The sequence below is a fragment of the Telopea speciosissima genome, chromosome 3 (assembly GCF_018873765.1).
Source record: "Telopea speciosissima isolate NSW1024214 ecotype Mountain lineage chromosome 3, Tspe_v1, whole genome shotgun sequence".
Taxonomy (NCBI): Eukaryota; Viridiplantae; Streptophyta; class Magnoliopsida; order Proteales; family Proteaceae; genus Telopea; species Telopea speciosissima.
Genome location: NC_057918.1, coordinates 19,028,629 through 19,134,696, shown reverse-complemented (window position 1 = coordinate 19,134,696; position 106,068 = coordinate 19,028,629). Strand labels below are relative to the sequence as shown.

The 106,068-nt window shown below is 38.1% G+C and overlaps 6 protein-coding genes and 1 long non-coding RNA gene across 9 annotated transcripts; 3 read left to right on the top strand and 4 right to left on the bottom strand.

The window, feature by feature from the left end:
* The first annotated feature begins 5,187 nt into the window (after nucleotides 1-5,187).
* LOC122654623 (regulator of nonsense transcripts UPF3-like) lies at nucleotides 5,188-45,325 on the top strand. 3 transcript variants are annotated; one of them, XM_043848794.1, is made up of 12 exons: nucleotides 5,188-5,513; nucleotides 5,983-6,089; nucleotides 6,361-6,456; nucleotides 6,587-6,685; nucleotides 6,935-7,014; nucleotides 17,088-17,201; nucleotides 21,248-21,395; nucleotides 30,578-30,678; nucleotides 30,929-31,619; nucleotides 31,724-31,845; nucleotides 31,957-32,011; nucleotides 44,514-45,325. In XM_043848794.1, exons 1-11 carry the CDS (start codon nucleotides 5,374-5,376, stop codon nucleotides 31,993-31,995), a joined length of 1,737 nt encoding a protein of 578 aa, XP_043704729.1. In that variant the 5' UTR covers nucleotides 5,188-5,373; the 3' UTR covers nucleotides 31,996-32,011; nucleotides 44,514-45,325. The 3 variants fall into 3 exon arrangements, with proteins under 3 accessions (XP_043704729.1, XP_043704728.1, XP_043704730.1); XM_043848793.1 differs by having other exon boundaries at nucleotides 44,452-45,325; XM_043848795.1 differs by lacking the exon at nucleotides 44,514-45,325 and adding an exon at nucleotides 33,093-33,282.
* Nucleotides 45,326-48,463: 3,138 nt separating this feature from the next.
* Nucleotides 48,464-51,449, bottom strand: LOC122654622 (pentatricopeptide repeat-containing protein At3g20730). The gene is made up of 2 exons (XM_043848791.1): nucleotides 50,686-51,449; nucleotides 48,464-49,857 (listed from the first exon to the last, which is right to left on the bottom strand). The coding sequence occupies exons 1-2, from the start codon at nucleotides 51,422-51,424 to the stop codon at nucleotides 48,764-48,766; spliced, it is 1,833 nt and encodes a 610-aa protein (XP_043704726.1). The 5' UTR covers nucleotides 51,425-51,449; the 3' UTR covers nucleotides 48,464-48,763.
* Nucleotides 51,450-53,807: 2,358 nt separating this feature from the next.
* On the bottom strand, nucleotides 53,808-55,699 carry LOC122653457. Its single transcript, XM_043847279.1, has 4 exons — nucleotides 55,594-55,699; nucleotides 54,533-54,912; nucleotides 54,327-54,443; nucleotides 53,808-54,119 (listed from the first exon to the last, which is right to left on the bottom strand). The coding sequence occupies exons 2-4, from the start codon at nucleotides 54,884-54,886 to the stop codon at nucleotides 54,042-54,044; spliced, it is 549 nt and encodes a 182-aa protein (XP_043703214.1). The 5' UTR covers nucleotides 54,887-54,912; nucleotides 55,594-55,699; the 3' UTR covers nucleotides 53,808-54,041.
* A 2,810-nt stretch (nucleotides 55,700-58,509) lies between these two features.
* LOC122656302 (immune-associated nucleotide-binding protein 9-like) lies at nucleotides 58,510-69,184 on the top strand. The gene is made up of 6 exons (XM_043850785.1): nucleotides 58,510-58,631; nucleotides 59,911-60,162; nucleotides 61,083-61,357; nucleotides 67,687-67,851; nucleotides 67,931-68,062; nucleotides 68,854-69,184. The coding sequence occupies exons 2-6, from the start codon at nucleotides 59,931-59,933 to the stop codon at nucleotides 69,064-69,066; spliced, it is 1,017 nt and encodes a 338-aa protein (XP_043706720.1). The 5' UTR covers nucleotides 58,510-58,631; nucleotides 59,911-59,930; the 3' UTR covers nucleotides 69,067-69,184.
* Nucleotides 69,185-73,676: 4,492 nt separating this feature from the next.
* On the top strand, nucleotides 73,677-89,670 carry LOC122656248 (KH domain-containing protein At1g09660/At1g09670-like). The gene is made up of 7 exons (XM_043850731.1): nucleotides 73,677-73,890; nucleotides 74,938-75,032; nucleotides 78,030-78,181; nucleotides 86,764-86,898; nucleotides 86,991-87,107; nucleotides 88,816-88,959; nucleotides 89,044-89,670. The coding sequence occupies exons 1-7, from the start codon at nucleotides 73,790-73,792 to the stop codon at nucleotides 89,188-89,190; spliced, it is 891 nt and encodes a 296-aa protein (XP_043706666.1). The 5' UTR covers nucleotides 73,677-73,789; the 3' UTR covers nucleotides 89,191-89,670.
* LOC122656249 lies at nucleotides 85,224-85,634 on the bottom strand. The gene is made up of 2 exons (XR_006332066.1): nucleotides 85,475-85,634; nucleotides 85,224-85,328 (listed from the first exon to the last, which is right to left on the bottom strand). It is a non-coding gene; the product is annotated as an uncharacterized LOC122656249 (long non-coding RNA).
* Nucleotides 89,671-90,681: 1,011 nt separating the features above from the next.
* LOC122656229 (agamous-like MADS-box protein AGL11) lies at nucleotides 90,682-100,112 on the bottom strand. The gene is made up of 8 exons (XM_043850707.1): nucleotides 99,917-100,112; nucleotides 93,577-93,658; nucleotides 93,021-93,082; nucleotides 92,780-92,879; nucleotides 92,047-92,088; nucleotides 91,876-91,917; nucleotides 91,451-91,611; nucleotides 90,682-90,948 (listed from the first exon to the last, which is right to left on the bottom strand). Exons 1-8 carry the CDS (start codon nucleotides 100,096-100,098, stop codon nucleotides 90,945-90,947), a joined length of 675 nt encoding a protein of 224 aa, XP_043706642.1. The 5' UTR covers nucleotides 100,099-100,112; the 3' UTR covers nucleotides 90,682-90,944.
* Between the last annotated feature and the right edge of the window lie 5,956 nt (nucleotides 100,113-106,068).

Below are 106,068 nucleotides of genomic sequence, written 5' to 3'. Positions count from 1 at the left end.
TTTGAAGAGGTCTGAAATGTTCGATGTAGGATTTGAAGTTGGAACAAATAGGCAATTGGAGCGAGGAGGATGAATGATTTATCTCTGCAAATTTTACGATTGGCCATAGTTGGTGGGACTAAATAAGGGATGGCCTCCCCATGCCAAGCAGAAGAACCACTGCATCTCCAGCGTTAGACTGCTACAACTGTACTATCACCACAAAAGCTTACCCCAACAGAGCACCTACTATGCTTTCTCTCTTCATCTCCACCTGAAGTGCTCGGTGGAGGAGAGGGGGGTTTCGCAAAAAACTACTCACTGCACTCAAAGAACCTCGTGACCTTTCAGACAAGGCATCATCATGGGCAATAGCAATATTAAAACTCACATTTCCCGAGATAAAAACCTCGTATTTCATTAAATAAAATCCCACACAAAAATAGAAGTCAATCTCAGAAGCTCCCTCTCTGGCTCTCTCTGGAAATCAAAAAATTGAGGGATACTCCTGCAGTAGAAGTGGCATAATCTACAGCACGATTCAAGAGATAAGCCTTGGGAGAAGCGCGAGATGCAGGGGAAAGTGAAGGAGTTATAGAACATGGGGAGAGCTTCACTTAATGTCATCGAAGAACATGGAAAGGGGCACAACAGAGGAAGATGAACTCATGAACATACCTTAATGCCGGCCCTTGATCGTCAAGTGAATCGCCGCCGGGAAGGAGGAACCGAGGAAGAGGAAGGCAGCAGGCTAGCGTCGAGGGCGGCTGATGAAGAGTAAAGATTGAAAATCGAAAAAGGAATATGGGATTAGGGTTTACTAGGTTATCTCTTATGGGCATTTTTGTATTTTCACTTATATATTATACATTATTATAAATATATATGTTTATAACTAATACAGGGTCGGGTCCGGGCCGGGTCGGGCTAAGCCCGGGGTCTTATCCCGAACCCAACCCGACCCTGCCAGGGTCAGCCAAAAACTCAACCCTAACCCGCCCTTCGGGCTGGCAGATCAGGGTCCGGGCCGGGCCGGGCTCAGGGCGGGTTCGGGCCAACCAGGTATTATTGACACCCTTATTCAGGAGTGTAGTGTATGCTAGCGCCTCCTTGTGTCTATTTCTCTCCTCCCCTTATGAAATGATATATATAGCCCCTATTGTGGGAGGAGTGAGAGACACAAGGAATGTTAACATTTACTACATTCCCGTACATAGAACATGATCCCTTTTATATAGTATTAAGGGCTAAATTACCTAGGACAGCCTATCCTAATAAGTTAGTCTGGATGGCACAAGTTTCTACCTTACGGTAGATTGGATGTGGTATTAGGATGACCAAGTTTCTATCTTATGGTAGATTGGATGAGACCCAAATTTTCTTGACAAGTTGATCTCAAGGTCCCCAATCCATGTATCAAGTTTCTTCAGAGTATAACTAGGTGGTAAAATAAATCTAAAAAAAAATATTAGGGACTACAAGAGGATGCATGGGTATACATAACCGGTTAAAAAAAATGCAATGATGTATGCCAATACGGGAACATATTTGATTGTATAGGTTTTGAAATCTGACATGTGACTAGTACAGTCCTACACTTATCATCCAACGATAAAAAATGCCATATCATCCTGCCACGGAAAAAATTTGTTAGTCATCAATTAGCTTATCCAAATAGCACATCCTATTGAACTCTTTCCTATTATTATTGTGGGGAAATTTCCTTTACATGGGCTGATTTTTAATAGCTATCTAACGTTCCATCATTTTGAGCCACATGAACAGATGATGTGACAATTCTCATTGTTGGATAGAGAAGAAAGTCCCGAATAAGCCACATATCAAATTTCAAAGCCTAATTCAATCAAATACTCTCTATATTACCATGGATTCCCATGCATGCCTTTGGTGCTTCAGCCACTATTGTGCACTCTATTTTGTTACTTGGCAAACTCTAATTGGGTTGCAACTTTATATCATCCATTTGATCAAGATCAATATGAATATCACTCATTTGGTCTAGTTTGACTTTGTCAATCTACATGATGTACAACCTATCTTAAGTATTCAAATTTAAGTCCATTAGGTGATTAGCTAAGCCTTACACCTTACGATTATCTAGATAATTACAACAAAATTTAGGATTACATTTAAGCAAACAAAATAAATGTTCCAATCTTGGCTTGAGTTGCTTGAATCCTCATGGATGGCTAGACTTTAGCTTCAAGTTTGTGCTCCACCACTCCATGACGAAGACTCTTAAACAACTTTAGAATGGACCTATGACATTTTGTTTCAAGATCATTTTATCTTGATAGGTTTGAGCTATATAATGACATGCCAATGTTTTGCAGCAGAATCTTAGGGTATCCTTTAGGGGCTTAAATAGGCTGCTCAAATGAGATGAGAAATTATAGAAATCTTAACAGATTTGAAAGATCTGGTAGGGCTTCTTCTTGAACCTATTGAGGGGGCATGGTCATGGCATCTTCTCTCTTTCTTGTCTTTCTCGTAACATAGTTTTTTGTGTTATGTAGGATGGTGATGTAATTAAGGTCCTTACGTTGTTAGCCTATGGAGCCATGACTCAAAAAATTCATTGGTGCACCGGGGCAATGTTGTAGATATTTTTTTTATTCTCTAATGAACTTTTATTTTCGTTAAAAAAAATAACATATATTTGATCGTCCAACACGAAAGATTTTCTTATCTTCCGGTTTTTAACTAACTATGATCCCAATTTTTGGGATTTTTCGAATATCTATCAGGACAAGAAGTTAATTTCTCAAAGAAAGATATTTTCTTTTGTAGAAATACTCCGGAAAATACAAAAACATCAAACAAGTCCCTAATAGGTATCTCAAATATTAAGAATGACTCCAAATATTTTGGTATGTATCTTTTCCCCACTCGATCTAAGTCCCGTATTTTAAAACTGGAGGTCCTAAGATTGCGTAACCAATTATCTGATTGGAAGAGCAATCCTCATATCTACCTTTCTCTTCCCTAAATATATCTGCCAACAATTGGATTCTATTAATGCAAGGTTTTGGAAATGAATAAATCTGATAAGAAAGGATTAAATCTCATCTCATGGAAATCCATTTGTTCCCCTAAGCCAGTTGGGGGTTTAGGTATGCATCTAACCCACATCCACAACAAAGGCCAAAGCACTCCTATATAATTTAGGATGGAGACTAATTTCCCAATAGAATCCACTTTGGGTCGAATACTCAAATCAAAGTATTTCAGGTCTCATTCTCTTCTCAACCATGATGTGGTGCTTCCCAAAGGATCCTGGGTTTGGAATGGAATGAGAAAAATCATACCAGAATTGCAACATATATTATGTTGGAGGGTTGGGAATGGCCAATCTATAAATACCAAAAATTGAGATAATGAAAATTCCTAATTCAATGACCCCACATCTAATGTATAAATGGGTTAGTGATCTTCTTATTAATAGGGAATGGAATGTCAATCTAATCTCCTCCATTTTCCCCATTCATATAGCTATTGCAATCACTTCCACTCCCATTAGTATCAGCACACATGAAGACAAATTATTCACTCCCATTTCCAAAATTAGTATCCTCACCACTAAAACTACTACATCCTACCTTGCTTCAAGAGAACTTAACTCCCCCAATCAAAATAGGTTGTTGTGGAAAACTATTTGGAAACTCAAAATCCATCTCAAATTAAAACATGTTTTATGGAAAATTTTTCAGGGAGGATTACTAACCTATTCCAAACTCAAGTTTTTATCCTTTTAACACCGAATGTCAAATTTGTAAATTAGAAGAGGAGACGGATTGGCACATCCTCTTGTCATGTAATTTCTCCAATAGGATTTGGGTCTCTCAAATAATCTTGGGCTCAGAATTAAACACCTTCTATTACCAAAAAAAAAAAAAAAAAAAAAACTACACACCTTCGGAGTACCAGTCTTTTAGACATAATATCATCAATCATCACTAACCTTGGGTTTTCCAAAAGGAGAAAAAAATCTATACCCTTTCGATGGGGCCATTATTTCATAATTTACATGGACCAACAAAAATAATTATGTTTTTCAATAATTCTAACCAAACCCTACTACCAATAGAAATAATTATTTGGGCATCTGGCCCCATCGGATTGAGAACTGAGCATCTTTTCGGCCCCTCATTTACTTATCTGTGTGCTTCCATCATTTGTTCTAATGTTTTTGACAAACAACATTTGATTTTTTTTTTCTTCCAGTTTTTATTATTATGTGTTATTTTATATGGAATGTAAGAAACAAAGTTATTTTAGGGGTTTCCAAGGTTGGTCCTATATTGGTGCTAAGAGACGTTTTGAAATAGATTTATGATATGAACCTTCATCCTCCTTCCAAATCATTATCTGATTTGGCATCCTCACAATGCACACACCCTCTAAATCTTCTTTCACTAGATGCTAATCCTGAAATACAACTTCTTGGTTTAATTTGCGCAAACATATATGAATCAGAACTTAGAATAACAAGTTGGACTTTTTACATTTTGCAAGTTGGCCAGAATGTTTTAACAGATGCAGGTAGATTATCAACAACTAATGCAAAGGAAGCTGAGCTATTTGGAATCTTACAAGGCTGGAAATGTACTACAAAGGCAAACACCAGGATCAAACAAATTTGGTGCTTCAACAAAGATCTTTGTGACGTCCTTCATCCTACAGATTTTATATGCCTACCTTGGAAATCTAATTAATAACTATTTTGAACTTGCGGATGCAACTGATAACTTTACTATTGTAGGCTTTAAATGGTGTAACCATGTGTCCCCCTCCTCATCCCATATATCTTATAGGATGGAAAACCCTAATACCTTTTGTTCTAGTAATATAATCTTCTTATTATCCGGAAAAAAAAAAACCCTACTACCATACTCAATAACATTAGGAAGTGGAAACATGATCTTGTAGAATTGTTTTTTCTAAATGTATTATAATAATTTCTCATTGAAAAAAAAGAAGAAAAAATCCCAATGTTTTTTTTATAATAATAAAAAAAGATCCTCAGTCCGCGGGTCCAAAGTCCGATGTAAGCGAAGCCCGTCACCGTGACTCATCAATTCTTACACAAAATCCTCAACCTTCGAATTTGTATTTTCTTCTTCTCAGTTCTCTCCCTTATTTCCTTTTCCATTTTTCGTTAATTTCTCCTTTTACTTCCATTCTCCATGCATCAGATTTTCCAAATTTAGGGCAAAACTTTTGCAGAGTCGGTTCCGAAAACTCTTACAAAGATGTAATTTCAGGGGGGAGACCAGAGTTTCATTAGGAATTGGAGCATCTAATTTTTAGAAATTTTCAGTTTATAGTTGCAACTTGCAATCGTGGTTCGAGTGTTGAGGGGAAATTTCACATATGAAGGATCCGTTCGATCGAACGAAAGTAGTGCTTCGGCACTTGCCCCCGGCGCTGTCCCAGTCGGCGCTTATGGAGCAAATCGATGCCCACTTTGCTGGTCGTTACAAGTGGTTTTATTTTCGTCCCGGGAAGAATAGGTTAGGGTTTCACTTCCTTTTCTGCTCTGTGCTTTTTGGAGTTTGATCATAGGTTATCATTTCGGTCTGTTTTTTGTTTGGGTTTGGTTTGTGATTGGTTCACTCCTATTATTTCAAAGAAGCGTTTATGAACTATAGAAGTGAGGGGTTATTTAGCAGAACTGACCAGAAACTCTACGTTCAACGATTTAGCTACCCAATTTGATTGAAAATGCTTCAACTAATTTTTTGTTGTAGGATATTGAAATGTTGTTTTGAAAATTATTGGACTAAAGTTATCATTAATCATAGTTTATATATAGGACCAAAGAAAAACTACAGGCAATCACATTCCTCTTTGACTGTGTGGAGGAGTGTTTGTGTGTGAGTGACATTGCATTTTGTAGTGAAAGAACATGGGAGTTGGAAAATTGTTTCTGAGATTCTGTTTGGCAGACTTACTGAGATGTCGCATAAACTGATTTTGCAGCCAGAAGCATCCTCAATATTCACGAGCTTATATTGATTTCAAGCAGCAAGATGATGTAGTTGAGTTCGCTGAGTTCTTGAATGGACATGTTTTTGTTAATGAGAAGGGTAAATTCTTGAACAACTAGGTGTTTTGTGCTTCATGTTTTTTTGAGTTTGAAAATTTTCCAGGCCCTTTATTCTAATTGTGAATGTCTGTAAAGTTATACCTCGGTTTTGTTATCTTGGTGAAAAATAGAAGTTGGATATGTTTAGGTTGAGTTCAAGTAAACATGAGTTTCCAAGGTCCTTGTTGCCTCAGGGGTGATAAGCTCTTATTTATGTTAATTTTGTTACTATGCCTCAACTTAAAAATCATATTTATTTTTTTATTTTTTAGGTACTCAGTTTAAAATCATAGTAGAATATGCCCCTTCACAACGTGTTCCAAAGGCTTGGTCTAAAAAAGATGGTCGTGAAGGAACTATGTTCAAAGGTGCTTTTTTTTTACGTCCATTCATTCATGTAAATGGAAATCCAAATTTATATGGGCTTGGTGTGCTTGTTCTTAATATATTTATCCGTTTCCTAATTTAATCACAGATACTTCTTTCATGAATTTCTAGATCCTGAGTACCTGGAGTTCCTTGAGCTTATTTCAAAGCCTGTTGAGAATCTCCCCAGTGCAGAGATACAACTGGAAAGAAGAGAAGCGGAGCGAGCTGGTTAGTTGCAATATTTACATAATATGTATATTCCTAGATTTCCAACAGTAAACCCACAAAATTGCTCTCTCTATCTGTGCATTGGCACTTCTTTTTTGCTTTCTGAAAGTAAAATAGTTATTCAATATTAAAGGTAAACCAAAAATATTATCAGGGGTAGTAGTGAACCAGTATAGAATAGTGCAAATAGATATAGACACATAGTGTTCATTTTAAATATTAGACTCTCTCTCTTTTTGGGATCTCCAGGTGCTCCAAAAGAGTCTTTTATTGTTACTCCTCTGATGGATTATGTTCGTCAGAAAAGAGCTGCTATGAGTGGGTCTCAGGTATATATTTTTCTTTTTTAAAATTTTCCGTTGCCTTTATCTTAAATGTAGGCTACCAAAAACTTGGGCAAAATGCGGAATCTAAAGATTTATGTTTATTTTGTTTTAGTAACCTGTGATGTGAGAAGTTTACTTTATATTGCTTTGTATCTTTAGTCACAAGTTTGTAAACCACTGCAGAACATGATGGACTGACAAATGCAAAACTTGAATACAAGAGGAGTGGAAGCAAGTAAAAATAAATGAAGCATGAAAGAAATGCATAACAGTCAATCTGGAAGATGGGTCCCTTTATATCTTCTTATACTTTTTGAAATGCATATATCTTGAGATATATATACATGGACAAATACGTGTCAAGTATTTGCTTCACTTGTAGGTGAGGTATAGCATGGTCTAGTCAGGATTATATAAAAAAATTTACAAATGCTATTTTCTTGTGTTAAACAATTAAAACCTTACATGGTGCTCCACAGGTTTAGCTTCAACTATTAAAATTTTATGTTTTAACGAAATAGCTAAATTTTTGAGATGCAATAAGGTGAAGGGCTATGGCTACAAATGAGCACTAAAAAAGAATAAATAACAATACTATACATACAACACTGGGTGCTCCGCACATGAGTCACATTCCTTGTGATACTGGACCTGACCTACTGCTACAGGAGATAGTTGCTGCACCCACCAGAACCAGATGGTTCAAAGAACATGCTAGGTCTCTCATACTCCTTGATGATGTGGGTTAGTCTCTGCAGCCCTTTGCTTGAAGAAAACTTGTTGATGAGCTGCATATAGTGACCCTCATCCATTAATTTAGGTAACCAAACAGAGTGAACAATTTATCTTAAAAAAAGAAAGGGGGGCGAACCAGCAAATCATAATCATAGTAGGTTAGTAGAGAGTTTGATATCAGTACTGAGCAATTCCCCACTCTAATTGGCACAGACTAATATTTGAAAAAAGTTGAGAAGGGAAAAACCAGCAACCCATTGAACAATCTCTTTGAATGCTTTTCTTATTAGAAAAGCTTAACGTGAGACTGTTTCCCACATGAGGAACTAAGGTTGTACAACCAAGAGTGTCATTGTTGAGAAAAGATTAATGACTGCTATGATTGTATCTAATCTATGACTGCTAAGAAGTTTGTTTCAACCAAGGTTGTACATTTCTTTCGTTTGACCATTTCGATGGTCAAATTGCCATATTTTGGCCCAAAACTTAATAGAGATCCTAATTAAGCATCCCTAAGCACAATGGAACCTTTAGATTGTTAAAAGACACACTCAAAATGTTAGTTTGGTTTCGTACCCTGGGTTGGCAATGTATAGTGTACCTTGCTATATTTCTTAAAGATAGCTTATGCTATTCATAACTTAGTACTATACAACAACAACTCAGCCTTATTCCAACTATATGGGGTCAACTAGACGGATCCTTGCAAAGAACAAGGAAAATAATATGAATAAAAGAAAGGGAACACAACAACCACAACTACAAAGTAGTCTAAAACAAACTAATTGGGGTCGGCCGAACGGATCCTTGCCCTCCAATCAGCTCTATTCGACACCATACTAGCAGCAAGACCTAAAACTATGCATGCCTTTCCTCACCACTTCACCTAGGGTCACTTTAGGCCTGCCCCTAGCTCTTTTAGAACCTTCAATCTGAATCATGTCACTCCTCCGAACTGGAGCATTCGACAACCTCCATCGAACATGGCCATACCACCTCAAGCGACTTTCTCAAAACTTATCTTGAATCGGGGCTACCCCCAAACCGGCTCTAATATGGTCATTCCTTAACTTACCCTTCTTGGTTTTACCACTCATCAATCTCAACATCCTCATCTCCACTACACTTAGCTTATCTATATGATGCTTCTTAATTGCCCAATACTTTGCGTCATACATCATAGGCGATCTTATGACTGTCCTGTAAAATTTGCCGTTAAGCTTTAAAGGAATCCGTCGATCACATAACACTCCGGATGCACCTCTCCAAATCACCCATCCTAATTTAATCCTTTATGAGACATCATCTTCTATATCAACTTCCATACTGATGATTGATCCTAGATACTAAAAAAGGCCACTTTGCGGAATCTCCATCTCATCAACTTTCACCCGTTCATTATCCGTCCTAGAGTTGCTAAAGTTACATACCATATACTCCGTCTTTGTTCTACTTATCTTAGAACCTTTTGATTCCAAGGTTGATTGTCCTGTCTCATCCACCAATTCAACGTCATCAGCAAAAAGCATGCACCAAGGAACCTCATCTTGCATGCCTATGGTTAACTCGTCCATGATAAGCACAAATACATAAGGGCTTAAAGCCGATTCTTGATGTAACCAACTATAATTGGGAATTCACTAACTTGATACCTTACAGTTCTTACACTAGTCATTACACCATCATACATGTCTTTAATTAAATCCACATATTTACTTGAAACATTTCTCCTCCCTAGTACCCGCCAGATTAAATATCTAGGAACTGTCATAAGCCTTTTCTAGGTCAATAAAGACCATATGGAGATCTTGTTAAATAGCCTAGTTAACCAAGATAAGCCACAAAATCCTAAGCTCTTCCACACTTCTATTGGGACCCCATTTGGGCCTAGAGCCTTGGCTGTTTTCATCTTTCTTAGTGATTCCTTTACATAAAAAACCCTAATTTTATGTATATACCATCGACATGTGACTTGACGTGTAGTGCCGACTTCCAATCCACTATAACTCAGATTGCTTTCATTAAGTAGGTTGTAGAAATAACCATTCCATCTGTCTTCGATGTCCTCATCCCGTACTAGAACTCTCATGGTCGAAGTCTATACTCATCCTTTTCCTCATTCTAGCTTTCTTATAGATAGCTTTTTCCCCTTCCTTGGTGATCAGGTTGTTATAGAGATCTTTGTATTTCTTCGCCCTTGCATTCCCCACAATCTTCTTAGCTTCATTTCTAGCAGAGTGTACCTTTTTAAATCTTCTACATTCTTAGTCCTTTGCCTTGCCTTGAAACTAGCTTTCTTTGTCTTGATGGCCGTTTGGACCTCATCATCCCTCCACCTAGTCTTCCTAGGAGAATGATATTTTCCTTTTGATTCCCCCTAGGACCTTTAGCCACCTCCTTTATACACGTAGACATCTCGTTCCACATCAAATTAGTATCTCCCTCCAAGTCCCTGTTTCCTTGTTTGACCACTTTGTTAGTAAATGATTTCAAGGAGTCTTCTTTGAAGTTCCACCACCTTACCTTAGGGCAGGTAGGCTCTCCTATCTTACGATCCTACTTGAGGTGACACGTATCCATGATTACCAATCTATGTTGGGTGGTTTAGCTCTCCCCTGGGATAAGGATAACTTTACAATCCATTCAAAACAAACTGTCAGACCTTCTAGTTAGGAAGAAATTTGTTTGGCTATTATGATGTCCATTTCTGTAAGTGACTAAATGATGTAGATTGACGCATGAAGAAGACCAAAGAAGAAGGAAAAGTTACTGTTCATGTGAACAGTCCCTCACAGCACTGTTCACGTGGCAGTGATTTGGGGGCTGATATGGACTGCTGGCTTAGAGGAATTGGTTTTTGGTGTTATTTTTATTATTAGACACTTGTGTAGTTTCCTATTTGAGTTGTAATCCTAATTGGGAATCCTAGTTAGAGTCTAGTTTCTATTTTATAGGTTTTATTAACTAGTTTCTTACTTAGATTAGGATTGGGTTGTTTTATTATAAATACATGTATGTAGCGGAACAGAAAAGAGAGAGATTGAAGAAAAAAGAGCTATTGAGAAGCTGTGAGATGCGGCAACGATGAGATACCATGGGTGAGGATGATGGGCTGAGATTGCCTGGCTGAGACAGCTGATCCTATTCCCCCCTTCTATATCCCTTTCTTCTTCTTTCCTATCCTTTGATGTTCTTCTTCATATGTAAACAGAAAATAGCAATAAAAGAATCAGTTTTTTAATTTTGTTCCTTTTATTGTATTGATCCTATTGCAGCCGATCTCCCGCTGGTTTCCGTGGTTCGAGGATGATTTTGCATCACTAAATGTTCCTCTCTTTTCAAAGTAGATGTTTACAATGGACAGATCATAAGCAGCCACAAAATCCAAAATTGAGATACCCTCCTCATTCTTCTCTCCAAATCCATAACCTCCATGCACATTTTCATAGCCTCTACGATCTCTCCCTACGTGACCATTCAAATCACCCCCTATAATAATCTTTTCTCCTTGACTAATATCTTGCACTAATCCATCCAAATGATCCCAGAATTGTAACTTCTTTCGTCCAATTCTACTTGGGGGAGCGTAAGCATTGATAATATCGACTACCTCTTTCTCTAACATAAGTTTGATGGATAATCCTATCTCCAAGTCTTTTAACATCCTGTACATCATTCTTTAGAGCTTTATCCATTACTATGCCCACTCCATTTCTATTACTAGCTCTCCAATATACCGCAGTTTAAAGTCGTCCAACACCTTAGCTTTCTTACCCTTCCATCTAGTCTCTTGAATACATGCAATACTAATCCTTCATCTCCTCATCACATCAAGCAGTTCTAGACTCTTATCTGTTAAGGAATCAATGTTTCAAGATGCTAGTCAAATCCTGCGTTTTTGGGATAATTTCTTTTCCCCCAAAAGACCACGGTACGAGAGCCCCTGACTACTTGTCACCGCATATGGGCTCCAATGCGGCGCTTCACTTACAGGGGACACCCTAACATAAGTTCGCACAATTGTAGGCATAAAAAGATAATAAGACGCTCAAGAAAGGATCCATGTACAAGAGGATTGGCTGAATATAATACAGTGCCGGCTGCCTTCCTGACACCCCAAAAATATAGTTAAAAATAAGAATAAATATTATATAGAGAAACATGAGCTAATTACACAAGGTCACTATAAGGGACCTGATAAACTATGACCAAATTTTAAAATAAAGGGGTACATGGAAGTAATAAAAATCCACTATGTAGGGGCTCCTAGTAGGTAAGCATGGATATGATAGTATGCAATCTGATGGAATAAGATATAGACAAATTCAGAATAACCAGAAGTAAAATTACGCAGTATTATAACTCAGGCAAAAATAAAAGAGGTCAATGCCACAGTGATAGAAAAAGAGAAACAGAGGCTGAACTATATATAATTGCCGTTCATAAAAAAAATAAAAAAAGCGCAATACAGATAGATGAACCAACTAAGGAATGAACAAAAGCTGTAGCAAAAATAATAATAATATGTGATCTAATGAATTAAGATCGAACCAGAACAGAGAATCAGCTAACTCTGGCAAACCAAAAGACTCTTTATAAATGGGCTTGATGTAGATCGGCTGTCTATAATCAGCCAAAGGTGTAGAGATTCTTCCCTACACCAGCACTAAATCGTGGGATTAGATTTAGAGTTTATTTAATTTAGTCTTTTATTTGAGTTCTATTTGGAGTTGTAATCCTAATTGGGATCTAGCTTTGAATCCTAGTTCTACTTGGAGTCCTAGTTAGAGTTTGATTTTAGTTCAGCCGTTGTGGCTATAAATATGGTTGTAATTGCTCAGTTGAGCCCATGATTGAATGAATACAAAGTTTGCTTATAGCATTATGAAATCCTGAGATCTCTCTTCTATTCCTATCCCCTTTCTATCGAACTCCTCAACAAGCCCCAGTTCTGCCTTAACCGATCTCTTGGAGAATCATTCTAGTTGCTGGAAATTCTCTGCAAGGTTCAAGAATACTTTCAACAGATCTGATACTTAGTTTCAGTCATTCAAGAAGACCATTCGATCATTGTTTGAAGGAGGATCAGTTCACAACATTGTTTGAGTTCTGGGTTTTCTCCATCGAAGCTCGATGTGCCTGTTGCTGCAACTTCTGGAGTCTGTTTCAAGTTATTAAATCTGGGTTTGGAACACAGCCAGCAAGCATTATCTTCTCTTCTCAATCCAGATCTGATTCTGAATTGGTGACAGGTTTGTCTGAAACCCTAAGATTCTATTTTCATTCATTTACTTTCTTTTTCTGTGATTTCGCCATAACTTTACATCAGACCATCAAAATCCACCCAAACTTGGACCGAATCTCCCTCACACCTAGTGGGAAACTCGATCTTGGTTATAGCCCCAATAGACAACCCTAAACCCTAGATTCCATCATTATTCTCTTTCCAGAAACCTAGAGACCTAATCCTAAATTGCTGCAAATCAATTCCAGCACACTTTCCCCCCATTAAAACTTAACGTAAGCTTCACTGATAGACTCCCCTACATCAACTTAGGCTAACCCTACCATCAAACCCTAGGTTCCACTAAACCCTAACCCTAATTTAACCAAAATCTAAATTTTGGCCTACCCGATAGACCAGGTCATAGCAGATCCTGGTTACTGGCTCCTACTTGGATTATCTACCAATATAGGACTACATTAGGGCTTGCAGGGAATTTGTTGCAAAAGGATTACACAGCTTCAGACTCAAATTAGCTTCAACACCATATACTGCAGTGATTCAGATTTCAGAACCTTGACCAGCCAAAACGAAGATACACGAAGAGCTGGGGGAGATAAGTAAAGTATAGTATAGTAAAGTAAAGGCAGACGGGGATGGGGTGGGAATAGGAGGTGCGTATTAAGGGGGTTGTGGCTTGGGCAAGGTTAACAGAGTTGGGGGAGAGAAACCGAGGATGGAGAGTTGGGGGCTGGGGTGAGAGGCGACAGTACAATTGATCGACCTCGTTTGAGTCCCTTGGGTTACCGCTGGCATAAATATGTTGCAGAGCAGCACTTCCAGCACCCTGTATGTGTGCGGAGCTGAGGATGCTACAGATGCCCCCAACAGAGAACAAGAACAAAGGTGAGGGAAAGGCGTCTGGCCAAGGTAGGGTTGCAGTTAGAGAAAGATAGTGAGGGCAACTCAACTACGCCTTCACCTTTGATTAGTTGTCGGAAAAACATTGACGAGATGTCAGCAACGGTAGCAGCGGTTGCACTCGAGAAGGCGAGATAGAGCCATTTACAACAGTCAAATATGCAACCTAATAAGTCCTAGAATTAGAAGTGAATCATATCGCACCCTTACAAATGACACATTTGCACATAGGTCTCATCATCAACATACTCTAGGTACCCCAACCTCGGATATAGATCATCAGGTCTGGAGAAGATGATATCTACTAAAGATGCCGCACCCTTTGACTGATCATCACGAGTAGTGTGGAATGAACATGATGAAGAGCCATAGTGATCAACCCAACATACTTGACAGAGGATGTGTCTATGGCAAGGTTCGAGGTTTCGGTTTTGAGCTTGGTTTTGACTGAAACCAAAACTTTGGTTGACACATGTACTTTTTTCCACCAAGTTTCGATGGTTGGTTTCGGGGGCCAAGTTAGGTCTGAAACATCTAGGACATCCTATTTTAGGCCCACCATGTATCAAATCTTTTGCTGGCCATACCAATCGTAAGCAGGATTGACCTGTTCATTGGTCCATGTGGTTTAATACTTTGAACTGAAACTTTTGATTGGTTATTTCAGCGATATAGCCACAAAGTTCGGAATCCAAATAAAGTGCCGGGTGACGGATTTTATCTGTGGTTAAGCTTCTAGACGTGCTGTTTAGGATACTTTTGCTCTCTCTGATTGTGTATTTATTTTGTTTGGACATGATGGTAGTTTTTCCAACGTTTGGGTGTACTTTAAGTTTTTGCATTCTACACTTTTTTAGTGAGGTCATCTTTTCATGTGAAAACATTGTTCAGTTCAGCTTCTCCAATATTTCTATCGTACTTCTTTTTGTAGTTAAGATGCATGTGGTCACGATTAGGGGTGTCAAAACATGGACCGAATCGACCAACCCGACCTGGCCCGGCCCCCTGTTAAAGCTCGAACCAAGCCGAGCTGATCCCTTAATGGGTAGATGTCGGATTCAGGAATCATAGACCCTTTGGTTTAGGGGTGGTTCGGTCTACACCGACGGTTTCTCGATAGGCCCGACCGGCAGGACCGAACTGACAACCGAACCGAACCGTAGATGAAACCCGACCCGGTAGAAACCGAATGAAACCACAGATCTATAATGCTCTTTTCTGATTTCTCTTCCCACCCTCTCAAATTCCCAACGACCAATGCATCTGCGATTTTCAGCAGCCCTCAGGGCCTCAGCCGTGACTGTGAGAGTGGTGAGACGCCGAGAGGCCTTCTCGGAGAGGGTAATACTGCAACTCTGCAAGTCTGCGACTCCGTGAGCCCCTGAGTCTGGGACGCCCGATGCCTGCTGCGGTGCTGCCTAATCCGTCATCCGTGAGCCCCTGACTCTTCTTCCATCTTCCTTCTTCTTCTCTATTATATTCTTCTACTGGAAGTTCCACGATTCTACTTCAGCCTTCAGATAGTATTTATTCATTCATCATTTGTTTAATATTTTATCAATGTTAGATGACAGCTACCTTCCACTTCCTTCCTCATCTTGTTTCCCTTCTTCTATTTTTCTAAGATTTTAATATTTTATCAATGTTAGATCACAGCAAGTCAGCAACAGATTAATCTATCATTATTTTGGGGATTTGTTTCATTAACCTTCTTTTCTCTCTGTCTAAAACCGGGCTGGTAATGGTTTCGGATCGGGTTAAAAACCGATCCAAACCGTCTCAGACCTGTTAGTACAAACAGTACCCGAACCGAGCCCGAAACCGAAAAAAGCTTATAGGTCCAGTTTCGGATTCAGCTGTTCCCACACTGAAACCGAAACCGAAACCGGCCCGACCCGACCGTTTGACACCCCTAGTCACGATGATAGTGTCAAGGTGTCCAGGCGACCTTTGCTGGAAGGGCACCTTGGTCGCCTAGATGCCTTGTTGGTGTCGCCTTGATTTTCCCCTTCCAATGCCTAGGATTGCTAGACACAGTGACAACTATAGTCACAATATTACTTGATGTATAAATTTATGATCTAAATGAAGGGAATTGCAATTCTAGTGCTTGTTTCTTTTGTTTTAAAATATCTTGGTAGTTGTGGTTGTGGCATGTATGCAATCAATCACAGCTGCTGAGCAAGTATGTAGCGTCTATGAGCTGCTTCCTGGTTGGTGTTTAGGAGGTTTCAGAAGTCAGGTTGAGAGGTCTATCAACAATGCTTGATCTGTTGAGGAGCTTTGTTTTGCTGCAGGGGTTTGGATATTTTTGGGCTATCTTTTCAAGCATGCAGAATTCAAGATAGTTTTGAGGTAAAAGTGATTTTGATTTGGAGGACTAGAGGAAGGGAGGGCAGAAAATTAAATAGTATGTGTGGAGGGGAAACATTAATCTTGTTTCATCAACATGCTATACCTCCTGTATGTGTTTCATTGGCTTAGGTAGTTGTGGTTTTGGCTTGTGGGCAGGAGTATAGTGTAGTGTGTCAGTTTTGGGGGAGGTGGCTGTCATTTATTGTGTTCTTTTTTTCCCTCGCTGGTGGTAGTAGGTGTGTTTATTCTTTTTTCCCCCCTTTTTCTATGCGTTCTTTCTATTTCTTCCTCTAATAAAATTCTGTTGGTCTTGCTTATTGGGGGTCCTGGGCGGGGGATGTATATTTGAAATTGTTAATTAACATTTGTTTTGTTTAATGAATCTGTTGGTTGGGTTCATTTAATGGAATTAGTTCCTAATGCAGGACCTACAACTCATTTACGGAAAGAGATCCTGGTTCTACTCTCATTGTTCATGCCTTTTGTTTGAATTTTAACAATTTCTTTTCCTACCCTCATGCCCTCTGATCATTGTCTAAGCTAATTTTGTAGTCTTCAGGAACTTCCATCTCATTCAATCAGCTTTTTTTGTTCTCTTCATCCTCCCAGAAATGTCTTCTTAATTTTGATTGACATTTGCCATGATTCTACGTGGCATCTTAAGGATGTGAACTATAATCATCCTGAGATCCAACTTTGTGTCTGGATTCCAAATAATCTCATGGCATGCTGACTCTGCAAATGACATTGTATCATTTTTCCTTCTAAAATTATTTATTGCAGTGCTACATTTATTCTCAATTTTAGCATTCACTGAATTCTATTTTATGATTTATGGCAGAGGTCATCATCTAATGGAAAGCTTAGCAGAAGATCAGGAGGAGCCTCACCTTGCAGTTCTAGTTCCTCTTCAACCAGAAGAGGTTCTGAGAAGAGAAGAATCTCGGCTTCAATGGTATTGCATATTCTTGTTTTTTCAAATCCATTGGGCTATTTATGTTTCTCCATATGTAACTGGATTATATATGGCTGAAATACCAGTTGTCATTGATTTTCATCCTTCGGAAGGATATTTTTGCGTGAATTGTGTCAATTCTTGTCTCAAATTTATCCGCAGCCAAATTCCTATTTTAATGTTCTGTGGTTTTCCTGGATTCAATTTCAGTTTTATCAACTCAGTCTTGAAACAAGACTACTTGTTCAGGAGGATTAATTTGTCTTTTGGTTCCATAATTGGTGTGGAGGGGGTTTTGTTTGTTTAGTGACTTCATTTTGTAACTGAGCTTCGCATTAATGCTGGATTGCATTTTGCTTTCTAACCAGGGTGCAATTTGGGCTGGACTGGGTTGGCAATTGATGAATTTCAGCTATGGCTGAGCTAGAGGCCTAATCTGATGTAATTCAGATTTGAGCCCGAAATATTCATGGGTTGAACGGAATTGCCCATAATTTTTGCTCAGTAGAACTAATTTATTGCTACGATCATGATTTTTCTTAACTAAAGTAAGCATGATAAAAAAGGATGAGAGGAATAATAGGATTTTTTTATTGAATAACAGAAACCTTAATACATCATTAGAGAAAAGAATGTACATGGCTGAAGTGGTGGTGGTCCCTTGAAGAAGTAAAATACTGGTAGAAAAGACAGAAGATGGAGAAGAAACAAGAAGAAGAAAACAAAGGATGTGGAAGAAGGGGGTTCAACAATTAATAATTGAAGGAAAAGAAAAAAGGTCAGGAATTTCCAAAAAAATATCAGTAAGTATTCTTATTAATACAAAATATCGTGTCAGAGCAACTGTACAATGAATGTGGTGTTTGGCACCAAATCTATGAAATTTTGGTGGAAAAATTAAAATTGTCTGATACTTGGCTAATGGTTTCTAATATATCAATCTGGCAAGCAAGGGGAAAGGAGGGAAAAAAGAAAGAAAAAGGAGCCAAAGAAATGAGCTTTATCAAACTAAGTTTTGGGGTTTTTAAAAAAAGGCAAAAAAAGAAGCAAAGTTTTGGATATGTTCGATAAACCGTTTCATTTCGCCGTTTCAGTCATACCAAGATGGCTGGAATTTTGGCGAAATTTTGCTGAAATTATGTAAATTTTCTCAGGATGTTTCGATTGGTCATTTTGGTGGGCAAACGGCCATAGTAGGCTCCAATATTTCATGGAAGCCTTGTTTTAGGCTAAATGACGGCGGGCCTTGGTGCAATGGTAAAGGTTGCTCCATTGTGACCAAGTGGTCACGGTTTTGAGTCTGGAAACAGCCTCTCTGTGAAAGCATGGGTAAGGCTGCGTACATTATTGACCCTCCCTAGATCCCGCAGTGGCATTAACCTTTTGCACTGGGTATGGTCTTTTTTTTCTTGTTTTAGGCTAAATAAACATATACAAACCTTCATATTGCAATAAAAGTCACACAAAGTGGTGTTTTGGATTTGCGCCCCTGGTTGGCAATAAACGTCGAACATTATTGTTTATCTTTGTAATATTGCCTATTCTACACATTGTTTTAGACTTTTAGTACTAGAAGACAAATTAGACAACTAAAACAAGTATGTCGCTTCCCCTGTCAGCCATGTTAGCTGAGAAACATCAAAGTGAGACCATTGAGACAATTATGTAGCTACTTATTGTTGCATAACGAAAAGAAGCCATTGCTAACTGAGAAACATCAATCTGAGACCACTGAAACAACTATGTAGCTACTTATTATTTTTCTCTTAATTAAAATAATTTTCAGATTTTTTTTCAATAAAATATTGGCCTAATTCAAGAAAACTTAATGGTACAACATGATAAGCCTCATGCATTTCAAAACATGTTGAAATTGCTTAAAAATTTTCCCTTTATTTTTCAAACTAAAACCAAATTTTTTTTCCTTTTTTTTCCTTTTTAAATGTTTTTTCATAATTTGAAAAATAAAAAATAATACTTTACCAGCAGAATATAATTTCTGACGCTGTCGGGCCGTAGATCGGCCAACGGTGAATAACACACACACACACACACACATATTTATATATATTAACCCTAATATTTTCAAATTTTTTGTTGTAGGAAAATCATTTTTTTAAACCAGAAAAATAAAAAGTATATATATAAACAGAAAAAAAATTGACACCGTGAAGTTGTAGATCGGCCTCTGATGTATTTGTCATATTTTTTTTGTAAAAAACAATTTTTGGGTAAAAGTTGTATATTTTAATCTGTTGAATGTGGCCAAATCTTCCCCAGTTAGCAGTAACTGATCTCTTTGGAGTGATGTGGCTACCCCCAGCACTGTATTCCAGTAGTTTGAGGCGGTGATGTGGCAAAAATCCAAGCAAATGCAGCGTTTCTCCTTCTCCAGTTCGAAACAGGTGAAACCAGTGCATTCAGGTTGTAAATTTTGACTTGAAATTGTGAAATGGGGTCTATTTATAACCTATTTTGTTCCATTTCGCTGAAACCGTACAAAACATGGTGAAAGTCCGCTGAAACCAGCGAAATGCTAACCAAAATTGTCTGGTTCTTGTTTCGACCTTCATTTTGATTCAGTAGTGTCAAAACTATCAAAGATTTCGGTGAAATCTCACTGAGTTTTTGGACTATGGTTGTAGGTCTGCTATTGAAATGAGTATTTAGAAGTTGGAAAACATTGCAGATCCTAGTAAGGATTCTAGAAGTTCTTATGAAATTGAACCACACGACAGAGGAAGATCAGATTAATGAAACTTGAATGATTTGACAGAAAAATTAGAAATTAATGCAATTCCCAGGAAAACCCAGTTTTCTGACAAATTACTGCACAGTACCCAGATACTGTAGTTAGTGGTAAATAGTTTTGGAAGTTTAAAAACAAGAAAAATAGATGACGCCTGACACTGAACCAGAGGGGGTGAAATAAGAGCTGTAACTCACAAAATATTATCAGAACTGAACAGGGGTTTGACCAACAGTATCACCCAGGTCTATAAGTTTAGGCTGAACCAAAAAACAATAATTTATTGAAAATGTAGGTAACACAATGGGTCTGCAATAGAGAATCCATAAAACAGAGTATGAAATTCAGATATGCAATTTAGAGTATGCAAAGTGGAAAATTCTCTCAGAATTTAAGAAAGATCAGAAACAGAACCTTTGATATCAATTTTGAGAAGAAACAGATCCCCCAAAAAAAAAAGATATAATCAATTCAAGCAAGCTGAACTTGAACCAGAAAGCAGGGGCTGGTGCTAAAATAAGAAGACAGAAAAAGAAGGGTGGGTCACACCTGGAAAGGGAACACAGATCTGACGAGTGGAGAGAGGGAGAGAGGAGACAGAAAGCAGTCGACCAGCTTTGGGATATTTTCTCTTAAGGATTGTAGAGATGACTAGTTCTGATAGGAAGACGATCATAGGATACGTAGACACGAGAAATGATTTTTGCGAGTTGGTCAGTCATCTGGCCATCTGGGTATCTAGATATTTGTGGAATAGTCATTTTGCGAATTTCTTACAATCCTGCTGTTTCTTATGCAATAATTGCATGCTGTTTCAAGTTGGTAAACTTAATAAATCTAACTATGCCTATGATAATTTGTTGTTTGTTTTCTTACATTCGGTTATGGCAATAAGCTGACCATCACTCACTGGTCTTTCCTTTGTTATCTCTGTTAACTCACTCCTTTTCTGCCATGGTTTTATATGCTTCTGATTACATAAACAGTCTTAGAAAAGCAATTTTTGTTATCTGCTTCCTATTTCGAATAAGAATGTGTTAGTAAAACATTTGAGGCAAATTACTGATAAATTTTATGTCGCATGCTTTTTGCATCACTCACATTTGTCAGTGTGCCTTACTATCCTTGATGTTGGTAGATGCTTTCAGTTCTTTCTTGTGCCCTCCCCCACCCATGCTCTGGTTTTATTGATTTTGTTAACTTCCATTTGTGTTTTACTGAATTACACTTGCATGATTTAGTTACAAGATGATGTGGTAAGGTTGTTTCTTGCTCATCTATCCAGTCTTCTTTGAAGTATGTTTTAAGGGAGAGTGCAAAGAGCAGTAGTGGGAAGGACAAGTCCAAGTATATATTAGTGCCAAGGAGAGAAGATCAACAGCTTGCAGAGAAATCTGCTTCTGCAGCTACTGCAACTGGAACTGAAGTCTTGGAAGATGAAAGTGGTATGAGCTGGGAAACTGAATCTTGAGTTATTCAGTGAAAATCATATCATTTCTTTGTTATCACATTATGGGGAGTTGGGGAAGATTCGTTTTTGAATTCCATTATATGATTGTGGGGTGGTCTGCATGTAATGCTTTTTCCGTCTCTTGGTTATTGGTTTTCATTTGTTTGTAGTTGAAGGTTTCTAATAGATTCATATCACTTTTGATGCTGTTTCATTGGACTTTTCCACTCAATTATCCCATTTATTTTCCATCTTGTGCTTCGTTTTTGTTTTTATATTTTCACTACTTGAATAAATAAGAATTAGAGAAGAAAAGAGAAGATTTAAGAGAGTGTAATGGCTTGTCAGAGTGATAGAGGCCTTCATTTATTTATATTGAAAAACAGAGGATTACATATAAGCTATGCTAGCTAGGGCTGACTCATGGGCTTTATATAGCATACAGATACAATGAACCTTGACTGGTTACATAGAGAACCTTATCTTCAACTCTCCCCCTCAAGTTGGTGCATAGATGTCTCACATGCCCTACTTGGAAACAATAGGATGGAAGGACTTAACAGATAAGCCTTTAGTGAAAACATCATCCACTTGGTTCTCAGTGGTAACAAATGGGGTGCATATTAGACCCTCCTCAATTTTCTCCTTGATGAAGTGCCGATCAATCTCAACATGTTTGGTTCTGTCATGTTGAATTGGATTATGAGCTATACTAATCGCAGCTTTATTGTCACAGTAGAGCCTCATAGGTCCCTCAAGTGCTATCCTTAGATCACTAAGAAGCATCTGTAGCCAAATGAGTTCACATACTCCTTGTGCCATTGCCATGTATTCAACTTCGACACTGGATCTGGAAACTACAAATCGGTTCTTGCTTCGCCATGTACCCAGAATTCCTCCAAGAAAGGTACAGTAACTTGAAGTGGAGTGACGGTCATCAATGGAGCTAGCCCAGTCAACATCGGTAAATGATTCCAACTTTAGACTTCCATTGTTTGAAAACAAGATACCTTTTCTTGGAGCTGGCTTTAAATATTGTAGAGTCGTATATACTACCTCAAGGTGAACGGTCTTCGGATCATGCAAGAAACGGCTAACAACACCTACAACATATCCAACATGGTGTGAGAGATAGATGAGCCTCCCTACAAGACGCTGATATCTCTCTTTATCTGCAACTTGTGCTGCTAAGTTGATGGTTGACTTCAATGGGAGGTTCAATAGGCTTGCAACCAAGCATCTCTGTTTCTTCAAGAAGATCTAGGACGTACTTCCTTTGGGAAATGAAGATCCATTTTCTGGATCGGGCTACTTCAATCCCTAGGAAGTATTTGAGTTGTCCTAAGTCCTTGGTCTCAAATTCAGCTGCCAATTGAGTCCTTAAAAGTGAGATTTCTACCTCATCATCATCGATGATTACTATATCATCCACATAAACAATAAGAGCTCTGACCTTGCCATCCTTGTGTTTGACAAACAAGGTATGGTTAACATGGCTCTGTTTGAAACTAAACTTCTGCATAGCCTTTCTGAAACCTCCTAAACCAGGCACGAGGTGACTTTTCAGGCCATAGAGTGATTTCCTGATAAGTGATAACAGAGCTTGAATGGAATATATTTTTGCCATTGAGGCAAAAGTATCCTGGTAATCAATGCCATAGGTCTGAGTGAATCCCTTAGCAACTAATCTTGCCTTATATTGTGCAATGGTCCCTTCTGCATTTTGTTTTACAATGAACACCCACTTGCACCCAACTGATTTCCTTCCTCCAGAACAAGTAACAAGCTCCCCAAATATCATTTTTCTTCAAGGCCCGCATTTCCTCTATTATGTTAGTCTTCCATTTTGGGTCTTAGATAGCTTGTTTCCAGCCACATGGGATAGACACATAGGATAACGAGGAAACAAAAGCCCTATAGGTGGGAGACAAGGATTCATAGGAAACAAAATTAGAGATGGGGTGTTGGGTGCTGGATCTAACTCCCTTTCTAATAGCAATAGGAAGATCATTAGATGGAAAAGAAGAACTGTTACCTGTTGTGTGCTCAGGAGCTAGTTTAGGAGGCACAAAAGGACATGGTAAGGTTGGGACAACTTTCTCTTGGCGTCGAGAATAAGTAATGAGTTCTTTTCTACCAATTAGAGTGTTTTCCTGAATATTCTCCCCTTGAAGAGGAACAATATCAATGGCAAAAGGATTTGGGGCACTTTCACTGGATGCATCTCTTCCTCAAGATTGTTCTCCCCCGAAGAGATGTCTGATAGAAAGGTTCATCCTCATGAAAGGTAACATCCATCGTGACAAAGAGCTTAAGAGAAGGAGGGTGATAGCACCGATGCCCCTTTTGGGACATGGAGTACCTAAAAAAATATACTGGAAGGCCCAAGGGTCCAACTTAGAACGAGTTGGAGAGGCGTTGTGGACAAAGCAGACACAATCAAAAACCCGAGGATGAAGGTGAGAGGCAAGGGCAGGGTCAAGAAGCTGACATACTGGTCTTTTGAAGTCAAGAACAGTGGAAGGATCCCGGTTGATGAGGTAGGCAGCGGTAAGAACTACGTCACCCCAATAAAACTTTGGAACATGGGTGGTGAACGTGATAGACCGGGCAACTTCGAAGATGTACCGATTTTTCCGTTCAGGAATACCATTTTGCTCAGGAGTCCGAACACAAGAAATTTGTGAAAGAATGCCATGGTCGTCAAGATACTTGAGGACATGACCATCAATATACTCGGTCCCATTATCACTTCGCAAGGCTTGAACTTAGGCATTAAACTGTGTTCGCACCATAATATGGAAGGATTGGAAATAATAAAAGGCTTCGGATTTTGTTTGAAGGACATAAACTCAAGTTAAACGAGTGTAATTATTAATAAAAGTAATTTAAAGTCCGAAGGAGATAAACTCAAGTTAAACAAGTGCAATTATTAATAAAAGTAATAAACCATTGGTATCCACCCGGTGCTACAGTACGAGAAGGGCCCCACAAGTTGGAATGAATACTAGCAAAAAGAATACTATTATTATCACTAGGTGAATAAGAAGAACATTTATGTTAGCGAGTTCACACACATGACACATCATAAGTAAATGTTGTTGAGGACAATGCTTTATTAAAGAAGGAAGCATATGATTCAAAATAGGAAAAGAAGGATGCCCCAGATGGCAGTGCCATTGATGTAACTGGTGAAGGTGACTATCAGTTTGAAGAGAGTGCAGAGACTGGAGGAAATGCAGCAGGAATTTATGGATCCAGGTAATAGAGTCTATCTCTCACCCTATCATATCCAATCATCATAGTTGTTAAGGCGCCTAGGCGAACCAAGGCGATGGAAAGGACTAAAAAGGCAAGGCGACACCAACAAGGCGACAAGGCATCGCCTAGGCGACACCAAAAGTCAAGGCGAGAGAAAGGCGTCGCCTAGACGACACCTAGGCCATGCCTTGACAACTATGCCAATCATTGTCCCGTCACCAGATCCTAAAAAGCACAATGAGTGGAATAAAAGTGAAAACAGTTAAGATCAACTGTAAGGCGATAAATTGAGAGTAAATTTGCACATAGGTTAGGGACATGGAGGAAAAACGATAAAGCGATGGTGGGAGAACATGGGATACTGCCTTTACCAGAAATAGCAAAAAGAGAACCATCAGTAACTTGGACCTTGTCCTTACCTGAACATGGGATATAGGTATCAAACATGTCCGAGGAACTAGTCATGTAGTCAGAGGCTCCGGAATCCAAGAACCAAGAAGGGCTAGATTGGGGTGAGGTAAGAATATAACTGACTAGGTTAGATGAGAAGCTGAGGTGGAAGATGCCGTGGGAGGAGCAGCAGTACCCATCTGTGCCATCATACGCTGGAGAGCCAATAACTGATCCGAAGAGAACGACGAAGGAGTAGGAGACACTGTAGAGGAACCATTAGTAGTATCAGCCAAATGAACTTGAGAGCATGTGGCACCTTGTTTTCCACTAAGTCCTCCTCCTTTAGGATGGCCATGAAGCTTCCAACAAGTTTTCTTAGTGTGACGTGGGCGGCCATAGTAGTCATACTTAGCCGGCTCTTTACCAGGAGCAGCTGGTTTAGGCATATCTGGCTAAGGAGTAGAAGCAAGGGTTGGTCTAGCAGAAGCAATGGTAGGCATCATAATTGAATGGCGACGTTCCTCATGTTGAACCAGATTGTAAGCTTTAGTAGTGTGGGGAACTTGTCACGGCTGAGAACTCTGGGTTCAACCCTGTGAGAAAGTCATGCACTCATTCCATTTCTTGCTCCATCTGAAAGGTACTAGCATCAGTAGTACAAGACATGGAAACAGGGTGGTAGAAGTCCTACTGTTGCCATAGATTGTTAAGAGCGGAGTAGTAGGCGGGGAGTGATAACTCCTTTTGAGTGGTCTCTCGAACTAGTCGATGCAGTTCATAAATCTGAGCATATGTTATTGGACTGTACAGGTGTGTTTGATGGCATCCTACAATTCTCTTGCCGAGTTCAACAGAACAAAAGTTGGGCTAATAGTTTGTTCCATAGAATTTAATGAAAATGACATGACAAGAGCGTCATTTGCCAGCCAAGCATTAGTAGCTACAGTCTCAGACGGTTTGGGATTATCACCATTCAAGTATTGCAAAAGATTATTGCCACGAATAGTGAGCATGCTGGCTTGGGACCAAGTGAGACAGTTGGTCCCATTCAACTTAGATAAGGTTATCGCCATGTGTTCCAAGATGACCCACCATACTACCCTCAACTCCCCCTGTAGAGGTAGCAGAACTTTCAGCCACGAATAGTGAGCATGCAGGCCCGGGACCAAGTGAGATAGTTGGTCCCATTCAACTTAGTAGGTCTTATCTGGAGAATAGGGTTATGGCCATGGGTTCCAAGACGACCCACCATACTACCCTCAATTCCCCCTGTAGAGGTAGCAGAACTTTCAGCCATGTGTAGAGATGAAATAAAAAAATAAAGAAGACCAACAAATCACTCACTGAATGTATAGGGATGATCAAATAGGGCTGTAAACGGATCGGATGGTGCTATATCCGCATCCGCATCCGATTAGCTATCGGACAGATTCGGATAGTGCTAAACGGATACGGACACGGATACGGATCGGATATTTTATCCATTTACATGTAAATATAGCTTTTCGGATAGCTATAGCCTATCCATATCCACATCCGTTTAGCTTTCGGACGGATTCGGATAGTGCTAAACGGATACGGACACGGATACGGAAACGGATTTTGGCTATTCATTTACACCCCTATGATCAATCCAACTATCAATGAGTGTGACAGCAGCATATATATCCAAGAGCAACTGGGCAGCAAGGTATGGAAGCATCAACAGGATAGTAGAGGCCATTGGTGGGTCTGGCAGCAACTGAAAGAAGCCTGATTTGCCTTGGTGATCGATGGAGACAAAGGGCAGAAGACCTAAGGCATCAATGGCGATGGGCAGGGGGCCAAATAGGTCGGCAACACTGGGCTGGAGGCCCTAAGAGATAGAGGGCTGAAGCCCTAGGAAACAATGGCGGATGGGCAGAAAGCCCTTGATGGCAATGAGGAGGAGGGTGGGAGGCCCTTGTGAGTGGCGACAATGGGGGCGGAAGCCCTTGTTAGCGATGGTAAGCGGGGCGGAAGCCCTTGAGATGACGTGAAAAAGGGGGTGGGAGCCCCTGGTGATCAAGGACGTGAGACCCTGGTGGCGGCGGTATTGACAGGCCTGATGGCTATGCCGGTGGTGTTAGTGGTCAGCGGTTATGGTGAAGGTGGCACGACTTAAGTGACCATGCTCAGTCTTGGGAGGACGAAATCCTCTGTTATGGAGAGCTGACCTTCACAAAAGAAACGAAAAATTCCCATAAAAGCATTGGGCTCTGATACCAAGATGAATTAGAGAAGAAGAGAGAGAGAAGAATTGAGAGAGTGTAATGGCTTGTCGGAGTGACAAAGGCCTTCATTTATTTATAGTGAAAATTGAGGATTACAAATATGGTATGCTAGCTAGGGCCGACTCATAGGCCTTATCTAGCATACAGATTCAATGAACCTGGATGGGTTACATAGAGAACCTCATCTTCAACAAATAACTTTTCACTTTGCTGATAATTCCTTCTTAAGATGATCACTTATGCAAGATTCTATCTTCTTGCGGGGAATTGGGAACCTCTTCTTTGATGATATGTTGGGTCGGAAGAATTGGAAGGATAGAATAAAAAAAGAATGTATACATGGGAGATTAGGGGTAACACCATTAGGCAAAAAGATGAGTTTAACTCAACCATGATTCTCATGTGATTGAAGTTGAACACATTGATGGGTCAAGGGGAAGGTGAAATTGGTGCAGGCCGAAGTGATGAGAAAAGAAATGAGTATTTGTTGTAGGATGTAACTCAACTCAGTCTTATCCCAACTAAATGGGGTCGGCTACTTGGATCCCCCTTTTTTCCTATTAGCTCTATTCAAGGCCATACTTGGCTTTTTTAGATCCTTCAACCTGAATCAATTTACCCCTCTAGATTGGAGCATTCAAAGGCTTCCATTGCACATGTCCATGTCATCTCAAACGACTTTCTCGCAACTTATCATGTAATTGAGCTTCTCTTAAATTAGCTCTAATTTGTTCATTCCTTATTTTATCTTTTTTTAGTTTCACCACTCATCTATCTCAACATCTTAATTTCAGCTACACTAAGTAATGTGGAAGTCAGTTCAAGTAAGAACCACTCTATAGTAGGATTGATGATAGGATTAGAAGAAGATGGTTAGAAAGACAGGGTTGGACTTTCTCAGTCCTCGGTCTCTCACCCACAGGTGTCTCAGTTGCTGAACAGGGGATTTTCTCCCATAACCGATTACAAGCAATGGCCTCAAAGTTTAATTCAATATTTCATTGTCAATCTCTTACAAAGGCTGCCTATTTATTGACTCAGGCTAGCTTACGAAATAGAAAGTAAAAAATAGTAACTAATGAAAATAGTAACTATTTGGAATTAGAAACTAATTGGAAATTGAAACTGCTAAAGGCTATATAATCCATCCTTCTAAACGTGTATGGACAACCAAATTAGAAACTAATAAAATTAGAAACTACTAAGCTGCAGTTGAGGTTGACTGGTCAAAGGTCAGTTGCTGGGAATTTCGGGCAGCTCTTTTTGGCTCTTCTATAAACTCTGCTGGTCTGGCTCAACCTGATCCAATCCTGGCCCAATAAACTTGGTTCGATGGGGGCTGACACTGTTCACGTGAACAGTGTTTTGGTCTTTTCTTCTTCATGTTTTGATCTACATCACTAAGTTTGTTTATATGTTGTTTCTTCACTGCTCAACATTCAGCTCCATATATCATTGCTGGTCATATAACTGTCCTATAAAATTTTCTTTTGTGTTTTAAAGGAATACATCGATCACATGACACTCTAGAAGCACCCCTTCACTTCATCCACCCTATTCTAGTTCTTTGTGCTACGTCATCTTCTATTCTCCTTCTTTATTTATGATTGAACCTAGGTACCAAAAATTTTCATTTTGCGGTATCTCCCTAGCATTAATTTTCACCATCTCACTTTCAATCATATTGTTACTAAAGTTACACACGATATACTCTTTTTTGTTCTACTTATTTTTAAAGCCTTTTGATTCCAAGGTTGATTTCCATAATTCCAACTTTGCATTTATCCCTGTTTTTATTTCATCCACTAACACAATCATCAATAAAAAGCATACATCAAGGGATCTGATCTTGAATGTCTCTAGTCAGCTCGTCTATGATTAGTGCAAAACAAATATGGACTTAAAAGTAAAAAAAATAATATAGGCTTGAAGTTGATGCTTGATGTGATCCAATTGTAATTGGGAAATCACTACCCTGCCCCTCCACAGTTCTTACACTATTCACTACACCATTATACATATCTCTAACTATGTCCACGTATTGACTTGAAATACTTACTCTTCTCTAATACTTTCCATATTAACTCTATAGCGTTTGTTGTAAGATGAAAAACCTTTAATCTTAACAAGCGAGATTTAAGAAAACTGGAAAGTAATTAGTAGTTGCCATATCTTCTTTTATGCAGAAATGGCTTGGATATAAGGAACGCACGATTCATGCTGCAAAATTTTTTGATAGGTGGAATTACCTCTTTGAATTTTTTTTTATAGGTAAAAGATTTAAAAAATTCTTTAACCAATACTTCGAAATATGTTCGTTTTCCTTCATCCTTCTATAATAGATCAAGGTGTGCTGGAAATCATTGGGGCACGAATCAGCTCTTTATCCTTGTTACAGAAAGAATCTAAGAAATTGACTAGCTGATTTGCTTTCCTCCTGAGAAATGGAAGAAAGAAAGAAAGAATGCTTAATTAAGCTCACATCTGATCAGACATACAGTAGGAACCTGGCCTTATTATTAATCATATCCACCACAATTAATAGTCTTCATGATTCCAATTGCTAAATGTACTAAAAAAAAAGTTTTTTATGTTCTTGTCTCACTGAAACTGTCTTAATTAAAGATGTCAGTGGTCTTAACTTGATGAAGGTTTTGAGTATGTTTGATTTGTTCGAATGGTATTATTATGTGATAAAACCACATTTTCCTTCTGTTCATGTGGTATCACCTTTGGATTTAGTTCATCGCCCAACTGCAATATTTTTTATGGTTTTGACTGAAAAGCTGTAATTAATACGTAGGTTCAGTTGATTTTGAATTAAGTACTGGTGGAAGTTGAACCCTTTCAACTGAAATGTCCTAAATTCTGACTGAAAAAATTGAAATGTCCATCAGCTTGGGGGGTATTTCTAAAGAGACAGTTGATAGAGGAAAAGATATGGTATTTGAAAAATGATTTAAATTTTCTTTCTTTATTTTTTTTTTTTAGTAAATTCTTCGACTTAATTTTCTTTTGAATGTAGTATGCATGTTTGCTATGCCTATGTGCACTTGAAATGTGTATTACTGGTTAGTAGACTGTTGTGGTTCTTAAAGGACTGTTTTATGTTACGTTTCATGCACATTTGCTTGCATTGATTGGAGTTGGAGTAAAGTATTTTCTGACTCTGGAGAAGTGGTTAATTAGTGTAGGTTGGTACATTCTTTTTTCACTCCTGCAGTGGGTGATTATTTCTGTGTATGTACACATTTATATACTGGAACTGCAGGTCCTGTGAATGAGGGACCTGGACCAGGAGTGGGTGCTGTTGCTGATACTAGGAAGAAAAAGGTCATCCTCCTGAAAGGGAAAGAGCGGGAAATTTCTCAGGTAAGTTCTCTTCTTTATCTTTTTTCCTTTTACCCTCTGTAGATTCATTCCTTTTCAGATTTGGGCTGAATTTTTTGTTCTATTTCATGAGTAACTGTTCTGTTCAGCACTATCTGGGAGCACATCTCTTGGTAATTGCTCATGTTTTGATGCCTTGTATAGGCATCAGTGACGGGGGTGAGGGTTATCACATCCCCACAATGTAACATCTCAAATAAGAAACTCACCAAGGTCAATTATTTTCAAACAGAGTCTAAGGCGTGAGGCTAGTGGAAGGATGATCAAAAGCATTCTTTCAAACAAAGAACCACGTCAGATTCAATTATCAGCAACAGGCCAGTCTGACCAGCAAATCCCGACCTTGAATTTAGAAAAGGACAAACGACCACCTCGGCCCCTGAACATTCGTTCGGTTTTGAAGGATCACATTTCTAGTATTTCACAGACCTCATGTAGTTCTGATTGCTATACAAAGAAGGCACTTGATGGGAATGATGTGCATGGGTTTGGTTCTGTCAATGAGAAGCAAGAAAAGCGTACCAGAAATAAGGATAGACCTGATCGTGGAATTTGGGCGCCTCTTCGTCGTTCAGATGGATCACATGCAAGTGATGAATACCTGTCATCACCCTCTTCTCTGTGTACACAGTTACTGTCAGATTCTTTTGATGACATGACCATTACTCAAAATGCGGGGGTTCGTAAAATTGGGGATGATGTTGAGGACTCGGAATCTAGTCATAAATCAGCATTCTCTGCTGGGAAACATCGTAATCACGATGTATCTCTTCACAGTTCCCGAGTAGAACATGGTGGTAATTCATCTGCCTATGATATCGCAGTAAGTCACGGAGAAGTGAAAATTGATATTACTTATGCGGGCAGATCTGAAGTTAAAACCCTTGGGAGTGGACGAAACAACTTTTCTTCTGTAGAGAATGGTTAGCTTTTGCTGTCCAGACCTAAGCTGATTATATTTCTTAAATGCAGAGTCTTTTTTTGTGTCTGTTTTTCAATTTGCAACTCATCTCTGCACTTTCTTCAGGATCCCACAGGCATGCTGGTCGCCGTGGACCTGGACATGGGGGAAAGGATGTTGATTCCTCTATGCATCTAACTGAGGGAAAGCCCTCCAAAAAAGGTGTTTCTGGCTATGGTTCCCATGAGGTACGCATACGCAGTGATGATTTTGTATTTATGAAAAATCTGTACTCATGCATCATTCTGGTAATTCAACTTTTTTGTTAACTAATTCAAGTCTGTCTTAATTTATTTCAGAAGCAAGTATGGGTTCAGAAGTCAGGTTCAGGTTCGTAGTTTTATTCTTAATTGGGTAAGTCCCTATTGCATGTTTATTTTTATTTTCCTTAATGAAGTAGAGGGTTTAAATTATTACAAATGGTTCAGCACAACTCTTTCATGTAGTTTTTTCTTAATTTGGCAAGTCCCTATTGCATGTTTATTTTATTTTCCTTAATGAAGTAGAGGGTTTAAATTATTACAAATGGTTCAGCACGACTCTTTCATGTTTGACCTGATGCATAGAAGTTATTATATTTAATTATTCATTTTATTTGTGTGCAGTACATTTGATGTCCTGTTGATAAACTGCTCCAAAATACTTCATTTCTGAATACCTGAAATGGTTTTTTAATAATGTCCTAATCAGGATCATGTTTTTCCAGTGGGTTGAAATGAATACATGAGTTCAGTGTTCAGAATTCTGATCATCCTAGGAATAGCTGATCAGGCATACCTGCATTTATCTATGCACTATTGCTGGTGAGATATGAGCTTATTCAGTTCTCCTTTTTGGGTGCCCTTCGAGGTTAGCCACCATAAATCCGCGTTAGTGATAGTGATGGTAATTCCTTAAAATAGTAGTTTGCAATTTTATAAAAAGAAAGTGCTACTATCACAGATTTCATTTGTTTTGTTTCCTACACATTTGATCTTGTTCTTGGGTGCATCTCACCTTGTCAATTTTGTGTTCCTTGCTGCTTCTGATAATTGTGGACCTCCAAAAGTTTTCAGCGGATATTGTTGGTTCTGAGCTGATGCAATCTCGGGTTCCGAAACCCTTAAATTTGGTTTGCTATTTGCCCACAGGTGTCAAATAACTAATTGGATGAATAGTGGCAGTTTTGTAAATATTCAGAACAGTTCAGTACATATTTTGGACAAGAAACAGAATCAAGGACATAAAAGTAATCAAATGTAAGAAGGATAAAATGATTTGAAAACAATAGGTGTATATAGGAAACAACTTCAGGATAGAAAGGGTTCTGATATAAATCAGTATGTGGTGAAACATAAAAGAAATCAGAATAAGAGGAGTTTTAAACAAATGCTTAGAGGTTTGACCTTAGCTGTAATTGAGAAGAATTGATCTTCTTCTTCCTTACGTTAAATAGGTCTTACAGTAAACCAACATCCATACCGATTGAGAGAACTCTCTCATGCAAGTTCCAATTGATCTGAAAATTTAGGAGGGAATCTCTAACTCACAAACCTCATGATTCCACCCTTCAATGGATCCAATAATCAACTAAATAAATCAAGCAAACTCACTGAAATCTGTAGGGTGGTTAGAACAGAACCAGGCAAGGAAGATCAATCCCTAATTAGTTGGCTGCAGGCTGCAGCTATCACCAGATGAGTATGGTAGAAGAACGGAAACAGGAAAGGGAATAAGGAAGAGGTAATAAAGAGTACCTGAAAGGGGAGCTTTCATATCACAGGGAAGGAGAAAGATGAGAACAAGTGCAGCTCCAGAGCCGTGAAAGGTAAACCAAACTCAAATTTCAGTCAATCATCAATCTCCCCATATTTTGATGTGTTCAGTACTTCAGTTACTGTTAAGAGAGAGGAATATCCCTCTCGGGATTAGCATCAGCATTTTGGCGCTAATACCAAGAGATATTCTCTCTCCTATTTACTTTATGCTTTTTGTTTTCCCCTTTTTACCCTTGTAAATCTCTAACCCTATTAGTAAAGATATTGCAGCCCTCTCTCATTCATTGAGTGAGCTGCTCTTGGCTCTCAAACTCTCATCTCTTCTCCTCCTTTTCTCTTCTTCTTCCTTCTCTATTTTCTGCTACTTGATTTACATGGTATCAGAGATGTTCGATTACTGGATACAAGCTTAAGCTTCTTCACCTGGTTTTCCATAGCTTCCTTCATCCCCACGAAATAAGAAGGTGCAGTTGTAATCAACTTCTTTTGGGCTCTCGACTCAGTTTCTGAAGCAGGGGGTGCTTTCACCCCATTTTTAGTGTGGTTAAGGACTGTTTTTATGATGGATTGATGACATCTTGTTCAGGTTTGATGTTCTCTTTCCCTTTTTGGCTGATTTCTGAAGCATAGTACTCGATTCTATGCTCTGTTTCTGTTGGTGCTTGTGGGACTCGATTTTTGCTGCTCTTTTACACTCTGAGAGTGGTTTGCATTCAATATTAAAGGAAGAATATTCTTAGATTCATTCCTATGGCTGCCTGGTTCTCGGTTGGGCTGATTAAGCTTTATGTTTATGGATATCTGTCTATTTGATTGAGATTATTATTCTGCTATTTGGATCTGTCTTGTGGTGTTATTGGTTGAAGCATCTTGGACTATTTTTTGGAGATTATTTTTCTGCTGTTTGGATCTGTTTTGGTGGTTTATTGGCTGCAGCATATTGGCCTTTATTAGAGTGCTTTGACCTACTTTGCTACTGTTTTTGGCCTTTGTTAAGTGATATTTCTGGTTTCTTTTTATATTGATCGGAATGGGAGAAACCCCAAAAGATGCCACTCCTAAATTAATGACTGAGGTTGTATCCTCCTCATCCACATATCTTACATCTAAGAGGTTGGAAGGGAGTCACAACTTCCAACAGTGGCAGAAGATTGTGTCCTTAGTTTTGACTGGAAGGGGGGACAAAAATCACTTGACCGGGGTGAAGCCTGCAGGTACTGATGACTCTTCATGGGAAATTACTGATGCTCAAATTTTGGGACAAATGCTGAATTCCATGGACAGCCATGTTGTTGATTTAGTCACCCATATCAACACCGTCAAGGAACTGTGGGACTACTTGGCTGTGTTGTATTCTGGACACAACAACCTTTTGAGGATTTATGAGTTATCTCAGGAATTTTATCGGGTTGATAGGAAGGGTAATCCACTTACCCAATACTTTGCTGATTTCAAGCGTATGTATGAGGAGTTGAATGCACTGCTGCCCATTACTTGTGATGTGACACATATGCAGAACCAGCGGGAACAGTTAGCTGTTATGAGCTTTTTGGGTAGCTTGGGACCCGAATTTGATTCAGTTCGCTATCAATTCCTTGGTGGTGACAAGGTTCCATCTCTTACAGACACATTTTCTAGGGTTCTTCGTGTGTCACGAGACACTACCTGAGACTCGAGTACTATTGATAGTACTGCCCTTGTGAGCAGTAGCCGTGCAGGGGGACGTGGTCCTCCTAAGCCCACCTCTGTTGTTTCTTCTTCTGCTCATTCTTCAGGCTTGCCCGATAAATCTGAGAAGAGTGGCTCTACAAGAATGGTGTGTCACCACTGTGGTAGACCTGGGCATATCCAGCGGTTTTGTTGGAAGTTACATGGTAAACCATCTCAACCCAAGACAGCCAACACTGCTAGTGTTGACCCCGCTGCCTCGTTTGTACCTACGGAGGAGCTCCGGGTCTCTTTGACCATGACAGAGGAGTATGCTCGGTACAGTCAGGGAAAGGCCTCTCAGGAGGCTTCCTCCACTGCTACTTTTGTCCAGACAGGTAATGCCACTACGTGCTTCTCCACCTCTAGGCCCTGGATTATTGATTCTGGGGCATCTGATCATATGTCTGGGATGTCAGGTATCTTTTCCTCTTTACATAACTCCTCTTCGACTGTTACCTTTGCTGCTACAGTTAAGGGTACCGGTACTGTTCAACCCACTCCTACCATTTCTTTATTTTCAGTTCTATATTTTCCTCTGTTCCCATTTAACCTTTTGTTTGTTAGCCAACTAACTAAGGCTTATAATTGTTCTGTAACCTTTTTCCCTGATGGTTGTATCTTTCAGGATCTCCAGACGAAGAAGACGATTGGTAGAGGTAGGGTATCAGAGGGGCTATATCTTCTTGAGGACATGGCTTCTGTTGCTTGTTTGAGTACTTCATCCCCTCACCAGATACAATGTCGGCTGAGACATCCTTCTTTACAGAGTTTGCAGAAACTTTATTCTAGTTTTCGTTCTCTTTCAGTTTTAGATTGTGAATCTTGTCAGTTTGGAAAGCTCCACCGTGTGAGCTATCCTCCTAGAGTCAATCAATGGGCCACTGCCCCTTTTTCTTTGGTTCATTCTGATGTATGGGGTCCTTGTCCTGTAACATCCACTCTTGGATTTAAGTATTTTGTTACTTTTGTTGATGACTATTCTCGTGTTACCTGGTTATATTTAATGAGAAGTCGATCTGAATTGTTTTCTATCTTTTCCACTTTTGTTGCTGAAATAAGAAATCAGTTTGGTTATTATATTAAGATTTTGCGTAGTGACAATGCCCGCGAATATTTTTCTGCTCCCTTTAATGTTTTCATGACCACTCATGGCATTATTCATCAGTCTTCTTGTACTGACACACCTCAACAAAATGGTGTGGCAGAATGGAAGAATCGCCATTTAATGGAGGTTACTCGGTCCCTTCTCTTTGAAATGAAGGTGACCAAACCCTTTTGGGCGGATACTGTTTTGACTGCATGTTTTCTCATCAATCGAATGCCCTCTTCTTTGTTGAAAGGGGGCATTCCTCATTCCTTGCTCTTTCCTTCTGACTCTTTGTTTCCTTTGCCTCCACGGGTCTTTGGGTGTGTTTGTTTTATTCGGGATCACACCCCTGGGTTGTCCAAGCTGGACCCTAAATCTCTTAAGTGCATTTTTGTTGGCTACTCCCGTCTTCAGAAGGGGTATCAGTGTTATTCTCCAACTCTTCGGAAATATTTTATTACCGTTGATGTCTCTTTCTTTGAGTCTCAGCCGTATTCCACCACATCAGTTACTTCATCTGATTTGGATGAGGATATTCCCATTTATATTATTCATACTCCTGTGCCGGTACCTCCTCCACTTGCTACTGTCCCTACACAAGTTCGGCCTGAAATTCACAAGGTTTATGGCTGTCGTTAAAGAGAAGAAGCCGCTGCCCCTCTTGTTCCTCTCCCTGCTGCCACGTCTTTACCGTCTTGAGGTCTTATACTGGTTCCTCCACTTTCCGATTTGGACCTTCCCATTGCTCAGCGCAAAGGTAAGCGTCGCTGTGTTCGCCATCCTCTTTCTGCTCATGTTTCCTATTCTGGTTTGTCTACTTCTTTTAGCACTTGTTTATCTACTGTTGCATCTCATCCTGTTCCTAGGACCACTGCAGAGGCATTGTCTAGTTCTGGCTGGAGGAAAGCTATGGAGGAGGAATTGCAGGCTTTGGAACATAACCACACCTGGGATCTTGTTCCATTGCCTCCTGGGAAGTCTGCTATCGGTTGTCGATGGATGTATGTTGTTAAGGTTAATGTAGATGGCTCTCTTGCTTGCCTTAAAGCCCGCCTGGTGGCTAAAGGCTATGCTCAGATTTATGGGGTGGATTATTCTGACACCTTTTCTCTTGTTGCTAAGCACACTTCTGTTCGGGTTTTGATCTCTCTTGCGGCCACTCATAGGTGGCTTTTACACCAGCTTGATGTTAAGAATGTGTTCCTTCATGGAGATCTCTAAGAGGAGGTTTATATGGAGCAACCTCCCGGGTTTGTTGCTCAGGGGGAGTGTGGCATGGTTTGTAAGTTGAAGAAGTCCTTGTACGGCCTGAAACAGTCTCCCAGGGCATGGTTTGGTCGGTTCACTGAAGTGGTTCTTGAGTTTGGTCTATCTCGATGTAACAATGACCATTCCCTTTTTTATCGTCGGACCACCACAGGCTGAATTTTCCTTGTTGTGTATGTGGATGATATTGTCATTACTGGAGATGACTTTGAAGGCATTAAGAGTTTGAAGTCTCACTTACAACAGAGGTTTCAAACTAAGGATTTGGGAAAATTAAATTATTTTTTGGGTGTTGAAGTGGCTCAGTCAAGGAAAGGTATATCTCTCTCGCAGCGGAAGTACACTCTTGATCTACTTACAGAGACTGGGATGTTAGGGTGTAGACCTCTTGATAACCCGATGGATCTTAATGTCAAACTTGTTGCTGATGAGGGAGATGTCCTTGTAGACCCAGAGAAGTATAGAAGACTTGTTGGAAAGCTCAACTATTTGACTTTCACCAGACCCGACATTGCCTTTCCGGTGAGTGTTGTAAGTCAGTTCTTGTCATCTCCTCGCACTTCTCATTGGGATGTTGTTATCGAATTTTGAGATATCTTAAGAAGGCTCCGGGACGAGGATTAGTCTATGCTGATCATGGACATGGGAGAGTAGAAGGTTTTTCAGATGCAGATTGGGCTGGGTCACCTATTGATAGGAGATCAACTACAGGTTACTGTGTGTTTGTGGGAGGTAATCTTATCTCCTGGAAGAATAAGAAACAAAGTGTAGTGGCTCGATCAAGTGCGGAGTCCGAATATCGAGCCATGGCACATGCAACCTCTGAACTTGTTTGGTTGAAAATGTTATTGATGGAGCTTGGGTTTTGAGGATTCTTCACCAATGCAACTATGGTGTGATAACCAAGCAGCAATACACATTGCTTCCAACCCATTGTTCCATGAAAGAACCAAACATATTGAGGTAGATTGTCACTTTGTTCGAGAAAAACTGCAGCAAGGAGTAATCTCTACGAAGCATATCAAGACAGGAGAGCAACTTGCAGATCTTTTTACTAAGTCTTTAGGAAGTGGGAGGGTTGATTATATATGTAACAAGCTGGGCATGATTGATGTATATGTTCCAGCTTGAGGGGGAGTGTTAAGAGAGAGGAATATCCCTCTCGGGATTAGCATCAGCATTCTGGCGCTAATACCGAGAGATATTCTCTCTCCTATTTACTTTATGCTTTTTGTTTTCCCCGTTTTACCCTTGTAAATCTCTAACCCTATTAGTATACCCTTGTAAATCTCTAACCCTATTAGTAAAGATATTGCAGCCGTCTCTCATTCATTGAGTGAGCTGCTCTTGGCTCTCAAACTCTCATCTCTTCTCCTCCTTTTCTCCTCTTCTTCCTTCTCTATTTTCTGCTACTTGATTTACAGTTACATATATAAGGGGTGTACCCAGTGCACGAATCTCCCGCCACTGCAGGGTCTGGGAAGGGGTCATAATGTACGCAACCTTACCCCCACTTCGCAGAGAGGCTGTTTCCTAGCTCGAACCCCAACCATTAGGTTGCAATGGAACAACCTTACCGTTGCACCGAGGTCCACCCACACTTTAGTTACTCATATAACGAGGAAAAAAAACAAAAAAAATTTCCTAACCAAATTCTTAAAGGATGGTAGAAGTTTGAAGCATAAATCCAATTCATGCCTATAGACTACTAACTAGAATAAACAAATACTAATTGACAAATTAACACCTAATCAATCCTATTGGACCAAGCAACTGCATAATGGGCCCATGGAACAAGAACTCGGCGAGATCTTGGTAATATCTCAGTACTTTGAAATACTGAGACGAGATGATAGGCGAGATAGGAAAACTGTATTGTCTCGACCGAGACTACCGAGATCTTGGTGGTGTCAGTCATCTCGGTTGGAAACTTTGGTATACAGATACCTATTTGGAAACTTTGGTAAACAGACACACACTTATACCAGAAACCAGGACAGTACACTTATTTATGCTAGAAACCAGGACAAACACTTATTTATGCCTAATATCATTTAAGTAAATGAATTCATTTACTTAAAATAAAATTCATAAATAAGCAAATACCCCCCTATTTGAATCCCATAAAAATAGGTAAAAATCAAATTCCAAAAGGATTAAAGTCAACCCCCCAGTTCAAGAACAAAACTCGATTTTCGGCGGTAGGTGCAATTTTCAATTTTTAAATGCTGGGGTTTTTCTCAAATCTAAAAATTCCATAAATCTTAACATGGTAAACAATGCTAAAAACCAAAAGTGCGGTAAAATATTCATTTGTTTTGGTATGTAAAAAAATATTTTCATTTTAGAGCGATTTTGACTTCGGGCACACCAAATAAGGTTTGACCAAAACATAACTGACATAGCTTTCCAACAAATCCAAGATTGCTTAAATCTGATCTATATTGGATAGGAGTGCTATGTGATCGACGTATTCTTTTAAAGCTTAGAGGGAAATTTTATAGAACTACCATACAACCGGCTATAATGTATGGAGCGGAATGTTGGGCAGTTAAGAAGCAGTATACAGAGAAACTAAGTGTAGCAGATGTGATGATGTTGAGATGGATGTGTGGCAAAACTTGGAAGGATAAAGTAAGGAATGACCATATTAGAGCTCACACCGATACATGATAAGCTATGAGAGAGAGTCGCTTGAGATGGTATAGCCATATTTAACAGAGGCCTTGGGATGCTCTAGTTCGGATGAGTGATTTGATTCTGATCGAAGGAACTAAAAGAGTTAGGGGCAGGCCTAAATTAACCTTAAGTGAGGTGGTGTGGAAAGTCATGCATAGTTTAGGTTTCGTACCCTGTATGATTTCAAATATAACTGATTGGAGAGCAAGGATCCATGTTGCCGACCCCATTTAGTTGGGATAAGGCTATGTTGTTGTTGTTGTTGGCTGAGCTAGATGAGCCCTAAACTTAGAAATAGCAACTTGTTCAGAATTAGTTGCTATATAATTCTGATGGATCAAAATCTTCTGGTTTAGAGTACTTCTTGTTTATGGGAGTTACTCCTAAAAGTTTCAGCCTATTCTGATGGCTGAATGCTAAGATAGGAAGGTGACTCAGAATTAGAAAGTAAAAACCCAAAATAGCAACTTACAATCTCTGCAATACTCAGCCATTGGATTAGCTTCAAAGAACTATCGAAGGAGGGGCGTAGGATTATTGATCTCCTAAAGTCTGGACTGAGATTGATGGCCTGATCTGAAGTTGAAGGAGACTGAAAGAAACTACAGAAAGCACCAACACAGGAAGTCCACAGGGTGGTAATGAGTCTTCACATTCATCTTCTGTTGGAGAATTGATTACACCAGTCCCTTGATAAATCACCAACACAGGAAGTCCAAAGGGTAGTAATGAGTCTTCACATTCATCTTCTGTCGGAGAATCGATTAGAACAGTCCCTTGAATAATCAAACAGCAACAATAGGGATGCAGAACAGTATTTTGGTACCCTCAGTTGATGGTTATTGCAGGTTATTAAAATAGCAAGTAGGAAAAATGATGGATTGAGGAAGACGGAAGAAGAATAGGTCGGGATAGATGGTTGAGCCTCCCACTCTACCTAGGCCTCACCTTAAAGGTCTCTCCCCTCACATTTCATTCATTCAAATCGTTAGGAGCTGTTACAGCCCCTCGCCTTTATTAATTAAAACTGACTGTTACACAAATAGAAACTGAAATAGTAACTCCTCATAACAATTAAGTTGCTTGCAATAGAAACTGGAACTAAATAAAATCTATCTACTACCTACTTAAACAAGAATAGAAACTAATCTATATTATTTCCTAAATCTAGATACAACAAAATAAAACTGAATAAATCCTACAATAGAAACTAAAACCAATTAAAATCTTCTTGAAGGATTCACGCATGCGATATGGCTTCTTGACAGCATCTCTCTTCTAAGGCAAGCTGTCATGGGGCCCATAGAATATCTTTCAAATCTCTTCTGCAAATTCTTCTCCATGCAAGGCATATAAGGGCCCCACAAAATCTTTATAAACATCTCCTTCCCAGTTGCTGGTTGATTGCTACCTAGTGGCAGATTGTGGACCTCAATTATAACAGAATATGACCCAAATATATAACAGTATATAGTCCACAAACACTAGCTACTCTCCCATCGATCTACATCGGTGACATGCGCAAGATAGAGAGAATATGATCTGACCGGAGAACTGAGAAGAATAAGATGAGAAAAAAAAAAGGAGATATGTAACTAAGGATTAAGCACCTGAATCACTACCCTGGAATCATCACAGCTGCAAGGAACTGAATTACCACAGAACCCAAAAGGCAAATACCAGTGTTTCTGCATGTTTTCTAAACAGGGACTGCTGGCTTTAGATAATTAATTATTATCTTTTCCACGGTTGGACTCAGTTTTATTTTGAATTTTGGATCTCTTGAAGTGTTAGTCTTATAGGTCGGTTTGGTGTCGTTACAGAGCCCTACATTGTGTTACTGAGTCAAATATGTTTAGGAGATAGTCCCATGTGAGAGTCCTCCCATCTAACTTCTATTTTTTTTGGTTCAGTTGGGTTAAACTTGTCGAAGGGTTGGTGGATAAAGAAAATAATTCTTTGGAATATTTGTGAAATTGAGTTTTGGGGGACCTGTGGTGTTCCTTCTTTGGGTACAGTCAACCTGATTGCTGCTGTTTTGCTCCCATTGTTGCTACTACCATGTGCTGCTTCTGTTATTTTGATCTGCCAGGTTTCTTATTTCCTTTTTAACTTTTGGTGATTTCGGCTTGGATCTATTAAGCTTTAATTTGCTCTATTTTCTTGCATATCTGTTGCTAAGGCGACCCAAGGCGTTGGAGAGGGTCCAAAACCAAGGTGACACCAACTACGCAATCAAGGCGTTGGAGAGGATCCCGCCTAGTCGACCTAGGCGAAGCCTTGATAACTATGGTTGCTAATATATGATGATTCAGTTCGCGGGGGGGGGGGGGGGTTGTGAGGTTTGATATGATTTTCAATTGCTGCTGTGGGTTATCGATTCAGTTTCAAATTTAAAAATGAGATTTCAGTCCCTGTGGCACCGCATCATATTAAACTTTATTTGATTTATCAGCAATTTTGGGAGTTGAGTCTGTCACTATGGTAATTCTAGAAGTACCAGGCTGGTTTTGATTGAATTTGTTGGGTTTTAAACCTGAATTTTGCTTTCTATTTTGGAGATTTTTTTTAGGGAAAAGGTTGGGCATGCCACCAGGGGTGCCCAGCATGTGTCATCCTTTGTCCTCCCCCTTTGGAAAAAACCCCTTTGCCCTCCTTTGTCCAGCCCTGTGATTGGTGTATGCCGTTATCTTACCGAAAGCTGGTGGCATACCCAACCCTCTCCCTTTTTTTTATTAGTTAATTAAGGGCTGGTTTTTCATACCAGCTGGTGTAGGGGGTATCTATACACCAGCACTTCAAGTTATGCCACGTGACACATCAGGAAGGGTTAGAATTTTGTAGACAGGGAAGACTCAAAGGTAATGCAGGACTGCCTTGGTTTGGCCAAATTTGAACTTTTCTAGTTCAAAATATAGTTCAAACTGTTTAATTGATTGGGTGACCAGGTTCAATGGACCAACCTTTCCCAATCTAATCATGGGTTGATTTAAGACTTTATTCTCTTTCTTTATTTAATATTCAGTTGTATAACCGATTAGAGTAATCCTGTCAAAGTTGGATATTTTGCTAGTTTTATTTCAGTTATTGGGTCCGTTTAGGATACCCAACCATAGTTTGCGCAAGGTTGGAAGTTTCCTTTATTGTTTGGTTTTCTTTTATCATTTCCTCAAGTGTTCTAGTCTGTAGGAATACCTCCAACACAGGTTATTGATTGGGAGGTCTCCTTTTAGTTTATGTTATTCCTTTATTTATTTTACTTGGTTTGGTCAGAATAGTCCTTTATTAGCTGGTTGATGGGGAAGTGTTTCAGACTGTTTAGACTTCGTTCTTTTCTCAGTTTTAAAGATATATTTTTTCCATCAAAAAAAATATTGTAAAGGCCTAACAGCCTAAGAACGAATTTGATGAATGGATTCAGAATTAGTTTATTTGATAGTGAGGCTGTTGCCTCTTATAGTCTCTCTCGTCTCTCCCCTCTTTTCCCCATGTTTTCCCTTTCTTGCCTCTTCTCTCTTCCCCTATGGTTCTCATTCTTCTCTCTCTTACTAGATCCTAACCTGTTCTGGCAAAACTTGCCTGTATCAATCATCAAATCAGAATCCTTTCTCTTCTATCTTTGAAGCCAGCCCGTCACTAGCAGGTCATCTCTCTGATCCGCATCAGGTCTCCTGCTCACATGTTAAGTGTCAATCCAAACGGACTTCTCCAAGTGGCAAAATAGAGCATTGAAAATTCAAAACTACCTTTCCCATCAATTTTATTTATTATTAAAAAAAAATTCAAGACTACCAACTGAATAGGTCCTAGTGTCTTGAAAATTCCAAGTATGGAGAGAGGATGCTTGGACATGCATGGAAGTATACATGATTGAATCTGAATCTGAAATTTGATGTGGCAAATTCACACAAATACCTATATATCCCTATTGCTGACATTGCCACATCACATTCCAAGGGGCAAAAATTTGGGTTCTGGTATAGAGGTACCCTCTATGCCCGCTGGTGTAGAGAAACGTCACAAAGTTTTATTGTAGTCTTGGAACCTGCGACTTGTGGATCTTGATATGGCTGTAGGTTAGCTACTAATCCCTGAAGTTCCATTGATATTGACTTGCTGTTAAAATTTCTGGAACTTTGAGCAGTGCTGGTTTTTATTGAAGTGTTATTGCACTTCTGTTTTTCGTAAATTAAGTTTTGTCTATTTTGGTTGACTTGTATTGCACTGAAACTATAAAGTTGTAAAAGCAGGGTTCTTCTATGGCTCTCTCATCAACGTGACTTCCTCTTGTGCAGCTGTGGTCAAGGTTGCCACTTGATTTGGGTGTCGGAGCTTTGTCTCTTGACTCATTTTGCAGTAAAGTGCTCTTTTACATTGTTCGAGAATGCTTTTGGCACAAAATTTCCAGGCTTCAAGGTCCGGCATGGTTTGAGTCAAGGGAAAAGAGACATTCTCTTGTTACTAGATGGATGATCACTGTAAAGGCAGTATGCAAGTTATGGCGGGGAAATCTTTCCGTCTGAAATAACCTGGAGGAAGTTCAGCTGACTGTGGCTCGGTGGGTTGAAGAAGTTCCAATCTGAAGACAGTGATGAAGATCAAGGAATGAATAGTTATCATAGTACAAAGCATTACATATTTCAGTGAGATCTGACATGGTGGGACTGGTTCAGTAGAGGAACTAATTTTCTCATTGGGCAATACAAGGCGAGAGCTGGCTTAACTCAAAACTCGAATCTGGGGGTGTTCTGGTTTTATAGTTGGATTTGTTCTTTATATTGAACTGTAAATATAACTTTTGACAGTGAGTGCCACTTGGCCCACTGTCTATAGATCTGTTGAGAATCCATCATATATAGAAGGCGAGTAGTTAGTAGTTTTGTTTAATAAGAGCTGTTTTGTATGTGGGTTTAATATTGAAAGAAGACACAGGGTAGCCGTTTGGTGGATTGTCTTCAGATTTGCAGTTTTGGTTGCCCGACTGACAGGAATTTATGCACGAAGAAGGGAGTGGGTACGGGGTGCTGATTGGGTTTTATTTGGGGTACGGCATCAGTTGGTGTTGCTTTATGTGGATGAATGAAATATTGGTTTCTGATATGTAATCTTCTCTCAGTTATTGCTGCTGTATATTTTTCTCAGCAGGACCTGAAAGTGTCCTGATATTGTCAACTCTCTCTATCTTCTCAACAAATTATTAATGTTGCATTGGTTTTCACTGCATTAAGCATTTAATATAGTACGTACAAAAGTTGTCAATGACAATGTGATGATCATTGGTTTTTGCAGGTGGTAGTGAATTTTCAGTTGCCATAACTCATTGCCAACAACAACATTTGAGCATCTCTTTGTACAACTACAACAAAGCCTTATCCCACTAAATGGGGTCGGCTATATGGATCCTTGCTTTCCTTGCCTGTGTAACATTGGATCAAAGGGTTTAATACCCGGAGTTGGGAATCAGATCAAACTGATTAACCGGTCCTAACGGATCTAGAAATGATTGAGTATCTATAATGGGGGTTTATATATGGGTGTTTAGGTTTTCTCATTATAATTCACTCTATTGTGCCAAGTATACAAAATTTAGAAATTGGCCATTGAGTCAAAAGACTTTATATTTCATAGATTTTTTGTCTGATTTTATTGTAGTTCCAAACCTCAGCAGGTAAGGTGGTATTAATCCAATCCACTCTCTCTGTTATGTCCTTACATTATATGTCTTGCTTTTGCCGTTCGTCTTCCATACATCAAGAATTAGATGCCATTAGTAGAAAGTTCTTTTGGGCCAAGGAAGAAGGCTTTGCCATTTCACAAGGGTTAGCTGGAATATGATATGCCAGCCGAAATGGTGTGGTGGATTGAACATCAAAGCTTCGGCTCATATGAACATGGCATTGTTAGCAAAAAGAGCGTGGGAACTTATGACACCAGAATCCCTGTGTGGAAGGATGATGAAGAAGAAATATTTCCCCCAGGCAGATATTCGATAAAGGGAGTTGTGCTCTTCTTCAAAACGGTTTATTTTTTCAGGTCGGTTTGGTTAACACTATAAATCCCTGGGTGGATTTTTGGTTACCGAATTACCTCCAGTATCAGCCCCTTTCCCTTTTCTCCCTCATGCTCCTTAGACTCTGAGTAATTTTATTGATCCTAAATCTCGAACTTGGAAAGTGGAATTAGTTTTTCATTGGTGGCCCCTAGACATTGCGTGACAAATCTTATCTATCTCTGTATCCATTTTTCCAAGAAGAGACCGGTGTATATGGCTACCTACTTCTTCAGGAAGGTTCACTGTGGCTTCAGCATACATGCTTGCAATCCAATATAAATGGGCTACCCCCGCACCCTGTGTAGTTGAGGATATGGCATACACACATAACACATTGCGCCCAAGGTGCAGATGTTCACATGGAAACTTCTTCATGGACGTCTGCCTACGCCTTCTTTGCCTGACTACATATGGCTCCACAGTCCACATACACCCATTTTGTATTTATTGTGCAGAGGACACTGCAAACACAAACCATTTGTTTCTTCGATGTTCTTTGGCAAAGGACGTATGGAGCTCTCCAACCGAATTGGCTTGGTGGAGATTAGGGATATTCTTGAGGCAGTTCATATGGCCATGGTGCGAACTACAGTCAACGCCCAGAACATTAAAGATGTTGCTCTCTTACTGAATATTCTATGGAGTCTTTGGATAGCTTATACATCTAAGCTTTTCAATCAAACATCTCTCTCTGCTTTCGGTATTCATGCTAAGGCCACTGCATTAACGATTGAATTTCTCCAAAATGGCCTAGTTCGAAACAGAGTCACCACTCCTCAATTCATCTCTTGGAAACCTCCCTCTCAAGGCTTCCTCAAAATAAATGTTGATGGATCATGTCTACGGAATCCCGGACAAGGAGTTGGTGGCATCTGCAAAGATCCTCAGTACAATATTATCTTCTGCTTTGCTTCTGGAATTGGGCATTGCCTATTTGTGTGTTGCTGAAGCTATTGCAATCAGGAAAGCTCTTCAGCTGGCTCTTCAACGAGGCTTGGGTAGGATTATCATTGAAGGTGACTACATTTTGCCCATAAACACTCTCCAACAGGATTCAAGGCATTCCATGGTGAGTCGAGCCTATATTAACGGAATGCCCAAGGCTAGCATCAAGGATTGCTCATGCCCAATTGAGCCACACTTTACGAGAATGTTCTGCTACAGGAATTGAGTGGTTCATACTTCATACTGCCTATCAACCAATAAGCACCAACTACAAATATCACTTGTCATCTGAACTACTAAATAAGCTTTAAGAACTCACAATGTTATTCAATATATAGGTCAGTCAAACGAAAACAACCAACCGAATAGTCTAAGTTTCTTAATCATAGAAATAGAAAATTCAAGCTTGAAAGGAAACAAAGATTGAACTTCTTTGAGATTCTGAGGAACTAAACTTTTTTTTTTATTTTGATGTGTGTGGGGTTTGAGCTATGGGCTGAGGACTTAAGGCGAGTCTGAGCCTCTCAAGCCTGAATTGGCAGATACAGAACCATTACTCCAAGTAGTGCAAATAAGCAAATTGCTATTTGGAGTGCTCCCCCAAATAAAACAGGTGTTCTCCAAAGAGACATCTCTAGTAACAGCATAAAAAAGAACAAGTCCAAGCAAAAGGTATTCAATCAAATGCCCATTTGGACATCGGCATCTATTTATGATTATAAGTAAAGAGTTAAGATAAGATCTACCATGCTCTCCCAGAAAAGAAATATTTCACAACAAATGGAGCGTAATGCACAATTCTCCTGACCACAAAATAAAAGTATAAACCAATAGGCCATTCACTGGTATTGCAGTAGAACTCTATCTGAAGCCTAAAATCCACTTTTCCTTCCTCAACTTCGGAAAATCTCGATTACCTCTGCAAATGGCCAGACGTATTACAAATCTGGCTGTGGAAGACCAAAATAGAGCTTATGTTAGAAAAAGAACAAAGAGAGATATGAGAGAGAGGTCTACAAGGGGAAATAAATGAGTATGTGTGTGTGTGAGAGAGAGAGAGAGAGAATGAAAAAAAAGTTTGATGTGTTCTGTAAATCCCATTCCACAGACCAAAATATCGCTCGTTCATTCTTTAAGAACGACAGAATGAACCATTTTGCCCAACAATATTTACCTGTTTTTCCGTTCTCGGAGAACGAAAGAATGCCCAAGAACTTTTCGCAGACCGTTCCCAAACGTAGCCTAATACATAGAGGTAGCGACAATGCAGATTCTATCACAGGGGTAGGCCCATGCAGATTTGGTCTGAAAGTTGATCTAGCAATTGGCAACTCCAACAGGTTGATACAAGAGAAGCTCAACGAAACATTGCAATGTCAATCAAGTGCTGAAGACTCCTAATGACTCATGTTGATGGTCTTCCAGCAAGGCTGCAAGGGCAAATGAAACAAGCATTCCTTTTCTAGGTCCTTGGTAAGATCGATATCATATCAGCCACCTCATGATGGGGATGTAGATACCGATAACAATCCCAGATCTGTCCCTTCTTGATGGTCATAAACAGGGTAAAGGAACCAGCCATGAACTCACAACTCATATGGTAAAGTTCCTTAACTCGCGGCAAGAAGTTGAAATTTCTTCTTCATGCATTGAATAGAACTCCAGGCCGGATCTTTTTCTATACCTCTGTCTTTCATCAGTTTCCTCATCTTACAAGCATCATCCCACAAACCAGCTGCAGCATATATGCCTGCTAGAGAAACATAGTTAACTGCTTTCTTGGGATCTAAATCAAAAAGATGCCTGGCTGCTACTTCACCAAGAGACATATTGCCATAGATTCTACATGCTCCAAGAATAGAACCCCAAATTGAGGTACTAGGCCTGATACTCATCTGCAATACTAATTCATAGGCTTCTTCCAACTGCCCCCCTCGTGCAAAAAGATCGACCATACAAGCATAATGCTCAACTCTAGGACTAATTTTGTACTTGTTAACCATGGAAGTAAAGCATTCCCATCCTTTAGTGGTCATGCCAGTATGGCTACAAGCGAAAAGAAGAGTCAAGAATGTAACGTCATTTGGCTTCAACTTGTTATCTTCCATCTTCTCAAAAAGTTTAATAGCCTTTTCTCCATATCCATGCTTCCCATATCCGGAAATTAATGAAGTCCAAGAAATTACATTCTTTTCTTTTATGTCATCAAAAGCACGGTTAGCATCTTCAATTTCTCCAGATTTAGCATACATATCTATGAAAGCATTACCCATGGCCACGTCGTAACTGGGCTGTTTTTTTAATGCAGCCGCATGAATTTGTCTTCCCAAACTCAATAATGCCAAATTAGCACATACATTAAGCATGGAGCAAAGGATGATACTATCCATTCTCATTTGCATCTGAATTATTTCACCAAAGAGACCCAACGCCTCCATTCTATACCTACCTGCATGTGCATACCTAGTGATCAATGCTGTGCACGAAATCAGATCCTTTTCTGGCATAGAATCATACAAAAGCTTTGCACTTCTCACACTTCCAGATTTTGCATAAGCATCAATCAATGATCCAGTTACTATTTCATAAGATCCAAAACCCAGGTGGATAATAAGACCATGTATCTGTTTAACCTTGATAAGAGCTTTACCTCCACCACAGGCACTCAAAACACTCCCAAAAGTGAACTGATCAGGCATCATACCTGCAAGTTTTTCAAAAACAAAAGAAACTGAAAGTTCAACTGAAGTACCGAACTTCAAAATCAAGGGCAAAAAGAAGAATTCTACAAGGAAGCTTCTTTTCGATGAGCACCAATGTGAAGACAGATTCAGGGAATATGCCTCAACCACAATTGCAAAAAAAACAAAATTTTGCTTTTCCAAAAACTTTTGGAACTCTTCTTATGCAACTGCTTTGGGAATCTACTTATATTAAAAGAAGAGATATGAGTAGTCATGCAAACAAGGCCTGGAGACAATTTACAAGGAAGAAATAACTACTGTTCTTTATGAATTAAAACACACTATTAAAAGAAAATGAACAAATATTCTACTACAGTCATAACCTTCAATTAAATGATCATTAAACACAATCACTTGAATGTACCCAACTTGTCTCCATAACAAATGGGCACTGGAAATGATGCAGTTGATATGATGGTAAAAAATTTAGTCCCCAAATTTAAAATCAATCTAAAACATTCTGAGGCTTTTTCAGGGCCAGCCATATCCAAATGACTTGTCATAGGGCACACTAAGATGTCATGGTCATCAAATACAAGAAACTTGTCATGAATGATACTTGAATATCATGGTTATCTCTATTCTTGACAAACCCCTGCCTACCTCTTTCCAAAGAAAACTTCCAAACCTTGCACAAAATCAGAAAAGTCTAGCCCAAGGTTGGGCTTTTGAGCTTTGACTTGGCAAATTTGGGTAAAGCCATGTAAATGGCAAACTCTAGCCCTTAGTCCATACCAGTAACCCAAGTTTCTAATGAAACGATTCTAGCAAGAAGATATAAGTGGTACCATCTCTTAGCATCGACTGGAACGTTCCAAAGGAATCATCTGCAAGCCCCTGAACAGCGTAACCACCAATCAATGCATTCCAAGATACTGTATCCCTCTCCAACATCCTCTCAAACAAATACTGAGCATCCTCCATCCTTCCACACTGTGAATGCAAACAAACAAGTGCACTCTGCACAAACAAATTGTCAAGAAATATACTCTTTACAATACATCCTTGTATCTGTTTACCCACTTCTAAACACAACATACTTGTACAAGCCTTCAAAACACTCCCATAAGTGAACTGATTACCCTTAACACCAGAATAACGCATTTCCTGAAAAGTCTCCAGAGCATCCTTTGAATATCCATTTTGAGCAAACCCGGAAATCATGGCAGTCCAAGACACAACACTTCTGCTAGACATTTTATCAAACACATCATAAGCAGCTTTAATATCTCCAATTTTTGAGTAAAAAATCACCAGCTTGGTGTTGAAATGCAAATCCAAATTGAGCCCACTTCCCAAAATATGGTCGTGGACAAATCGACCTTCTTTCTCCGCTCTGGAATTAATGCAGAGCTGCAAAATTGGTGAGTACAGCGACAAGTCTAGTAGTATGGGTTTTGAGTCAAGAATGTTCAGAGCTTCTTTTAGTCTTCCAGAGTTGCATAGAGATTTTATCTTGGATTGGATGGCTGTTGGTGTGGTTATTCCGGTGAGGTGCCTGACCGTTACCTTCCATACTCTGTTCATAGTTCCTACTATGTACTACATATGAAAAATGATGTAATAAAATAAACTAGTCACCGGTCTTCTTCAAAAAACAGATAAAAGGAGGTCCGAATTGCCGATTCTAAGGGTACGTTTTGTTTAGCCAGTATCTTCTTCAACGTTGCAAACAGAGAAGCTACCTTTTGCCCCGGTGCCGCAACAACAGCGAGGGAACGAGGATAACAAACTAACATTTAAAAGTTTAAACAATCCCTTATTTGAAGGGAAAATCTTAATCTCACCAAAGGTTGGTTGGTTACGATGATATTAGGACTATACTTTTATACCCTCTTAGATAAGGAAATTATCAGTGCCACCCCTTGACTTATCCCTCTTAGTTTTTGGGTCAGATTTAATATTTTGGTACTTAGTGGGATGAACGGGACAAACAGTACGATTCGATTTAAACCGTTTAAATGGCCTCAATTTTTATAATATAACCGAACCATTTATTTAAATGGTTTCACAGTTTGGTTTCGGAAGAGTGTTAAACAGTCTGATCAGTTTAAACCGATTAATTAAACGGTCTCAATTTTAAAACCATAACCATACCATTTATTAAACGGTTTCACGATTTTAGTTTAAATGGTTCAATTCGATTTCGGTAAACGGTTTCAGTTTGATTTGAATGGTGAAGATTTCGTTGACAGCTTGACTTCGTCTTCCAAACAGCAGATTAGAACCTGACAATCGGAGTGGAATACCTCAGGTCTAACTCCAACTGTAGTTGTTGTTCTCATCCCATTTGTAAGCGTTAAGGCTTCACCAACAATTACTGAAGTTACCTATCAAAAAAAAAACCAATTACTGAATTTGGGTATAGGTGATCTGAAGCAGAAGAATAGAATAGTCTCTTCTGATCATTGAGAATAAAACATCCCAAACCAATAGCTTTTGGCCTAGAAGAGAAAGCTGAATCAGAGAAAAGAGAATGACAGTCTGTAGTAACATGTTGTGTTGGAATAGGTGAAGTCTTTGAACCTTGATTTGAAGTATAGCGGGAAATCAGCGATAATATCTCGCTGTTGAATGGGGGGAGTTGACATTTAGAACACCATTGCATTTCTTTGCTTCTAAATCTCCCATACCATAATTGAATTAGTACTAAGGACTTTATGTTGTTCATTCTTAGTTAAAGACAAACTTGGGTGTGTTGTAGATCTCATTGTTACACGAGAATGTGAACTATGCTTGTTGAGCATGAGGGTGACCAATGTTCCTCTGATTGATGTTTGCCTAGACTACAACCATAAGAAGGTTTGAACCTTTAGGGGAATTTTTGAGTTTCACAAAATCTTCCAAACTAGTTTGAGAACAAGACTGATTCTAATAGCAAAATAAGTATTGAGGGTGTGATTGAAGCTCTAAGCCTATATTTTAATATCACAATGAATATACCTTTCGAGTTGAGGTCCCCAATAAGGCGTATCTTGGCAATCTTTAATGCTTAGTGGGATTTTTTATGTTGGCACCGGCTTCGTGATATATAAAGAGTCGTCTCAACTTTGAAACATTCTATTGAGATACTGATGTAATGAGGTCTGATGTCCACAACTGTGCACAGTTTTCTTGTCTTGGTGATTGCAGCCTATATCAAGGTTTAAAATTTCAATCTTAAAACCTTGGTCGAAACTATGGAAGAGGGAGTGGGAGAATAGGCCAACACAAAAAATAAGGGACAAGTTTTTATCCTTTCTCTCATCTTCTTCTTCCTTAAAAGTGCTTTCTAGGGTTTGAGAAACCCTAATGTGAAGAAGGGTTCCTCCACTGCAACCATTGTACCAATGGCGTGTGTGGTGTTCCAGGTATTGTATTCCTTCGGAGGACCTGCTCATGGGTGTTGAAGTAACACTAAATCTTACTTTGGTTGGATTGTTTTGAATGCTCTGAACGCGCGCGCACGGGGAACGATTCCCAAAATTTTGTTGTCTGGTAACTTGCACTGCCACCAAGCACTTACTGTGATACTGTCACCTTCTTGCTCTGCACTTTTTAAGGATCTTCAATATTTAACTGTCAAGTAGGGATCAGAATTCAGAAGTACTATGACCAGATCCTCTTTCCTCTAATGTAATTAACTATGATCAAACACAATAGGAATACAGTTATGCAGGCGATTTCATACAGGAAATTCATGTCAGAAATTTGAACAAAAGTTGGTCCGTTGATTCTGCCCTTGTTTTACTTCATTTGCAACAGAAGTTTATAAATCTTGTTTCTCTATGCCCTTTGTTCTTGTTAAGATCTAAAGTTCCATCAAAATAACCAACAAACATTGGAGACAGCCTGATTTCATTGTGTTCATGAATGACATGAGATTTAAGGAACAACTCCCTTAGATCTATTTTTTTTTAAAGACCAGATAAGAAGACTGAACACAGATCTTGATCCCCACATTTGTGTGCCTACAATTTTTGTTACAAGCATTAATTATGATGTTCTGTCACTAGACAATATTTTCTTGAATACAATGTCACATTACTGCAAGAACAATACTCATTTACAATTGGAAACTTGCCTATGGAAGCTATTTCTTACAAGAAGGTCATGTGCAATAGGGATGCTTGAAGATGGCAGATCACACACTGCAAAGTCAAATCTATAGATAACCATCTCTTTGGTCTTGCTCCTCAGCTGCCTTGTTAGCAGCTTGAACAGATTTGAACCACAGGAATGCCTGTGTTGGAAGAGCCGAAGGCAGAATCAGATGAGTCTTGTACTGTCTAGTAAATGGAATTGCCAACAAGCATTCAAAATAGTTTAATGGATTCCAATACATAACCTCACGGCGTACCCAGTGCACAATGACTTATTACTTGATTGGAAATCTGCATTTTTTTCACATCCAAATTAACTATAAAAACAAAAGAAGAAGAGAACTTACAGAAGTTGGGAAACCAGTGAAGGCAAAGAAGCCGAGCACTGGAACGTAGAATATGCTGTCAGGATTCAATATGCCGAAAACAGGTTTCTGGTTCACATATTCGAAAACAGAACCTATCTGTGCTTGTGAAATTTAAAACAGTTTCAACCATTTGCCTTTGCAGGTCATAAGATAAATAAGAAAAAAGGAGAAGAGGATGAAATTACCGCAGCTATTGCAACGATAGTTGAAGCAAGTAAATAAACATAGAAGGGAATCTCCAAGGTCTGTTTAGACCCATTTTGCTTGCTCTCATCTTGAGCCCAAGGAGGTGGTTCATCTGAATCTGGATTAGCCCATGAGGGAATTGTCTCTTCTGACTTGCTTGGCTTTGCTGAACCTTCTGTAGCAAATACGGTAAATTTACGGGACAGCCTCCTCATTTCATGATCACCATGTATATTCCAAGTTTCTGAAATAATTAATGGATTTGGTACAGAAGGTTTCCTGTATCTTGGATTGTGATCTCTTGATCCATGGGTTAAAATTGAAGTGCATATAGACAATGAAGCAACAGCCATAACACCTCCCAATCTTCTTCCTTTACCTTTATTGAAAAAGAAACTTGATTTATGGCAATGAAGTTTCAATATCTCACATTCAAAGTTCAGCTATATCAGAGAAAGTAAAATTTCAAAATTGTTATATCCAAAATCATCCAGCGAATCAATGAAATGTGAAGGCAGTTGAATTTGAACATGAATATGACCACAACGGAAGAGCTTCAAGAGAACCTTGTTTTGGGGAATGCAGAACCCTAAATCTGTTTCTTTTTTCAGTGTGTATTGAGCAGAGTAAAAATACAGATTAGCCATGATCGTAGAAGGAAATCTGAAATCCACAGAAATTCATAATTTTTTTTTAGGGAAATTGGCACTGTAGTAAAAGTCATGGAGTTGTCAAACGTCGTTGCCGCTCACGCAACAAGGCGATTTTTAAAGTCCTAAGATATCGTCGCAAAGTTGATTAGGCACTCAGACATGAAATCAAGGGGGGGATAAAAATTCTGGTGAATTTATGAAAAAAACGATGAAATCCGCGAAAATAATGTGCCCACTGCACTCGGAGAAGAAACAAATGAGATTAAAAAGCAGCAGAAACAGATACTCCGTAACTGGCTCACTGCCAGTGCCAGAGAGAGAAGAAGAGTAGGAAGCAGCAGCGACCACCATCACAGCCACTACCGGAGGAGGAAGAGAAGAAATAAGAGGAACTGATAGAAGTGCACCTGTTACTTGCTCGTCGGGCCTTTGATGAGCTTCACCTAGTTGCAGAGGCAAGTGCGATGGAGATGGAGATGCTGAGGCGAACAGAGGATTTGGGACTTTAGGCTCATGGATTGGGAAAGAGAAAGAGCCAAACGAAAGTTATATGGAGTAGACGTACCCTTGAAATTATATGGATATCTTGGGGGTGGGAGGGCGGAGGGCGGGGGGTTGGGGGGGCGGGGGGGGGGGGGGGGGGGGGGAGAATTATCGTCTCCATTTACCTGCCCCCTCCATTTTCTCCATTTCATCTAATGGGGGAGTGGACCCCACTCGGGCAATGTGTTCGGACAGGGGGTAGGGTGGTCATTTTCAGCCCTCCTATGAGATAAAATGGAGAAAATGGAGACGATAAAGATTCAGGCAGAGCGTTTGGGAAAGGTAGGGTGGTTATTGCGCCCCCTTATTAGAGGCAATTTATTTTTTAATTGTTTAATTACCTACTTGTGATATATAATGAATTGTTCGTGGTATTTTAATATTATAAAATATTATTTATAATACTATTATTTGATCAAATTTTTATAATTGGACCTAAATGGATCGGATAATATGGATCTTTGACTATCCATTTATATCCTTTCTCTCTCTCATGATATAAAATGACCTCGTTGCCCTCCTATGTAGGAAATCGTTCATTACACCTCATTGATGTGCTCCTTTATGCCGCTTATTACTCTTCTATGTACGAAATCATTTGTTACACCTCATTGATGCGTTCCTTTATGCCACTTGCTCAAAGCCCTCTCCCTTAATATATAAATAAGGGGAGAGGATTCTCTAAGCAAACAACATAGAGGAGTGCAGCACCAATGAGTTGTGAGAGTATGGTTTTATACATAGAAAGGCAATAAGGTCATTTCATGTGAGGAATAGAGAAATAAAGAGAGGTTGCTAATGTATCCTCCCTTAACGGCTCAGAGAACCCTTCTCTCATAAATAAGGATATGGGAAAATGAAGGTTATCTAGTCGGGTGGCCCTTGTACCCAAACATAGCCCCCTTAAATGATGTCCCGTCCCCTATAAAATGAAAAATCCCTCCAATTGATATCCCTGTGCATCCCCTCATTGGTTTATGAGTAACGTGATCAGACAATATTCTTCCCAGAAGATATAATAATTTGGGGAAAGGGTTCTTTGAGGAAGCACCAGTGAGATCCGATAAACGATTCATACATGGTAGGACATCGAAATCATTTACTGTGAATAAGAAATACATTTCCATAGAAAATTTATAATTTTAGGGAGAAGTTTTAGCTTCCAGATTGAGTTCCAAGTTGGGTTAGAAACTGAGCTACTTCCCAAACTATCAGCTTGAAATGTTCTTACAAAGCTAAAAAAATAAGCTGACTTAAGAATATGATCCATTCACAGCAGCATACCAAAATTATGCGTTAGGTCTAAGAGAGTTACACAAAGGTATATTTAAAATGGCCTTAGCTTCCATTAGGGAGAATGATTGAAGAATAAGGCCAGTAGCTAGTTGAGGAATCCAAGTATCATTGTAAATTTTTGTGGAAACTCTATCACCAATTTTCCTACACAAACTCTTAGATAAAAGTTTCCGGCCTTTAATCAAATTATGCCAAGCCCAAGAGCACATATGCTTCAAAGGGGCTTCGAAAAAAATTGAATTACGAAAATACTTCGCGTAGGATTCTGCAACATACGACATCATTGGCGGAAAAAGTAAGGCAAAATTAAAACATTGGAAATCCCTAAACCCAAGGCCACCTGCACTCTTATTTTGATACAACCTAGACCATTTAGACCAAATAACCCCTTTATTAGCTAAGTCTTTCCACCAGGCACATTGAATGATTTTACTAAGACATTGGCAAATAGAAATAGCAAAAGAAACATGGACATGGCATAAGAAGGGAGACATGTAATCACTGCCTTAATTAAAACCTCTTTTCCAGTAGCAAATAATAAGCATTTCTTCCATCTTGCCAACTTACTATGAACTCGCTCCATAATAGAAGAAAACAACATTTTCTTTGATCTCCCAAATTCAAATAGAAGCCTCAGATACTTCCCATGATGGAAAACTTCTTGCACACTCATAAAATAGAATTCCTAAGGCCTACACGAGTACAAGGACTAAAGATCACATTAGACTTATTTAGGTTTAAATCTTGGCCAGAGACAAGACAATACTTTTGAATTGAGTCAGAAATCAATTTACATTCCATCAAAGAAGCTTAAGATAAGAAGAGACAGTCATCTGCAAAAAGACAAACGAGAGACAGTTGGGTCACTCCTACTGATTTTAATCCCTGAAATTAAATGAGACTGTTCCGCATGAATACACCTACAAGAGAGGTTTATGATATTCAACAGTACTGGTGACACTGCATAACCAAATTAACCCACATATCAACAAAACCTAAAAATGAATCAAAAGTTTCTCAAGAAAACACCATTCAACCCTATCATAACCTTTACGAAGGTCAAGTTTAAGAGCCATAAACCTACCCTTGCTATGCCTAATGCAACATCTCGTGTGCCACATAAATGTTATCCAAAATAGCACAAATTGGAATAAACTTACTTAAAAAAAAAAGACTAACAAGACTATTAAGAATAGGTTTATAAATCACAAAACAATATCCTTAGGGTTTGATTGTTTGTGGATAAGGGTAATGGCAATCTTATTAAAAGTAAGTCCTTCCAACATACTCCAATTGGAAAAAAAGCCTTTGAACCGCCTTTTATAACCTTTTCTCTTGAAAATACCCTCCGTTGATGATGAGATCCTACTGCGCCAAAGTTCACAATCCAACGGCTTGAATTCATGAAATTATTGTGGAGATAAACTACAAAGAAAGCGCGTCTTTGTGTTTTCCTCCTCCGGTATCCACTTTCCACTCTCGTTCCCAGTTCCCAACTGGGTCTTCATACAAAAGTCGGAACCCTATAAAATCCCCTAGTGACCGATCTTTCATCGAAACTGTATCATTCGTCATCACGCTTCGATCTTTACTCTCAAGTTTTCAAGTAAGTAGTCTCTGAATTTTGCTTAGTTTCTTAGTTTTAATCGATGCTTATGAACCAAAAATTTATGGGTCTTGTCGAACTCGTCCTGATGCTTCGTCTTGCTTTTGCTTAAGCAAAAAGTAACCAAATTTAACAACTTTGCTTATTTTTGGTGCGTAATAATTCGTTTTTGCTACTCGTTCAAATTTTTATTTTTATTTTTTAATTTAATTTCCTCTGAAATGGATGGTTCTGGGGTTAGTCCTGTTGCATTAGTCTGTTCTGATTCTACCTGGCTGCAATTGGCGATGATTTCTGATTTTGGGTTATTAGGGGGTTTTTCAGTGAAGTACTAATTATATTTTTTTTGGTTGGAGATTTCTTTTGGTTATGGGGGAGAAGGGTTGTTCTTTATAAACAAGGTATCTAGTTGCAGCTGAACCTGAATTCTGGCTGCAGTTCCCGTTAAATCAAGCCCTTTAACCTGTCGAGCCCATTAGACACATAATATACCACCATGCTTCTGTACCAGATGTTAGATACTTGCCTGACATGCCAAAAGTACTGAGCTGATGGAACAGCTTAAATCAAGCCTTTTAACCTGCCCATAGGCACATAACATCTTGGGTGTCATTTTAAGTGAGAAATCCATGAAATGCCATCATAACTTTATCAAGATAATTGCAGCATATAGGTTCCTTTTGGTTTTCATTCTAATTTCGAAGATATGTTTTTGAAGTTCAAGACTTGGAATATCTTCCCATTTTGTGAATCAGTGGATATGTGTCTGCTCTGGGGTTTATGGTTGATTTAGGATGTTGGACCTAAGGTCTTTCATATGTATGCTCTTTTGATGCACTTTGGGATGTGTAGACACTTACATATTGGAAAATCTCTAACGGAACACTGTCTGTTCCTAGTTTGTGATGCATATGAAAGTATTTTGAGTACTGATTCACTAAATTAACTGAGGGCCCATGTAGATGATTTCTTATGTTCCATGAAACGTAGCTGGTTGGTGTATTTTTTTTTTTTAGTTTGGTGAAAGGTGAATGTGCAAGCTATTTTTTTATTTTATTTTATTCTTCCAGAAATAAAAATAGGTAAACCTAGTGGCCGAGTTTAAGGTGAGGGTCTGTCTTACTATTAAATTCCATACGTTCATGTCTATGTGAGTGCTAGTGTGTTACTTCGTGTAATATATGAAGAGTTGAGGTATTGAATGTTTGATGGCATATGTTCAATGTACTTATGTTATTCACTTATGTGTGTTGATATGTAATAATGTTTTCTGTTGCAGATAACTCTGTTTTGGAAACAATGGGTGGAAGTTTGATCGATGACGACTGGGAGTTGGCTGTCCCATTCAATGAGGTTAAAACGGTTGTTTTAGTTGGACGTACTGGCAATGGGAAAAGTGCAACAGGAAATAGCATTCTCGGAAGGAGGGCTTTCAAGTCAATGAGAAGTCCTGCTGGAGTTACAAGCTCTTGTGAACTGCAAAGAACTGTAATGAGTGATGGCCAAGTCATCAATGTTATTGACACTCCTGGTGGGTATATTTTTGTTCAAAATAACAATAGTTTTGTGATGCTTTCATTTTTTATTTTTGTTTCTTTGGTTTCACAAAAATGCTGATTCTTTTTTACTTGCAACCACCTTGATGTGCCAATGAAATTTGGTTGATTTGCTTGCTGACGGCTATATAAAAGGACCTCTTTCTCCTTTAAGGATTGTTCTCTAAATTTGTCAGTTCTTTTCTTTAACAATTCTTATGTAGGTAGGGACAATGATTGGGACTCTCTCTTCTTGTCTATTCTTTTCTACCTTCCCCGTCAGAGATATAGAATCTAATCATTAAGTAGAAGACAGAAATCATAGTTGTCAAGGCGTTGCCAAGGCGCGGCTTAGGCGTCCAGGCGGTTTTGTTGGGGCCTAGGCGACAACCGCCTTATTGCAGGGCACCTTGCATTGGTTTTATTGGTATCGAACCTGGTATTGGCCCTTATTTATGCCAAATATCATTTAAGTAAATATTTTGATGACTTGAGTTAACTTAATGTTGATTTTTTATGACTTGAGGAGGCTTAGTGTTGATTTTTTATGATATAAGGTATATATTGTAGCATACTAAAATATTGTAGCACATTAAATAATGTTAGAAAAGGGGGAAAATAAAAAATAACACTTGAGAGTGCCTTGGCCGCCTAGGTGACGCCTAGGCGGGCGCCTTGTCGCCTAAGCGCTTAGGCACCTCTCTACCGCCTTGGGTTGCCTTGCCGCCTTGACAACTATGACAGAAATCTTTGTTAAAAAATCTCTTTGTTTTTTTTCTTTTAAAATTATGGGAATATGTAATTGTAGTAATTTTGTTGCCGTTTCTGTGCTATCAACCCTTGGTTCTTATCTTGTAAATTTCTGTTTCTTAGATTTTCTTTACTATAGACCAACTGATAAAAAATTTTGTTGCAGGACTATTTGATTTTTCTGTTGCACAAGACTATATTGGCAAGGAGATCGTGAATTGTATTAATCTAGCTAAAGATGGAATTCATGCAATTATTGTTGTTTTCTCAGTCAGAAACCGTTTCTCAAAAGAAGAAGAAGCTGCAATTCATAGCTTGCAGTCTTTCTTTGGAGAGAAAATTACTGACTACATGATTATAGTTTTTACGGGTGGCGATGATTTTAATGAAGATGATACTTTTGAAGATTATCTGAGTCGGGACTTTCCCGAGTCTTTTCAGGTTGAGTTTCACGTTTGGAAAAGTCTTTGTGTCTCTGAAAATCTGTTGTATTATTTTGATTTGTTGTCATTTCTGACACTCAATTCCATAAGCTATCAAATTTTTTACTGTTTAAACTTTCTTCAGTTACGTGCAAGAAAATCATTTCCTGCTCATGCATTTGCTATTAATTGATATCTGACCGTTTTTATGCAAGTTTTGGTTTTATATATTTTAGGGGTTTCAGATTGCCACTTAAATTGCTAGTTGATAATTGCAGCTGTTGGACTTCTGTAACTTTTCTCTTTCCCCTCCCCTTTTGGGGAGTTGCAAGTATACTGTTAACTTTTCTTTCACATATGCATTTATCTTGCATGTCTTAAACATGTTTCATTCTCTAAGTGAATGCTGATTTTTATTATTTTTATCTAAATAGCAAACATAAATTTTCATGCTGGAATGTTTGGTAAAAATTGTATCTTATCAAGTAATACATACCACTATGGATGGGACGCACACCTACCATGTAGTGAATTCAGGAAAGAGGATTTGCTGCTGTACTTTTCCTTTTAGGATTAGAATGTAACTCAGTGTGATAGAAAAAGTGAAGAATTATTGATGTCTTCTTAAATCCACTGGACAATGCATTGCTTCTCATGGCCAAAAAACTCTTATAGAATATGCCACAACTTGGGATCTTGTCCTCAAGTAATTTAACTGTTCTGATTGCTATGGGTTTAGGCCATGAACTAGGGAAATTAGGGTTCGGATTGAAGGTTAACAAGATAGATGCATTGAGGTATATTTTCAAGGGTTAATCTTGATGTAAAATACACCTAAGAGTCAGTTTACCCTATTACTTGGGTTAATACTGATCTACATGCCTCATGGCCCTCACCTTAGATGTCCCAAATAGTTGTACTATAACTTGGCTTCAAATTATGACTTACTCGTATAAAGTAGCTTTCCCCCTTTTCTTTTCTTTTGCTTTTTTGGTAAAATAAACTAAAGTTCCATTATGAAATCACCCAACAACCAAGCTGTTCTGGTCCATGTCGAGAACATCCCAAGAGAAGTTGGGGGGGGGGGAAACCCACTGATTCACCATGACAAAAATGATGCACACAGCATTTGGCTGCTCTTGTACTGGGGCTGAACAGAATATAGTCAAAGTACAGCACTGTGCACTTAATGCGTCTGAAAAAACAAAGAAATCGTCCAAGGACTGGGAACACAAGGTGACAAGAAAGCAAAATATGGATGAGTTCACTGGAACGTGATTCAACTATGATCTTCAAGTTCGTCTTGATTGCCAGTCAGATACTGGGCAAAACTGCCAAGGTTTCAGTGAAGTGGACAGAGCCAGAAAATATTCTTCTCCATCACTGCAGCCAAACAAAAGCCCGCTGAATCTTATTACTGCTTCAGCCTATTGGTCTTCTTAAGGGATCTTGAACTTCCCATTATTAACAGTTTTGCCACTACAGTTAATTTGAGGTATCTGGTATTCTTGTGGGCTCACAGTGATCCCAAAGCAGGGTCTCCTGACCTGGGATTGCATCAATTAAAACAGGTTCTTAATTATGATTGTGTTGGGACAAGAAAGGCTTGTTGATATTCTAAACACACTGGTGGGAAATGCTCTCACATCTTTAACATAAACGAATATGATGGACTTGTGTAATAAACAAAATCTTAAAGCTATATGATGGAGGAGCATCTTACATTTTGAATTGTAAACTACTATCATCAAGGTCTTGTGGGATGAAAATGTGATTCCGGTTTCTTTTCCTAGTGGTGGCGATTTTCGAAGACTCCATTGTCTTGCAACTCTAGACTAGGTCTTATTTACACTTTAGGAAAACCAAAGATATTCCTAGAATTTTTATTCGTCCATGTTGACATGGGATTGAAATTCAACCTTTCTAGAGGGTCCTCAAATCACTCCTTTACAATCTAAGAGAGATCACAAAGTGATCGTAGATTAGATGCAGACTGAAAAAGGGAAGGTGCTTTGAAGCAATGTGTGTGATGACAACTGTATCAGCAGCTGGATTTACAGAATTTTTGTTTTCAGTCTTTTAGTACTTTTCTTTATGGACAAAGTTTTCCTCCACCCATAGAGGACGGTTCACCCATCATTCTAGGGTTCACAAACCCCTCCTAGGGTCTTAGTATGTTCCAAAATACCCTCCCAATACTCATTCCCGCCCTCTCTCGCCCCTCCATTCACCATGGATGGAGGGAAATTTGGTCCTTTCTTTATAATAATTAGATATGTCTAGCTGTACAGGTCTGGTCAATATTAGTTGTTAACAGCCCTTAAAACTGAATGCTTGAGTGATCAATAGGGGTCACCAAGCCTTTTATTTATAATAAAAGGAATTACAGATATTCAGACTTGAACTAGGAAAACTCCCCTTGCCGATTCTAATTAGGAATACTAACTAGGAGTCTAGGAATCGGCTAGGGGGTTGAAAAAACCAAAAATACCCCTATTGGGTAGAATTACATTATTTTAACATTACTTTGTTTGAGATTTTGTGTTTTTTGTGGTATTTATAGTAGTAGTGAAAAGGATATAAGACTTTCAAATGTTTGCCAATTTAAAATGGTGTTAGTTTACAAGTTTGTGTTAGTTTTGTTTCAATCTAATTTAGGTAAGCATTCATGCCAAAGTCTTAATGTCTCGAATTCTGGTGAAGTGCAAGTTATATTCTACATACATACACCCTGTAATTAATTGTAGCAGAAATTTTAACTGCAATGAGAGTGTTTCTTACTTTTCCCGTGGGAACCTGTCTGGCTACTAGCCTAGTAGCCTGTGCCTAAGCAGTTTTATTCAATGTTTATTACACCTACTGTCCAATCTTGATGCCATTCTTGAATCATATTCATGTTGGACCTTTATCTGGTCCATTTCCTGGGCAGGTCCATTTCCCCAAGTTCCTCTAATAGAGGGGGGGAATGACCACCCTACCCCTGCCTGGGTCCACCTACCCTATTAGAGGAACTTGGGGAAATGGAGCGGGCAGGAAATGGAGCAGATAAAAATACATTCGTGTTACATTTACATGTAAAATTTTTAATTCCTATTCGTTGGTTCTGATTTCTGGTTTTTTATTCCTATTTTTCATGCATTTTTCATCTAGTTCTCGATTTTTTGTTATGATTATATGATCAGAACATCCTTGATTTATGAATTAGGTTAGTGATTTCTTTAAGATTCACTGTTCTGATTCTGCTTATTGTTCTTCAATTTTTAACAACTTCCTCACTAGTCAGTTGGATTATTGACTTCTTTGCTGTCCGATTGATTATTTTGATTATTGATGAATTTTGTATTGAAAAAAAAAATCAAATCATACAAATTGCTCCCTCTTCATATTGAGGTTTAAATTACTTTTTCTCAGCGGCCCCTTTCTCCTAACTCTTGCTAATGTCCTACAATTCACCTGACTCCTAGTTTTTGGGTTGGGTTCCTCTAATTTCTTCCTTTTGGCTTTGTCTGAATTCTTGATTGTTTCTGTTGGATTTACATTATCTTTATTGAATCCTTATTCCTTTTTCTCTGGCAGTCTTATTAATGAAAACATGACAGATGTCCGTGATATGTTATGAGATCTTTTTGGGACAATCACTTACCGGTGGTGGTTTTCTTGTGGCCATCCTATATCATTTTGTTCATTTATTACTTTATGTGGTATTTTCCTCTAAGGAGTGCATTAGGACTATAACCAATTATTTATGTAGAATGAACCTTAGTGTTCTAGACATGTTTTACTACTACTAGGGTTGGCAATGAGTATTGTAGGTCGGGTTATGGCCTCGCCTTGGTCTCTAAGGGATGTGGAGGGTCTTCACCCTAGCCCTATAGGTTGGATAATGATTTTCCCATATCCTTACTGGATAAGGGTAAAATTTCCCTTTACCTGATGGATAATGTATCAAGGGAAACGGAATTAGGGATTAGGAGTTTCTCTTAGACTTGAGACATTTGGGATTTGGGTATTTGGCTAATGGCAAGGGACCATAAGTTGGTTACATGGGATGTATATAGGGTGTGACATTTACACATGAGTAACTTAATTACCCTTACCTAGATGGTTAAATGGGCAAGTGGGCAGGTTAAGACCTCTTTCTTGTTATCCTACCGTTTTAGCTGGGTATGTAAGACACCCTAAAACTCTGAAGTAGTGGTGTTAAGGTGGGTAAATGGGTAAAAGGATACCTATTGCGACCTGTATGTGAGCGACATTATCTTGATTCATATTGATCTTCTTAAACTACTATAGATTGTCTTGTTTTTGAAATGGTTTGTAGGTGTACATTGGTACTAATTACATTAATTTTTTGGTTGAGCATCTGCTGGTCTACTTGTTTTATGGTTGGTTTTACGAATTGTTTCCTGGTCCCCACAAAGGTTGGCCTTTTTGAAAAATATTCACATTTCAAGGAGACTGTTAGTGTTATATCATTGGGGTGTGTACCTTTTTACACTTTTTACTTTTTGTGCATCTTGCTCCATTGTGAGCCATTGTTGTTGGGTTCCTCTACTCCAAACAAAGCATAATCTCTTTTTGTTCAACCATTGCAGCCTCAAGGGCTTGTTCTAGTTGAGTAAATAAAACTTGCTCTATAATTCTACATATTGGTTAGGTCTAGGCTTCTTCCCCTTTGGTTTGTTTTGCCATTAATTGCTTTTTTTTTTTTTTTTAAATTGTGTGATGTTATTGTCTATATTATTTGTTCTAATATGGTCTATATTATTATCTTTATAATTGATCGGAATTGTGTAGTACTTGTAAGTTTTTTAATATTTAAACATTTATTATATATATACTTGGGTTAGCTACTTATCTTCAACTTAAGCAACTCTCTCCCCCCCCCCCCCCGCGGCGGTGTTTAGATCAAGTAACAATGAAGATTGTTTAGATTCATGTTTAGGCTTTAACAACTTTATTTATACAGCTCTTTTCTTTTCTAATAATTATATGAATTTTACATGGTCCAAATTGTTTTGATGAATTATTCATATTTATTTGAAAAACAGTGCACCTCACATCCCTGAGACATCCTCCTTGCCATGCACCTCAGCCGCCTCTGGCTTTAGTTTCCGGGAGGCCTTTGCGCCTTGAATAAAAAATAAGACTCCTGTAGCAAAACTTCTTTTTTCTTCGATTATGGTTTGTTTACCCATTTTTGAGGATTGACTGGATATGTAGTTTTTGCCCCTATAAGTGGAAAATGCAATCTTGGCATCTCTCTCTCTCTCTCTCTCTCCCCCCCCCCCTCCCCTAACAACCAAGAGGAAAAAAGAGGCCAATTCTTAGGGGATGGAAGGAGTTGGAAGACAACAAATTCTGATATTTATATTTTTGTTATTATTACATCCATGATATGGGGAAATTGCCAACTCCTAAATTTTCTGACTTGGACCAGTTCCATATAATACCCCTATTGAATGATTCTTATGTTTTTTATATTTTTTTTGACAGATATTATGAATTTATGATTAATATTACAACCAAATACATTAGGGGAAAAGAAGCACCATACTGTACCCACCGTGTTTTCTGGTTCTGCGTTATTGCAGAATTGCCACTAGATTTGTTAATTAATTTTCACACAATATACAGTTCCAACACTGAACTTCAAAAAAATTCTTATACAGAAACTAAACAACATTCTACTCCACATTTTTTACCATTTCTGCTTGGTGAGCTCCCATTTTGGGCCCATATCATCATGTGGTTTCCAAGATAGGTCATTAGCCTGAGAATTAAGGACTTGATGCATTGTAGATTTACTCAGATTGTGGTGGCAGGTAATTCTTCCAATGTTATTGGTTAAATGCTAAGATAGGTTAGTGTGGCCTTCGGCAGTTATGTGATTTCAATAGATGTGGATAGTCATTGGCTTCTTTGATGAATTCTTAGATTTCATTGGAGGCCTACATCAGCCAATGAGATTGCTTATGATTTTGCTAAGCAGTATTTTTTTAGGCCTATAGGTTGATTATTCATCACTGGAGGGTGATTGACTTGTTATATGCCTTTTCCCGCATAAAGAAGAATATGGCACCATGATTTGTCTTGAGTGGGAGGGGAACACCCTTTTATGCAGAGTAAATTTAGTTCCAAGAATGAACATATTGATGCAGCCTGTCACAGGCACTACCTGATGTTTTGAACTTGAAAGTTTATTCAGTTTAAACATTTCTTTGTCTACAAAATATCTTGGAGTGTTGAATGAGTAGTTCGCCTTAGTTCACTTGAGTCAAAGACTTCATTGTAATTGAATAAAGCTAATTTGCTTTTTAATTTTAATGTTGGTTGATGTGGATACAGGAAATTCTCCGCCTGTGTAGAAATCGAGTTGTACTTTTCGATAACAAGACAAAGGATGAACGTACACGGATTCAACAGGTCAAGCAACTGCTCTCCCTTGTGAACATGGTCATTGCGGAGAATGGTGGACAGCCCTATTCCGATGAGTTCTTTGCTGAATTGAGGGTGAATATGCTCTCCTCCCCCATCCTTTTTCTTGGTAATTTTTCAATTTATTGTAATTTAACACTGCACGTGTTGACAGAACGGGGCTTTGAAGTTGCGTCAACAGCAAGAGGATGAGTCTTTAAAGGGGCACACCAAAAAGGAAATGTCAGAACTGAAGGAGCACATGTACAAGTCATATGAGGAGCAACTCAAGCGAATAACTGAGATGGTATGCTTTGACCCTTTTGCCTTTACATTCTACTTGTAGAACACAATATTTGTATGTCTGTGGTGTTATATCTCCAATTAATAATCAAGACTGAAGGAGCTTCTTTAGCTTTGTTGAGATTAGGTTATTAAAGGTGAGAAAATACAGAAATGAAAATGTCTGGTTCAAATTTGGCAAGATTGTATTAGATAAGATTTAGTTTTTACTCACCTGGACCTGAAAGAGCTATTAACCTCAGACTTGTGGAAGTATGGACTGCATCATCATCTTTTAGAGCTAAGCTTAGTTGGCGTGTAGTGGCACTAACTACAATGTCAGTGGATCTCTGGGGAATTAAGGTATAGCATAGGGATTGAAAAATCTAGAAATAGGTGATGAATGATCAAAACATTGGGTTGGGTGCTGGTGTGCTCCAAAATTTTTTAGAAATGTCAGGTGGACCACGGGAGAACTGTAAGTTTTGTCATATGTTTTCCTTGAAAGTTCTGTTGATTTCTGCATTTTCTTGTGATCTTGATCAAGGGGGATTTCCCCACCCCTCCTATAAATTGTCATTCATATTTTTTTCTTCTAGACTTGGTTGGGGTTGCACCGCCGGGGGGGGGGGGGGTTTGAAGTTTTAGACCTCTTAAGTAACTTAAAATGCAGTGCTATTACCTTCAAAGAAAATTGCATATTGTCGTTGCGTGGCGCTACCTACACCGAAGTTAATTGATCAATAAAGAATGATTGTACACATTTGATCGTCTTACTGCCAGCAGGCAATTCAATAATCCTTACTTGTTGTCTAGGTTGAGTCAAAGCTTAGAGAGACCACCAAGAGGCTTGAACAACAGTTGGAGGAAGAGCAAGCAGCTAGATTGAAGGCTGAACAAGTTGCGCAAGCTGCTCAACAGAAATCGAATGAAGAAATCTGTAAGCTCAGGGAGAGTTTGGAGAGAGCCCAGAGGGAGACTGAAGAATTTCGCAAGCGAGCTGAAAGTGGAAAGTGTGCCATTCTATGATTGGTTTCGCATGCCAGTGTTCTTAAACTATGGGTCATAAGTATATTTTCCTGGAGACACCTAACCTTAGATTAAGTTGTTTTATTTGATATTTCTCTGTACATAAATATATTTCAGTTTGATTTGCTATACATCAACATACAAATGAAACCCCATATGTCAAAATTTCATCACTTGATGAGTAATATTTTCAATATTGGTAAGAGTTCCATGCTCTATTGACTATCATATTTGTATATGGCTGGAGTGTGACCACCACTGGTGTCTTTTTAAGAACAATGGACATTTGCCAATGACACAACTGTGATAGATTGGTTGCGTTATTGAATTAAGAAGCTAACCAATCTTCTTTTTTTTCTCTCTTTTTAGTTTAGGTAGGAAGCTACCCAACCTTCCAAATACACCAACTATTTGACGGGTAGCAATTGTCCATTGACATCAAAGAAGCACAATCTAAAACCAATTATGTCAAATCCAGTAATTTTCCCAAATTATTATTGGATTCTGGCTTACAGAGTGGCATTTTCTTTAAATGAGTTGTGAATGCATCATACTAGCTGAATTGTGTTATAGATCAAATAATTTACACTAAAGCTGGTTCATTAGTACCAGAAAAAGATACAAAGAACACCAACTGGAACTCCTAATAAATTTAAGCTAAAGAATATGTTCAGGCAGAGATATTTGAGTAAGGATCTGTTTCAAATTTCATGGCTCATCTCATTTGCAAAAGGTTACCAAGATTCAAAATCTCGGTTGAAATCACCGAGTTTTTGCAAAATATTTCGGTTTCGATGAAGGTAAAAATGAAATTGGGTGCGACTCAAGGTCGAAATTTCGGGTTTTACTTGATTTTGGAACTATTGTGTCAATTGAAATTTCAATTTCAACTTGGTTTCGATCTGTTTATGACTGGTTTGAGGACCATTATAACATATCTACAATGACGATGTGCCACATTTAAGCAAGTTTCGGTCTTCCCGAAACTCTATGTAATATTGACATGGAGTTGAATGAGCGATTTCGTAGGGATGTTTTAACCTTGGTAGTACAATTGAACTAGCCAAGTTATAATACTTTGGTATTGTGTAATTTTAAATAGCTTTTCTTCATTTTTAATGTATATTTTTATTGTTTTCATTGAATTTTATGTGTTTTGATACCAATTTGTGTAGAATACTATATTTGAGAAAGAATACAGCAAGTTACAATCTATACTACCAACTTAAGGTACAAAGCCAAACTATCATTTGGATGTGTGTGTTTTTTTTTTTTTTTTAACAATCAAAAGGTGCTATTATATATACAGAAATGTTTAGTTAGGGTTTTCCCTACAGTTCCGGGCAAATATATGGCCATATAACCATCAAATGATCAAACGGTTGAAAACCGAAATATTTCAATTTCGACCAAGGTCGAAATCGAAATCTGGAACCTTAATCAAGACTACTGTAAAGGAATCTCTTAACAGAAAGGGTGTAATTGTTTCCCAATGTGGAAAGCTCACTTGGTCAATCCAACTATATAGAGCACTGCGTGGATTGGAAACTCTCAATTTTTTGTTAAGTAGGGTTACATTCAATAACAACCTCACGAGGGAGAACCCTGTTACATAAAATATCCGAAGGAAAATCATGTAGAGTACTCAAATGATCAAGTCTGATACATACACACCACATATATGTTAGGAATCCTTATTCACAAGAACAGACTTCGCAACAACCATACCAACAGAGAGTGCAACTCCGTCTCTAATTGGTACTTCAAGATCTTACCTCATAACACATAATCGTACGTATAAATGTGAAATAATTAAAATGAAAACAATTTATTTAGATTTGATGAACATAATATCCAACAACATGTTGAATAAGGATTGCATCCATACAACAATAATCTTGAACATTAAGTTATACACCCAATACAAAAACTAATTAGGCTCTGTTTGTTTCAGCATAAAATTTTACCTGAAAATTTTGAAATGTAAAATTTTATATGTTGAAAAATTTTCCAATGTTTGTTTTTTATGGAAACAAACATTAACTTTTCAACATGTAAGACTCTACATTTACAAAGTAAAATTTACCAAGTAACGCCAAAACAAGCAGAGCCTTAGTAAAAAATCCATAAGAATTTCAGATTTTTTTCTTCTTTTGGCATGTTAACCAAATTTCTATATGCAAGCAACAATGGTAATTGGTAACACATGATCAATAAAGAATCTCTGCACCAAAGCGATGACTTCCTCCTACACCATTAGCTAGAAGGAGTTTAGATTTGCAACCCACATGGGGATGGGTGGGGACAGATCTGAACCCTCCATGGGGTGTGGGACCCGCCTCTAGGGTATGGGACCCATGCTCCATGAAGGGGTCAGATCTATCGACTCAGCTAGAAGCCTAGAACCTATAGGCAGTATTTTCCTCCCTCTTATGGGCCTACCTAACATTACATGTTGGGCTTCACCTGACCTGTCTATCACATAGCAACAAAGGCAGTTAGAGTTGCACTGAAGTACAGTTCTGCACTTGCTCTCCTCAAAATATTTGTCAATAAAATTAATTTTTTCTTAATTATATGACTCATTTATAAAATATTTATTACAAAAAAGATAAAAACATAATAATTATGAAAAATATTATTATTTCTTACTTTCATTTTCAATCCAGTGCATCACATGGATTTCCTTCTATAGGTTTGAATAACTGTTTTCATATCCTTTCCTGTTTAATTAAATCCTTAATTGATCCTTATGCATATCACATGGGGTTTAATACTAATTTAGTTAGATCTAAGATTATAGATCACCATTGAATATCGCCGATTAGGTATTGTGGGTCCACATGGTTTAAGAGAGGTAGAATATCACGGTAAGCGAATCGTGGTGGGGTCAGAAGTGGTCTTTTTTGTTCAAATGAAATTGAAGATTCCAATCTTACCGTTTATATATGAAAGGTCTTCAGAAATTTTTACCATTGATGAAGATGTTCCGTCTATAACCAAAATAACATATGGGAAAGAGAATGCTAACCGGGCCTCTAGGGTTTGCACATGCACAGTGACTAATGAGAGTATGCACAGAGGTATCATGGGAGCAGGGCGGTCATTTCGCATCCCCTTGAGTCTAGGCACAGGGGCTACCAGCCCGGTTAGTGTTCTTTTTCCTATAACGTAAATGCAAGAACAGAAGACTGACCATTGAAAAGAAGATATTCTCTTAAGTCTAACTAATACTATGACTCAAGCTAAAGTTTTTGTTGTATGTAAAGATGATAAGTTAATCTCTATTGCTATTAGGGTTGCTAGCTGTGCGATGCTCAATAAATTATCGTTGATTCTTCATCATGGTGTAAATATGTTTTGTTTAATTAAACTTTTTTCTTTTCTATATAAAAGAAAAGAAATGATTGTGCACGGTACATCCATTCTCACCTCATCCAATGACTCTTTGCATGCTCGTGCACCATACACAAACATGCACATAACCTTCGTTTGCATATGGGGGAAAAGAATGCTACCTGGTCATGAGGAATCATGGCTTCTGCGCATAGACATAGAAGCGCACGAAAATACCAAGCTTGTCCTATGGAAAGGAGTAAATCCCTCCCAGGGCAATACTTACGCATGTACTCTCATTGGTTAGCGTACACGTGTAGGTTCTAGAGGTTTGGACTATGATTTCTTGCCCTATATTTACAAAGAGACCAAGCAATGGATCTTGCGCCAGACACATGAGTGTGAAATTATCACCCAACCCCTATTGAAAATAAAAAAGGAAAAATTATGTGATTAGCTACTTTTGGGTTTTCATTTACAAACTGTCCACCCTATGTTTGAGTTAACAAAAATAGACAAAAACAAGTTAAGGTTTACAAAACTAGACAAAATAGTGTCTTTTCCTCCCACACTTATTTTTTTAGACATTTTTACCCTTATCATTGCCTTCTCGCCTAGACATCCTCCATTCCTTGCAACCCTACCCTTGTCCTAGCCATCGCCATTCTCTGCTACCCCAAGTAACAGAGAAAAAAAAAAGAAGAGATTTTTTCAGAGGGGAACTACCGAGGAAGGAAGGAGAGTCACTGTTTTGTCTATTTTTGTTAACTCAAACATAGGGTGGACAGTTTTGTAAATGAAAACCCAAAAGTAGCTAATCAAGTAATCATGTAATTTTTCCAATAAAAATCCATCTGTGATGATGCTCTTGCACACGTTCTCATTGGTCCCTGGTGATGCATAGCTACACGACTACGGAGCGATCTCTTGCCCATATATATAGATCTACACTCGAAAGCACTTGGGACTTGGGGATTAGATTGGACGAGGAAAAACAAAGATATATTCATTTTTTTTTTTGGGGTAAACTATTCATCTTAATCACAACATTTGAAAAAGAGGAGCAATTCAAATGATTTTTCTTTATTTATTTTTGTTCGATTCAATGATTTGTTGGAGTATAAATACGGGAAAGTAAATCATAGAGGGCTCTGGCTCTCCATCTCTCTCAACCCCGAGAGTCTAATAAGAGGGGTTGGGTGTCTATATCTTCCATTGACATATTGATATTTCTTAGTTCTTTCCATATACCCAGATTTGTATAATCTGTGCCGTCTCTCTCTCTCTCTCTCTCTTTCTTCTTCCATAGGAAGAGAAGACGAAGAATCGGTATAGACGATAGACGACGACTTGGGCTGTTTCTGCTCTTTTTAACTACTGTATACCGATGGGCGATAGAATCCCACCTGGAAGTTACTTCCAATACTCCCCTTCTGGAGTCCATGCTTCTCCTCACAGGCCTTCTTCTGCTTCTTTAGATCGAGAAAGGTCAGTTCAAATATCTTTCATTTCCTCGGCTTGAAAATTTGATGGGTTTTTGCTAGTAAGTAATGCGATTGCTTCTGTGCTGCTTTTGATTTCGATTTAGGTTTTATGATTTGGGTCATGGGTTTATGAGGGTTTTTAGGCGATTGATATACTTGGCTTTGATTTATATAATTCCGTCCCCGTCCCTTCCCCCCTCCCCCCCCTTTTTTTTTTAATTGAAGAACTGAATTGAGTTTTTTTATGTATTTGAAGTTTCTGTTTCATTTCTGTTCTGATTGTCTAAAAGGTATGTTTTTGGACTGCTGATCTCAAGGCAGATAAAGGTTGAGGATTTTTATGTGCCTGTTCAGCCGGAACGATATCCTTTACCCAAACGTTTTAATCATTATTTCTGAATCATCTGATTTTCAGAAACTGTCAACAGCACTAAGTGAACAGGGTTTTGTACGTTTAGGCATTTTGTTCCAGTCTATATGTTAGTTGTTTTTTTTCCCTGGTGAATACTGCAGCTGTGATTTTGGACGTAGTCCTAATCAGTTTAATTTCCTACTATCAACTGCTCTGTTGTTTTCAGTGTCCCTGTTAGTTTGATATTCTTGTTCTTATTTATACCATTGGTAGTACAAGTAGCATTTTTTGGTGATGTTTCTTCTACTACAACTATTGATATAATTCTTATTATATTATACTGATGCCAAAAGTTCCTGCACATTTGTGTTCTGTTTGTTGATTTAGATCAGTATTAGTAGCGTTTGGTATTCCCATACCCCATGGTATTTTTCTTGTTTTTTGTTTCTTGAACGATGGTCTTCTTGATATGATTTGCTATATGATCACGTTCTGTATATGCAAAGAATATGGATGCACTTACTGTTTGTGTTTGTCTGCTTGTTCTCACTACTCTCACTCTTTTTAGAAATTACTTCATTCAGGGAGTGTTAGAAAAATTTTGAACTAAACAGTAAGTTTGTTGGTTATTTTGATGTATGTCCTAATGTTGTAATTTCTGGTTTTCTTGGTTTGTGGTTTGGAAAATGATTTGCACAGCAATGGAAGATATTTGGCTGAACTGTTGGCAGAGAGGCAGAAACTGGGACCATTTATGCAAGTTCTGCCGCTTTGCAGCAGGCTTCTCAACCAAGGTTAGTGGCTCTTCTACCTCCAACTGGTTGTAGTTTCATGGTTCAGTCTATGTATTTCTTTGTTTCATGCTTGCTTTTTCAGCCTTTGTTGCTTGGTTTTGAAGGAAGAGTAACTTGTCAATAACGATAGGGGATTCTCCCTGAAGAAAAGTGGAAAAATGCACATACTTTAATAAATTCAATTAACTGACTCTCGGCCATGGATTGTTTGTTCTCAAAATCAAAATGGAAAAAAGTATAATTTCAATCTGTGAAATCCTTTAGTCATATTTCATACCATTGAGAATGATATTAAAAATTTGATAGTTTCACCCATACCCTGTTGCCCCCCCCCCCCCCCCCGGGGGAGTTTTTTTTTTTTGTCATCTAATGCTTGGATCTTGAAATTGGATGAATCAATTAACCTCTTGATTCCAATTAAACATAGAATGTGTAGACAGCTGCCACTAATATGTCAAGTTCCTGTACTTATTGGCCATGCAAATAAAGGTAGATTATCAGAAGATTGAGATGGAATTATTGTGTTCCCCTCAATGCAATGGATAGCCGATAAAAATGATGGTTAAAAAAAGCATGCCAGAAACTCAGGTTCCTGACATCCACTCGTGCAAAAACAATAAGTTTGCCAGCATTAGCAAGCTGCACATTTTTCTTCTAGTAATTGAGTTGTGGACACTCTATCCCATATTTATAATAGTCGTCACACTACTGTGATTTTAACACTGTTCCAAATTTGGCTTTCAAATGAGGGATGTATAGTCATTATTGGGTAGCATACTTATGGTTAGTCTATCTAGGTGGTTGAGATTTGTTAACCCTTCTGTTTACTTCTTATGTAGTTTCACCCTATACATGACTGTTATGATGGCATACTAAGGGATATAAATTGTGACCTAGAAGAGCTTGTCTTGTGTGGCCGGTGAGTTAATATCGTCCGAGAGGATGCTCTCGATTTTTTTAACTGAATATTACTAGAACATGGATCATGCTGTTTTGAGCATGTGACTCGCAGATTTAAATGTCCTTACTTTTATGCTGTTACATACTTATGCTTTTTGAGGTGGATCAATTTCCCACCCCCCCTTTATAGGTCAATTGCAGAGAACAATCTTGGTCCTACTTTCATGTATGTGGTGTTTATGGGTTACACCTTACCTCTGGTACACTGAATACGGACTTGGTCTAATTTTCAATGAGGGGGAGAAAAATAAAGGGCATCCTTGAATTAAAATTTTCATAGTTTAGGCATTAGGGTATTGTGAGAATCTTCGGTTTTTTCGTGGACATTTTATAGGATTTTTTGTTTGGTTCCCTTGGAAGAAACCTAGCTCAAATGGTGATAAAAAAACTGCTTCCAACCATCCCTTTTATTAGTTTGCCATCCTATTATTAGTTCATTCCTTCACTGGAAAAGCAATTCCAAGTTTCCAACAATGAAAATCATATATCATAGTTGTAGCTATTGGATGATCATTGTACATCTTAAAGAATTTCAATGAAAGTTGTAGAATACTAGCAATGGAAGGTGATATTGAAGCAGTGGTTGTTTTTTCTTTATTTAGCAAGAAGCATTATGGCAAGAGTCCGCCATATCTCTGGAAAAATATGTAAAAAATCGTTTTTTGACAATAAGTATGAATAAATGTAAAATACACGAATTTACTAACTATGCTTTAGAGATCTAGTACCCAAAATATACTGAATTTGTTGAACTTCGAAAGAGTATACATGCATGTGAACACATTCATAATGGACTTCAGAAGAGAGTGCATCAAGAAAAAGGTAAATGACATTTGCCATTTTTTTTTATTTCAATAAAAAACCATTGTTGGAATGAAGTCCGAAATATGTAGAGGCAGTTCCATCAGCCACTGGGTCAAATTGAATTCAGGAAACCATATTAAATCTCTTTTGCTGTGGATTTGTCAGATAATATAAATGTTGCTTGTAAGTTGGGGTTCGGCTGCTCTGTTGAAGTTTCTGCATGCTATAATTGAATAGATTGGTAACTCTGAATCAATTTAAAATGAGATTTTCTTGTTGACTAGCAGGTGAATTTCATTCTCGAAGAGGGGTTTACCTGTGTTGTATTTATTTCTTGTCATACTTCCTGTGTTATGATTTGGTCCTAAGATCACAAATGGTAAGATGTCACAAAACTGTTGAACCCATTATTCCACTATGAAAAATCTAGCCCAAGACATTAAATTTCTTTTGATGAATAAGTCAATAAACTGATTGTGTTATGCAAAATGCCATGAAAGAACTGTAAATCTAACAGGAGATATACAAGATTTACAAAAATGGCATCTTTTGTGTGTGTGTGTGTGTGTGTATGAAAGTAAGCCCTTTGTAATCTTTCTCTGTCTCATCATTTTTCTTTTTCATGTTATTATCTTTATGTATGTATATTTTTATGTGTAGATATGTCCGTTTTACATTATTCATGATGATGATAGATTTTGGTGATGTAGGTATTTGTTACTTGCAGTCAATTGCTTCTTATATAGAGTTAAGGGGTCCACTGGATGTTTTAGTTATTGAACTGGTTCTGTGGTTCTGTTTCAGGGTGTGAAATATTATAGTTCTACAAGAACATCATATTTTTTGGTGATGTTTCATCCAGTCAATTTAAGGGGTCCACTGGATGTTTTAGTTATTGAAGATGTTTCATCCCCTTAAAGATGTATGATTTTACCTTTCTTTCAAAGTGAAAATTTAGTGTTGGTTTCTATGTTCCAAAAAGAGAAGTAGTTGATGAATTGTAGTCATCATAAGTCGTGTTGGATGAATGATAAAGGGGTCCACTGGATGTTTTAGTTATTGAACTGGTTCTGCTTTAGGGTGTGACATGTGTGGGTAAAGTTGACCATTTTATCCTTTGAGATTGTTGTGTTTACCAGTGACTGTTGCAACTATACCTTCCAACTTTTTGAGTTCTTATAGAACTATAATATTTCTTTTAGTTACCATTTTGGTTATGACACGTCATTACAGAAATTGTACGAGCATCTGGCATGGTGCAAAATCAAGGTTTTGTGGACCATGAAAGAATTGAGCATGAGAGTCCACTGAGATCTACATCTACAGTTCAACACCCGAATGGTGGACCCATGGATTTGGAGGGATGGCCTGTGATTCAACCAGAGGTAATTTTTTTCTTTGCTTGCCACCATTGTGATTGTTCTTTGTTCTTGTGTAGTTAGAGTCATACTTTTGGGCTTGCCCTGGGTTTTGTTACTTCTTTCTTTTTGAGTTTGTCATTTAATTGATTTTTTTTTTTTTTTAATAATGTAAATCTGGACTCTCTTTCATGTGAAGTAACCTTGGGTGACTGGTTACAAATTATGATTGCTTATTCATTTACCTTCTATTTGTTGACATAGACAACATGGTGGATGGGACAGTAACAGAATGGCTTTTAGCTTCTCAGAGGTTATCTAAGAAATGATGATCTTGATTTTGCAGTTTCTCGTATAGAATTTGGTATTTTGTACACAAAAAAGGTGGAAAAAAGAATATGATTAATGGCTGGATAAGATTTTCATCTTCCCATGTAACAAAATGATGAAAACTGTACTTTTGAAATAATCATTTTCTTTTGGAGATAAGAAGGAAGCAATTTTATCCTCATGTTGGTTGTGCTATCACAGATCTTTTGTAATAACAAAAATGATTGAAATTTCTCTTTCTTTTCTGTCCTCTCCCTCTCTCTGCCCCCTTCCTGCCACAGCCAAAGTTATAAGGCTTTCCATTGAGATGGCTATAACTGCCATGTGGCAGTGTCTGTTGATTTTCAAATGAAGTGGGCGTGTTGTGTACCTCATCATCTTATCAACTTGTCATGGGCTAACATGTCAATATACAACAACAACTCAGCCTTATCCCAACTAAATGGGGTCGGCTACATGGATCTTTGCAAAAACAAAAACAATTACACATAATAGTAAAAAAGAAAGAAAACAACAAATGGACAAAACTCAGGAATATCCCACCTAAATAGGGTCCGCTACATGGATCGTTGCCCTCCAATCAGCTCTATTTGAGGCCATACTTGAGACAAGGCCCAAACTATGCATGGCTTTCCTCACTACTTCTCCTAAGGTCATTTTAGGCCTGTCCCTGGCTCTTTTAGATCCTTCAATCTAAATCAAATCACTCCTCCGACCTGGTGCATCCTAAGGCCTCCGTTGAACATGACCATGCCACCTCAAACGACTCTCTCGAAGCTTCTCATGTATAGGGGCAACTCCCAACTCAGTTCTAATATGGTCATTCCTTACTTTATCCTTCCTAGTCTTGCCACACATCCATCTCAACATCCTCATCTTTGCCTCACTTAGTTTATCTACGTGCCATTTCTTAATTGCCCAACACTCCACAGTCCACACCATACATCATAGCTGGTTGTATGGCAGTCCTATAAAATTTTCCTTTTGAGTTTTAAAGGAATCCGCTGTTCAGACAGATGCCAGTTGCACTTCTCCACCTCATCCATTTTATTTACCGGTCAAACTTAATTTGTTGTGCGCAATTGTTGTAAAAAATCGCTCTAATTGATTAGTTTTTTTAATATCAAAACAATAGAATATATTACCGCACTATTGATTTTTAGCAATGTTTTACCAAATTAAGATTTATGCAATTTTTAGATTTGAGAGAAACCCCAACATTTAAAAGTTGAAAATTGCACCTACCGTTGAAAATCCAGTTTTTGTTCTTAAACTGGGTGGTTGACTTTTTATCCTTTTGGAATTTGATTTTTAACTATTTTTATTGGATTCAAATATGGGGTATTTGCTTATTTATGAATAATATTTGGCATAAATAAGTGCCTGTCCTGGTTTCAAGCTAGGTTTCCTCACATTTTGATGGGGATAGTGAATTTGTATAGGTATTTAGGTCGAAACTTGTGAAATATGGACTGTTTCGGTTGAAACATGTCGAGTTGGGTCAAAACATGGGAATTTTTAGAATCGATGTCCATCTCGTCTTGTTTCTTATGAAACCGAGATATCTGCAATTTCGACCAAGATGTTTTCCATGTCCACGAGTCTCCTAAGTAAGAATATAGCTTCCATTGTGGATCTACCTAACATATAACCAAGTAATTGTTTCCTCTCTATGGTGGGTAGCAATAACCCTCTCCCATAACTTCATCTTATGGCTAATTAGCTTTATGCCTTTGTAGTTATTGCAGTTCTGAATATCTCCTTTATTCTTGTAAATCGAGATCACAATGCTTCTCCTCCATTCATCGGACATTTTCTTTGTACTTAAAATCTTGTTAAACAGCTTGGTTAGGCAGGTTAAACCACATTATCCTATGTTCTTCCACACTTCAATTGAGACTCCATCTGGCTTGGTGCCTTGCCTATTTTCATCCTTCTTAAAGCTTCTTTGACTTCGTACACCCTAATTTTTTGTATATATCTACGACAAGTAGTGTCACGATCATAGTCGTCACGGCGTCACGGCGATCCAAGTCGGTGGAGGGGTGTCACGTCGATAAATCGACATGTCGCCTTCCATGGCGAGCATGTCGATCATGTTTTATTTTTTATTTTCTCTATTTTTAATGTTTTAATAGATGTATACTCAAGCCATGTTTTATTTTTTCTCTATTGTTTCTCAAGTTTTAAGAAGAAAATTCAGAAATCGAAGAAGAAATCGAAGAGGGAAAGAAGAAATCGAAGAGGGAAGAAGAAATCGAAGACAGGAAGAAGAAATCGAAGAGGAAAAGAGAGACAGGAAGAAGAAATCAAAGAGGGACGCCATGGCGTAGGTCGCCATGCAACCTTCTCCAGCGCTAGGACGCCATGGCGGCGCCATGGCGACGACATGGCGGCGTCATGGCGACGCCATGACAACTATGGTCACGATGAGTAGTACAGCCTTCTGGGGCACTCGAAAAGTTTTCATTTAGGGGACTGCATAAATACTCATTCCATCGCTTCATAATATCTTCATCCCTTATTAATACTTTACCATCTTCACTTTTAATACATCTAACATGGTCGAATTCTCTACTCATCTTTTTCTCTTGCTTTAACTATGATATGGATAGCTTTTTCCCATTCCTTTGAGTTCAAATTGTTATAAAGCTCATCATATTTCCTCACTTTTGTATTCCCCACAATCTTCGTAGTTCATTTCTGGCAGAATTGATTCTGTTTGGCATTGTTGGAAGAATAGGGGACACTGGAAAAACAAGGGGAAGATGCCATAATTATGGGCAATATGGTTGTGATGATTAATGTGGATTCAAGCCTAGGTTAAAGGCTAGATCAGAATCCTAGCCACAGGTTTATAGTTGCAGGGTACTATACCAACCATAATAGAGAGATAAATAACTCAGATCTAGAACTCCAAAAGGAACAGATGGAAGAGGAGACTAAACTCGCAAAACCTGACTTCAATCCTACGGTTGGATCTGGAGTTATGGAGTGTCACATAATTAATAATTAATTTTAATAGAACATCCTGTTTAGGACTGACAAGGAATAGCATCCAGAATTCAAGAAATAGAAAGTAAGACTCACCATATACCTTGGGTCCAAATTAGAAACTAAGCTGGACATATCGTTGTCGCTGATAAACTTCTATTGAACTGATACCCAGCAGTAACCAGCAACCGCAGGATAAGAAAAGGGTTCAGATTACAGTCATAGGATGTATAAACAGCAAATTAATTTCAGTTGAATGAAGAGAAAAGAAAGAAGAAAAGAAATATGAAAAAGATGTTCAAGTCTCCCACTTGAACTGCAGAGCAGACCTCCCACCTAACTCCAACCTAGCATCTCAGCAGGAAAATTGCGGAACCGTTTCTCACAGCCAAGCCACATCTCACAAGCTAATGATATAACCAAAATTCATTCATCTTCAAAGTCGTCCGCTGTAGGCACTAAGACCCTTACATATATAGAGGACTGTGGTAACCTCTAGAAGAAAGAAAGAAAAATAGAAAGTCACCAATAAAGGCCCACACATGGCTGTGGATACCCTGTATATTCAAGGAAAATAAAAATAGAAACTAACCTCTATTGGTTGCAAGTAACTAAAATAGAAACTACTTACTAGAATTAACATAACAGTCGTTGACAACCTACCAACAAATTAATGAACTAACTATTGTAGTCATAACAGTCCTCCACATATTGACTAAAAGTCCATTACAGCTGTCCTCCGAATCTGGTATGGACCAGAAACTTGCAACCACATGCTCTAGGTGCAACCGCATGGACCATATGCAGGTCCATTTTCTTGGTCCAGCTGGTAACAACCCATGGGCCTAAGGATGGCTGGTTGGGCTGAATCTGAGGGGCTGGCTGCTACTGGCCTTCGATGGACATGGGCTGCTATTGCTGGCCTTCCCCTCCTCCCTTTCTGCAAACTACAGCAGCTGCCAAATCGGACATGTAGCCTAGCTAGGCTATTACCCATCATCAAACAGCCATAAAGTCCAAATCATCAGTCAACTTGGCAAAAAGTTGGCACTCTACTGATAAATGTTTCAGGTTAATCTGGTCTGGAAACTTTATATGAAAAAGGGAGTGGACAGTAATAATTGGCTCCTGTCCCAAATTAGATCATAAAAACACCATTAAAAAGGAATGAAAGACCCACAACTAACGGTAGTTTTGAACATTACTTTCTTGGAGAGCTCGCCAGCTAACATACTGGCTATCGTGGGTTCCACTAGAAGATGGTGTTCATGGATGAATCCAGCTTATCAGCTAACATACAGGCTATCCTGACTTCCACTGGTAGTCCAAGTAAAATCTAAGGAGACAGTAAAATCTCTACATCTTGTCTACTTACGTTTGCATCCAACCTATAACACTGTGAGAATCTTTTTGCCCCCACAAACTGAGGAATTCCCCAAGCATGGAGATACTGTGCCGGTCAGGGAAGAGAGGGAGAGGAGTGGGAAGGGGAGAGGGGGCATGAACATGGACCCAAGTGAAGTGGAGTCAATGTCACCTATTGGGCCTGAAAATTTTGATCTTTTTAGTGCTTCTCGGACTGGATTGCTTAAAGAAACGTCTGTCAAAATTTAGGTTCACAAAACTCCCTTTGGAGGGGGGGGGGTTGAAGAAGATGATACATAGTATTGCACTATCCTAGGCGGAGGAGAGTAAAAGAAGGGCCTGTCAATTTCACAGAATTGGATCGGAATGGATCAATCCAAAAAGAGAAGCTGCCGATGCACACTATTTTCTCTCACCAATTCCTGCCAATTGCATCTTAAATTGTTCTGAACTGTCGTATACATCTCCTTAAATCCAAAACGGGAGCTGTAAAGTTGCTTCTTCAGAACTTCTCCCCCCCTTTCACAATTGGTGGTGTGGTCTGTTTGAATTCACTTGTGAAAACTCAGAAGACACATGGTCCCAAGTTGATGTAGGGAAGGAACTGTTGTAGGAGGTCTAAATGCTAAGAGGGAGTAAAGAGAAAAACGAAAAAGAAGAATAGAAGAGAGACATTACTATATAAGCTGTAACTTTCCTAGGGTTAGCAAGCTACAACTTGCAGTAGGACTCAACAGGACCAACCATAAGAGCAGCAAAGTAGAGCAACGTGTCTACAATATTTGATAAATCATGTAACAATTCAAGTACTCCCAAGTTGATATAGGGAAGGAACTGTTGTAGGAGGTCTAAATGCTAAGAGGGAGTAAAGAGAAAAACGAAAAAGATGAATAGAAGAGAGACATTACTATATAAGCTGTAACTTTCCTAGGGTTAGCAAGCTACAACTTGCAGTAGGACTCAACAGGACCAACCGAAAGAGCAGCAAAGTAGAGCAACATGTCTACAATATTTGATAAATCATGTAACAATTCAAGTACATAGCTTGGCCAATTCTTTTGCCATACAATGCTTTGGAAAGTAGGAATTCCCAAATTTTGCAATTCTCAGCCACATTTTAATTAACTCCTTGAGCAAAGTAGAAACCATCTAATCTAACCTTCTAGACTTTACTTGCTAAAAGTCAAAGTTCTTAGCCTTTTTTTGGGGATCAGTAATATTTTATTGAAATAAGATCACAACAAAAATGTACAACAGGTCTCCAAAGAGGGTGGCAAAACAGTGTAGAACAACAACAATAAATAAAATCAATAAACCCTTGCAAGAGCCAGATCTTTGGAAGAATACTATTCCCGTAAAATGTCCTTGGACGAATGACCTTTCTAGCATTGGACCTTTAAATTTAGCCATCTGTGTGCAAGAAAGCCTTTTTTCTACGCTAATGGAATAGCCAATAAAACATAAAAGATGAGTGAGGAAGAGCCCAAAGGGAAAATGAAATCTTATATAAGTTGATTTTAGGTTACAGCCCCCCCCCCCCCCTTTTTAAATGATGAGGGAGAAGACAAAATTCTTGATTAATAGATTTGTATAAGAGTATAGTTGACCTAGGGACAAAACAAATTGCTTCGTACATGGAACTTGTTCAGTTTAGTACTTTGGGACTTGGATAATCTAAAAACTTAGCCATAAATACTGACAATTTAAACAGCCATAAGTTGACCCGTTTTACTAGATTATTTGGCTACATCTAATTTAGCATTGATGTTACTTTTAATTGCATAACAGCCCACTTGACTCTTAAATTACTGTACAATAAATTTTTTTAGCTTGAGACAAATTCTAAATTCACCAGGACATACTCACTTCATCAGTCTCCCTTGGTAGAACGAAACTTGCCCTTCAGTTGAGTTTGTGTAAAATTCTCTTTCAATCTCTACATGGTATGCTTTCTTTTGTCATTTCCATCATATTTTATCACATCAACTCTGATAATATCTGAATTGGACATGTTTGTTGTTAAGTCCATCTGATAGTTGTTTCGGTACATTTTGTCCTTTCAGTTAATCACATAACTTACCACACTTTTCTTGTGGATATGTATCTTATGCTTGGTAACTCAAAGCCTATGACCTTGAGTTCTGAATCTTATGACACATATGCACCAGCCGCTTATGCTTCTAATTGTTTTCTTCGTAATATTTTTTAACTTGCTCAAGGAGAACGTTAATATTCTTATAGTTAACTTGCATAAACTAATCTTCCTTGAGATTGATAAAGGTACCAATTCCAAAATGATTGTTAAGTTTTTTGCCGTAATGATAGTATCTTTCGGTTTAAACTTTGAAATCCTTTTTGTGATTGGTGCTATACGTTAATACTTTTTTCTGCTTGTGATGGTTCTTTTTAATTGATTGTGGGTGTTAAATTGATAACTTCAGTTTGTCCACCAGTTTTTTGGCTAAAATGATCTGCTGTATCAAACCTACAACTTTACATACCAATCTCTTTCTGTAATGTTATTTAGAAATTACTTGAGACACTCAATAGCTCTGTTCACATTCTAACTTGAGGTACACAAAATGGAGATCACCTGATGTGTTTCCTGTGATGGGAAGAGGCAACTCTGACTACGGCAGGGCTCATCCTTTGTTGAGTTTGTTGGAACCTACCTAGTTCAAATCCTTGCTCGCTTCTTTCTATGTAGCATTTTTTTTAATAGAATGACAGAATCTTATTGCCAAATGGGAAATATGAAGAAAGGATATACAAATGTACATGTTTCGGAAGTATACTACCCCTTAGGGGCTGCCTTGTACAAGAGATGGCAAAAGGTGAATTGGTCGCAGTTTGTAAAATTGGATATGGTCCTTAATAAAAATTCTGTCTATTTACCCCCCTTGGGCGCAGAGTCTGCTAATAAGGAGTTTATTGATCTGTCTCCTAGAGAATGAGATGTTCCTTGGGAACGTAGCTGCTCTTCCCTTTTAAACAGATGACCTGCCTCTATGGATTCTGCCATCCAGTGATAACTGTTTAATGACGTGAGCTGTGTCTTCTTCGATTACTAAGTGATTCCAAGGATGGTAACAAAAGTTCTGATTTCTGAAGTGCCTGGGGCCCTGGACCACAGACTTTATTTCTTCGATATTTGAATCTGTCCTCCCAATGGGACCTGAGAAAATTGTAAGGATGTTACCAACATTATCTTTAAGGCCCCAATGCTGGTCCTGGATTTCCAAAGCTACTCCCAAGAAAGTTTAGTTTGACTGATGAAAAATCAGTTGCCATCCACTGACTAATCATTGGATGAGATCTGACCACATTTCCTCCTTCCCGCATATTGTTCTGAAGGCTTCCTTGATTGGTTTCCCAGTGAGCTGTTGGACATTATCCCTTCACATACTTGTTTTGTGGCTTTTCTTCCTCTTTGAATGGCGGTCGTCTCTTCCTTGCCATATGCTCCATAACACCTCCGTGAAGATAGTCTCCATATAATCTTTCCATCTTGCTTTTATGTGAATAATCGTAGGTTTCAGAATCATAAACTTTGTTACTAGAGACAATAGCTTACACTTTTGGAATCTTTAATACTTCCCCAAGCTAAAATTGTACATACTTCATTGTGGTACTTTCCTTATAGACTTTTTGGATCCTCCTGAAATCCTCGAAGCAATTTGGGAATTAAAGCATTAGTCATTAAATTTAAATGATCGAATTTTGACCTAAAGTGGGGAAGGGGAAGGGGAAGGGGAAGGATAGAGAAAACAGGTAAATTAGCAAAGGATCATGGTAGGCATCTGGCAAGTGACACTTTTTGGTTGTTACCATCCAGGTGTGTTATTTATCCTAATTGTGCTGAATTTAAATGATTGAATTCTGAAGAAAATGTTATTTATCCTAACTGTATGTTGCTTCAGGAAAATGGAACTCTTCAAAGAATGGGCTCCTTTCAAGCTTCTCCAATTGGTTGGCATGGGGCACCTGGAGTTACAACCAGTCCTGTTGTAAAGAAGGTTATTAGACTAAATGTTCCAGTTGACAACTTTCCCAATGTGTGTAAAAGAATCTCTCTCTCTCTCTAATTTTGAATGATCAAGAGCTGGCTATTGTATTCTGTAATTACTTAAATTATGATCACTGGCAGTACAACTTTGTTGGTCGACTCTTGGGACCACGAGGGAATTCCTTGAAAAGAGTTGAAGCTACAACACAATGTAGGGTGTACATAAGAGGTCGAGGTTCTGTGAAGGATTCTGTTAAGGTATTTGAAATTTTTTTTAATCTTTTAACTGAGAATTGTGAAGAGATATACCTTAACAAAATTTCATGGTTAAATTGACTTGACTAGGATGAACAGATAGTGCATACATGAATTCAAGCTATAGTTCATTATTCTCTGATCTCTGAATTTTTTTTTTTTGGTCAACATCTTATCTTGTGGATGTTATATCACCATATGGTGCTTTAAAGTAATGTCGACCTATGTAACAACAGCACTAATAGAAGGTGTCCGACACAACACCCGAAACATGAACATTGTTGCTGTCTTTTTGGATATATTGTTTGACGTGTCTGTAAGGGGGCTGGCCTCGGCGCAATATTTTGATGTGTCTGTAAGACTATTCACTTAAACTACGTTTGTAATATAAAACATATGTACTTGGAATAAGCTGATTTAAATGAAAACTGCTATGTAAGTATTAGTGGTAACAACATGAAAAGGTTTTGTTTTCCACAACTGTCAGAATATGTAGAGTCCATGTTGCATAGGTTTGAATTCCACTATCTAGAATATTTCTGAATTTCTTTGGATTCGGTTATCAATTCATGCTATCTTTATTTTTTCTACTTTACTTTTCCTCTTTCCTTCTTATGTGGAATATTTTCTTTCTACATACAGTCTCCTTCTAAACAAGGGAAATGTTAACTTGTAGGTGATGCACAAATTGCAGTGATCTGCGTAAAATATTGGGGATATGTTTTTTTTCCCTCTTAACAGAATCTGCATTCATTCGTGCAGTCATTGTATTGTCAATTTATTGCATATATGTTTCACATCACCAACATAAATTGTAACAAAATTGGCATTTATAAAATCATAATTTATTTAATTTAATTATGTGATACATATTTCTGTGAATTTGCCGGCGTCTTCGATAAAGCTGCTTGATTCATATATTAACTTTGTTGCTTCCACTTTGTCTTCTGTACATCAGACCAAAAGTCGCTTCTGCATTTTTGTTCAGTAAAAGAAGTTGCTTTATACAAAATATCAATCTGTGCTCTTTGGTTAAACTTTAGTGGTGATCATAGTTGTCACGGTGGTCAGGCGACCCAAGGCGTTGGAGAGCGTAAATTCAAGGCGACACCAAGTAGGCGACCAAGGCGTCCGCCTAGGCAACCAGGGCGCCCAAGTCGACCAGTGCGCCTGGGCGCCTAGGCGACGCCTTGACAACTATGGTGGTGATATTTGTCACAATGAACTCAATTGGGTTGTTGGTTTTGTTTGAGAGACTTAAAAATTAGTCATGATAACATTGCATTTTAAGGGGAAAAGTATGAAGTTGGGAGTTCAGTATTATCCAGCTGGCTGCCAAATGGCAGCAATGATGTCCCATTGTTCCAAGCTTGGCACAATGGCCATGACGCTATCAGTCTATCACCTTTTTTTTTTGTTTAATGTAAAGAAGCAAGACGCCAAAAAGTACTCTTGCATGATAAGGGCCCATTTCACCTTTATGATGGAGCTTTGGATGATTTCTTTAATTCTGAAGAGGGGAAACTTTTAGCTAGAGGATTTATTTAGGATACTAATCCATTTGTAGGTCATACCACTTGATGTTATTTTTCTCATTAAATTCTGACCTTGTCACAAAATTCTTTCTTAAGATATTGACTGTCATCTTCTTTTTACTGTATTTTATAGCATTTGGTCAGTTTTTCCTCACGGGGCTTCTGATTTCCTTTAGGAAGAAAAACTCAGAGATAAACCTGGATATGAGCACCTAAATGAGCCTTTACATGTGCTGGTGGAGGCTGAATTTCCAGCAGATATGGTAGATTCTCGTCTGAATCAAGCTGTGTCAATATTAGACGACCTTTTGAAGCCTGTGGTATGGAATGAGTCTCATTTCCAGTATTATCTTTTTCCTTGCAGCCTTTATTTTTGACCTACTTGTGAATGTTTTGTTTTTCAGGATGAATCCTTGGATTACTACAAGAAGCAACAATTAAGGGAATTGGCTATGCTAAATGGTACACTGAGAGAGGAGAGCCCGAGCATGAGCCCGAGCATGTCTCCCTTCAATAGTGCAGGGATGAAACGAGCCAAGACAGGACGATAACCCTTATGTTCTAGTTGAAGCTTTAGGGGAGTGATTATGATTTCTCACCAGGTTCTTAAAAAAGCCAGTCTGTGAGATTATGGTCTCTGAATGAGTTACCATCTTGCGAGTATCTTGGGGAGGCTGTGAAATTTCAACTGGTTAGTTGTACTGGGAGTCGTTTATAAGATTTGGTGTTAGACGTATCTCAGATGGGTTTGTATTCAATCATTGTTTGTTCCATAAGTCGTTAAGCCTATTTTCAGTTATCTATTCTTTCTTGTATCATTCCCCTAAAATTATACTGGTCAATTTCATTAGTACGGGATGGCTCCATTCAGTGCTCCCCTGGATGATTTTCTTATACTAACAGTTGTTCAGTCTAATGTTTAATGTACTTGGGAGTCTTTGCATTCTATGGCAGATACATGCATAATTTTATTCATGCATGTTTTGGGTGTAAACTTAAATGTCATGCTTGTATTATATTTTTATTTGGTTTTTTTTTTTTTTTTAAACTTTCGACATGTAATATTTTTTAAACGTCAGTAGTATGACGTATTAGATAGGCTTGCTTCATACCTGCATTGTGCAGTACTTTGTACAAGGCACAGATCAAACTTTCAAAGTGACTGTTGCTTCTGACTATTGGAAATTTCTGAAAACCTGCATGGAGAATTTTCCTTTACTACCTTTTCTTTTAAAACCAAGTAATGTTCTAGTCATTTTCAGTTCCTAGGTTTGTTCATGTGGTTGTAGACTTGTAGGCCAAGTTACTATATAATGACCTGCATGGTTTCTGATGCTTTATGGTATTGTTTTCTATTTATTGTGTAAAAGATGTATTGAAGAAAAAAAGGGGAGGGGTGAAGGGGAAGGTGGGGGGGGGGGGCGGGGGGGAGCTAGACCTGGTAAGATTTTTTTTCCTGTCAGGTTCCCTGTCCCGTCCTGTTGTCCGGTTCCTCTCATAGGCGGCGGAAATGACAACTTAACCACACCCGGGCAGTGTGTTTGGGCAGGGGATTAGGTAGTCATTTCCAGCTTTTCCGCTCCCCTATGAGAGGAACTGGACAACTGTATCGGGTAGGGAATCTTAGAGGATAATGGTTTGACCTGGTAGTACTATTATTATTTTTAGAATACTATAGGAGCTTGAGTTTCTGCAAGCTTGTTACAGAACTAGATGTTTGCAAGCCCATGCAAATGCTCAAGACACTCAGGAGTTAGTTAACGGTAATCAGTGTTGTACTTGTTTTATGTACTGTTGCGGATTATTTAATTACCCAGGTCTCCTCCTTTTTGTTCCTCTACCTATGGTGAAGAGAGAATCTCTTCACCATGGAAATTTGATCATTTGATTAGCTTAGACTGAAGAAGGGTATTTTCGGACCATGTATAATAGGGGTGGAAGTTAATGATGAAACTAAGTCTGATCATAGAGTCACATCGCCAGTGGTGAAGGGATGGGTTACTTCCTTCTCCACGAGTTGAAGGAAAACGTCGAGGAAATATTTTACAAGATAAAAACTGCACACATATAGCATAAAATACGGAGTGAACTTACATCCAAGTAATAAAGGAAAAAGGTTACTAATCCATAGTATGAGTTTTAAGGTGAATACTTCTTGCTGTTAATACTCATGGTAGGTATTCTTTTCTCACTTAAAATATGTTCTTGGGACACTACCAGAGAGAACATTTGAATAAGTAGAAGAGAGCTTCACGTTCAGGTGCTGCATAGATGATCCATTGGAATACATGTAACTTCATCAAATCTACCTGTATTGACATAAAAATAAGACAGTAGTAGACAAGTTATATATTCAAATATGTTGTAAACCGATTTTCATTATATATTGACCGTTTGGGATGCAAACGAAAGTTGTTTCTGGTAGAATGTAGCATAGTAACGGTAAGGTTGCTCTATTGTGACTTATTGGTCGTGGGTTTGAGTTGGGAAATAGCTTCTCCGCAAAGCAGGGGTAAGGATACGTACATTAGAATTGTAATTTTTGTCTTCAGGACAGATAGTAGTTTCTTTTGTATGAGGTAGGCAGTTCATGTGGTATAAGGGAAATATCAAATGGTGATGCCTGTTTGCTTGGCTAGACCTTGGTGAGGTATAAAGTTTAGCTTCACATTGTCTAAAACCATTCTGTATAAGCAAAATCTTGCATGGAAAGGTGATACTGGTATGTATTTGAGGGAGAAGGATCATAACCCTTGAGTGGAACTAAAGTAAACTACATATACTCTTCAGAGTTGAAAGAGATTTACTTACCCCAGATGGAGAGCTGTCTGACTCTGATCAGGATGAGAATAAGCAGGCCCTCCCTCCAACATATTCACTTGATAGTAGTTTCGGGAATCATATGATTGAATTGGCTCGAATTCTTGCGCTGTCACCATATTTTCTTGCTGTGCACGCTCGTTCTCAGCTATCTGAATTCGAGAACGAGCCCGGATGTTATAGAACTCAAAAATGAAATTCATTATGGAATATGAGGAAATGTTCCACTCCATTTAGGATGGCTTACTCTGTTATTGACTTTCAATCACATGTTTAGGGAACACACTACTATGAGGATGACTGGTTTAGACAAGGAAAATTGGTTTCTCTTATCAAATTAATACATAGCTCCCTTAAGTTATTCAATAGTTGAATGAAGGAGGAGATGAAAAAAATGTTTTTGTTATATGACATACCTTAGCTCGCAGATACATATTGTCATTCTGAAGTTCCATTTCCTGTATTGATGAATGTTTAAAATTTATTGATCATTCAATTAGTCGAATTGGTGAGGTTGGAGATTAAATAGTTTAAGGGAAACAAGAATGAAGATTGGGGGGGGGGATGGATGGAAGAATATCCTTTACCCTTTTCTGCATGTATTCAATTTCAGCAAACAGTAGCTCATGCTAGTGACAGAAACACAATGAAAACAGAACAGAAAATGTTAGAAAAAGTAATGAAGGCATCTGTGAAAGCAGAATATAAGAAGGAAAGGAAAAAACAAAGAAAAAAAACCCAGGAAGTCCAGGCTTATGTTGTCAAGGGTATATGGCCCTTGGAATAGTTATTGGAACTATGTGGCTGATGATCAGTAAGGTAAAAAGGGCGTATCCAGTGCACGAGGCTCCTACCACTGTGGAGATGATCAGTAGGGTTAAATAAGCTGAAAAAACAGGAAGTGTTTTATACTCAACAAACAGACATCAAACCATCGGGATCCATCTATTTATCTAATGGTTCGATGTCTTGTATTTTGTCACTTGCATTTGTGGACTGATTCCAAAGGGTCATTGAGAGTTGTAGGGCCTGAGGGGGTTGACGAAATTTTGTTAGGGCTACATGGGTATTTTAGTAATATGTGCCTATGTAGGGTTTCGATACATATTTATATTGAGATGGTTTTCTCTACAATCTCTGAGCGGTTTGAGGATGAGTGGTTATAACCTATTCTCCATTGATAATGAAGTAGGTCTCATCTCACCATGGACGTAGGCAATCTTGCTGAACAACGTAAATCTTTGAGTGCATTGTTTTAGGTTTTTCGTTTTTTCTAGAGTCAATGGTTCATCTCTCTTTCTATATGAGCATCATTGTTACCTTCTTGGATCTGATGCGTGTCATGCCTCGTTCAAGTCGGTTCTCGAGCTGTTTCAGCTCCTTGACAGTGAGAGTACTGAGGGAATCACCCATCAAGTGTCTGTAAACAGAGTACAATAAGAAGAGTTCATAAGACTATGGATAATGCTTCTACATTGGATGAGTGAACCATGCATGGGAAACTTGGATGAACACTACTGAAAGATCAAAACAAGCTCAATTTGAATGGATTAATAAGTACCTGTTTGAGTTCGTCAAGATCTGTATTTGCTGACGCAGCTTTGTAGCTTCTTGTTGATAATACTTCATTCCATCCATGACCAGGAGACAAAAAAAAAAAAGAGTAAGCAATCTAAATAATATTTAATAACTATCATAACTTGTAAATACCTATATGGTTTTCAGAGACCATTTTCTATGAAAGAAATTATAAGGATAAAGTTTTTCTCCATCCATAGAGGACGGTTCACCCACCACCCTAGGGTTCACAAACCCTTACTAGGGTTTTAGTATGTTCCAAAATACTCTCCTGATACCCATTCCCGTCCTCTCCCACTCCTCGGTGAATGGGATGGGTGGAGGGAAATTTGGTCCGTTAGTTAACTAATCCAACGGCCAGTTGGCCAAAATGAACTGCCCACATACCGCGAAATGGCGGACCGTTTGAGACCATGAAGACAAACTTTTCTTCCCAAAAAATTATGGTACCATGGATCTTCTTTTATAGACATTGTATATATAAAATTCAAGATTTTTATGTTTTTTCCATGCTAGTATGGATACAATAAGTTGCTTACTTGAGCATTTGCCTCTGCAACAGAGGTTGTGTTTGAATGATCTGTAGAGACCTTCTTGTACCTCTCTATTGTTGATCTTATGCTGTAAGACAAACAACATGAAACTAAAAATATTAGAAATTAATATTTATACAGAAAATATAATATTAAAAATTTATTAGAAAGTAAACATAATATATTTGATGATCATAAAATAAAGGGTGATGTACATCTTTTTGTGCTCTTAACATTGGCATACCAAATTTACACAACTTTCTATTCATTTAGTAATGTTTAGGCTAAATAAAGTTGAACACATAGTGGAGGAAAGCTTTAAAAATGTCATTGAGAATCCAATATTTGGCATATCATGTACCCCTTATTAAATAAAAGTAACACACATGAACCCAAACAAATAGATTTATTTATTTATTTATTATCTATAAGCATGGTCAAATCACAAAATATGTCTTGATTTATGTGGACGATATTCTCATCACTAGCAATCAATCTAGTCAAGTAACAACACGAATTCTGTATGAAAGATTTGGGACCACTCAGTTTCTTCTTGGGTATTGAGGCAATTTCCCATTCCAAAGGCATCTTATTATGTCAAGCTCGGCACATTAATAATCTATTACACATGGCAGGGATGGCTGAGTGTAAACCAGTTCTTACACCAATAATGGTTACCAATGCTCAGCTATTTGCTTTAGGGGCCCTTCAGTACATCACATTGACCCCTTGGTGTTGCCTTCGTTGTTAATCGTGTTTGCCAATTCATGCATGCTCCTGAAGATCATTAGGCACTTGTCAAACACATCCTTCGATACTTGAAGGCATACCAAAATTCATGGTTTACTCATTGAGAGATCACCACACCTTAATCTTTTCTTTGATGTTAACTGGGCAAGCAACAATAATGATTGTAGATCTTCTATAGAGTCTGAGTACAAAGCACTTGCCGACGCATCTACCGAGCTTACCTAACTTCAATCACTCCTTCAAGAACTTGGTCTCTCTCTCTCTCTAGTGCCTCCAATCTTGTGGTGTGACAACATTGATACATCATATCTCTCAACTAATCTAGTGTTCCATGCACGCACCAAACATGCTGAAATTGACTTCCATTTTATGCGAGACAATGTTGCCTAATACAAATTATCCGTTCAGTTCATTGCCACCACTGACCAACTTATTGATATCATCACGACTAAAAGTCTACACTCTGCACGGTTTGAGTTTTTGCGAGACAAGTTGAAGATCCACTCCATCGGGCCCTTCAACTTGAGGGAGTACTGTACTGATCAATATTGTGTTACCGTATTTTAGTAGCTAGGCAACCAATATTCGGTTACCATGTTGATTAGGATAGATATTATCTCCATATCTCTAATCTCATGTCAAAACTCTTGTCAATCTTCCTTATCTTCTATCTTTGCATAGCCGTTTCTAGGGGTGTAAATGAATAGCCGAAATCCGTTTTCGTATCCATGTTCGTATCTGTTTAACACTATCCGAATCTGTCCGAAAGCTAAACGGATGCGGATACGGATAGGCTATAGCTATCCGAAAAGCTATATTTACATATAAACAGATAAAATATCCGATCCGTATCCGTTTAGCACTATCCGAATCCGTCCGATAGCTAATCGGATGCGGATGCGGATATAGCACTATCCGAGCCGAATCCGATCCGTTTACAACCCTAGCCCGTTTCACAACTCGATCTATATTGTATAAAACTTCTTGGTCTCTACGGTTGTAGAGTGAGCTAATAATGAATAGCAAACTAAATCTCTGATGCCAATAATACATGGGAGTTATATTTAACATAAATGGAGAAGATATTTAGAGATGACCACCATGAATAAAGCTATACTACACCAGTTTTCTTTTCTTCCTTTTAACGCCTTTTTTATATTCTAAATAATTAAATCTCTGAGATGACTGGAAACTGCTAGCCAGATGGGCTTCAATGGAGGTAATGATTCTTTTGCTTTCCACCATAAAAACATCTCAGAAATAGAGGATATGTTGCATGGAACCTTGAAGACATCCAAAAAATACTGCTAGATTTTCTTGAAGAAAAAAAAAAAAATTCCATTAAAATATTGTAGCTTAAAACACTTAACATTCCCCCGGAAAATTCTTGCTTTTGGAGTTTTTGAGCAGAGAAATTCTGATATTGTAGCATAAAATATTTAAGATTTCTCATGTACCTTACACCCATGTTCATGAATACAAAGACATCATTAGCGAAAATGTACATGAAGGGACTGGAACATTGGCTTGGTAAAGCCTTGATTTTATTATCCAACTTGAGGGCAGTTATTCCTCGATAGAGGACTTCTTCTACAATAATAAATAATAAATAATAAACAAGGGGAGCGGGGTGTTCTCCTTGTCTAAGGTCACGCTCAAAAAAAAAACCCAACTGGCACACCATTACAAGGGCCGATAATTTGGCAGATGATAGCAGCCAAATTTTCACGAAAACAGCAAATTTCCCAAGGACTCCAAAAATAAAATTCTATTTCATGGTATCATTAGCTTTTTGGATATCAAGATTCAACCCAATTCTACCACCATTTAATTTTTTTATGTAAGGAATATGTAAGCTCTGAAGCCATTTAAATATCTGAGAAGATTAGTGATGCAGGCTCGTACCAAGACCACATGGACAATCAAATAATTGCTAGAAGATCGACCCGTACGTACGTATTCAAGCTCAAGTCCAGCCTATGGCCCATAATGCAAAGCAAGCCCATGACTAACATTTCTTAGTATTTATTACATAATGTAAATGTTTAATCTTAGCCATTGAAGCTCAATTGGAATCGATGGTTGAGATATCGTAGGAGATTTTTGGGTTTGATATATCGAAAGCTTCATAGTGGAAGATGATGTGACAACCTTCTTGGTGATTGTTTCAATCTCATAGTAGAAGATGATGTGGTAGTCCTTCTCTCAAAGATTCTCTTGGTCCAAGCTCCTTCAACTACTTCTCGCAAGAGTCTTTCTTAAATATTGAAAAGTTCGATCAGTCCAAGAGAATCTTCCTAAAAGACTACAAAGCAACAAACACTTCAACCTTTAAGCTTGCATCAAGGCACATTGGAACAACCCCTATATCTTAGAATCTACTTTTAGTTACTTGTTTTCTATAATTTTCATTTTTGGAATTAAGCATGTAATCTCAACCCTTGAAAATCAACGACTGAGATATCTTAGAAGCTTTTAGGGTTTTCTTTATTTGCCTATAAAAAACCTATCTATGTTGCTTGTAAGACACCACATTCTTGAATGAAATTCTCCATTGTGGCTTCAAGCACTCTTGTGAACCAAGTTGAGTTCCTCCCCCTGAAATCAAGTCTGAGTTTCAACTCCAATCTTGAAGAATTGAAGATTCTCCGGTAACCTCGAAGTGTTACCGCCATCAACTTGAAGAGTTGATAAGTCTTCCTCCACCAAAGGACCTAGAAGAGTATTTTTTTTTGGAGATAATATCATTCTTACCTATCTCATCTCTCTCCCGATCCGAGTTCCTAGCAACCTATATTGAGGCTTACATCAATTAGCATGCCCTTTTGAAAATCACCTTGTTTCTCAAAAATGAGATTAGGGAGGACACCAGATAATCTTGAAGCCAAGATCCTTGGGATTAATTTGTGTATAAAATCGCCTAAGCAAATTGGCCAAAACTTCTCAAGAGAGATTGCACCATCAACTTTGGGAATCAAAGTAATAAAATTATACTTCACACCTTCAGTAAGAATACCTTCTGAAAAGAAATTGTTGATGGCTTTGATGATGTCATTTTCAATGATTTCCAAACACTTTCTGAAAAAAGTTCCAGGAAAACCATCTGGGCAAGGAGCACTATCTGGGTCCAAATCCCAAACTACAGCTTTTATTTCATCATGAAAAGACTAAAAAAACCTCTACGACGAACTGCCCAATCTGATTTGGCTCAATGATAACTGTTCCATCATCCTTTTTTCAGAGCCTAATAGTGTTCTTTGTCTTCTGGATCTTAGTGGATAAGTGAAAAAAAAACAAAAAAAAAAATGGTATTACAATCCACACACTTCAACCACCTAATCCTGAATTTTTTCGCCCATAATTTTTCTTAAAGATCGATCAATTTTAACTTTTTAATGGGTTTTTTTCACCTCTATTTCATGGTCAAACTGAAATAATTTAAACCCAACTATTTCTATAGCTTCTTGAACATCCTCTAATGCAAACTTGGTTCTACTAGCAACTTCCTCATCCAATTTGGGAAAGGTAACCTAAGCCCATTCTCGATCTCAAACATACTTTTAACCTTTTTCAGCTCTTGACAGACCGCACAAAGAGGAGTTCCAGACACTTTACTTAGAGCTGTCCAAAACTGTCGCACAATATACAAAAAGTTTTCATGATTTAACCAGAACTGATTCAATCTAGAAGGACATTTTTTCACGTAGCTATGGTTAGAGCATCATATCCTTCTATTACCATTTGAGTTTTTTTTTTAAACTGCCCTTCCTTACCCTTCAAAATGTCTTCCCATTACTTTCAATCCAAATAAATAAAGGACAAAATGGACAAAGTTTTCCTTTCACCCACCATGGATCCTAGGGTTCATAAATCCCTCTTAGGATTTTAGTTATGTTCCAAAATACCCTCTTGATACCCATTCCCATCCTCTCCCGTCCCTCTCTCTGTGAATGAATAAATAAATAAGTCTTCCAATACATTATACATAATTGATCTTCATCATCTACTTTTACCCAGAAAAAATTAAATGAGAGGTATTGGAGGGTGAAAGACAAAGAAATGGCAGAGTTTAGAAGGTGCAAAAGTCAAAACGGCCTCTTTTCTCTCCTTCTCTCAAAGAAAGAGAGAGAGAGAGAGAGAGGAATCTAACTATCTACGTAAAGGAAGCTGGAAGCCAGCAGGAAGCATGGGGAACTGAAGCCTTTCTTGGGTAAGATTGTAATCCGAAATCAATGGAAAAGCATGCACGCACGCTGCCCTAGAAATCACAGATGGTAAGTATAAGAAAGCAACGTAGAGAGAGACTTCAGTTCAATGGCAATGTTGTAAATTTTTGGCAACGTCTGTAGGACCCACATTCAAATCGGAAAACAAGAGTAGTCAAAAGAAAGAAAAACTGAAAGGTAACAATGGGTAGAGTTGAAACAAAGCTCTGAAAAAATATTAGACAAGAAAAACTTAAGAGAACCCTTAAAGATAATTTTTCAGATTAAGTAGATGTGGATTTTGAGATTTTAGTTTTGAGTCAGTAACAGAAATATTTGAGAACAAGAAGGGGAGGAGTAAACCATATATGGGGGGCCAAGATGACAGAAACAAATTGAGTTCTAAATCACTAGTGAAGAAACAGTTAGAACCCCCTCTTCTAAAATGGGGCAAGAAGAAAGGTACCTAAGACTCCAAGGTGGCACGATATTGTCCACTTTGGATGAGACCCGGATGGTTTTAAAATGCACCATACCAAGTAAGGAGGTCTTATATAGCTTATGACACATTCCCAAGCGATGTGGAACTATTCCGTGATTCCATGGTTCTACAAATAATCCTTATTCAGAGTTGATCTAACTTGGTGAGACTTAGACTAAGTAAAACAAAACAGATGGTCAAGAAAGAGAAAGATGAGAGTAGAAGAGTAAAACCTTATGTGTAGTAGGTGGTAGTAGCAAGTTTTATACATGAAGATCCCTATAGTTCCTTATCTACACATAACTATTAAGCTCATCACTCTAAGTTTTAAGTTTTGTACATGAATATATATATCATCATCATTTAAGTTTTGTACATCAAGATTAACCAGCATGGCAACATGTCCATGCATGCATGCAGGTTGCCACATGTTTGTAAACATTATTCATAGCCTTCTTGTTTTAATTTTCTGGCCAAGAGAAGCACCAAGAAGAAGAAGAAGAAGAAGAAGAAGAAATCAAATTAAGCAGGCAAGTACGAAAACAAGGGATTCAAGATCCATGCATCCATCAAGTATGACTCAAGCTCCTTCCCATGATCAAACCAAGAGAATATATCTGTGAACATTTATTGATTTAGCTGAGAACCAAATGAAGTTTAAAAAAAAAACCTAGAATCTCCAATAAGTCAGTATGATAAAGAAAATGGATCAGATCCTTGACAAGATCTCAAGTAAATCATGAAAAAAATTTATGGGTTTTTTTTTTATTATCTTCTATCCTTCCTCATCCAAAGATTTTAAAAAAAAAAAAAAGTAGAAAGCAATAGAAGCTCTTCTGTATTACATATGCTGAAAGATGAGTTTCAATTAGGATCAAATAATAGCTGAGTATTGAGTAGTAAGAATTACCTGTTATTAGAGTATTCATAGAGGCGACCGCGGCTTGAGAATACAATTAGGGCTACTTCAGCATCACAGAGGATCGATAACTCATAAGCTTTCTTCAGTAATCCATTCCTCCTCTTACAGAATGTTACCTGACGATTTGTGGTGTTCTCAATTCTCTTGATTTCAATCTTTCCTCTCCCCATTTCACACAATTCTCAACTTTTTTTTTCTCACTTAATTTGATTGATCCTTTGAAACCCTAAAAAGTTTTTTCAGAAAAGAAAAGAGTAAATTTTCTACAGTGCTGCATGAATAAATGTTATAAAAAAAAAACATAGAATATTGCTATCCTTTATATGTAGATATTTAATGGTTTGTTGGAGACTTTTATTTGATCTTTTTCCATGTGAATCTTCTGATGATAAAGAAAGAGAAAATGAGTTTTAAAAAACTGAGTGGTGAACCAGAAATGGTTACTTAAACCTAACTCTAGAAAACTGAAAATATTGGATCAGAAATGTTGCAAATTTTTTTTTTTTTTTTTTTTAAATGAAATTTTTGGAAGAAAAGAAGAAACCCAAGAAGATCTGCATCTATTAGCTGAAAAAGTAACTGATCTTGCAAGTCTTGATGTAATTAGGTTTTGAACTTAAAATCTACCATGAATTCAGCAGAAGAGAACAAAAGAAAGGGAGAAGAAAAAACAAATTTAAGATAGAGATCGAATTTCTGATTAAAAAAAAAATTCTAAGAGAAGAGATAATCCATCAAATAAGGGAATTACAATTTTTTTGGGTTTCACCAAAGAGTTCTCTCTTCAGTCTGTGCAGGAGCAGGAGCAGCAGCTTTCGGAAATTTTGGGGTTCTCTATAACTCTAAGCAAACCATCCTCCTCCTCCTCCCAACCCAAACAAGCCAACCAACTACATCTCCCTCTCTTTCACTCCTTTCTCTCTCTATTTATTGTCACAATCACACATTCAATCAATCAATCCAAGTCTCTTTCTCTCTCTCTCCCTCCTTAGTATGCATTATGCAGTGAAGGAAAACGACCTTCGAATAGCTTTTTCCAGGTGCACCACATGAGACCTTCACAAAAGTATCAGAATTTTAATGGCAAATTTTTTTTTTTTAACTGAGTTTGGACAAATGTGGGTCGGGCAAAACCCACTAGAAGCCCCACTGCACTCTCAACAAGTTTTTTTTTTCTGAATGTGCGGCTTGTTATTTAGATTGCTCTATGAAGACTCTAGTACTTAATATTTTCAAATAGTTTTCTAATTATTATGTTAACAAATTGAGAAATTAATTAATTTAAAATTAATCTATGATTATATTACAATTGGTTACAATAGGGATCAGTTTAATTAAATCCCTATTTGTTTGCACTTATCATGAATGATTTAAGCAGGGATTGACTCGCGAAACCCACCTTTAGAGGCTACTGTGGTGTTTTTAGATGTAATCGATCTCCATGTGTAACTCTTTTGTTTATACCCGGCCATGTAGGTCTATAATTATGCTTTGAATACTATTATTTACTTTTTTCCTGTGGTTTTGGGTTTTACAAAGCTCTATTTTGCAACTTGGCAAACTATGTTCGGGAAGGAGACCTTATATATGATCTACCTATATATATATCCTCAAAGTTTGGAACTCATCTGCTAAGCCAAATGATAGATTTTTTAAATCTCTCAATGTAATACGTCTGTTAATATACCTAAGCTTATTAATTTGGTACCCAACTAATAATTGTATCTTTGCCTCTTATTAGGAGGTACTTCTCTGTTATGTGTCTAGTGGGACTCACTCTAGTGTATGGATGCTAGATTGGACCAGCCTAGAATAGGCTAGGTTAAAGGGCATGATTTAATGCTTTTCATTAGGAGTTTTTGGTGTATCGATCAAGTACCTAACATTTGGTATCAGAGCCACGCCCCAGATCACGGGTTCAAGTTATGAAAAAGGTTACTTGGAGTAGAATGAAAACTAACTGTTAAGAAAGGATTATTTACCGCCAGACAAAAACCCTGAAGCCTTTAACACAACATAGAGAGATTGAAATTGGATCTGTCTTCAAATTTCAAAACAAGCCTCATCATGAATGAATTCATATTCCTGATACTAAGGCAAGCATAATAATTAACCCTGTACTTAGAAGATGATGATTATGAAAAAACAAACAGTGAGATTTGACTACTATTTCACACACAAAACTGTCAAATAGAAGTGATTTTTTCCATATGTTTCCAGACAGATCTATGCCCAATTCTTATGTCATCGAGTAGTACTTGGAATATGCTTTCCAACAACGCCTGACTTGTGAAAATCAAACCATCAGCATTTATAAGTTATAATAACTTTCCAAATTTTGTTTTGAAATGTGTCAAAACAAGGTCTACCCTTGCAGATCAAAATTTTAGTTCCACATCGAACCCATAGATTTTCCTTTTTAGGAAAGTCTATAAATAGTAGGGTCACCCTTAAGATTTTCGTACCAAAAAATTCATATAACTTCGTAGTTTTATTTGGAATTTTAGTATGAAATCTGATAAGAAATTATTTTTTCCAAAAGTGAGATATATAGGTTTTGGAGTATTCATGACTCGCGTATATAAGGAATTCCTAATGTCGAGAAAATGTATTTTTCTTTTCTTTTCTTTTAAAATTTGGTTAATTTAATTAGTAAAATATTTTAGATTAATTTAATTAAGTTAGATCAATATGTTAGTTTAAATTAGCTTATTTAATTAGTATAATTAGTTCAATTTAATTGTTTAGCTAAGATTAATTAGGTAGTAGTAATATATATAGATTAATTTCAATATGTTTTTTTGCTAGAGGATTCCATTAAGCAAACAAGAAAAAGTATTACAAAAAAAAGAATACTAGGGAACAAACAAGCCCCACCAAATAGCCAAGCAGACCCCATCTTCGGCATTGCCATCAGTAGGGAAAAAATTAAGATTGCACCTAAGGAAATTAACCGAAATCTCCGCTTAGACAAAGCATCCAAAGCAAGTTTGTCCATAATATGAGATGGGAAATCTACCATAGAAACAGATACACCTGACTTTGCAACATCCTTAGCCAGAAAATCAACAATAGAATTAGCCTCTCTATAATAATGAGAGATCATCTATGTGATCATGCTAAGGAACGCCTGTACGTACAAAGATCCAATCCTGGAGGGCAAAAGCATCGATCTTCGCATCTATTCGATAGCCGAAAGGCAAGAAGAAGACCAACATTTGTCGAATAGACCCGGATCGATCTTAACAACTTTTAGAGTCCATAACCTGACACTTTCACAAATCACTGACCATGACCAGACCATATCTTTGAGAGTCAATATCCCTCCTAAAGAGGAAAGAAGAAATTTTATGTCCTATACCTTTGATCTAGGTGGCGACTCATTTTTCCTTCACTTTTTAACGAAAGACCTAATGGTAGTAACCCTCTCTTTCATGAGGAATTGGTGCGATGGTAGACTCCGTGGAATTTCAAATTCTTGAACGTACAAGTAGTCAAAGAAAATGACTCATACCAAATGAAATCATTAGACTTGAAAAAATTGCTAATTTAATTAGCAAATGAGTTTCCAAAACAAAATGATTACTAAGATGATCATGACATGTTGATCGAGATGTAGATTGTTATATTCAAATCAACCCCAGCCCCTTATTTCTTAGAAAGAAAACCCACTTCTCCTTTTGGCACCCTATGTTTGGATGTCGAGAAAAATATATATATATATTTTTGAAAAAAAATTTGAATTTGAGGATAGAGACAAATATATAAATCAATCGTTGCATCATCATGATTTTTTTTTCCTTATTATGCTTTCGTTTTCTTTTATTTTCTTGGCTTCTAAACATAGCCAGCTATTGTCTGCTCTTGCGACTCGAAACCTTGTTGGACAAGCATACCATTTTCCTCGTACATCATTGTGAGAGACAAAAAAACTAGAGAATAATCTTTACTTGTGAGGTCATTGACAAATGCATTCCTGGCTAAAGGAAAACTCACGGAAGAAAGAATGTTGATCAAGAGATTGTAGTAGATGCACAATTAAACATTTTCTTGGGACTGTCAGGAGGTGCGTTGGGCTTCTCTGTAGCACGCCACAATGTGTAGCGCACATCCAACGGCCTTGTGTGCTCGGGCACGCAGCCCAACACCCTACCTATGTGTTGGGCTGCATGCCTGAGCACACAGGACCATCGGATGGTGTGCTACACACTGTGTCGCACTACAGAGGACCCTAATCCATCAAGAGGTAGAGTGCTTTGCCTCCATTAATTTTAGACCATGTATGTTTGATTGTGTGTTGGATAAAACCCTTTACAAACCCTCCTCCTCCGTACAAGAAATTATTATTGTTAGTGTCAATACATCGAAAAACCCCAACTCAATCAGATGAGTCAGAAAAGAATCCGGATCAGCTACCCACATGGGGACGGGTGGAGACAGATCTGACCCCTCCATAGGGTGTAGGTCCCACACCCTAGAGGCGGGTCCTACACCCCCATGGAGGGTTCAGATCTGTCCCCACCCGTCCTCATGTGAGTAGCAGATCTGAACTCGTCAGGAAAATATTAAAAATATTTCCACTCATCTTTTAATCAGGATTAAAAATTTATTATGTCATGTGATGTAATATTTTTAGGTTCAAACTTAATTACCAAATGAATCAAGGACATGAAAAAATATCATAAGAGATCTGAACGGCAATTGAATTTCTAGTGTAGAAATTAAATGCAAATTCCATGCTTGCGTTTATGGTAATGAGCGCGACAGCCATGTGAAGATTTGCTTCACAAAATGGACGTCTCTCTCTCTCAATCAAACAAACAAACAAAAAAAAAAGAGTAGATTCAAATGTGTAACCCACCAATGGATCCACAATCTAATTAAGGGTAATTGACTATAGTCTTCATCCAATATGGATCGATTAGAAAGGGAAAAAAAATAGAATATAAAAGAGAAGAGAAATAAAAACTGGACAAAAGCCAAAGACAAACTACAAAGAAACTAGCGTAAAACCTACTCCCACCTTCGGTATTGCCATCAACAGGAGAGAGAAAAAATGCTAAAATTGGGAAAAAAGAACTGTCAATGGAGAATAGGGTTATAAAATAAGATTTTCTTTTTATTATCAATGGAGAATAGGTTTACAATCACTCGTTCTTACAACTCTCTCAAATTGATTTCAGAGAAAGAACACTCGCTACAAATTTATAGTTAAACCCTTATAGAAACTTTACCGAAATTCTTATATAACCCTAAAAAATTTCCCCCAAGATCTCTTAACAGTCCTTTCGGAATCAGCACACTTATGCAAACAACGGAATACAAGACATCAAGCCCCAACATATATATATATATATATATATATACATGACTGCACTACATACATGCTCCATACTCATTTCTCTCCTAATAGATTGAGGAACTTCTCCACCTCATAGGTTTAAAATTTAAGTCATTGTCAGGCATTTCCTTCTCTTGGTAATGTGTCAAAGAGTCAATGTGGTCTGATTGAAACAGAAAAAAAATATAAAACAAGCCAAAGCTTCTTTCCTCTACTTTGTACTGGTTGTGGTGTCTTATGTTCTCATGGGCACTATGGAGTACTAGAAATGGTTATGTGTTCGTAAGGTCAAAAAGTCAAATTTACTTGTTTTGTAATTAATTTTCTTATCTCGTAGATCTAGGCAATTTATTTAACCTCTTCTCAACTTTACATGACCTAACAAAACTGACATTTTTAACTATCTAATGATCTACAAATTATAGACTGCACATCAATTTAACTTTCAAGTGTATTATTCATGTCCTACTCTCCCATCTCTGTCAATGTTTTCGTATACATGTTCACATAATATTTGCGCGCTCATACTATTTGCCGGTGGTTGTTCTATCGTTATCGCGGTCTTTATAGGCGGCGAAGAGGTTTTACTCAGAATGGTTTGCTTATAAGCTCAGCATATTTATGATAAATGTAATGTTTTCACTTTGTGGGATTGTGATTAAAATGTGTTACTTTTCCTAAATCAAGCATCTTCTGTGTGGCCCAACACAGTCATTTCCCATTAGCTAGCATCATCAAGAAGAAGCTAGCGTATTTAGTTCTATGTTATCTCCTTAATTGTTGTTTAACTGAAAAGTAG

Bases quoted from the DNA above. Each gene is read 5' to 3' on its own strand.
- LOC122656302 (XM_043850785.1), top strand. From the start codon at position 59,931: ATGGGTGGAAGTTTGATCGATGACGACTGGGAGTTGGCTGTCCCATTC. The intron at 60,163-61,082 runs GTGGGTATATTT...ATTTTGTTGCAG, and splicing joins CAATGTTATTGACACTCCTG to GACTATTTGATTTTTCTGTT. The intron at 61,358-67,686 runs GTTGAGTTTCAC...ATGTGGATACAG, and splicing joins ACTTTCCCGAGTCTTTTCAG to GAAATTCTCCGCCTGTGTAG.
- LOC122656248 (XM_043850731.1), top strand. From the start codon at position 73,790: ATGGGCGATAGAATCCCACCTGGAAGTTACTTCCAATACTCCCCTTCT. The intron at 73,891-74,937 runs GTCAGTTCAAAT...TGATTTGCACAG, and splicing joins GCTTCTTTAGATCGAGAAAG to CAATGGAAGATATTTGGCTG. The intron at 86,899-86,990 runs GTGTGTAAAAGA...GATCACTGGCAG, and splicing joins CAGTTGACAACTTTCCCAAT to TACAACTTTGTTGGTCGACT.
- LOC122653457 (XM_043847279.1), bottom strand. From the start codon at position 54,886: ATGGCTGTTGCTTCATTGTCTATATGCACTTCAATTTTAACCCATGGA. The intron at 54,444-54,532 runs GTAATTTCATCC...TCACAAGCACAG, and splicing joins CTATCGTTGCAATAGCTGCG to ATAGGTTCTGTTTTCGAATA. The intron at 54,120-54,326 runs GTAAGTTCTCTT...CTTCCAACACAG, and splicing joins TCACTGGTTTCCCAACTTCT to GCATTCCTGTGGTTCAAATC.
- LOC122654623 (XM_043848794.1), top strand. From the start codon at position 5,374: ATGAAGGATCCGTTCGATCGAACGAAAGTAGTGCTTCGGCACTTGCCC. The intron at 5,514-5,982 runs GTTAGGGTTTCA...CTGATTTTGCAG, and splicing joins TTTCGTCCCGGGAAGAATAG to CCAGAAGCATCCTCAATATT. The intron at 6,686-6,934 runs GTTAGTTGCAAT...TGGGATCTCCAG, and splicing joins AAGAGAAGCGGAGCGAGCTG to GTGCTCCAAAAGAGTCTTTT.
- LOC122654622 (XM_043848791.1), bottom strand. From the start codon at position 51,424: ATGAACAGAGTATGGAAGGTAACGGTCAGGCACCTCACCGGAATAACC. The intron at 49,858-50,685 runs GTACCACTTATA...AAAAACTTGCAG, and splicing joins CCAGTCGATGCTAAGAGATG to GTATGATGCCTGATCAGTTC.
- LOC122656229 (XM_043850707.1), bottom strand. From the start codon at position 100,098: ATGGGGAGAGGAAAGATTGAAATCAAGAGAATTGAGAACACCACAAAT. The intron at 91,918-92,046 runs GTAAAGGATATT...TCATCAATACAG, and splicing joins TTGAATACATGCAGAAAAGG to GAAATGGAACTTCAGAATGA. The intron at 91,612-91,875 runs GTATGTCATATA...TCTCGAATTCAG, and splicing joins ATATGTATCTGCGAGCTAAG to ATAGCTGAGAACGAGCGTGC.